The 144,179-nt window shown below is 43.6% G+C and overlaps 1 non-coding gene across 1 annotated transcript; it reads left to right on the top strand.

Annotated features, from left to right (window-relative positions):
* Positions 1-118,884: 118,884 nt before the first annotated feature.
* Trnas-cga lies at positions 118,885-118,959 on the top strand. Its single transcript has one exon. It is a non-coding gene; the product is annotated as a tRNA-Ser (tRNA).
* Positions 118,960-144,179: the final 25,220 nt, after the last annotated feature.

Here is a 144,179-nt window from a genome sequence, read left to right as displayed (position 1 = left end):
TTTAGGTTTTTATGTTGGAAACGTCCGTAGCGTACTGTATGAAAATCAGTGGCTGTGCTGTGTGCAGTCTGTGGCTGGTTTGCATTGTTGGAATATTTACCATTGTAGTGTCGGGCCGTTGGATGTGAACAGTGCGTAGCGTTGCGCAGTAGCAGGTGAGCCGCCAGCAGTGGTGGATGTGGGGAGAGAGATGGCAGAGTTTTGAGAGCGGATGATCTGGACGTGTGTCCATCAGAGACAGTAAATTTGTAATACATTGTTTGTTCTCTATCAAAATCTTTCATTTGCGAAGTATGCCTATCAGTAGTTAGTGCCTTCAATAGTTAGAATCTTTTATTTAGCTGGCAGTATTGGCGCTCGCTGTGTTGCAGTAGTTCGAGTAACGAAGATTTTTGTGAGGTAAGTGATTCATGAAAGGTATAGGTTATTGCTAATCAGGGCCATTCGTTTGTAGGGATTATTGAAAGTCAGATTGCGTAGCGCAAAAAATATTTTGTGTCAGTTTAGTGACTATCAGGGTAAGTAAAGAGAGAAATGTCTGAGTACGTTCAGTTTTGCTCAGCTGTTTGAAAATAACGTAAGGGGTATATCAGCACAGTAATTCATTAATTTTTCTAAGGGGACGTTTCATAATTGTTCTTCTAAAACTTCCTTTTCAACGTACAGAAACCTCTCTGCTGGCTGCCTAATGATTTGTGGAGAAGTAACATACATCACGTTTATTTTTCAATTTGAGCGCTAGAATAGCAGCCTTCCTTAAAAGAAAAAGGGCACCTTGCTAGTTGAGCTTCCTTATTTTGAAGTTTGTTCGTAAGCCCTTTCCGTTCCGCATGACAGTTCCGACAGCTAGTTTCTGATACTCCTACAACGTGCTCAGTAAATGCACGTTTGCAAATCAACTCCTGCTGCATCTAGTGAACTACTATGGCTGTCCTATATGCAGCAGTCGAGAAGCATGGGATAAAACACATTTCAGCGAACGGAAAATTGGAAGGAACACACAGAAAATGTTGTGGGGACGACTAACCGATGACTGCATTTATTGGCAGGACACTTAGAAAATGTAACAGACCTACTAAGGAGACTGCCTACACTGCGCTTGTCTGCCCTCTTTTAAAATACTGCTGCACGGTGTGGGATCCTTACCAGATAGGGCTGACGGAGTACATCGAAAAAGTTCAAAGAATGGCAGCACGCTTTGCATTATCGCGAAATATGGGAGAGAGTGTCACAGAAATGATACAGGATTTAGGCTGGTCATCGTTAAAAGAAAGGCATTTTTCGTTGCGACGGAATCTTCTCACGAAATTCCGATCACCAACCTTCTCCTCCGAATGCGAAAATATTTTGTTGACGCCGACCTACACAGGGAGGAACAATCATCACGAAAAAATAAGGGAAATCAGAGCTCGTACGGAATAATATAAGTGTTCATTCTTTTTGCGCGCTATACGAGATTGGAATAATACAGAATTGTGAAGGTGGTTCGATGAACCGTCTGCTAGGCATCTTAAATGTGATTTGCAGACTAGCCATATAGATGAAGAAAAGCTGCACCCGTACAGGATACGGGCGCCGTTCAAAGGGCCGACATATGAGCGACCGTATGGCGTATGGACATAGAGACGAATACGTTAACTAGAACCTCTTTAACCTTCCGTCTTGAACAGTCCGCTTTTCTCGTAGATAACGATGAACACTGCCTGCTTTCGGCAGTGTTGAGTCCTGGAGTTTCCACTGTTTCATAGCCGTAGGGAAGCCTCAAAGCTGACAGCCGAAATTGCGTCGATAAGCAGCTTCGATCAGTCGCGGGCCAAACATCCGCGTGATCAGTCAACACCGCAGCGTGCGGAGCCACGGCCGAGGGGAACGCACGGTTGGTGTGGACTGTCAGGGAACAGTCGGTCTCCTCGTTTGTCGGACTTTCGCCTTTAACCCTTTCATGGTTAAATTTCATTTCTCGTATATTTGAAAAATAAAAGTCAAATCTCTCTTCCTTTATGATAAATAATACACTACCAAAAAAGTTTTGAGCGGAACGATTTTGAAAATCGGTGAAGTGGGACACGTGTGTTTCACGAACCTAACTAGATCCTTGTTTTCTTGTGAATCTAGATTTTCAGTGTTAAACTGTTAATTTTACAATGATTTCATCAGGATGGCAATTATAGAAAAAGTATAACAAACAAGTACCGAAACACATTTATTCCCCCGACCATGAGAAACATGAAATATCAAGCACAAATTTTCAACATAACCTTCGAGGATGGCTTTGACATACAACGCACCAATATTTTCTACATTCTACGAAGTTTTCTGAAGTATATACGTTCCATTACCTTTAAGTTATGTACATACCATCAGAATTACTGGGGTGTGTACTAACGTTTGAAGATAATGTCTGTATAAGCGAACTATGGGACTTAACTTCTGAGGTCATCAGTCCCCTAGAACTTAGAACTACTTACACCTAACTAACCTAAGGACATCACACACATCCATGCCCGAGACAGGATTCGAACCTGCGACCGCAGCGGTCGCGCGGTTCCAGACTGTAGCGCCCGGCCGTATAAGCGAACACAATTACTTACTTCAGACTTTCTTGGAAAGGAGAGGATTGTGATTTGATGCGGTTTTCGTAAAACAGCCTTCTGTACATCCATCCTGTAGAATTTTTCTCCAAGTTCTGAAAGTATCTCGCTATACGCCAGCACTAGGCAGATAAAAGATATAGATGCCCTAGTGCTCAAAACTGCGTAGTGGGGCATATGCATCCCATCAAGCACAAAAGAGTTAATGATATCTCAGTTCACTGTGTTCTAACGTTATGCAATAGCTCGAACAAAACGAACTAATGACTCTTTATTCACACGAAATAGTGAGTGCCATCGACAAGGGATCTCAAATTGATTCCATATTTCCAGATTTCTACAAGGCTTTTGACATCGTTCCTCACGTGCGCTTTCTAATCAGGTTACATGTCTATGGCGTATTGTTTCACTTGTGCGACTGGATTCGTGATTTACTGTCAGAAATTTCACTGTTCGTGCTAATCGACGGGAAGTCAACGAGTGAAACAGAAGTGATGTATGTCGTTCCCCAAGGAACTGTTGCAAACAACGTCCGGTTCTTAATCTATCTGAGCAGCCCTCTTAGATTGTTATCAGAAGCTGTCGCGTACCGTGTTGTGAGGGAAGCGAACCAAAGACTACGTTTTATTGGCAGAACACTCAGAAGATGCAACATATCTACTAAAGAGGCTGCCTACACTACACTTGTCCATCCTCTTTGGAGTACTGCTGCACGTTGTGGGGTCCTTACCAGATGGGACTGACAGAGCACATAGAAAAACTAGAAAGAAGCTTACCTCGTTTTGTACTATCCCGAAATGAGGAAGAGATTGTCACTGATATGACAGCGAGCTGCTGAGGCAATCATTAAAATAAAGGCATTTTTAATTGTGGAAGATCATTTCATGAAATTTCAACCACCTACTTTCTCCTCCTAACGCGAAAATATTTTGTAGCGTTCTACCTACACAGCGAGGAAATAAGAGAAATAGGGGCTCTTGCGGAAAGATTCAGGTAGTCCTATTTCTCACGTGCTATTCTAGAGTGGAACGATCGTGAAATAGTCGGAAAGTGGTTCTATCAATCCTCCTCCAAGCACTTAAGCTTTGAACGCAGAAAACTCATGTAGATGTAGAAACACATCAGAGCCACTTCTGTTCCCGAACGATTCGATTTGTGAATTTGGTACGAAAAGTTGAGATTGTGGTAAAAACATTTCCCCCTCCTGAAGGGTGGGGAGAATCGAGAAGTTTGTTACATGTTATGTCACATTAATTAAAAGTTTACATCTTCCAACTTAAAAATTTTCGACTGTTGCACTGTTATGTAGTGTCAAACCATAGTTCCGACCACATATGTAACTAATTAGGTTTTATGCTACCTAGTCACATTTCAATTCAAAGTAGTTCGCATCTGTGGTGTCACCGCCAGACACCACACTTGCTAGGTGGTAACCTTTAAATCGGCCGCGGTCCGTTAGTATACGTCGGACCCACGTGTCGCCACTATCAGTGATTGCAGACCGAGCGCCGCCACACTGCAGGTCTAGAGACACTTCCTAGCACTCGCCCCAGTTGTACAACCGACTTTGCTAACGATGGTTCACTGACAAAATACGCTCTCATTTTTTCCGAGACGATAGTTAGCATAGCCTTCAGCTACGTCATTTGCTACGACCTTGCAAGGCGCCAGTACCAGTTACTGTTGATACTGTGAATAATGTATCGTCAAGGGCGATGTTCACCATTTATGGATTAAAGTTAAGTATTCCACCAGCTACGTCCGTTTTTTCTAAGTTCTAATTTCCTTGTCCTGTTCCAGACCTCACGCCAGCCTGCGTGAGCTAAAACGCGTGCCTTTCGGCTTCCTCTTGTAACCCGGTGTTGGCTCTCCTGCCAACCCACAACAGCATCATTACAAACGTTGTACACTGAAGCTTAATTTGGAGGGAGCGGTTCGAGTCCAGATGATAGACGGAAGTTTCATCGGCGGTGTTTGGCATGCAAGGGGAGGATACACAGACAGTATGGGTATTGGCCTGTAATCGTTCTCATCACCCCTTTCTGCCTGCGCAACCTTTGGTGACCGCGGGCGTAATTAGGATACCTACATAAGCTCGCGAGGGCAACGGCCTTGACGCAGTGGTTACACCGGTTCCCGTGAGATCACCGAAGTTAAAAGCTGTCGGGCGTGGTCGGCACTTGGATGGGTGACCATCCAAGCCGCCATGCGCTGTTGCCACTTTTCGGGGTGCACTCAGCCTCGTGATGCTACTCGACCGAATAGTAGCGGCTTCGGTCAAGGACACCATCATAACTACCGGGAGAGCGGTGTGCTGACCCCCACGCCCCTCCCATCAGCATCCTCCACTGAGGATGACACGGCGGTCGAATGATACCGGTAGGCCACTCGTGGCCTGAAAACGGAGTGCTTACAAAAGCTCGCGAGCCGCCTCGTCATGTGACTCGACATCAGCGCTCCTAGCGCATAATGTCAAAACTGTAGTATCCTCGATGTTTATGTTTAAGGGGTACCGCACCAAAATGAAAATGACAACTATTCCGACACAGCAAGGCAACAAATTATACGCCAAAACGCGTTTTTGACAGTACATTCGTTTTATATTCACCGCATTTTCAGACTTTAACTTTTGTTTATGCGTCGTGCATATTGTTGCTTTACTTTCCATGTTTTACAATAGCTGTCTTTAAAACATCCGTTGCAAAATTCTGCAGCGCTGTTAATAAAGAAACAATGTTCATAAGAAACGTAAAATGTTCAAATGTGTGTGATATCTTGTGGGACTTAACTGCTGAGGTCATCAGTCGCTAAGCTTACACACTACTTGACCTAAATTATCCTAAGGACAAACACACACCCCCATGCCCGAGGGAGGACTCGAACATCCGCCGGGACCAGCCGCACAGTCCATGACTGCAGCGCCATAGACCGCTCGGCTAATCTCGAGTGGCAATAAATGTAATAATCTGAAGATTGTGTGCCAGGCATCTTAAAAAGTACTCACAGAAAAATAAAAGCCTATAAAAGCAATCGGTTACATTTAATTCAATATATAAGGGGCGATCAATAAGTAATGCAACACTTTTTTTCTGAAAGCAGGTTGGTTTTATTCAGGATACCAACACACCATATTCTTACCCACTCTTTCGACTACAAAACCTTATTTTTCACCAAAATCTCCGTTCAATGCGACGGCTTTACGCTGCCTTACTGGGAGAGCCTGTATGTTCACATGGTATCATTCAACTGTCCAACACCGGAGACAAAGTCTTGCTGCATTAATAACCTCCCAATCATTCACGTACTGCTTCCCGCGGTGTCTATCAAAAAATTGTTCAAATGACTCTAAGCACTAAGGGACTTAACATCTGAGCTCATCAGTCCCCTAGACTTAGAACTAATTAAACCTAACTAACCTAAAGGCATTGCACACATCCATGGCCGAGGCAAGATTCGAACCTGCGACCGTAGCAGCAGCGCGGTTCTAGACTGAAGCGCCTAGAACCGCTCGGTCACAGAGGCCGGCGTGGAGAGCATCCTTCATTGGGCCACACTGATGGAGGTCGGAAGCAGCGAAGTCCGGGCTGCAGGACGGACGAGGAAGAGTAGTTAAATGAAGTTTTGTGAGCTCCTCTCCGATGATCAGACTTGTGTGAGGCCTTGCATTGTCACTGAGAAGGAGAAATTCGTTTGTATTTTTGTGACGGCGAATACAATGAAGTCGTTTCTTCAAATTATTGAGGGTAGTACAGCTGTGTGCGGCCGGCCGGCATGTGGAAGATCGGACAGGTTTGCGCGATCTTGTTGCGATAGTAACAAACGCCTTGCCCAACGACTCACCGTACTTTTGTTGACTGCCAGTTTCCTTAGACATTTTGCAAGCGCCTATGGGCATCTGTGGTGATCTAGTTTCCCACCAAAAGAAACTCAATCATAGCTCTCTGCTCGAAACCCACCTCCGTTACAGACGCCATGAATAAGCTAGGCACAGCACTGTCACCTATCGGAAATTCATGAAACTATAGGGGCTGAAACGGGAATATTCCTTGATGTCCCACAACAAACTTTGCACTTTTTCACCCGAAACTGGCCGAGAAAAAAAAAGTGTTCAATTAATTATTGAACGCCCGTCGTAAATTACCTGCTACGTCAATGGTTGTAATGTTCTAATACGTACAAAACGGACAGTAATTAATTACTAATTTCAATACGAGAAAGAATAGAGAAACAAAATACGGCAATGAGAAAAGCAATTCCAGTCGACAACCAATTAGGTGTAAAATAAATGGCTCTAAGCACTATAGGACTTAGCATCTGAGGTCATCAGTCCCCTAGACTTGGAACTACTTAAACCTAGCTAACCTAAGGACATCACACACATCCATGCCCGAGGCAGGATTCGAACCTGCGACCGTAGCAAGCGAATTAACTGTAACTTTGCGATTTTTGACGAGAGGCAGTTCATCTAAGTGTTTGAAATTTTATGTGTTAATATTCACAAACATTATTAGTAAGAGTTTTTAAATATTTCTCCAAAAATGCTTCCGATGACTGCTTGCGGAAGTAACCGAAAATGCGTCCCGGACGGCGTACATTGCGAGCGCCTCGCTCTCTCTCCCACGAATTTCCTCCGTGGGCCGCATTTAAATCAATCGCCGGCCGGATTCTGGACTGTGGACCGCTGGTTGCCCACCCTTTGTATAAAGGAAGCAACACGCAACTGTCGTTAGTAAATGAGTATTGAAACATCTGTGGAAACTGGTCAATCGTAGGAAAAATGTTGTACGAGTAACAAAGTGCAGCAGCACTATTGTATGGTGCACTTCATACTAATGGCGGTCAAATCTTATGAATGGCGGTGGTTGCTTTACAAGGCGACGGTCAATTTTTGCCCCTTACTTCGATAACTACGCTATTTCATTGACTTCAATAACGTCGCTGTCGTCGATACTCTGAGAGAAACCCTCCGACGAGTGCCTGCAGGAGCGCCACAGTCATCAAACTCTGTAGGCATCGGGTGCAGATCGCAGGCACGTGTGTCGCTAGACTAAGCAGGAAGCTGTGCCGTTCACGTGTACCATTTCCGTCGTGGGCTCCTGGAAGGCTTCCAGAGTCGCTGCCCGTGTGATTGCGGAAGCGGGAATAGAAGGGAGGGCTGAGGGGCTCTAGGTCACCGTACTGTGCGACAGAAATACCAGTTCGCACGTGCGGGACACCCCTGCTCTCTCAGATTTCATCGCACGTCGAGCGGCCCACAGGCAACTGCACTGTATCCGTCCACCTCCAAAGTTAGCAACAGTTACGGTTTCTGTTGTTCCTGACTGAGGATGCTGTTTTGTCAGAGCTGGTTGCATTTTGAATTTCACCATCGTAATTCAGTCATGGAGTCGTCCAATTATTTCATTTACGTACATATGTGTTAAAAAAGTAATGCGATCTTACGACAATATGGCTAATAAAAGCACCTTGGCGCTCTTCAATTTTCTTTATGCTATAGTCTCAACCATGAGACTGAATTCGTGGTTTACTGTCAGATACGTCACAGTCCGTAGAAAATGATGGTAAGTTACATTGTAAAATCGAAGTGATATCTAGGGTTCTCAAAGGAAATCTCATTGCCCTTATGCTGTTCTTAATCTATTGGGCTTGTGCATAAGTTCGTAGCGTTTTTGTTTTGCCTTTCGGCATTCCTGTTGCTATGGGTTTATTGATAGATTGTCGTTTATTTGTAGTTCACTATTGCTGCTTGAGTTTACATATTGCCATTTTGTCATTTGGAGATAGTGAGAGGATCTGTGGACATTAGAAAATGAAATATGAATTGGAGAAATCGGAACATTTCCGACATATTCTTTTGTTTGAGTTCAGTAGAGGGCTGACAGCAGCGGACGCAGCCAAAAACATTTACGCCGTGTATGGGGATAACGCCATTTGACAGAGCACGACAAGAAAACGGCTTTTTCGTTTTAAGGAGGATCGTTTTGACATTAGTGACTCTTCAAGTTCAGAAAGACCTTCGTGATTCATTAAAGATGGTTTCAACGCATTAATCCACAATAATTCGCGTCAGTGTGCTCTAGAAGTGGCAAAAGTGATGAACTGTGATCATTCCACCATCGTGCGGCATTTGCATGCAGTGGGGAGGTTCGAACATCTGCTGTATGGGTATCACACGCTCTAAAAGCCAAAATCACAAAAATCTGCAAGTGGCCATAAGTGCATCTAGGGTTGCTCGTCATCAATTGGCCCGTGAACAAAATCAGTCATTCTTATTTATGTATCGCTGCTGGTGTCGATAAATGGTGCCTTTATGCTAACATATGGAGCTCACCCAAAGGAGGAACTCCCCGTACAAAGACCTGCTCGCATCCACAAAAGATAATGTTATGCAACTGGTGGAACAGCGACGGTGTGGTGCACTACGAATTGCTTCCCCAATGTTTAATCATCACTGTTGACATTCATTGTCAACAACTGAGGCGTCCTGCACACGCAATCCAGGAACAACGACCAAGAAGACTGCTACTCCACCCCTCCCTCCCGCCCTCACCCTGCTACACTGACAAAAAACATTATAGAGTACCTGATTTGGAAAGTCATTCCGCAGCCATCTTATTCATCTGACCTTGCGCCATCAGATTTTCATCTTTTCCGCTCCCTATCGAGCAACCTTCAAGGAATTTCCTTTCCACATGAAAATGCGCTTCGAACATGACTGGACGAGTTCATCGCCACAAAACCACTTGATTTCTATAGTCGTGGAATCGAAAAGTTGCTCCAGCGTTGGCAGACTCCTGTAAATAGTGAAGGAGAATATATTAATGACGACTAAATTATCTGTTACTTCATCCGTTGTGTTTATTAAACTTATGGAAAAACGCTACGAACTTACGCACCAACCCAATAAAAGGTTTAAGACAAAATCTGGGTTAGCCGTGTGCAGCTCGCGTTCTTGCCGTTCCTAACTTGACGTCGTGTAATAGCAGTAGTGGCTTCTCGATTCCTTCTTGGGTTAATGGTGCCACAGAGTTCCTAATACTGTTTGCCCACGAGTGGCAGCAACAGCGGTTATCGATAGCCAGTACTGTGGTACTATATTTGTTGCCACGGCTAGTATTCCGGGTAGTCGTGTGTATCAGGCAGTTCAGCTTCGGACGTAGCAGCGAGGGAGACCGGGACCGCTAGCGGCGTGCAGGCACTGTCGGGCCGAGGGGCTGTAGCCGACGGCCGAACCCAGGTCGTTTGAAGTTGAGTGAACCGTGTCCAGTACTGAAACCTCCAATTTTTGAGATCTTGCTGTTGTTTGCGTGTAGCTGCTCCCACGGTCGGTGAGACCAACCGCAACAAGTGGAGTCTGTCAGGTTGGCGGAAGGTATTAGCCGCCTTCTACTCCTTGATGTTAGTTTGGATTTAGTATTATTCTTACTAGTGAAGTGCAGCCAGCGGTATTTTCTGCCTTGTGGCCGCTAACGCCCCAGTTACCTGCGCTGGAGGTTAGCGTACTTTCCCGGCAGTGTACCTTTCCTCGTCGTGTAGATGCTGTCCGACACGGCGTGTAGTTCCACAGCCTTTTGTATTGTACTGTGCATATGTTTTTGGGAGGTCTACCTTGGTTCTAGTGTTTCCTTCGGCCTTGGGTGCGTTTCTGAAGATGTGGTGCTGTCCTACTCTTCGCCCTTGCTAAAAATATTCCATCGTTGTACCGGTGATCGGACGTTAGGCGGATTGGTTAGTCGCTCGTTCGGCGCGTAAGCTACCGCTAGTGTGAGTTGCCATCCTGTTAACTCTTGTCTGCCTGTCTCACCACTTACACAGCTGTAGTCACCTTGCTCAGGTCGATTCAGGGAGCACTGTCTGTGGATCACTCCGTCTTATTTGGACAAGTTGCCATAATTGTTTAAAATTTACCCTAATGTTTTAACATGTTATTGCCTTCCCCGCTTGTAATTCCGGCCTTCAGCTGTTAATTGTTTATAACGTTGCTTGTGGCCTTCAGCCGACAAATCATTTTCAATTTTCTCTTAATAAGGCCTTCAGCCGTCACTATAGCCTGTTACAGGTCGTTAAGATTGTTTTAAAAAGGTTTTAGTATTTTAACATGCAACTGCCTTCCTTATTTGTAATTCAGGCCTTCAGCCGTTGAGTATTCTGAAAATTGCTCGTGGCCTTCAGCCCCCAATAATTTTGAATCCTTTCTTAATCAGGCCTTCAGCCCTTCATTGTGTATAACATTGCTTGTGGCCTTCAGCCGACAGCCGGCTGGAGTGGCATGGCGGTTCTAGGCGCTACAGTCGCAGGTTCGAATCCTGCCTCGGGCATGGATGTGTGTGATGTCTTTAGGTTGGTTAGGTTTAAGTAGTTCTAAGTTCTAGGGGACTGATGACCTCAGATGTTAAGTCCCATAGTACTCAGAGCCATTTTTTTTCGTGTCAAGCCGTACACGATAATGGCCATATGCCCGATAGAGCATAAAACATGTTTCATCTGAAAAGGCCACATGTCGCTATTCAGTGGACGTCCAGTTGCGATATTAGTGTGCATAAAGCCTTCGTAACAGAGTCAGCCTGTGTGCCTGCTGTGGAGGCCCCTATGCAGCAACGTTCTGTGAACGGTCGCTGAGTAGACACTGTTGATAACCCCCTGCTTTCATCCCTGATTCATGTGGACGGCCAGTTGTTCAAGCGTCTCTTCACCCGTACACGTCTTCGCAGCCGTCATTCGCACCTGTAACAGTGGAGCAATACAGTTCCCTCGGCCCCGGTTTTGGATAGCGCCATATTTTTATGCACGGTATACTTTAAACAAGACGGCGCGCGAACAGTTAACAAGCTTAGCCGTTTCGGAAGTGATTCCACCCTTGGCGCGAAAGCCAATGATCGTGTGTTTTTCCCTTTATTGAGTTTCGATTCCCCCGGAAGGGGGCGGGCTGGGAGCAGCTTAGTACTCCGATCTTCAGCCTACAGAATTTTTAAAACATAAGAAGAAAATAATAAACAATAAAAGCAGGCGATAAAAACGGTGACTTAAATTGTAAAATGGCGGAAAATTGTAGAAGTTAAAACATAAATCAAAGGGCTGGCGATGCTAATAAAATACACAGGAAGCAGACACGTAAAATAGTAGACAGACAATTAAAAAAAAACAAGGCGACAGTCTGGTTTCTGTTCGCAAGAGATATAAAACTCACACCCAGCGACAGTATGATTTCCGTTCGCAACACTTCGGAAAAGACGCACAACACTTAACACTCACTTGAAACACTGCACTAAGAAGCTGGCACGTACATCACACATCACAGCCTAGGGCAGATGGGGAATGATCGTATCCTTTTTGGCGTCAGATAAATTCCTCCGTTTCTGCATTACAACAAGTACACTGTTTTCTGCGTTCCCCGACGTTCTCCATATACCCTCAATTGCCAGTGCTGCCACCTGCTATCTGCGAGTAGCTACTCAATGTTAATATCGAACACAGGTGGTGGTCACACTAATGCGGCTGGTCTGTTTAATTCGACGCAACAATACGGAACAGATGATTTGTCGACATATTATAATATGCCCACCCCATACTGGTACGCTCTGCAACTACTCCACAGCGCGTATTGCAAGAGATGCTCTATCTACTGATGTGAGTCATTTTTCTGTCTGTTTCGTGGTTTTCACATATTCGTGTTATGTAACACTGGAGGTACCTATGAATATCTCTGTATTTAAACAGGCGCAATAGGTCTCTCGAGGCTACTTCTGTTGAGTATCTGCACAATAAATAACAAGTAATTCTTATGTTTTCAAACTGATAATTTAGGAATTATTTTAGATAGGAGAAAAACAGTTTTTTTTTATGAAAGCCGCTGGTCGTCGTGTTATGCCACTGAGGTTCTCTTTTTAACCTGCTTCATTACAGTAAACATTTGTGTAACTTTACTCGGAACACTATTAGGTGTGTGTATATTGGCAAAGAAAATCTATGTAATACAAAAATGAGACTTTATGGGAATTTACATACTTGAGTCCTTTTACAGTGCGTTAAAAAGTGTCACATATTAGGACAGAGGCTACTATTGCTCAAAACTAGAAGAAAAGTTCTCATAATATAATTATATATTCGGAAACCATTACCCGTTGACGAGGCCCAATCTGTCCTCTCGTTCCTATCTGTCTGCTGTTACGCAGAATTAGACACTACAGGCAGTGCTCCATGTGGCTACCACGCGTCATGTCACGTCCTTCACCTAACATTCGCAGTCAATCACGCAATCTTTCTGGCTCCATTCGCATTGCGTCACATGCACTGGTCACACGCTCCTGTAACGCCTGCACGTCGCCGATGGGTTAAGCATACAGCAATGCCTTCAAATGTCACCTTAGCCAGAAATTCAACGCATTCATGTACGGTAAAAGGAGAGGCCAGGATAGCTTACGTTCTCGAGTAAATCATCGTCCAAGAGACTTTGCGGTGAGGTATTGTCTCACGATCTGTGCTCCGTCATACATAAACCATAGTCGTCTTTCTTTAAGAGCAGTGTTGTCGAATAGCGCTGGTAATTCGTCGCGCAGAAATCTGTGATCCACAGCATCTGTTGATCAGTCTGGTAAAGTATACTGCGCTGTGAGTCTGTCAACGGCAGTTCAAAATGGTTCAAATGGCTCTGAGCACTATGGGACTTAACATCTGGCGTCATCAGTCACCTAGAACTTAGAACTACTTAAACCTAACTAACCTAAGGACATCACACACATCCATGCCCAAGGTAGGATTCGAACCTGCGAACGTAGCGGTCTCGCGGTTCCAGACTGAAGCGCCTAGAAGCGCTCGGCCACAACGACCGGCTCTGTCAACGACACACCCTGCCCACACAGTGACACTGAAGTCATGCTGATGCCTCACTTCCATCATTGCTGGAGGGTTTGCATCTGCCCACACGTGGGTATTGTGGTAAATTACTACGCCACCTCTTGTGAAACATGCCTCATCTGTAAATAAAATTCTGATCGTGAACAACATAAATTACTTGTTTGAAGAAAAAGGCCCATACCTCGACAGGTATCGTTTTCCTCGAAACAATAATTATAGGGAATTTCCGTCTAATTTCGGCCAATACTATTTCCGGTAGGAAAATGTGACACTTAAAAAAAAAAAAAAAACACTGTCCTGGTAAACGGTGGAAAGTGTAACTCACAGAACGCTTTGCAGGCACAATATTTCAGTTCATCTGGACGTATCTGTCATTGATGAACTTATTTCTAAACCTCCTGCTAATAGGATTTTTTTGTTTCACTGAGTACCACTGGGGTCATAAAAGCCCCAGTAATTTACACAGGATGCATTGGTACTATTTTAATAAACCATCATAAAAACATACATTTCAGCTGTTCAACTAATAGTCATTCAATTTCCGTAAATGTTACATTCAAGAAACCAAAACAGATTTAGACTGGAGTCATATTGATCTCAATAGGACTAAATGCAAAAAACCATTTTAATGTGTCATAAATATAAACCTGATCAGAACACCGTTCGATACAATTGACTTGGAGGAAGAAAGTCGAATATTTTGAAAATAATAGTTTCCAGAACAAAGGGAGATTCGGGTGGTACTGGGAAGGGTACAACAGCTGAGCTAAGAATTCCTAACAAAGATAATTGGGGTATAATATTTTCATTGTTACTTTTCTTTCGTATAACAGCTGTTCAACGTTAACAGTCATCATTCTTCACCGAGCGATGTGGTGCAATGGTTAGCACACCGCACTCGCATTCGGGAGGAAGACGGCTCGAACCAGCGTCCGGACATCTTGATTTAGGTTTTCCGTGATTTCCCTAAATCGCTTCAGGCAAATGCCGGAATGGTTCCTTTGGAAGGGCACGGCCGACTTCCTTCCCCTTCCCCGTAAGCCGATGGGACCGATGACCTCACTGGTTGGCCATCCCTCCCAAATCAACCAACCACCATCATTCTGTTTTCATGAATGTTACATTCAAGAAATAAAACAAACAATTTAATCAGGCGTCATATTGATCCGGGTGGTGCTAGGAGAATTAAAATTGGTTTTTGTTCAGCGCAGTCACATGAAATTTCAAACGGAGATCACCGGTTTCGCAGTCACTGTGTCACTTCGCCAGTATAGTTTTAAAAGAAATTGTCGTGTCGAAGACCGCTGCAGTTGCCTCACTGTGTATGAGAGTTGTGTCTTGAGTGTAACTGTAATTGATGTTTGTATAGTGTGGCATCTTCTTTGTGTCGAATGAAGGGAGAAGGTAAAAGCCGGTGCAGCTCTCGAACGGCACCAAGAAGTCTATAGAGCTTAAAGGCCCCACGCCTTCGTTTCATGAGGTACTGTGGAGAGGTTTGGAATTTAATGCGGGTCACTAGCGCGAAGCCTGAGGATCAGGAGGTTTACGCCATCATCTCTCTTCCCTTTGGTGGCCAAATATTGGCGGTGAAAAGATCTGAACCAGCTACCCCCAAGTCGAGTGCTACCGCACAAGCTTGCGTTAGCAATGTCAACTGTGGCGACGAGTACCATTTTACGTATAAGAAGGTATTCTTTTCTATGATTCCGAATGTCTAGAAATTTTCAGTTTCCTGCCAGGTGTCTAATTGCAGTCTTATAGTTCCTTGCAACACAGTATAAAATTCCATATGAACTCTAGGAAGTTACTTTTACTTCTGGTACTGTACTTATGAATCGCACACATCATCTTAAATTTACTCTTATTATCTATGGCCCATTGCCCTTGAAAGGAAAATTCATGTTACCCAGCCATGTGCAGTGTCTACATGTCGATAATCGACTATCCTAAAGGCTGGTCACCGACTATCACAACAGAAAATAGCTATGTACGATATTTGAATCTTTTATCTCAGATTAAAACTGGAATTAAAAATTAAAGGTGATGCCGTCGAATTATGTTATTCCTTTTTTTTTCGAGAGAGGTTTATCTTTTCTTTACCTTTGAGTTTTCCTGACTTTCCAATGCGAAACTCTAATCAACCATCAGCCGTTGTCGATTCCGTAGTTTCTATGTTGCTACGTTATGTGATTAGAACCATACTTTTCAAATCTCTCTCGCATATAATTACAAATCATTTTTATGAGGATTTTAAAACTTTAATTACGACTGAGACGTGTGTCCCATGATAGGTTATCAGAGACCTAGTGCCACATGTTATCCCTATGTATCAGTGTCCCACTGGTAATGGTTTACAGAACTCTTATAATTGCAGATCACTCCAGTAGATTGCGCTGCCTTCACGTTAAACCCCTGCTCCTTACCGTTACATTAAGTTTGAATCTGGAGGTAGGCAACCTAAAGGACAGATTTATAAAGTGGGCTGCTGTGCCGGCTTCCCGGAGAATTCGTGTCAACGGAGTTGTAAAACTACCATAGGGCACTGTAGACTGCCACAAGTAAGTGTAGCCTATGGTAGTTTTCCTTGTAGCTTTGGTTAATTAAGATAGTAGCTGCATTACCCGTATGTTACGTGTGTTGCCTACCTATCAGTTATTACCTCATTTCAGTCGCTTTGTCTGCGTATGAGATCGGTGTTGTGCTAGATTTCCCTAGAAACTGGAAGCAGCGAACCATCTAGAAACTGAATGAGAATGTACAAAGGGCCATGCAAGATACGAAACATTGTTTGTTCTCCAAAGTTATTCTCCTGTCTGTTACTCAAAGATAAACATTATTTATACCAAAATTGAAATTGTAAATATTTAATTCAGGTTTTATTCGAAAATTGTTGGTTTTCATTGTGAGACAGAGGGATGTTGAAGTAAGAACAAAAAAGATATAGATTTACCACATAGCACTACAAAACCCGATTTCCTAAAAAAAAAAGATAAACTTTAAAAAAGGCAGAACAAGGACATATCAAATATTGCTTCAATGCTTTGTCGAGGTTATAAAAACATGTTTCTGTTATTCATAAACAACTTTCACACTTATCAATAACAAGATACCCTTGCCTTTCACCATGATGAGAAACGTTGTACTGATACAACAAACAACAACAATAATAATATAATTGTTTGTGCATGTAACTGAATTTGCATCAAAAGTAACTGCTATGGTTACATAAAAGCGCAGGATTTACGTGATCAGCTAATTTTTATTACTTATAAAATGCAGTTTATATTTTGTAGGAATGTAGAAGACTTAGTGGACTAACACTGAACGATATGCGGTTCTGATTATGTGAAATGTGAAAAAAAAAGAGAAGCTGTCGGCTCCCAACTACTCTCTCACACATTTATTTATGTTTCTTTCTCTATCAGTGCTACTAGAACTACCGGTAATCCTACCATTTATGTATTTTGCTAAGACGACCAAATCATAGTTTTGGTAGAGAGCAACTTGATAAACTGCGCATACTTGTTGATGCTCGGTGCGTCATGAATGGTGCAGTGTAATGTGAGTCAAAAACTTGGTGGAGTTGCTCTATTCAGTGATGTGTCTCTGTTTTCCGTTATATATTGTAGTTCCTATTCTGAAACCGCCAGGGGTACTTATGAACAACCCTGCACATCTCACCCTACTCGGCAGTGAAAAACGGAATTTGGGAAAATACTTTCTTTCTGTTACTTCTGGCTACAACATTAACTAAAATAATGTTACATTAATGTCTTTCACTCTAAAAATTATTGGAAGAGAAAGGATTGAGGCATATCAGCCACCCGCAAGTTGAGATAAACTAGGTAATAGAGCTTCCATTTTTCCAGTCACGGTTCTCCTCATTTTCCACCTGTGACACACATCTATGACATTTTTGTGTTTCACATTTGAATCCTTGCTAAGATGTAGCCATGTTTACCTGAAGAAGTTGCCGCTCTTGCAGTCCTGCACTCATTGTTGCTGGTGAGCCGCGAAATAAAAGTTGATTGCAGTGTACGTACCAACCTGTAACAAGAAGAATATTACCATGTAAATACAATTGATAGCATAGACTGTAGTGTTATACAGGAACACGCTACATGTGTTGCAGGTGTGGTCGGGCCAAAATTGCGGTAAAAGTTGTTCCCTCAAAAGACACGTCGTGTATCTGCGCCCGAATGTTATGGCTAAATGTTGCGTGCGACGAGAACGTACACACGATATTTGAGTCTATTACAGACAACACTATAGGAATGCTTGGAGTACGTGGCGAACTAATCGACTTTGATCGCGAGATGATAATCAATGCAAGATACATGGCTCATAGAACATCGGATAAAACACAAGAATTCACAATGTTTTCATTCACGTTAATCGCTGCACAAGACGACCACAACCGTTAAATGAACGGATATCACGTCGCCTCCGCTTAGAGCTGTGTCGAATCAGATCGCTGTCTATTTGATGCAGTTCTCTGGAACCCATTTCTATTCCAGGACTGCACAGATTCAAACGAACCGCATACACCCTCAGCAGCTGTAATATACTGCATTCAAAATAAAGGAAGAAATGTACTTGAAAAGTAATGAATGGACTTACACTGAGGTGACAAAGGCCATTGGAGCGTTATATGCACAACGCATATGGCGGTAGTACCACGTACCCAAGGTATAGATGGGCAGTGCATTGGCGGAGCTGTCATTTGTACTCAGGTGATAGATGTAAAAGGTTTCCGACGTGAAGATCGCCACACGACGGGAATTAAAAGACTTCGAAAGCGGAATGATAGTTGAAGCTAGGGAATTAAATATTCCGAGATCCAATGTCAAGAGCATGTCGAGAATACCAAATTTCAGGCATCACCTCTCACCACAGATAACGCAATGGCCGACGGTCTTCATTTAACGTGCGAGAGCACCGGTGTTTGCGTGGATTTGTCGGTGCTAACAGACAAGCAACAATGAGTGAAATAACCGCAGAAATCAATGTGGGACGTACGAAGAACGTATCCGTTAGGACAGTGCACCGAAATTTGGCGTTAATGGGCTATGGTAGCAGATGACCGACGCGAGTGCCTTTGATAACACGACATCGCCTGAAGCGCCTCTCCTGGGCTCATGACCACATTGGTTGGATCCTATACTACTGGAAAACAGTAACCTCATCAGATGAGTCCCGTTTTCGGTTGATATGGCGGTACGGTTAAAGTGTGGCGCGGACCAACGAAGCCATGAACTCAAGTTGTCAACAAGGAAATATGCAAGTCAAAATGGTTCAAATGGCTCTGAGCACTATGGGACTTTACATCTATGGTCATCAGTCCCCTAGAACTTAGAACTACTTAAACCTAACTAACCTAAGGACAGCACACAACACCCAGCCATCACGAGGCAGAGAAAATCCCTGACCCCGCCGGGAATCGAACCCGGCAACCCGGGCGTGAGAAGCGAGAACGCTACCGCACGACCACGAGATGCGGGCGAAATGTGCAAGTGTTGTTGGCTCCGTAATGCTGTGGACTGTGTTTACATGGAATAGACGGGTCCTCTGTTCCATCTGAACTGGTAATTGAATGGAAATAGTAAGGTTCGGCTACCTGGAGAGTATTTGCAGCCGCTTACGAACTTCATATTCTCAAACATGTCACTGTGCCACAACTATTCACGCTTGGTTTAAAGAACATTCAAGACAGTACGAGTGAACGATCTGGCCACCAACATTGCCCGACATGAATCCCGTCGAACATTTATGGGACATAATCAGGAGGTGAGTTCGTGCACAGCATCCTGGACCTTCAACAGTTTCCCATTTATGGACCACTGTAGAGACAGCAGAGTTCAATATTTCGGCAGGGAACTTCCAATAAGTTCTTGTGTCCATGCCAAGTCGTGTTGCTACATTATGCAGTGACAACACCTTCAGAAAAATTGGACGATTTATTCAAGAGAAAGGGCTTCACTATTGAGGAAATCAATAACGTGTTCGTCCACCTCTGGCTCTTATGCAAGCAGTTATATGAATTGGCACTGATTGACAGAGTTGTTGGATGTCCCCCTGACGGATATCGTGCCAAATTCTGTCCAATTGGCGCTTTAGATCTTTAAAATCCCGAGCTGGTTGGAGAGCCCTGCCCATATTGCTGCGAATGTTCTCAGTTAGGAAAAGATCCGGCGACCTTGCAAGCCAAGGTAGAGTTTGGCAAGCACGAAGACAATCAGAAGAAACTCTCGCCGTGTGGGAGCGGACATTGTCTTGCTGAAACGTAAGCCAAGGATGGCAAGCCATGAATGGCAAAAAAAAACGGGACATGTGATATATCGTCGACGTGCCTCTGTGCTGTAACGAAGCCGCTGATGACAACCAAGTTGGTCCCGATATGAAATGAAAAAGCGCTCCAGAACATCACTCCTGCTTGCGGGACTGTATGGGTGCCGGCAGTCAGGTTGGTATCCCATCACTGTATTTCTCTATAAAATATGTGGTCAAGTTGATGATGTTTACTTTTAAGTCGTGTATAACTTATATTTCCAGTTGTTTCAGCTTACCCTAAGCTTGAACCTTTCTTTCGTTGAGGACGAATAACTCCAACTGTGCACTAGATTTCACGTAACAGTACACCTCGGCCATGTAGATTGAAAAAATCGTATAACAGGATATGACACAAGTGGAAACTACCAGCAGCATGTAAATTGTGCAGTTCAGTAGTGTATTGCCTAGTGTTTGAAACAAGACTCTGGGACAGTCCTCACTATTACGTTCTGCTGAAACAAGATAGTGTGCAAGTACAATCCAAACAAAGTCTCTGTTTAACAGAAAGTGCGACCAGCATTGTTATAGGCCTTACATGTATACAGAATAACTAACGTTTCTCCGTGTACAGTTCACATGTTGTTTGATTCTCGGGCCGGACGCTGTGGCCGAGCGGTTCTAGGGGCTTCAGTACGGAACCGCGCTGCTGCTACGGTCGCAGGTTCGAATCCTGCCTCGGGTATGGATGTGTGTGATGTCCATAGGTTAGTTAGGTTTAAGTAGTTCTAAGTCTAGGGGACTGATGACCTCAGATGTTAAGTCACATACTGCTTAGAGCCATTTGAACCATTTCTTTTTTTATTCTCGGGCGAGAGCACGATTACGGTGACATGAAATTGACAGGGAGTAAAGTGAGGGAATGGAGGAAAGACGACATGAGGGGATGTAATCACAGTTGTCACATCCATAACCCGATACCAAATGAGGACCTTGCTGATCAAAGCAATTGCCTCAACCGTAACCTGACACACGAAGTTTAACCTGATGTTTAAGATCTAGGTCATTTAGAACCTGCAGTGCTGCCCTACTTTGGGGCTGCCTTAATGTTTTTCATAAATTTGGTTTCCTTAATGTACGTTTGTAAGCATGCTTTTCCACCTCATACTTCAAACAATTTTATCTGTCTAGTGTCTGTCTCTCCACTGAGTTTGAAAAGGTTTCGAGGTTGTCCACAAATGCTAGAAAGTGTATTTATAGGTTGTCCCTTTTGTACCCTAATCTAACTCCCTTATTATTTTGTCTTTCTCCTAACCACACTCTCCACTATCATTTTTTTTTAGAACACAGAAGAACATCTGCCGTTTAACGCTGTATCATGTTTGTTCCTGTTGCGAAAATCGGTATTTCTGATATAAAAAAGACACCACTTCAGTTCATATTGTAGCAATATGTGGTTATGATACTAAACTGTTGCCTGGAGGGTCGTGAGTTCAAAACTCACCATTTTAGTTTCCATATTCGATTCGAGTACATTCTAGAAGTATCCACAAATGTCAAGAATCATTGTACTGGAATGTTCTGTAGATGTATATATACTGTATGTGTTCTGGCCGGAGGCGCTCTTGTATGTGCAAGTGCCGAATAAACCTTCGTTAAGTGAAGTTGGTGATCGTCATTCAGCTAATTACACGTTCTTCTACGTGACAATATTGTTCAATTAAAACACTCGTGTTCTTTCCATCGAGTTGCCCGATTAAATCTTCGAACGAAAAGTAAGTCATCTTCTCTACAACAGATGTCCGTACTATCGCCGGACGCTTCGGCATCGATCGGCAGCATTCGTAAAACACCGTGTGCGCTGTCACGCATAGGTATAGACTCGTCTTCACTCCCGTGTAACGTGCACCAGCAAGGTGGGAATAGCGATTCCGCGGATTCTTGTTGTGCGCTAAAAGTAAATAGACAGTAACAGGCAAAAACGTAAAGCTGGCTGACGACCCTTGAAGACAGTTAAGCCCTTCCATGGAAGCAGCGCGCTCCCAGAGTCGCCCAATGGCTGTCGCTCACGCCTTCTGACTGGGGTGGCCTTTCAAGATACGGCCTGGCGACAGCAGACACGGCTCCGCTGGGACCCGCTACGCAACGCGCGCCCCTTGCCGACTGATTTACGCACTGCGTGCCGCACTCCGCTTCCGGCGGCCTTTGCCGTGGCTCGACTCAGCCCCACTGCAGCACGTGCGTCGCGACAGATACGCTTAAACCCGCCGCTAGCGAGGCGGCAGGCTGCTCGGAACACCTCGATAACGGGGAACAGAGGCACCCCCCTCCCGTCTGCAAACACATACTCATTTGCATCACCAGTGCAGCTTGCCATTATCTATATCCTCGCATTACAGTAAGTTTGTAGAGATAGCACCAAACTACACGTAAATCAAGGATACATGCGATAAAACCTCTTCGAAATGAGTCTGAAGTGGCATTAGAGTGTCTATTGTAAGGCATGAAACAGAATAGGAACAAGTTGGTCATGGGTTTATTCGGCATTAAAATTTTGGTATTCAGGAAAAGAAACAGGTACGTCAATTGTTCCAATGAAGAACCCAAGGTATGTCATCTGCACTGCAACAGATGCCACTGAAATCGCCGAAATATTTCTCCATTATCTCTTTCTTTCTTCCAGGGCGGCTGATAAGTGTACATTCTGGGGCTCCATAAACTTTTAAGTTCAGATAAATATGAGAGTGTGAAATTAATGGCATCTACTGTATAACAGTTATGCTTATCAACATACTTAAAACAACTTCACCTGCTATCAATAATAATAGTAATAATAATAACAATAATAATAATAATAACAATAATAAGTATAACTTGTCTGAAAAAAGAATAGTTTTGTGGAATTTTCTTTATTTTGTACATAATCAGGTACAGTTTATAGCACGAACGAAAGAACGGTTAAGCTTTCATTACTCTCTGTTTCGTATTTTTGAGTAAGTGGGAGTTTTCGAGTTTCTTTATTTTGGCGGACAAATGTACAAGATCCCTAATACATATTTTAGTTGCCGCGCGGGATTAGCCGAGCGGTCTTAGGCGCTGCAGTCATGGACTGTGCAGCTGACCCCGGTTCGAATCCTCCTTCGGGCATGGGTGTGTGTGTTTGTCCTTAGGATAATTTAGGTTAAGTAGCGTGTAAGCTTAGGGACTGATGACCTTAGCAGTTAAGTTCCATAAGATTTCACACACATTTGAACATATTTTAGTTAACCAATTAACTTCTGGGCTGAAAATCAGATATTCTTACTTTGCTCTCACACAACAATTTACGCTTATCACACACTTGTTTGTTATATGTCGCTTGTATTCACACTCATTTGATTTCGTCACTGTTTCAGGCAACGGATTTGGTCTAAGTGGCCCTAATTCTGCTGTGGCTATTTTTTCCTGGTAATTTTCTTTTCTGCAAGTACTTGAAACAGATTCAACAGATTTCAGGTTGACACTACATGGGAAAGCTGACTCATGTACAATAAGCAACCTACTCCCAACACAAGCTACCGTTTTCGGAAATGATTAAATCCAAGCAGTACTATCTACCAACAATGTCACTTGACTAGAATACAAATGAGGCGCTGAGAGCCTTAAAGGTCAAATGCACACTATCTTCGACCCCATATCTAAGCGAATATCAGAGAGATGAATGGGATGGCTTTTCGTGAATGTTCAAAAAAAAAATGGTTCAAATGGCTCTGAGTACTAGGGGACTTAACATCTGTGGTCATCAGTCCCCTAGAACTTAGAACTACTTAAACCTAACCAACCTAAGGACATCACACACATCCATGCCCGAGGAAGGATTCGAACCTGCGACCGTAGCGGCCACGCGGTTCCAGACTGAAGCGCCTAGAACCGCACGGCCACATCAGCCGGCTACGTGAATGTTCATATATATATATATATATATATATATATATATATATGTGTGTGTGTGTGTGTGTGTGTGTGTGTGTGTGTGTGTGTGTGTGTGTGAACGATATATATATATATATATATATATATATATATATATATAGGTGAACGTTACCCACCATAAGATCAACACATGTCAGAAGCGTGAATAAATGGTACAATCTCGCAATCGACGATGATGTGCTTTATGGTACTCAGAGCCTCAAATAGCTTACTGTAGGATAAAATCCAAACCTGAATATGCTGTATCTCATCATAACCCCACAAAATAGGTTTTTCTATCAGTATAATTATAACATTTACTAATGTCCTATCTAATATTACTTTATAATGAGTGAATCGGCATAACTGAGGAACGTACTACCGTCTAGTGGCATTGACGCCAAGTCAATGGGGTTAAAGTCAGCTGCAGTGTGCTACCACCTGGTGGCACTGACGTAAACGTATAGTTGAGTGGTACGGGCTAGCCGTGCACGCCGTGAATCGTGCATGTTGCTTATCAAATCCACGTGCTTTTGGCTTGTAAGACAATTACGTAACGCCCGTTGCGCACGCGCAAAATCTCCTTAAAATGTGCGCAAATGAAGGAGTGCTCGCGACCCTGATGCCAAGCTTCACTAAGTCTAGAGGAGCAATGCAGCATAGTGCGGTGGATTTAGTGCCATGTATTTCAGATTGCCGCATCTGCATTACGTTTAACAGCATTCAAAGAGAAATAGCTAATAAAGGTGTTAAAAGTTACTGTGTTCACGTCCTCTTGTGCTCAGACACAACAAACACTACTGTTCTCTTCGCATTCTTACAGTTTGCGTTTTAGTGTAAATTAATCTTTCAATATTGCGTGATAAAAATCATGCTGAGGTGTTAAGGCGAAATGGCAAATGAAAAATAAGGTATACTAAACAGTGAATCTACGAAACGGAATGGAACTGGCTGGATGTCAATCTTTGGGTTAGATTCAAACTTTTGGAAATTTGTGGTACGGTCTTATGGAACCAAACTGGTAAGGTCATCGGTCCATAAGCCTACACACCACTTAATCTTAAACTAACTTACACGAAGGACAACACACACACCCATGCCCGAGGGAGGACTCGAACCTCCGACGGGGGGAGCCACCCGGACCGTGACAAAGCGCCCAAGACCGCGCGGCTACCCCGCGCGGGGGTTAGGTTCACATGGAATGGGGAATGCTTGCAAATGCTCCCGCCTTGAAACAGAAAGAGCGAAAATACTGCAGAAATTCAACAGTCTAGAAACGCACAGTGATCAGAATGTTTTTATTTGGGAGAGTTAATAACAGTGCCACGTACTAATCAAAGAAGCGACGTCAGATAGAAGTAGCCGCAAAATTATGAGATTCTGCATTTGGCTAAAGTATTCGAGATTCTTTTGTATCTCATAAGCACAATATACCAGTTTTTTCGAAAAAGTGTTTTGCAAAAATAGTATCATGAAAATAAACTGGAGTATGTACTGAAGTGCCTGAAAATAATGGTTGTGCACCGCAAGACAGGAGAGGTAAATAATGTATCTTCATAGGAGATTGAATTCCATTTTTCCCTGAGAATGTTGCGTTTGAGTGGAACTTGTTGTTTTGCTTCATATTATCCAAATTAGACACATTATCATTTCATTTGGTTGATAACACATAAGAGTTTCATATTATTCTATACCTCCAAGAATTACTGTATTGCGTGTTGAAATAAAAAATTGTTTCCTGCCATTTGTGTAAAAATGACTAAAAACAATAATTCACAAATTATTAAGATATTGGAATTTAATATGGTTTTGCAGTTTGTAATTGTGGTCTCACAGTTTGAATTCAGAGCCTCTCCAAAAATGGCATGTAAGACCTGTATATTTTCCTAGGAACCACCCCACCATGTCCATTTAATTTCAACTACTGTAAGGAGTGTGTCAGAACTTAACGCTATTCTTTGCATTGCATAAGCACTCAAATATCCATAGTAACAGTCTGAGGGTGAAACATGCGAGCGCGATTCTAAGCATTATTGTGAGACGAAGTCTGTCTGCGATAGTGGAAGAGTAAGAAGACGTGTCACGCTGCCCTCAAGTCAGTGAAGGCAGATCTTACCACACTCAAGGCCTGATTTCATTTATATAGCCAGGAGAGATTTAGATGGCTTAACTATGCTTGAAGATGGAATTCGAGGTAAAATTCGCAAGCATAGCGCAAAAGCAATTGCAGTGTTAGACCCGTGATTCTTAGTCCGAGTTTTCAATAATCTCATTTTTAGCTTATCAGTGAAAGAAGCCTCCTTATCCTCCAGATAATAATAATTATTCTACACATATACATAATATGCTGTGGTTGCTAAATGTTAATGTAACTTTGAAGTTGAAATAATTTGTTAATCTGGCACTCAGCCATTACTGACACATGCAATTTGTCATTGTCATTATTAATAGTTGTTCATGATGATTCTGAAGTTTTAAATAGACTTAATTAATGAAATCCCTTGTCAAAAGTTATTTAGTAGTTAACAGGACCCAAGAAAATTCGTTTTTATTAAATTCATTCTTAGCAACAATAAACTTTAGCCGCTGCTGCTGCTGCATGCTGCTGTGAATTGCTGTAAACCACATGGAAAAAGGCAGTCACATGAAGAGGTGAGTGCAAAACTTAGGGCCAAAAGAGAGACACTGACACACCACAACATGTTACTCTAGTCCAGTAAATTCCGTTGCACAAGTAAGATTCTGTATCACTTGTAAATTTTTGTTCAAAAACTCAGTCAGATAGCTTATCCATATGTTTTAAGTTTTTCGTGTAAGAATCTGTTGAGGGCTCAAATGACAGTGAAACTGACACACATACAACACGCACACTGTGTTATGCAGGTTAGATTCCGTTTACTGATGGCTCAGGTTGCTTATCGAGTCCAGTTTCACAGACGACCATAGGCAATATTGGCTGCAGCTACGCACATACTGGTTACGCTACACAAGGTATTAAAGAGTGTCTGCTGGAACACAGAGAAGAAAACATCTACCGACGAATCAGATTTGTTCAATGGGCGACATTTGGGAGTCCGTCTGCCCCACTACCAGCAGTTCTGCCTCGAAAATGTCAAGGTGTACACAGTCAAAATATCGGTAGTTGTCTCGGACGCCGTCCTGCTGCAGTCCCTTAAGTTATTTGAACACTAGCAGTTTGGGTTTCCCTCGATAAGTAAAAGTCAATATAGTGTGCTGTATCTTTTCTGTATTTTACAAGTATCAAATCTCCATGTTTGGTGTTTGTACGCTATTCAGCTCAAAACTGCAGGATGCTATACTGGGAGTCACTTCTTTAACAACTAATATAAACAGGGCCATCACTGAAAGATGATTTGAAGAGAGACTTATCCAAAAACCTTACATTTACAATTTAGTATTGCGGTGGCGGCGTTTACACGTCTATTGAAATCTGAGACGAAATGGATTTTTCATCAAAGGAAGACAGAGCAGTGGTGTACGTGCCACCACTCCAGCCCCCGGCGCTATACGTCGACCAACAGAAGAATTTATTAGTTCCAATGGCCCAGTGTCGAGCCAACAATGTGAACGAAGGAAAGAAAAATGTTTTTAAGTTTTAACGTCCCTTGACGATGGTGATCCAAGACAGCACAACCACCACCCACAACTCACCATCACTAGTCGGAGCTGTGTACAAGCAGCTCATACCTACTTCGATGACATTCCTGTTATGCTCAGTCTGAATGAGATCACGTGACCCATGAGCCTAATAAGCAGCCTCATGTTCGTGGTCCGTTTCTCCACTCATTCTAATAATTCAAGAACCATGTGAGGTCTTTCAAGAGGTACAAGACACGTTGTGGGACCTGTAGGCGAACAAAAGGGTCGCATGATAAGTCAGTAACTTCTTGTATCACTGGCCGGTGAAAGGGCGTAGAGTCCTATTTCATCCCATACACAAAAAAAAAAAAACCATTCCCAACACCTGTCTTTACGATGCTCTCTTGCGCAGCGAAATGCTTCGTCTCGACTGGTTTTCAATGTACTCGTTACCTGCTTTGGCGTGTGCCAACGATACAGCGATCAGTCCCTATGCAGTACTCCCCACGCTTCTAGCATCCAACGTCGGTAGTCCTGCACCTCTGCACCCTTTGACGAATGTGAACACAGTTAAACTGTAGAACGTTGACTTAGGTACGTCATAGTGAAAAATGATGTTCTGGATGATGACAGTCTTCACCGATTGTCGTTCTTGTTCTTTTTAATGATATGTTGCATTCACGTGCAAGTGACTGGCTGCACCGTGATCCACCTGTTCGGAACTGTGAACCGCAATAGTCACTGTTGACACTGGTCATCAAATTTTATTCCTGACAACAGTTTACTCTGAATAAGGTGACTAAAGGTATTCGTGGGACACCTTGACTGTGTACCACACGAAATGACCAGTGTCCGCACGACTCAAAGTAATATAATCGCTGGGCTCTTCCACAGCAGAGGTCGCTAACGTATGCCTGTTGGGTGACGCTCGACTAGGAGGTGCACCAGCTGGAATTCTCGTGAAGGAAAATTTTCTCGTTATTGTTTGATCGGAAAGGATAGATGGAGTCGTGGTGTGAAGTTTCTTATTAGCAGTGTTTGAGACAATCTTCTGAATTAGATTCCAATCCTCTCTACAGTGTTTCATGAAGCGAGTACTTGAGATACTGTTGATGGTCATCCGTCCGTCATCCATAACAACACAAAACCAACACTGCATGAGTAGTGCTGGCCCCGGCTTATGCGTTGGTTTGAGCCTTGACTGTTACTCTGCGTTTGGTTTCCCGCGGTTATGGCGTAGTTCTTTCTCTTTCTACTTGTGGCAGCAGCGGTGTGTATCTATATTCGCACCTTCCACTATCTTGAGTCTGGTGCTTATAGTTTCCGGCTAGCCGGTGTGCGGCAGGCAGTCGGTCGATTGGTGTGGATCAGCCAGGAAATCTCCGCGCGGCGCAGTGGGCCGGGCCCCCTGGCGGTCTCTAGGCAGTGTCGCAGTGTATGGGAGCTGTTCCGCTTCCTATGAGATTCGTGGCTCACCGACCCAGGGTATCAAAGTTGAGCCAGTCTGATCACAGTGTGGCGTTGGGTTTCATGGTTGGCTGTTGGTGGTATTCCCGTGAGCAACAGCGACTTTAGAGTTGGCGAAAGTTTGGCCACTATCTGGTGGAGTTTAACTGTACTTTGGTTATTGGAAGTCGAAGCGAACCAGAGGGCCGGCCGGGGTGGCCGAGCGGTTCTAGGCGCTACAGTCTGGAACCACGCGACCGCTACGGTCGCAGGTTCGAATCCTGCCTCGGGCATGGATGTGAATGATGTCCTTAGGTTAGATAGGTTTAAGTAGTTCTAGGTTCTAGGGGACTGATGACGTCAGAAGTGCATAGTGCTCAGAGCCATTTGAACCAGCGGAATTTTGTGCCTTGTGGCCGTTAGCGTTCCAGTTACCTGCCCTGGCCGCTGACATAAAATTCAGGCAGTGTCCTTTCCTCACCGTGTTGTCGCTGTCCAACACGTTGTAAGAGGTCCGAGCAGATGTAATTTCGATGTATTGCTCATGCGCTGCCTGCGATATGCAAGGTCTCTGACTAGAGAGCAGTGTTGACTGCAGTAGGAACTGTGTAGCTGTAGCAGTAAGTTGTTACTAGTCTGGAGTCTGCTCTAGTCTGGTATGGTGTATCGTGTTGGCTGGCCCGGTCGCGGTGCAGCGATGCCGGAGCCTGAGTATTATTGTATAAGGTAAAAGGCAGCCTCGCGCATATGTAGTAAGGTTATCTCAAGTCGCATGTAAATGTTTTAAAACTCTCGTAATAATAATCTTCCTCATAAAAAGTAACTTTTAACAACCATTCACTTCAATTTAAAGAATTTACTAATTTCTCCCATCCATGATCATCCCGATTATTGCAATAGAAAAATCAGTTGCTCCCTTTCATAAATGACAGATAGGTCGGCCAGCATTGCACAGAGCTGTGCCGGAAAAATTTATTGTAAGAGCAGATATATCCGGCGACTTCATTGAGGTAAGAATTTTTCCTTTTTTTATTCAGAATGATCTTTCAGGGTCATGACGCAGCACTGCTGTCGTCCAAAATATACCAGGTTAAATTCACAGTGAATTATTGAAAAGTCATAAGTGAGCGACAATTTAATTGAGAGGTTAGTTACATTGTTTTATTACCAGGTTACTGAATTTATTTTTTTATTGGGACGTTACACTGAATGTGAACGACACAATTATAATTTTTACTGTTGAGAGGTTTAGGAATTTTTCTGTTATTAGGTCACGCTAAATGTGAATGAATTTTGAGCTTAGATTAAATCAGAAAGAATTTTGTGGGTCGATTAAATGTAAACGAATTTTGTGTGGAGGTTAATGTGAAAAGAATTTTGTAGGGAGGTTACAAATGAGAAAGAATTTTGTGGGGAGGTTACACTAAATTAGAATCATCATATTAATATTATTTATTTTTTATTTTTGTGTGGAGGTTACAACGTGTGTGTAGTTTTGACAGCTTATGCCTACTTGGTTATGGGCGGCTACGCCTTTTACGTTTTGGCTTTGGAGTTCCTTGTGTACTGGTCGGGTGGAAAGCAAGTCGTCTTGTTGGTGGGTCCGTTGACTGTCTCTTGGTTGGGTTGCCGGCGGATCGGATAGAGTTGGGCCGGCTACCTGTCTCCCCTAAGCGCACCGACCCCCGGAAACTATTGAGCGCCGTTGGCTGTACTGCCTTTTCTTATTAGTGTTTGATTGTGTATTTTAATGGCTCATAGCCGATGGTTTGAATTTGTATGCTTTTAGTTGGGTTTTAAATAATGGGCCTTCAGCCGTTTTAAAATTGAAAATTCTTTACTCGTCAAGTCTTGCATTGTTTGGGCCTTCAGCCTCATTTAAAATATTTTTCTGGATAAAGCTTTGGGCCTTCTGCCTTTTGAAAATTTATTGTAGTTGTGTTTTTCAATCATGGGCCTTCATCCGTTTTAAAAATTAAAGAGGTTGTGCCCTTAAGCCATAGGATTGTGTGACATATTCAGTCGATAGTTAAGCTCGGAAATTTGCGCTGTAGTGTTTGGGCAACTAAATAAAGTTATATGTGTTCGAGTGTAACTGACATCCGCTCATTTTTGGCCTCTTTCTACAATTCCAACTACCTGTTCTGTCCTGTGGATTTAGCCGGGCGTTTCACTGCACTACACAAACACTTATCACAGTCATCCACACGACACAGGAACACAACTGACACTTCAAAACAGACCGGATGAAGGCAATGGCAAACCACCTACACTATAACCTTGCCCATGACAACGATGCAGGATTCCTGGATCAGTCCCTACCCTCATTTCCTGTGTATGGCACCACTTTGACTTGACTTTGGGCACCGGTGATAGGCCTGCAATCAAATGCACTGATTTCCCACGCCTTGCAGGTCAGTGCGGACAGTACAGTTCTGATGATATCCCGTTCTTCTTCTTCTTCTTCTACTCCTCCTCCTCCTCCTTCTCCTCCTCCTCTCTCTCTCACACGTACACGTACACGCACACGCACACGCAAATTCAGAAATTCTTCTACGGAGTAGGAGGAGTTGTCAGGCAGACATGATTTCAATTACTGTTCTAATTTTATCTGTTACAGCTTCACATCATTAAGCAATGAAACACGTATGTGGCTGAGTATCTCCTTTCTGTGCCACAATAAGGTTAAGTGTTAAGTGGTGGGTGCTGTTAAATGTCCCTTAATGTTTCAGATATTATCCGTCTTATTAAGGATGATAGGTCACAGCTCGTGGTCTTGCGGTAGCGTTCTCGCTTTCCGCGTCCCGGGTTCGATTCCCGGCGAGGTCAGGGATTTTTCCTGCCTCGTGATGACTGAGTGTTGTTGTGTCGTCATCATCATCATCATCATCATCATCATCATTATCATCATCATCATCATCGTCGTCGTTCATCATCATCGTTCATCCCCATCACGGTCGGAGGAAGGCAATGGCAAACCACCTCCACTAGGACCTTGTCTAGTACAGCGGTGCGGAACTCCCGCATCGCTCCCTACGCTCCTCGGAGTATGGGACCTCATCATCATCATCATCATCATCATCATCAAGGATGATAGAAGAATTAAACAACAAAATACTGGCCTCACCCTGTTTGGAAGAAATAATTGAATCTGATAATGAATAATTCCTATTTGTTTATATCTTTCTCATGTCTATTATAATAAACCAGTTCGCCTAGATTTATAGTTTTGTTTGATGTTTTACTTAATATTTGCCTCGGTGGGATTTTTATTTATTCATGAGCGTGTACTTGACGGAGTATATGATTTCACAATATTACTATCAACACAATATCTACTCTTGGTTATATGTGTTCCTCTGCAACAAGTTTCTCTTCCTGGTACGACATAATTCGATTCAGTAAGTTTAACACAGTCTTTCTGTTTCATCTGAGTATTTTCACCAGCTCCTCTAGTCCATTCCATTAGCTGGAGTCCAGTGTATCTAAGCCTGCTACAGAAGCTGTAGAACGAGACACTCCACCATTCACAGAGACGAAGTCATTCTTGCTTATCTCATGCACAGATTATTTAAGTTCCATTTTGTTGGAAGGAGCCCAAGATTCCTACACACCCTTCGATACGAGAAGAAAGTGTGGCATTTCGTGCGTCGTTCAAAGATGTACGGAAAAGCCCCGATTATTATCAGAGTACAGATCACCCAATCTACGGCTTATCAGCGCAAAGTTCTGCGATTTTTCAAAAAGAATAGAAAACTAAGCCAGCATAACTCTTACGCATGTGACTCCTGTTTCATGGCGGGAACAGAGCAAAGACGAGGCGACTGAGGAAGCCGCTATAATGCACAACGAGCCACTGTGATGCATTGCTCTATTACTAAGATATGCACAGTCGAAATTCGCTTTCCTGTACTCACAGCTTGTCTCCTAAAAATGAGAACCGATATCAGAAAAAAGTGAATAAGAAACAGAAAGAAAAAATTAGAATATTTTCCCCTAAAATAAACGAAAACAAGTGGAACGAAATACAGTGTGTCTTAAGCACAATTTTGGAAATGAATTGTAAGTTTCCGGCGAATAACACGCAATTAATATAGTAGGTTTACAAATGTAACATGTAACCTGTCTTATAAAACTTTCGTCACTGCATTGCTTCGATGTTTGCGTGAGTAGAAACTCATTAATTGTTACATAACTTTCCTGGTCATATTTTTATAGCTGATGACGCCTCTAGTACAGTGTTGACCACTTTGCCCCCGCATGACCTTTTCCATCAATGTTGTCGTCTTCTACGCCAGTTCATATTATCTCACTTGACTTCGTGCTATAATCGAATTAAATTGCATTCTGCGCTCATGCATATTCAGAAGTGTCACTAAATTTAACATTGCTTGTCATTTATTATACATAGCATAGTTTTCCATTATCTAGTGCGCTACAGTTTTTAAAATGATGGCATTGGTGGTTACGGAAGAGGTTTATTCAGCAGGTCGTGGAATCGTTGCTTCACTCTTGCACGACGAAACTTTCCATCGAATCTGGATGTAATGATAGTCGGTTAATCTTAATTTCCACACTTCTTTTAATGCTTCCAGGTTAATTTTTATAATAATTCCTTCATCAACGTGAAGCTCGAATTCTTAGGAGTGCTTGCAACGGAAAGGAACAATGCTGTACCAGTACTTATTCAATTACCGATCTTTTGCAATAGGTCTGTCAGCTGTTACTCTTTGAACACGTCTTCTCATTCTTCTCATTCTCATTTATTGCCTGATTTTGATATTATTTCATCGATTATCTAGAACATCAGTTATGATTGCTATAATATTATGCTCAAAACTAAACTGTTCCGCCGGTCGAGGTGGCCGAGCGGTTCTAGGCGCTTCAGTCTGGAACCGTGCGACCGCTACGGTCGCAGGTTCGAATCCTGCCTCGGGCATGGATGTGTGTGATGTCCTTAGGTTAGTTAGGTTTAAGTAGTCCTAAGCTCTAGGGGACTGATGACGTCAGCAGTTAAGTCCCATAGTGCTAAGAGCCATTTGAACCATTTGATTAAAATATTCCGTAAACATCGCAGCACAACACCTCCCTTCATAAACGTAACAAATGACCTGAAGCCTGTCAATGATGCACTAGAGACAACCATCATGTTCTTATTAGAATTCAGCAGCCTAAATTTTTCGCCAAGTGCAGTGCAATGGTCTCCCTCATACTTGACATCTAGTCAGCAATGCGTCATATGCAGCCGGCCGCTGTGGCCAAGCGGTTCTCGGCGCTTCCGTCCGCGCTGCTGCTACGGTCGCAGGTTCGAATCCTGCCTCGGGCATGGATGTGTGTGATGTCCTTAGGTTAGTTAGGTTAAATTATTTAACTAATTAATATTTAAGTTAATTTAATATAAACTTAATGACCTCAGATGTTAAGTCCTATAGCGCTTAGAGCCATTTGAACCATTTGATTTGAAGCGTCATATCCGGCACCGTAAAGTCACAATGGAGGCAGGCACTGTGAGACGTCCAGGATTCGGTATTGGGTCCTCCATTCTTTTCATTGAACGTAGACGATGAGTCAGCAGCTTTGTCCTACTGCAAATACTACACGTACGCTGGCGACCTCCAATGTATCTAATCCCACAAGACGGCTATCGAGAATCTTAACATCGACATGCATGCACTATGAAAACTGGCAAATAATATAGTTAAAGAACAACCCATACAAAACCTAAGCGGTACTCGCCGGTCATTCTAGGCTCATTAACCTCAAATATCACGAATCCCTACCATTTTAACCGTAAATGGGACAAATATTAACTCTTCTCCTTCAGCAAAGAGTCTACGAGTAATAACAGATGAAAATTTAAATTGGACTGAGCACGTAACTGCGGTGTGCAAGAAGCAATTATACCGTGCAAAAAAATAAAAGCTCTTCCTTATAGGCCTGAAAAAGACACTTGCGCAAACACTTATACTTCCAGTTACTGATCACAGCGAAGTTACCCTGCAAGGCCTTGTTCAGGAAAGCTCACTGCGCCTCTAACTGGTTATGAATGCCTGTGTCCGTTACATCTGATGTTCGAATCTTTGATCATATCTGACCATCATATGCACATCTATCTTGGCTGTGTGCAAACAAGTGCACAGATTTCCGTATCCTCCGTCTTCTACACTGTCTTATCAACGAACACTGTAATATCTCTCCTCGACATTAACAATCCTGTCTGAACAACATGGCAGTAACACCCGTTCCCATCAGAGCAAAATCTTTTCTGTCCCACTCCATCGTTCAGCCACTTTCTCGGAGTCTTTCTCAGTAGCAGGAATCCGAGTCTGGAATAACCTCCCGCATTATATTAGAGAACTGAATAACATCTCCAGAAGACAGTTAATAACATACCTACGAAAGCAACAATAATGATTACCATTGTCCCTGTATGCCATCGTCATCCTTGGACATCCTGCTTCCCAGATTTTCCTCGTTTCCCAGTATTCATAATCAATGCGGTCTCCTTAAATTTCAATTTCTAGAACTTGCTATGTCAGAAAACAACGATCTTGTAATACACCTATAAATTCTTTTTATACCTGTCACTATCATTATTTTTATTATTGTCATTATTATTACGAGGCGTGTTTTTTTAAGTAAGTACCGTTTTGAAATTAAAAAAGACGTGCTAAGATATCTCAATAATTTTATTTTTACATGAAAGCCTGTACCTTAATCTACTTTTCTACATAATTTCCGTCAATATTGAGGCACTTGTCATAACGTTGTACCAGTTTTTGAATACCCTCCTCATAGAAGTCTGTCGCCTGACTTGTTAACCACTGCATCACCACTGTTTTGACTTCGTCATCGTCTTGAAGACGCTGACCTCCCTGGAGTTTCTTCAAGTGCAGGAACAGATGGTAGTCACTAGGTGCAAGATCGGGGCTGTACGGAGGATGATCTAGAGTTTCCCATCTAAAAGATGTGATGAGATCTTTGGTCTGATTCGCCACATGCAGGCGGGCATTGTCTTGCAGCATCGATGGCCTTACTCAATTTCCATGGACTGTTGCTTTGATTCTGGTGTGACGTAGGCCACCCATGTTTCATCGCCCGTAACAATTTGGCTTAAGAAAACATCACCGTCATTGTGGTACCGCTCAAGGAAAGTCAATGCTCTGTCTAAACGTTTGGTTTTCTGCACATCCGCAACATTTTCTATACCCAACGTGCGCACAATTCAAGTGCTCGGTAACAATGCCATACAAAACTACAAGAAACATTAGAAAAGTCATCCCGCAAGGAGGAAATCGTAAATCGTCTGTTTTCTCTCACCTTATTGTCCACTTCCTGCACAAAACTTTCATTAACGACCGAAGGACGCCCACTTCGTTGTTCATCATGAACGTTTATGCGGCCATCTTTAAATGCTCTCACCCACTTTCTTACCATTCCATCACTCATAATGTTTTCACCGTAAACTGCACAGATCTCACGATGAATATCGATCGCTTTTAGGCATTTAACACTAAGAAATCTTATAACAGCCTGTACTTCACAGTCGGCGGGACTCACGATTATCGGAGGCATCATAAACACTCAGTACACAAGGTAAACAAGGAATAATCAGACTGTAATGGCGTCAGTGCGTAGATTAAGGTACAGGCTTTCATGTAAAAATAAAATTATTGAGATATCGCAGCACGTCTTTTTTTTAATTTCAAAACGGTACTTACTTAAAAAACACACCTCGTATTATTATTATTATTATCAATATTATTGACAGGAGTTACAGTACTACAAGCTCTGCCAGTATTAACTTTATTAGTTTATAATTAGCATTATTTACTCACATTTGCGCTTCAGACATTCAAATCATTTTAATACTAGTTGTCATATTAAAAATTATTATTTCTTAGGTAACTATGTTGCAAAATGTACCGTATGTATGAAATCCTGGGCCGAGGTAAGAGAGGACCAGATGGCCCTGATAAGATAAGGTTAAAAAAATAAATAAATAAACGTGACCAGCAATGAGCCCGGTTGTAGACAATAAGATCATCTGGGCCCGTTTGTTACACAGCAAAGCGCTCGGCAGTCGCTCCGGAAAGGCCGTGGGGTGCCTGGAAGAGAGCTCTTTGTACGTGGATCAAATGATAACAATTGTTAATCAATGACGTTAAGTATCAGATTAATGTTGTACTAATTATTCAGTAGTGAGAAGAATGGGGTGGCACGAAATTAATGAAAAACGTTCCTTTTGTAGCAAAGCGTAGACAAGTTTTCTGTTTGGGCGTATAATTCCCATGAAAGAAGCTTCCTTCAACGATCAACGATTATAAGGAGCAGCGAGTCCCTTGGAGAGGAGGCGCTAAGTAACTTAGGAACGGTACTTGACAAATATAAGTGGCAATCAGATATTCGACGGTTTAAAGTAGAGTGGTGAATGATACTGAATGTTCAGTTGATAACACAATGACTTCGAAACTGTATCCTCATCAAGATGCTAGAAATACATCAATGGATACGGAAAATGCTACTCCATAAGCACGTTGACCGAAGGGCGCGAAACTGATGCTGCAGTCTTTTCATGCCTGTAAAATACGTTGATTAAAATTCCATCCGGATACGAACTCATTTTCCGTATTTTCACTCCTGACTTCAACCAAGTGACAGCTAACTTGACTTTTTTTAATAGATGGAGAAACCTGTCCGTTGTTGTTGTTGTTGTTGTGGTTTTCAGTCCTGAAACTGGTTTGATGCAGCTCTCCATGCTACTCTATCCTGTGCAAGCTTCTTCATCTCCCGGTACCTACTGCAGCCTACATCTTTCTGAATCTGCTTAGTGTACTTATCTCTTGGCCTCCCCCTACGATTTTTACCCTCCACGCTGCCCTCCAATACTAAACTGATGATCCCTCGATGCCTCGGAACATGTCCTACCAACCGATCCCTTCTTCTCGTCAAGTTGTGCCACAAACTTCTCTTCTCCCCAGTCCCATTCAATACATCTTCATTAGTTATGTGATCTATCCATCTAATCTTCAGCATTCTTCTGTAGCACCACATTTCGAAAGATTCTATTCTCTTCTTGCCCAAAATATTTATCGTCCATGTTTCACTTCCATACATGGCTACACTCCATACAAATACTTTCAGAAACGACTTCCTGACACTTAAATCTATACTCGATGTTAACAAATTTCTCTTCTTCAGAAATGCTTTCCTTGCCATTGCCAGTCTACATTTTATAACCTCTCTGCTTCAACCATCTTCAATTATTTTGCTCCCCAAATAGCAAAACTCCTTTACTACTTTAAGTGTCTCATTTCCTAATCTAATTCCCTCAACATCACCTGACTTAATTCGACTACATTCCATTATCCTCGTTTTGCTTTTGTTGATGTTCATCTTATATCCTCCTTTCAACACACTATCCATTCCGTACAACTGTTCTTCCAAGTCCTTTGCTGTCTCTGACAGAATTACAATGTCATCGGCGAACCTCAAAGTTTTTATTTCTTCTCCATGGATTTTAATACCTACTCCGAATTTTTCTTTTATTATCTCTAATTCATCTGCTCCTGTTACGTACAGGTTAAGTGCGTCGCAACTAGCAAATCCTAGAGCGAACTTGTTTTAGAGGAACTAAGTTTAAGCAAACAGCGGTGCTTCAGGAGCGACTCCAGACGGAACTGGTGCTATCCGGCGCTTCAGGCGGTCCACGGCGCAGGGATCGCGGCTCCACGTGACGGCTGCAGTTGCTGAGGAATGTGGGGTAGCGGGCAGGTCTTGCTCTAACGCTGTTTCCCGCTGAAATAGGAAATAGCACTTAACTGCATCCAAGGCGCAAGTTTACTTCTCTAAACAAACCGACACTGTGAGCTAACATTTAGTCATTTAAATTTTCATACTGCGAACATGCATCATTAAAAATGTAACTATTGAATTTGTTGTTTTTGTTTTGGAGCTCAGCCTAAAAACTGGTTTGACACATCTCTCAACGATAGTTTATTCTGTCCAAGCCTCTTCGTCTTTGCATAACTTCTAATCCATTTGAACATGCTTTGGTCTCCCTCTACAACTTTCACTTCTATTCCCCCCACCCCTCTTTCCACTCTTCCTTCCATTACCAGACCGACGCTCTTTCAATGCTGCGGGATGTATCCTACCAACCAATCGCTTCTGTTAGTTAAGGCTAGCCATAAATCTATTTTGAAATTACAGTTAAATCAATACCATTAGCTGCTGATATACATCAACGGGGACAGTTGAAAATATGTGCCCCGATTGAACCCTGGATCTCCTGCTTAAATGGCATCTGAGCCAACGAGGGCACAGAGGATAGTGCGACTGCAGGGATTTATCGCCGGCACGCTCCCCGTGAGACCCACAGTCTCAACTTATAGTCCACACTCCATTCGTAGTACCCCCGCCATTATACCCATTAGTCGCGGCGGTCAATCCACCGAGTCCCGTAAGAGTTCAGGCAAATCGTGTGCATCTGCACTGGAGGTCGTCAGCCGGTTAGCCTTAAACGATATGAAAATGGCATCTGTTGTTTCGATAAATCTATTTATTCTCCATTTCGATTCAGGACCTTTTCATTAGTATCCCAACTATCTACCAGATTTTCAGAATTCTGTAACACCACATTTCAAATACATATATTCTCATCTTGTCTAAACTGTTTATTGTCCATGGTTACTTCACGTACAAAGCTACGCTCCAAACGAAATAACCCAGAAAATACGTAACGCTTAAATGATCAGACGGTACTGTTATCACTGTTAGGTCCCATTACTTTCACTCAAGGTACTCTGTTTTTAGTATCAATGACACACTGATCATGTTTAGAATCTGTACAAGTACCAAAAAATGGTTCAAATGGCTCTGAGCACTATGGGACTTAACATCTATGGTCATCAGTCCCCTAGAACTTAGAACTGCTTAAACCTAACTAACCTAAGGACATCACACAACACCCAGTCATCACGAGGCAGAGAAAATCCCTGAACCCGCCGGGAATCGAACCCGGGAACCCGGGCGTGGGAAGCGAGAACGCTATCGCACGACCACGAGCTGCGGACTGTACAAGTATCGAGAGCCTTTGGAGAAACGATGGACACAACTATGTTGCTTTAATGTAGGTTGATTCTTACAAAGAAGACAGCAACCAGCCACTGTTAATACTGTTTATTTAAGTAAATAGCGCCGTAACCCGGTTTCGAACTGACAAGTTCATCATCAGACTGCTCTTAACATGATTTGTAAGACTTGCTGTATTCTTCTTTTTGAGAATCAACCTACATTAATTGTACACAGCCACGGTCTCAATATGTCAGTTTTAGACAAAATAGCGTCTGTTGCTTTATTTTCTGGCAAAACCATTTTTTTCCTTTTCTTAACATACTCCTATATGTTATGTATTGAGTAAATAATACGCTTGTGTAGTTTTGTGAGTTGTGCAACGGTAGTTCAAAGATGCATGTGTTCACTTGAGTTTTGCTGTCAACTTAACACGTACTAGAGTAAACACAAAGCAAAGAGTATGTTAGACTCAGAGATACACGTGAAGTGGACTGTTTGAAGTTTAGATTGCTCTGCACTGTTGGTGGGGCCTCCTCCTCATCCCCTCTTCGTAACTCGAAGTGGCCGTCAGGTGGTTCTCCGGCATTCAGTTTCCGGTTTGCTAGGGGAATGAACGGACTCTTGGCTCGTCTCAGCCAGGTTGGTTGGTACAGTATCAGAATGAGGTATGCTGTAACTAAGATTAATAATCCGTTCTTTTTCAAGCCTATTTCGGTTTGGTGATGTTGCCACCCCATTTTTATTAATTTTTCTCATAAATTCGAGATTTTCTAAAGAGACCACTGTGTTCATTTCAAATCAACTGGATGTGCCTGATTAAATGGTGGCTTTAGCACATTTAGTGTACGACAACTTTATATCACGACGTGCTTTAGTCTATTTATTATCTTTAGTTTTTTGGTAAGGTCTTTTAACAGGGAAAACCACATTAGGGGGATGTTTGACACAGATTTCTTGGGATTTTTTTGGGTGGGAAGAATTAATCAGAATTTAATCAAATTTTGACATCATTTCATTCAAGTTTAGAACAGGTTTTGTGAATTTTTTGAACAATTTCAGCCAAAAATAACAGTTATGCTGCGATGGCCGCTGAAGGTTGTGAGTATAGTTCTCCTATTGCGTGCAGTGTAGCCATTTTCTAAGAATATGAACCTCAATTTAGGTGAAAATAATAAACATTCTGCAGGCGTTGGAACAATTTATTTCGATTGACACGATTTTTTCTGTGATTATGCAAAGAGAAATACCCTTAAAATCTTGATTTTATCTCACAAGTTGGTTCACATAGTACGTAATTTCATAAGGAATCATACCATCAATTTTCGTAATGATCGGTTCTATACTTTTTGAGTTAGACTGCACGCAAATGTGAAAAAGTCATTTCGAGATAAACGCGTTTGAAAACTAAATTCTCGAAAACTAGAAATTCAAGGACGATAACAATAATGTAAAATGCTTACCGATCAATCTGCGATTCCAGCACCATATAGTAATCCTTCTTCACCCTCGTAGGCTTCGTTTTGCTCTTGCAGCAGTGCTTTCCGAGCTTTCCGACCTGCCTTCGATTCCAATGAACTACGTCGACTCTGCCGGCTCGCGCGCTGGTTATCCATTTGTTCGGCATAATTGAAGCTTTGCATGCCTACTACAATTCCTGCCTCTTTTATGACCATCAGGAGGGTTGAATTTTCTTCACTGAATAAGCCGTTGCGAAGTACGATTACAATTCAACGACTTTTAGTTCGGAGTGCAAGTTTTTAGGAGCTAATCGCCTAACAGTGGAATTAAAACTTTCATTCGCATTTTGTGTGTGGCCATCTAAACATCTCTCCAGTAATTCATGCCTTGATACATCTTCATATATTGCAAGAATTTCCTTCTGTACTTCGGGGTGCAATGGAGTAGGATGCGGTTCACGTTCCATTCCAAGGGCTGTTCGTTTCTGCCACTCGCACCAGCTGTCTTCTCCCTCTGGGCAATACTCGTGTCGAGGATTTTCATCCGTGGAAATCATATGATACTATGTCGCCATAACTGCTTTCTTCATGTCTTGCACATTATCTATGTGTCTTCGAATCGTTAGTCCATAATAAGTGCTGAGCTTTTTTCACTAATGACTGTGAGTGTGCCTTTTTCACCAAGCTTTTTAGTTTATCGAATGTTTCGGAGTCGAGTCCCAATTCTCTTCTGGACGTGACCTGTACATTCGCTTTTTAAAACTTAATAATCATGCTCATAACATCTAAATGAATGCTAATTTCGCTTTGAAACTTTAACAGCGTATTCTTGGGTAGTTAAGTTAACGATTTAGGCAACAAAAAAATGACTTTTTTGAACCTCCTAATGTGGTTTCCACCCTTAAGATATTCTTTGAGAGATGGGCGACCTCGGCAGCTTGAACTAAAAGCAGGTATTTTAATATAATTGTTTCAGCTGAGCTTTCTGTGCATGTGAACAGTATGAAATATATAATAATTTTTGCGTATGAAGTTAACTGATTTTGTCTGCTACATTCTGTATGGTCTTTGTCTACATTTAAGTACGTGGGCATTACCGAAGAAACAACGAACCATATCCATCCTAAATCAGTTACGGCTAAGTATGGCGTGTGTTGTATGTGCAATGTTGATTACGTTCGAAGAACGATCCCACACGATTAGTAAGTTACAGAAATTTTCCAATGACTTTCATTCGCCCACGTGGCGGTGATGTACAGTCGATGAACCCTCATCGTTCTTGCAGATTTGCATATCAGCTGTTGCGGGTGTTTCGTGGGTAATTTTGATTACGATCCAAGAACGATCTCAAATAGTCGATAGCGAAATTTGCTACTGACTTCAATTCATTCACATGGTGATGATTGTACAGTCAATGAGCCTTGTTCGTTCTTGAAGAGTTTCGTGTTAGGCAATGCGTGCGTTAGTGTGAAGATTTATAAGGATGCTGTTATGCCGTTCTATGTTGTGTATTTTTGGATGCCTGGCTTCATCGTGATATTGTGAGGTTACATGACCACTCTTCGCGCTAAAACTAGCCTGCCGCAGTACTTGCCTTGTCCATATATTCAACAGAAAAACGTAGCCATAATTCTGTGTCTGTAGAGCGTGAGTATGAATGTATCGCAAAATTTTGCCGAGTGAGGTAGCGCAATAGTTAGTACACGTATGTTATTTACGTCACTTGAGCGATATATTCTAGACCTGATGGAGAAGCACTGAAACTGCTGTAAGCAGTTGTACGCTTGTATCAGCTGCGCTGCTGACATATTACATCACACGCTCCTATAATAAGAAGGCGGCGCAGTGGAAAGAGACAGGATTTGTATGCTGGAGGCCTACGATGCAAATCGCAGTCCGACCGTCCAGAATTATGTTCTCCGTGATTCCCCTCAATCACTTATTGCTAAATCCAGAAAATACACGGCTGGTTTCCCTCGTTACCCTTCCCCCATCTGAGCTTGTCCTCTGTCTCTAATGACATCGCCACCGACAAAACGTTAAATCTGATCTACCTTCCTAGCTAAATGCACTCTACCTTCAGTCGATTATCAATTCCATGCTGCTAGATGTTATATATACACCCATCCACGCGAGTTATGTTCTCCGCCCTGTTTTGAAAATATAGCTAAAGGCCGGTTAAATTAATGTAAACAGGCATAGCGATATTTGGTAGTATCAGTAGTGTGGATAATGCAGTGAAATGCTTACTCGGTTTGAACGCAGTTTTGTTTTTCTTAGACTATACAAATGTTTTATATGCCCTATTGACTTTAGTTAATACAATAAACGAAAAAAAAACATACAAAATTTACCAGGTAATGGAAAAAAGCTGTATTCAATGTGGCGATAAAAACTGATTCAAATTTATTTATGTATCTAATCTGATCATATTAGGACTATGAGGTCCTCTCTTACATCCGACCAGGGTTTCACACATACAGTACCTTTTTTAAATCATAGTCACCTAAGAAATAACAGTTTTAAAATGCCAAACATTATTACACATATTTGAGTGTCTACAGTGATAATGTCAGTAACTAATACAGCCTATGAACTAATTAAGTTAATACTGGTTGTGCTTCTGCTACTCCTGGTACTGCCACTAATAATGACGATAATAATAATGTCAATAACAACGATAATGATCATGGCAGGTACAAAAAGAATTTACAGGTGTACAAGATAGATGTTATCTGATACAGTGAGTTGTGGGGAGAGGAAACTTAAGGAGACTACACCAGCTAAGAATATGGCAATTACGGAAGATCAGGTTGGAAAGGAGGATGTAGAGGGGTAACGTGTGCGCACAGGGACAATGGCAATCATTACTGTTGCACTTGGAGGAATTCAAGATACACACTGTGCTGTTTTACAATATATCTGTTCACTACCCGTTTCGATTATGAACCCTCTCCACAGTGCTAGCACAAAAATGGAAACAAAGCGAAAACTGAATACCAACCCAAATTACATTTTCATGACAATTATTAGTCGGAAAATTTATGTGTTCTTCCGAAAAATATCTATTGTGACAACTTCACATACCGTACATGCTATTTAACCATAAAAGTATTCACCATTTCTGACTTGAAAACGCTAAAATGATAGTTAGCGCCGTAATACCGGCTTAAGCAAGAAGAAAGCATTGAAAACAAGAAAACCTCTAACAGCTGTAACTGCACGGTACCGTTCCTCACGTACAACACATAGTAGGTTAACACACAAGTGTTGATCAAAGAAGCTGCAAGCCAAAGTCAAAGTCAAAACTCAAGGTCAAAGAACAAGCTTCAAAATATGTACACTACAGAACAATCACAGACAGATGCAGTCAAATTACAATAAAACAGTTCTCATGAAAATGTAATTTGTGGTGATACAGTGTACACAGTTTCCATTTCTGTGCTAACACTGAAGATGGCCCATGATCGAAACCAGTAGTGAATGAATATATTGTAGGAGAGCACAGTGTGTATCATACATTTCTCCAAGTACATCGATGCTGTTGACAGACGCTTGAAAAAAACTTTTCTTTGTTGTTGCTTTAGTAGATGGTTGAAGGTTGCGGTACTTACGCAGAAATAAGAGACTTGCACAGGATAGATTAACACTGAGAGGTGTGTTAAACAAGTCTTCGGACTGATAACTACAAGAAGAACAAGCATAAGCATTCCCAATCCTTGGTGTTGATGAACCTAATCACATATTTTGTATCTGATTACTCCTGCTACGCTGAAATGAAAATACTGATCCACAACATTAAAAATGCCACTCAATGTGTAGAAAATTTGCTGTGAATAATTAAAGGAAAGTTTATGCAAAAGGCTGCGCTCATCTTTTTGTTACATTTATTATTCCATTCACTTTAGATAGACGATGTGTTTGTTTTCCACGCTTTACAAATGTCTAGCTTCGGCCATTGCCCATCATTAAATTTGAAGAAATATTGTAGTTGCAGCCTCACATTAAGTATAAGCAGTAAATAGAAGAACAGCCGGTGCATAGTGTAATTTTATCGCAGACGTCCTGATACTACGTATCTAGTTACAATTTCATCAAACGTAAAGTGGAGATGGCTGCAGACGAGTACTCAATAACATTTCTTAATGTACTACCTTAAATCTGCCCTGTTGCTGCTTTGGCTAGATAAGTTCACTGGTCGGAGGTCGGCGACGACATTCCACCTCAAATAGGAAATTGCCTATCAGATCTCTGCGCTCTTCAAAAAAATGGTTCAATGGCTTTGAGCACTATAGGACTTAGCTTCTGAGGTCATCAGTCCCCTAGAACATAGAACTGCTTAAACCTAACTAACCTAACGACATCACACACATCCATGCCCGAGACAGGATTCGAACCTGCGACCGTAGCGGTCGCGCGGTTCCAGGCTGTAGCGTCTAGAACCGCTCGACCACATCGGTCAGCTCTCTGCGTTCTTCAAACCAAAATACCGCTGGAGTACAACTCAAAACACCATCAAAATATCATCGTGCACATTTCTCTCTCGCAGTTGTAATTTGTACACGTCTTTTTTTTTTTTAATGTCGTGTCAAAATAGCATTGTCCATGCATCCCACCCCTGCCCTGGCGCACGGGACTAAAAGTCCCACCGCCACACCTTCACCTGCCCATGTTAGGCAAAACTTTTCTGCCAGACTCATGTAGCACTATCACCGTCAGAGGGTGGTACGGGACTACAAGTCCCACCGCCACACCTCCAAAGCGAATTGCAGTGACGGAGTCACTGCCCTGTGGAAATTTACTGCCTCACCAACACAGCTAGACCGCAATAGACCGGTGACGCTGTATTGTAACATATCACCCCGGACTACAAGTCCATTAGAAAAACAAAAAAAAATAGCATTGTCATTAACTACAGTAAATCATATGTGAATGCAGTTGAAATAACTTCTAATTCCCAATTACTGCATCGGGATGTCGTGCAGTTAGTGGAGTTCAGTGAGTTCTGAATCATAAAGTTAGACTTCTTTGTATGTATACAATAAGTCAGGTGGGAGAATTAGATTGCTAAAGATATCGACAGCGGAAGTGAAGAAAACGTAACTTGAAAGTTTGAATAAGATGTTAAGCATATAGCTAATTTTTCTTGTGTGTACATTTTATGCACTAACATGTTACAAATGTAAGTGCTAGGACGTATCTTCTGAAAGTTTTCGTTTCTCATACCCCCATAGGTAGAGTGGGCTTCTCGAGCTCTGAGGAAGTGTGGGGTCAGATTGTTTTCAGTGAAATGCCAGACTAGATAGTAATGAGGCGCAGGGAGAAGTTGAGAGTCTATGGGAGAAGATTTCTTGGTCCAGCATTTGCGTTACAACCTTTCGAAAATATTGCCAAGCTTGGTGATGGGACAATTTCTAATTCAATTCTGTGATAGTAAGTCCAAAACAAAAACTGAAACACTGCTGCATGTTTTAAGTGTATTTGTTGTGTACCAAGTGTGACGCCGCTGAATGACGAGTGGCGAAAACATTACGATCACTTTCCACGGCGTGACCGAATGCCGCGTCATGGCGCTGCGAGCACGAACAGAGCAAAGAGAAAGCTGCATATACCACAGCCTATCGTTTGGATTGAAGCTGAAGCCTTACCGCTTGCACTCGCTGGCTCAACATGGCATGCGGCAAGGATGTCGTCTCCGGCTGCAGAGTTGCGTGTGCGGGAAGCTGTACGATACGATCTCCAGTATTGTGGCGAGTGCAGAATCAAGAATCTGAACTCAACACTCACAGTCATTGTCATTTGTTGGCTTCTATAGAGTACGTACACGGCAGCGACCCAGATGCCAATCGAGACTAGTAGACAGCGATGGTTATCGGCGGGCAGTGGTCTTACTGGCAAGTCGGGTGGTCGTTGGTTATAAAGGTCTGCCTGGTAAATACAACGTTATTATAAATGACTGAAGCGATTTCAGAAATCCACTGTTAACTACACTACTGGCCATTAAAATTGCTACACCACGAAGATGTCGTGCTAGAGACGGGAGATTTAACCGACAGGAAGAAGATGCTGTGATATGCAAATGATTAGCTTTTCAGAGCATTCACACAAGGTTAGCACCGGTGGCGACACCTACAACGTGCTGACATGAGGAAAGTTTGCAAACGATTTGTCATACACAAACAGCAGTTGACCGGCGTTGCCTGGTGAAACGTTGTTGTGATGCCTCGTGTAAGGAGGAGAAAAGCGTGCCACCACGTTTCCGACTTTGAAAAAAGGTCGGATTATAGCCTTTCGCGATTGCGCTTTATCGCATCGCGACATTGCTGCTCGCGTTGGTCGAGATCCAACGACTGTTAACAGAATATGGAACCAGTGGGTTCAGGAGGGTAATACGGAACGCCGTGCTGGATCCCAACGGCCTCTTATCGCTAGAAGTCGAGATGACAGGCATCCTATCCACATGGGTGTAACGGATCGTGCAGCCACGTCTCGATCCCTGAGTCAACAGATGGGGACGTTTGGAATACAACAACCATTTGCACGAACAGTTCGACGACGTTTGCAGCAGCATGGACTATCAGCTCGGAGACCATGGCTGCCGTTACCCTTGACGCTGCATCACAGACAGGAGCGCCTACGATGGTGTACTCAAGGACGAACCTGGGTGCATGAATGGCAAAACGTCATTTTTTCGGATGAATCCAAGTTCTGTTTACAGCATCATGGTGGTCGCATCCGTGTTTGGCGACATCGCGGTGAACGCACATTGGAAGCGTGTATTCGTCATCGCCATACTGGCGCATCACCCGGTGTGATGGTATGGGGTGCCATTGGTTACACGTCTCGGTCACCCCTTGTTCGCATTGACTACACTTTGAACAGTGGACGTTACATTTCAGATGTGTTACGACCCGTGGCTCTACCCTTCATTCGATCCCTGAGAAACCCTACTTTTCAGTAGGATAATGCACGACCGCATGCCCATATCATTTGCTCGAATTGTCCAGAATGTCCTTCAAAGCAATCGCGAACCACTGTGGCCCGGTGACATGGCGCATTATCATTCATACAAATTCCATCGTTGTTTGGGAAGTGAAGTCCATGAATGTTTATAAATGATCTCTAAGTAGCTGAACATAACCATTTTCAGTCCATGATCGCTCCAACTGGATCAGAGGACACAGCCCGCACCATTACAGAGCCATCCCGTTTTGCACAGTGGCTTGTTCACAACTTGGGCCTATGGCTTCGTGGGGTTTGCGCCACACTCGAACTCTACCATAAGATCTTACCAACTGAAACCGGGACTCATCTGACCAAAGCACGCTTTTTCGGTGGTGTAGGGTTCAACCGATACGGTCACGAGCCCAAGAGAGGCGTTGCAGGCGATATCGTGCTTTTAGCAAAGGTACACGTGTCGGTGGGCTGCTGTCATAGCCTATTAACGCCAAATATCGCCGCAGTGTCCTAACGGATACGTTCGTCGTACGTCCCTCATTGATTTCTGTGGTTACTTCACGCGATGTTGCTTGTCTACGCTAACGCTTTCAGTCGTTAAGTGAAGGCCGTTGTCCACTGCGTTGTCCGTGGTGAAAGGTGATGCCTGGAATTTGGTAATCTCGACATTCTCTTACCACAGTGGATCTCGGATTATCGAATTCCCTAAAGATTTCCGACATGGAACGTCCCCACCGTCTAGCTCCAACTACTATTCCGCGATCAAAGTATGTAATTCCCGTCGTGCGGCCAAAATCATGTCGGAAACCTCTCCACGTGGATTACCTGAGTACAAATGACAGCTCCGCCAATGCACTGCCCTTTCATGCCTTGTGTACGCGATACTACGTATACCACTATATATGTGTATATCGCTATCTCATGAGTTTCGTCACCTCAGTGAATTGTGACGAAACTCAACAGTTCTATAGAAAACTCAAAGTTTTCTTTCGTAGCAGCCGCACTTCAGATTTGTGCCACGAGAGCGCAGAAGCGAGCAGTAAGGCAGGATAGCGACAGGGGCGACTAAGCGTATATTGTGCTTGAACCACATCCACATCAGTGTGCTGTAACAGTGTAATGACACAGCCAAGCGTAGTTCAATAAAGATTCACCAACTGACAACTCCATCCGGCGATGATAGGCACAGTTTAAAAGTTTCGGTAAGCCTCTGCAAGGGGAAATCAACGGATCGACCTGAACGGTTGACCGCGTACAGGCGAGTTTCGCACGTAGCCTACAGAAATAAACGAACAGAACAAGCAGAGCTGAACATACCGCAACCGACAGTTTGGAAGATCTTCAGGAAACGAATGCGGCTGAAACCTTACCGCTTGCAATTGCTGCAAGCTCTGACTCACAATGAGAAAATCATCTTCAGTGAAGAAGCGCCACTTTCAGTGAACGGCATGTTGGACTGGCAAAATGTGCAACTCTGACGGATAGAGAATCTCCACGTTATTGGGTTGCACATTAGAAATTCACCAGAAGTTAAGGTGTTCTGTACAATCTCAAGACTTAAAGGTTACGGTCCCTCTTTCTTTTGCGAATATACTGTTACAGGACACGTGTGTCTGGACATGCAGGAAAATTAGCCACAACTGGAGACCGACAGTGTGGATTTCATCTACCAACAGCATATTGATCCACCCCACTTCCATCGTGATGCTCGTGGATTCTTAAACAGCAAACTGAGAAACCGATGGACTGGTCGTAATGGATTTGATGATCAGAAATTCATATCATGGCCTCCATGCTTGCCCAACCTAACCTCTTTCGAATTTCTTGTGTGGGGTTATGTGGAAGATTCGGTGTCGACGCCTCCCCCACCAACGTAAATAACAGAACTGCGAGCTCGCATCAACAGTGCTTTTGAAAAGATTGATAGGGACATGGTGTGTCGAACGTGGTAGGAAATTATCGACTTGATATCCGCAGAATCAGTAGGGGCAGATATAGAGCACTCGTAATATGTCAAATAACTTGAAATTTTCTTTGTGTGTACAAGGCCCTATGACAGTATATCAAATAATAAAGCTGCAGCAAATATGTAAAGTCGCTTCAATCATTTATAATAACCTTGCATAAAACCACAGCAGAGAGAAACAGGGAATCATTCTAGCGGCGATAAGAACCGAAAATGTAAAAATCCACTAACATAAGTGAGTCCGACAAAGAGCAGACTGTTAATGAGATGGCGCGTCGGAACGAGCACATTGGAAATGGTGTAACCTGTAACATAACCTCTCTGTTATGTTATTGTTGTTTTGTGTTATTGTAGTAGTAGAGATATGAAATTATTGTAGCGGTTTGTTTAGTCAGCCGTACTTGGGAATTTTTGACATTAAATGGAGAATGAAACTTGGGTAATAAATACTTCGCGTGAAGTGCGATTTGCGGCATAAACAAAAATTAATTGCGGAGATGCAATCCACTGAATATTAACAGAAAAAGCTTTAGAACAATGCACACGACTGACTAGCCGGCCGGAGTGGCCGAGCGGTTCTAGGCGCTTCAGTCTGGAACCGCGCGACCGCTACGGTCGCAGGTTCGAATCCTGCCTCGGGCATGGATGTGTATGATGTCCTTAGGTTAGTTAGGTTTAAGTAGTTCTAAGTTCTAGGGGACTGATGACCTCAGTTGTTAAGTCCCGTAGTGCTCAGAGCCATTTGAACCATTTGAACGACTGACTAGACACATTCAGAGGGTACGTACATTCGCGTGCGAGTGGTTGCGATCTCATGAAAAAGATCTATCTTAATTTTTTTTTCGTAAAGTAATTACGTCGTAACACACTCGGAGATTGCGAACGTACAATCAGGGTAGAGGAACGCACGTTCTATCATTCTCTGTGGCCTGGGTAAAAGAATTGTAATTATTTAAATTTAAGAATATTTCTTTTTTTTATCGGACTCCTGTTTTTATACGAAAAGGAAGATTGCAGGTTCTGAATGTCTCGGCATAAACACATCTGAATTAATCTTATCGGCCACCAAAGGAAAGCAGTGAGCGCAATCACGTGCCTCTATTGTTGAGCAGCGCCGTCGTAAAGATCGTCGCCTCCGTCTAAAATTCGCCTTCTCGAATTAACAGAATAATTTGTACTCCATTGGTATCGGATTTAGGCTTCATCTTGACAGAAATTATAAAACACATTTTTCATCATTTAACACCTTCATTTAACACACACATAGGCATGAAATTATACAATACGTCTTTACGCCAGCACATCAGAACAAAAAGGTAGTTAATGCTAGAAGTAATAAAAGAATCTCGAAATTAGTCCTTTGTCTGTCAAGGATAAAACAGTTTTTCAGAGTATTCCTCTGGTATGACAGTCGAACAAATTTTCTTCTTGTATCTTTGTGATTAAATTACAACATTTTTTAGTTCCTTTTCAAACGAGATGACTGTTCGAATGCTACTGTTGAAAACAGTTATGGAAATTGGTTGAAAGTGAAACCCACAAGTGGTAATATACATCCAAGCCTCATCACGGAAAGTCGAGACCGGAGGCTTCCCTGCTCTGTACAGCACGATAGACAGTGATCTGTGGCAGTTCTGACGGCAAGTAGACTACAATGCCGGTACAGGCACAAGTGTTTTGGAGCACGAAATCCGTCACATGTTGTTGAACGTGGGGCAGCAGACGACTCCTACGTGTTCCCCCCCTACGTTGACGCAAAAACATCACCACTTACGACTGGACTGGACATGGGACGATAGAGATTAGACCGTATATCAGACACAGCGCGTGGCCTGATCGGATGAACCACGCATGTTGCTATACCAGGTCGATGGTCGGGTCCAGATACGCCGTCACACAGGCAAACGGCTGCTTGGGACATGCCCCGCGCTACTGAAGCACGCCAGTGGGGGCAGTATTATGTTGTGGGAGTGCAGAAGACATTCATCATTCCAAGGGACCAGTGGTAATAATCAAAGGCACCAGGCAGCTATCGACTATGTGAAAATTATTGCGATCCACGTGCATCCATTCATACCTGATGTCTTCTCCAACAGAGATGACATCTTCCATTAGGATAACTGTCTGTGTTGAAACCTAATAACTTAAATTTGACCAAAAATTTATTCAAATTTTTCAGTCTATAAAAAAGATACGTGAAAGTATCGACTTTTTCAAATTATTTTGAATGTATCGATGTTCCCTAACGATGTTAAATTCTTTGTCAATCTGTTAAAAGTAAGTGACGTAATAGACATCGTCTAAAGAAGTCACAGACATAACAATGCACGTTTCTTTGTAATTACAACAACTGTAATATTCATAGTCTAGTTGAAAATGTGTAATACGTTTGGAAAAGTAAGTAAGGAAGTCGGGAATCCACTCCGGGTTTTCAAACCATGGTTATGTGGATAACCTAGACGCTAAGCGGAGCAGAAAGGACGAACGGAACGAAAAAGACAGCAGTCGCAGGCAGTGTAGCCTGGTGTACGTACTTAGCTGTGTCATGTCTCGCGATGTCAAAACTTTGTGGGTGTTAAAACAGCTTATGCGAGCGAAAGATTGTATTGTAGCAGCATTAGTGTCGTAATGCTGTCTCCAGAAATTGCAAGAATATCCAACATTAATCTAAGATGAAATTTGGGAGTCAACGCAACTTCAGCGGAAATGGCAACTGGAAACAACGCGGCAGTAACAAATTAATTCCATCTTACTGGAGACGTGAAGGACTTAAGCAATTATAACTGTGCAGTCTTTAACTACAGCACTTAAACAGCCACGAGGGAGACGTGAAGGGGTTACGCAATTATAATTATGCAATATTCAACGATAGCATCTCAACAGCCACGATAAACAAGGCAATACTTTCTATTAAATTTATGTAACATTCATTACACATTTCATTACTGCAGTTATTTAAAAAGTCACAAAGTAAGTCCTAATTTCCTTGTCACTCTGCTTAACTAATTTTGAGTAAATGCAAACGATCGAAAGATCGTATAAAACGGTTTCAGTATTACGACAATGCAACACTGTCGCGAGTATATTTGGTTGGGAAATACAGGTTTAGATTTATTTGAGTGAATGTAAGATTATCTGGTCGCATTGCTAATTCACTTAATGCTTCAAATTTTGAGATTACTGTCACTTAATCGGCAGTTACTCATTGTTCATTAATACATAATTGCAAGATTTAAAGATGGTAGCCACTAAGCTACATCAGAATCTCACAGCTTAGAATCTCACAGCTTGCTTCCATCTTGATACCAAGTAGAACATTGAAAATTACTTGTAAGAACGAAAATTCTTTTTAGTAGCAGTTAAATAACTTCTGAAACAATAACATTAAATTGTTCCTTCGGATTTGGCGACAACAAATTTTCGTGGAATTAGTAAGCAAAGATTATACCAGTCTAAAATCAAAAAAATTGCTCTGAGCACTATGGGACTCAACTTCTTAGGTCATCAGTCCCCTAGAACTTAAAACTACTTAAACCTAACTAACCTAAGGACATCACACACAACCATACCCGAGGCAGGATTCGAACCTACGACCGTAGCGGTCGCGCGGTACCAAACTGTAGCGCCAAGAACCGCTCGGCCACCTCGGCCGGCAGTCTACATCATTTCGCTCCTGTGATGAGGGTATAAAGCTACACTACTGGCCATTAAAATTGCTACACCACGAAGATGAAGTGCTACAGACGCGAAATTTAACCGACAGAAAGAAGATGCTGTGATACGCAAATGGTTAGCTTTTCAGAGCATTCACCCAAGGTTGGCACCGGTGGCGACACCTACAACGTGCTGACATGAGGAAAGTTTGCAAACGATTTGCCATACACAAACAGCAGTTGACCGGCGTTTCCTGGTGAAACGTTGTTGTGATGCCTCGTGTAAGGAGGAGAAAAGCGTACCATTACGTTTCCGACTTTGATAAAGGTCGGGTTGTAGCCTATCGCGATTGCGCTTTATCGCATCGCGACATTGCTGCACCCGTTGGTCGAGATCCAATGACTGTTAGCGGAATATGGAATGGGTGTGTTCAGGAGGGTAAAACGGAACGCCGTGCTGGATCCCAACGACCTCGTATCACTAGCAGTCGAGATGACAGGCATCTTATCCGCATGGCTGTAACGGGTCGTGCAGCCACGTCTCGATCCCTGAGTCAACAGATGGAGACGTTTGCGAGACAACAACCATCTGCACGAACGGTTCGACGACGTTTGCAGCAGCATGGACTATCAGCTCGGAGACCGTGGCTGCCGTTACCCTTGCGCTGCATCACAGACAGGAGCGCCTGCGATGGTGTACTCAACGACGAACCTGGGTGCACGAATGGCAAAACGTCCTTTTTTCGGATGAATCAAGGTTATATTTACAGCATCATGATGGTCGCATCCGTGTTTGGCGACATTGCGGTGAACGCACATTGGAAGTGCATATTCGTCATCGCCATACTCGCGTATCACCCGGCGTGATGGTATGGGATGCCATTGGTTACACGTCTCGGTCACCTCTTGTTCGCATTGACGGCACTTTGAACAGTGGACGTTACATTTCAGATGTGTTACGACCCGTGGCTCTACCCTTCATTCGGTCCCTGCGAAACCCTATATTTCAGCAGGATAATGCACGACCGCATGTTGCAGGTCCTGTACGGGCCTTTCTGGATACAGAAAATGTTCTAGTGCTGCCCTGGCCAGCACATTCTCCAGGTCTCTCACCAATAGAAAACGTCTGGCCAATGGTGGCCGAGCAACTGGCTCGTCACAATACGCCAGTCACTACTCTTGATGAACTGTGGTATCGTGTTGAAGGTGCATGGGCAGCTGTACGAGTGCACGCTATCCAAGCCCTGTTTGACTCAATGCCCAGGCGTATCAAGGCCGTTATTACGGCCAGAGGTGGTTGTTCTGGGTACAGATTTCTCAGGATCTATGTACCCAAATTACGTGAAAATGTAATCACATGTCAGTTCTAGTATAATATATGTGTGCAATGAATAACCGTTCATCATGTGCATTTCTTCTTGGTGTAGCAATTTTAATGGCCAGTAATGTACAAGGAAGGCGCTGAAGTGTCTATTCAGCGTAATCATCCTTAATTATGAGCCGAAATTATTGCAAATCGAGGCCCATTATCTTCACCGCGCTTTGGAGACAGATACTAGGAAAAATTAGCTGCCGAAAAATGGACAATATTCCGTTAGGTTACATGTGGCCAAAAAATGGTTCAAATGGCACCGAGCACTATGGGACTTAACTTCTGAGGTCATTAGTCCCCTAGAACTTAGAACTTCTTAAACCTAACTAAGCTAAGGACATCACTCACATCCATGCCCGAGGCAGGATTCGAACCTGCGACCGTAGCGGTCGCGCGGTTCCATACTGTAGCGCCTAGAACCGCTCGGCCTCCTCGGCCGGCCATTACACGTGGTCAAATCACTAATTAAATATTCTTAGAATCAGCAAAAATAGTAACAATTACATACACCGAGGTGACAAAAGTCACGGCCCACCTAATATCGTGTTGCATCTCCTTTTGCCCAGCGTAGTGTAGCAGCTCAACATTGCATGGCCTCAACAAGTCGCTGGAAGTCAGTCCCCTGCAGAAATATTGAGCCATGCTGCCTCTAAGCAGAGATGCAATATTGCGTGAAATAACTGCAGAAATCAATGTGGGACGCACGACGAATGTGTCCGTTAGGACAGTGCGTTGAAATTTGGCGTTAATAGGCTACGGCAGCAGTCCACCGACGCTATAGCTTTTGCTAACATGATGACATCGCCTGCAGCGCCTCTCCTGCGCTCGTTACAATGCCGGTTGGACCTAGACGACTGGAAAACGATTAGATGAGCCCCGATTTCGGTTGGTAAGAGCTGGTGGTAGGATTTGTGTTACGGCGTAAATTCAAGCGCCGGCACGCCAGTCGGGAACGATAGAGCAGAGAGTGCTGTGACAAGATGTCAGCCAATTGAAAGCTGACCGACCCCTCTCCAGGACAACAACGCGACAGCAGCGGCCCCTCGGTGAAGAGGACGTAAGCGCCACTCCCGATTAGTCGCGGACCAGTTCAAGAGTAGCTTCAAGACTAGTGACTTGCATAGCAGCAACTTAGATTTTTTTATACTGAGAATATTGCTTATTTTGCATGCGCCCTTTGCTTGCTACACATCTGTGTAACAAAGTTAAGTATATTCGACGAATAGGCAGGATTTAACAACTTGAGTGTGGCGTAGAGCCCACAAAGCTATGTACCTAAGTTGTCAACAAGGCACTGTGCAAGTTGGTGGTGGCTCCATAGTGCACTGGTTCCTGTGAGCCGATCATTGACTGGAAGTGGTTATGTTCGGCTACTTGGGGGGGGCTATTTGTAGCCATTCATAGACTTCATGTTCCTAATCAACGATGAAATTTCTATGGATAACAATGCGTTTTGTCACCGGGCCACAGTTGTTCTCGATTGGTGTCAAGGACGTTCTGGACAATTCGAGCGAATGGTTTAGCCATCCAGATGACCCGACTTGAATCCTATCGAACAATTATGGGACATAATCGAGAGATCATGTCGTGCACAAAATACTGCACTGGCGACACTTTCGCAGTTATGGTGGCTATAGAGGCAACATGGCAGAATATTTCTGCAAGGGGCTTCCAGCGACTTGTTGAGGCCATGCCACATGAAGTTGGCAGGGCAAAAGGAGGCCCGACACGATACTAGGAGGTATCCCATGACTTTTGTCATGTGTATAGTACAGTGTATACTACAACCCTAATTTATGGTGGCTTCCAGGGTGTAAAATGGAACTCGTCGTATTTTAGGTCTTCTGCTGTAGAGAAAGAAAATACTAGGGGAGCCGGCCAGGGTGGCCGAGCGGTTCTAGGCGCTACAGTCTGGAACCGCGCGACCGCTCCGTTCGCAGGTTCGAATCATACTTCGGGCATGGATGTGTGTGATGTCCTTAGGTTAGTTAGGTTTAAGTAGTTCTAAGTTCTAGGGGACTGATGACCTCAGAAGTTAAGTCCCATAGTGCTCAGAGCTATTTGAACCACCCATCCGCTGCATATGAGTGAAGATACGTCATCTCGGCCCCATGTTTCTTATATTAATTCTTGTCTCAGCGTCGTCTACATCAACTTCCCAGCGTCATCTACGCCCCCTTTGGGAACCACCTCCCATATATATAAACTGTTTCGAAGACTGCCGTGAATGTATTTTAATATTTAATCTCTGTTCAGAGAAAGTGTGACAGATTCGTTGACATACAAATACGTTCGACATGTTACAGTGTATGTGACGACAGTACAAGAAAACGCGACACGATGATGAAGTGTGTTCTCTAAATGGTGGTTAATTATTAAAATAAATTTGCAGTTGTCTTCGAAAAAGTTAAAGAAATTAATGATGTTTCCAGTGCTAACGCAGGTGTTTGCGGTGGACAGGTGGTTTTTCTTCAGAACAGAAGAGATTTATGCTGTGCACAACCCGCAAACAGAGCATGTGCATATTCCTGCCTGGCTGGGGTCAGTTTGTCCCCATGTTCTACAAGAGATAATCATCAAAACGACTTGCAATCTCTAAGAATTTCCTGCACTTTATGGCCAGTACAAGTAGACCAACAACCTCGAATGGAAAAGTTGTATAATCTCATCTGGACCTTCTTTGGCGTTCGATATATATATGAGGCAGGGAACTTTAAGTTAGTAAGATGTACAGATTCTGGTGAAACTGCGCTCTCTGTAGTTGCGATGTCTGTCTACTTCACTGCTTTTCCTGACAGGTACCACCCCAGCGTAGCGGACCGGATCATCGCCTCCCATCTCTGTCACGAGACGTCGCTGCAAACGTCGATTAAATATGGGACAGATAACTACACAACTATTACACACTCATCGTTACCGTAATTACAAACCTTTCTCGTGAATCAGTCTTTATTTGCGAAAGCCGTATCAAAATCCTACAGTAGTTACTGAGACTCCCCTTCACATATAGACAGAATAATGCAACGTGGAACTGTAAATTAGTAATATGTACTTAGTTTAAAACTTTTCTTCCCAGAAAATTTTCATGCGATTGCAAGTCTGCATTTTATATCCTCTGTACTTCCGCATGGTCAGTTATTTTGTTTCTCCGGTTCCACAACATTTCTTAATCGAATTCTCTCGGCATCACCTGATTTAATTCAATTACCCTTGTTATACATTAAAACTTTATGATAAAAAAGATGACAGAAATATCAACATTACCAGATAGGAGAATATTCCAGAATGTATTCTGTAGTCCGCAGCTTGTGGTCGTGCGGTAGCGTTCTCGCTTCCCACGCCCGGGTTCCCGGGTTCGATTCCCGGCGGGTCAGGGATTTTCTCTGCCTCGTGATGACTGGGTGTTGTGTGATGTCCTTAGGTTAGTTTAAGTAGTTCTAAGTTCTAGGGGACTGACGACCATAGCTGTTAAGTCCCATAGTGGTCAGAGCCATTTGAACCTTTGTTTTTGTGTTCTGTATGCATCAACGAAAATTCCGATTAATTCGGAAAATTATATGAAATATGTTTACTAAATACTTAGCGGAAAATGTATAGATTTACTGTACTCATTCACCTTCAACAAAAAATAAAATGGTGATGTCAATAAACTTTAAAACAGAAAACTTATTTGGGTGATGAATAAAAGAGTCGCAAATTAAAATGTGATAGAAAATCCTGCACCGAACGCCAAAGAAGGTCCAGATGAGATTATTCAACTTTCCCATTCGAGGTTGTTGATCATCTTGCACTGTCCATAAAGCGCAGGAAAAGCTTAGAGATTGCAAATCTCTCCTGTTTTGAATATATGTATATTTTGCCTGTACTTGAAGGCAAGCCACAGGAGCTACTGCAGGGATTTTTATACGGTTTTCACAAATAGATAGACTGATTCAAGCGGAAGGTTTTTGTATATAATTTATAAATATTTCAGGCAATTTGGCTGAACTGTATTAAGTCCGCTTCCACAGGAACTAATGTAGGAATTTTGACACGGGTTTCACTGATAGGTACACTGATTCAAGATAGATAATTGTTTATTTATATAATTTATTATCGCTACACCAGACAAGTTTTCCGGCAATAGATAATAAGTGCGACCCGTATGAAGCCGGGGCAGGTCACTAGTCTAATATATGTTCAAGTGTTAGGAAGTTTTTTCTAAAAGTATTTGTAGTTTAGCCTTACACAGAAGTAAAACGTACTGACAAGAAGAGAATAGAATCTTTTGAAATGTAGTGCCACAGAAGAATGCTAAGGTTAGGAGAGCAGATATAAACACTTATGAGGAGATACTGAACCTGAGAGAAAAGAAATTAGTGGCACAAATGGACTAAATAAGGGAATGTGTTCATAGGAAACGTCCTAAGGCATCAAGGAATAGTTAATTTGATACCTAAGGAAAGTAGAGTGTAGGGGGGGGGGGCAATATAAACATAAGTTAGACAAAGTTTCGACTACCTTAAGAAGGATCAAATAGATACAGGTTTTTATTATTATGCAGAGATGAAAAGGTTTGCACAGAACAGACTAGCTGGGAGAGCTCCATCAAAGTGTCTTCAGACGGAAGGCTACAACAATAACATTCATTAATTATCTAGATTCTTTCCTTGTCGTACTGTTACTTATAGCAACTAAATCCAAGACCCGTTTTCTTTCCAGCACTCCTCTAACGCCGTTTGCTGATGCTACTGTTATTATCCTAACGTGTGAACACAGTTCTCCTCTTCCACTTCATTAACCTTAAATAAGACATACTGAGTATTTTTCTCGTTTCTCTCTTCAAATTTTCTTTCAGTAACCTATCACAATTACGGTATAATCATAAAAACTGCAATGTAGACAACACATTTAGAGGCTTTTCTCATGTACCTGTAAATAGGTTCACAATTTACTCAGTTGTATACCATTTTCATTATTGTATTACATAGAAATTTCTGACAGTGGAATTGTGCGAAATTCAGAAGTAGTTTAATCAGTTCCTCCTGTTGTTAAATGTACATACAAAATCATCTCTGTGTCACAGTAATAAAAATGTACATACATATATCAATCTGCCGTTTGCTATTCTGTTGAGTAAGCTCTTTGATTTTTAATTCTTTGGAAAATAAATGTAACTTTCTTACTACATAACAATAACACTGTGTGAATGTAATTCTAAACATTCGTCTTTTATACTATATAGAGAACAAGTGACCGTGAGATCAGCAACCCAGACAACATAATAGGAAAAGAAGCGCACCTGGGCTACGTTCTGGTGGGTTCAGAGGCGAATATACATTTCAACAGATGTATATGGGGCTAGACATTGACTTTTTGTCAGTATCCATTATGTGTAATATCGGAAATCTTATTGAACGAATATGTTATGAAGCTGCTACAGACTAGAATCAGCGTGATACCTCTGTTTCATTGCACTTTTGTGACCTCTATTTTTATTTACATGGGACATCGAATCTCAAAAATCTACATCTACATCGATACTCTGCAAATCACATTTAAGTGCCTGGCAGAGGGTTCATCGAACCACCTTCACAATTCTCTATTCTCCATTCTCGCATAGTGCGCGGAAAGAATGAACACCTATATCTTTCAGTTCGAGCTCTGATTTCCCTTATTTTATCGTGGTGATCGTTCCTCCCTATGTAGGTCGGTCTCAACAAAATATTTTCGCATTCGGAGGAGATAGTTGGTGATTGGAATTTCGTGAAAATATTCCGTCGCAACGAAAAACGCCTTTCTTTTAACGATTTCCAGTCCCAATCCTGTATCATTTCTGTGACACTCTCTCCCATATTTCGCGATAATACAAAACATGCTGCCTTTCTCTGAACTTTTTCGATGTACTCCGTCAGTCCTATCTGGTAAGGATCCCACACCGCAATCATGATGACATTATAGCAACTATCATCAGTTAATAAGACTAGGAGAGTTTTCTGCTAGATAGAACAGATAAACAGTTATTAGCATCTTACTTAGACAGTGAACTGGCATGACTTAGTTCCAGTAACATGGAAGTAGAGGAACTATGGGTGAAGGTGAAATAGATTGTTAATAGTGCTCTGGAGAGTTACATGCCTAGTAAGCGGATTAAAGCTGGAAAAGACCCACTATGGTTTAATAACGAAATTCGGAGGATGCTGAGGAAGCAGAGGCTGTTGTTCTCTCGGTTCAAAAGGGAACGTACAAATGACGACAAGCGAAGGTTAGTTGAGATTCGTGCGTCTATGAAAAGAGATATGCGCGAAGGCTACAAGTACCACTGCCACACCTCAGCAAAAGATCTGTCAGAGAACCAGAGAAAATTCTGGTCTTACGTAAAATAGCTAAGTGGCTCTAAGGCTTCCATTCAGTTTGCGGCAATTGAAGACAGCAAAACGAAAGCCGAATTTTTAAATGTCGCGTTCAAGAAATCGTTCACACGGGAGAATAGTACTAACATACCGTCATTTGACCATCTGACAGACTCCTGTACGGACGACACAGTAATAAGCATCCCTGGCGGAGGGAAATAACTGTAAGATTTGAAAGCAAATAAATCACCAGGTCCCGACGGAATTACAGTTCGATTTTACAAAAAGTTCTCTAAGGCACTGGCCTCTTACCTAGTTTGCATATATTGTTAATCCCTCGCCCAGAACAAAGTCCCAAGCGACTGGAAGCACTAAGCAGATTCAGAAGGATGTAGGTTGCAGTAGGTATTGGGAGATTAAGAAGCTTGCACAGGATAGAGTAGCATGGAGAGCTGCATCAAACCAGTCTCAGGACTGAAGACCACAACAACAACCTTCACCGAGGAGTCAAGCAGTATACTGCTCCCTCCTATGTATATCTCGCGAAGAGACCATAAGGATAAAATCAGAGAGATTAGAGCCCACACAGAGGCATACCGACGATCCTTCTTTCCACGAATAATACGAGACTGGAACAGAAGGGAGAACCGATAGAGGTACTCACGGTACCCTCCGCCACACACCGTCAGGTGGCTTGCGGAGTATGGATTTAGTTGTAGAGGTAGATGTAATGTGGACATGGAGCGATTTACCTGAGGTCCAAAAGGGAATGATCATTGACTTTCAGCCCGACGATAGAAGTATTTCCGAAACGACTAGGTTAGTAAATTGTTTGCTTGCCACCGTGGTTAAAGAATACCACACAGGACAAAATGGCGCTATCCAAAACTGGCACCGAGGCAAATGTGGCGCACCACTGGTCATAGATGACGGGGGTGAATGATAGCTGTGGAGTTGTGTACGGGCGAACAGATGTGCAACTGTTGAGCAACTGACTGCCCAGATGAAACTAGAGGGGCTACCAACAATGTCTCCACAACTACCGTCCAGCGAACGTTTCTGCATACGGGCCTCCGCAGCGACCACCTGGTTCATGCGCCTATGCTACTCATTGGCGACGAAGGCTGGAATCTGCATTCCGGTACCTCAACTGCACGTCCACTGAGCCATAATAGGGGCCTTTACTGATGAATCACGATTTATGCTCGATCAAACAGAAGGCAAGAGCAGCAATCGTCGGAAGGGTTCAGGCAGGTGGGATCATTATCGTTTGGGAAATGTTTTCATGGAATTGCCTCGGTGAGCCTCTCATTCAGGAATGGCACAATGGGTCAACATGAGTATGCATCTGTCCTTAGGGACTGTGCGCAACCCTACATGCAGTTTGTTTCTCCTTGGCATGATGGCATCTACCAGCAAAACGACGCAATGTGTCACAAAGCACACAGTGTATGTGCGTGGTTTAAAGAGAACCGAGATGAATGTACATTAGTATCCCAGCAACTAAATTCCCCGTATTTAAACGTAGTCGAGAATCTGTGGAACCACTTCGGTTGGGCTGTTCGCACCAAGGATCCTCAGCCGAGAAATGTAACACAGCTGGCCATGGCACTGGTATCGACATGACTCCACATCTCTTTGGGTACCCTCCAGAACATCATTTCCTCTCTTCCTGAAGATGTTACAGTTGACCGTGCTGCTAACGGTGGCTATTCAAGCTTTTGACAAGTGCTCACAGTACTGTGACTGGACAGTCTATTATACAATGAAGAGCCAGGGAAACTGGTACACTTGCCTAATATCGTGTAGGGCCCCCTCGAGCACGCAGAAGTGCCGTAACACGACGTGGCATGGACTCGACTAATGTCTGAAGTAGTGCTGGACGGAACTGATATCGTGAATCCTGCAGAGCTGCCCATCAATCCGTATCAGTACGTGGGGTTGGAGATCTCTTCTGAACAGCAGGTTTCAAGGCACCCCAGATACGCTCAGTAATGTTCATGTCTGGAAAGTATGGTGGCCAGCGGAAGTGTAAACTCAGAAGAGTGTTCCTGGAGCCACTCGGTAGCTATTCTGGATGTGTGGTGTGTCGCAATGTCCTGCTCGAATTGCCCAACTCCGTCGGCGTGCACAATGAACATGAATGGCTGCAGGTGATCAGGCAGGATACTTACGTGTCACCTGTCAGGGGTCCCATATCACTCCAACTGCACTCGCCCCACACAATTACAGAGCCTTCACCAGCTTGGACAGTCGCCTGCTGACATGCAGGGTCCATGGATTCATCAAGTTGTCTCCATACACGTACACGTCCACGAGTTTGGTATAATTTGAATCGAGACTCGTCCGAACAGGCAACATGTTTCCAGTTATCAACAGTCCAACATTAGTGTTGACGGGCCCAGGCGAGGCTCAAAACTTTGTGTCGTGTAGTCATCAAGAGTACACGAGTGGGTCTTCGTTTCCGTAAGCCCATTTCGATGATGTTTCGTTGAATGGTTCGCACGGTAACACTTGTTGGTGGTCCAGCATTGAAATCTGCAGCAATTTTTGCGGAAGGGTTGCACTTCTGTCACGTTGAACTACTCTCTTCAGTCATCGTTGGCCCCGTTGTTGCAGGATCTTTTTCCGGCCGCTGCGATGTCGAAGATTTGATGTTTTCGGGATTCCTGGTATTCACGGTACACTCGTGAAATGGTCTCACTGGAAAATCCTTACTTCATCGCTGTGTCGGAGATGCTGTGTCCCATCGTTCGTGCGCCGACTATAACAACACCTTCAAACTCACTGAAATCCTGATAAGCTGCCATTGTAGCAGCAGTAAATGATCTAACAACTCAGCCAGATACTTTTTGTCTTACATAGGCGTTGCCGCCCGCAGCGCCGTATTCTGCCTTTTACATATCTCTGTATTTGAATATGCATCCCTATACAGTTTCTTTGGCGCTTCAGTGTAGATAAAGCAAAGCCCGAGAAGTCTTATTAAAGAGGAGGTGAATATCATTCTGTTAACATGCAATATGGTCTGAAGATAATATGTATGAAAACACACAGCACCAAGAAGATTTATTTAACCGAAATTTAACAAATAATTCATAACTGTTACTATTTCTATGGTACCAAAAAGATCAAGCTTTCACTTTGTGTCACTCATCAATGTCCATTGACTGTCCGTCCCCGGTAGCTGAATGGTCCTAATGGCCGGGTCAGATTCCCGGCTGGCGGAGATTTTCTCCGCTCAGAGACTGGGTGTTGTGTTGTCCTAATTATCATCATTTCGTCCCAATCAACGCGCAAGTGGCCGAAGTGGCGTCGAATCGAAAGACTTGCAGCCGGCGAACAGTCTACCCCACGGGAGGCCCTAGTCACATGACATTTATTTATTGACTGAGCTATTTACTTCAAACTGAACTTTTAATTAAAATTAGTATATCATTCAATCCAAGCCATATACGCGATTAGCCAGGCTGTATGTGTTGCAATATGTGATTATAATCCATACACAATAATTAGTTTAAGATTTAAATTTTTAATTCCCATTTTTTATTAATTGTTTATTAACTTGCATAGTTTTCCTCCTAATTAAAAAAAAGGAGAGTTGCAGAAATTCTAATAGTGACAGTGGAAAGAGCAGGAAAATTCCTGCAAGAAAATGATGCCACATTGTCGGGCTTCGCAAGCACTTGAATAGGTGATTATCCGGGACTGCCGAGCGCTGTTGGCACGCGAAGTGCACTAACCCCTTCCGAGGCAAGTCGAGGAGTTACATAATTGGTAAGTAAAGGCAACGGTCACGAAAACTGACAACGGCCAGGAGAGCGGTATGCCCCTCCATACCCGCTTCCAGTGACACCTATGGTCTGAGGACGACAGGGTGGCATCATTGGGTCTTCAACGATTGGTCGGATAAAGTTTTAACATCAATTTTTTGCCAAACCACTGCACGTAGAATAAACTATAATACAGGGTGATTATAATTAAAGTTAAACTTTCAAACCTCTGTAGAAATAACACCACTGGTCAGAATGACGTCAGATTGCAACGGAATATTATCGGAGAAGTGGGAAAACGTGTGGCAGAAGAAAAATAAATAGTTACAAAATGTAGCAATAGATGGCGCTGTGAGCATCATATTTTAATAGTGGTCGGCTACAAATGATAAATGAATCATTCAACAATGCCTAAGGTGTACGGTTGACGTTAAGCAAACTGTACTACTCAGTGTGCATCGGTTTACAGGTGTGTTACGTAAGCCCATCCACCACGGCAAGGTCATATCACATCGTATGGGAAAATTCTGTTTTTAATTGAAACTTTCTGACAGATTAAAACCGTGTGCCGTACCGAGATTCGAACTCGGGATCTTTGCCTTTCGCGGGCAAGTGCTCTACCAACTTTTTTTTTCTTCTTATTTTATTTTGTTCGTTGTGTTTGGTCGGGGCGGACGTCACAAGACATCCGTTCAAGTTGATCGTTGATTCCTTTACTCAGTTTTTTTTATTACAGAGGGCCAACGCTCCTCTGACCGAACACGCTGAGCTACCGTGCCGGCTTATCCAACTGAGCTACCCAAGCACGACTCACGACCCGTCCTCACAGCTTCAGTTCTGCCGCAATATCCTTTCTTTCAGGAGTGCTAGTTCTGCAAGGTTCGCAGGAGAGCTTCTGTAAAGTTTGGAAGGTAGGAGACGAGGTACTGGCAGAACTGAAGCTGTGAGGACGGGTCGTGAGTCGTGCTTGGGTAGCTCAGTTGGTAGAGCACTTACCCGCGAAAGGCAAAGGTCCCGAGATCGAGTCTCGGTCCGGCACACAGTTTTAATCTGCCAGGTAGTTTCATATGAGCGCACACTCCGCTGCAGAGTGGAAATCTCATTTCGGTTTTTAATTGTCCAGACGCCAAAAACCGCATAAAAACATCAATCAAAATCAAATTGAATTGTTAATTTCCGTGTGACTGGTACGAAACATATTCAATATGCTGTCCATTGTTTTGTGCAACAAGTTGAAATCGAGAAACAGCATGTTCCACAACTGATCGAAGTGTTTCCGCTGTCACGTCCAGAAAGCGTTGCGCAATGCGTGCCTTCAATGCAGCTAAATTTGCAATCGGAACATTGAACACAAAATCTTTCACGTAGCTTCACAGCCAGAAGTCACACGGATTAAGATCAGGTGATTTGGACGGCCAGGCTGTAGGGAAATGGCGGCTGATAATTCTAGCATTTCCGAAATGGCGCTTCAGCATCTGCTTAACTGGATTTGAAATGTACGGAGGTGCGCCACCTTGCATAAAAATGATCCCATTCACACATCCGCGCTGTTGGACAGCTGGAATGACGTGGTGGCGCAAAAGATACTCATAGCGCTCACCAGTGGCTGTGTAGGTGACAGGACCGGAGGCACCTGTCTCTTCGAAAAAACATGATGCCGTAAACCTGTACCATACAGTGACTTTTTCAGGACGAAGTGGTGCTGATTGATTTGCGTGTGGATTTTCCGTTGCCCATATTCGACAATTCTGTGTACTGACATATCCTGTCAGCTGGGAGTGGGGTTCGTCTGTTCAGTGTGCACAGTCACCATTCTTGTAATACAGCATTACAAGCAGAGCGCGATCCTGCACTGAGACAGTCTTGGCGAACGTCGCAGACGCGAAGGGAGGTCGAGCCGTGTACCCGGCGTGTCTATACCAACTTCAGTGGGTCGTGCGCACGACATGTGTTTTCATTTACATATTATGACACATACAACTCCATCTACTGATCAGTTTTCACACTATTTTTTTCTTCTGCCACGCGTTTTCCTCTTTCTCCGATAATATTCCGTTGCAATTTGATGTCATTCTGACCAGTGGTGTAAATTCTACAGCGTTTTGCAAGTTTTACTTTAATTATAATCACCCTTTACATTAGTTTTGTTTAGACTCTTACCGCACATTAATGGTGGATAAAATTTTTAGTAATATTTCGATGTAAAAAGGTGTATAGGAGGCTACTGATACCATGTAGTCCTTAATTGACGTAGATGCATGGTTTCTCCACGTCGGGGAGATTCGAGGGCTCAAAAGCGCAATGAACATTTTGCTCATTCACACTGTTCGGGATGGAGTTAGAGATGCTAGTCGTATGCTTCTCTGAGCGGTGATACTGCTGCACGCGTTTCGATAATAGATAATTTCGCATCACTGGTCGTAACACTTTGAACTATTTCGCATTAGTGCAATGTGGGCTTAGAATTATTCTTCAGTGGTCAGAACTCTGATTTATTTATGCCGATTTTTCAGCAGAATTGTATTATTCGCCTGAAGACGATTTTGACTGAGTTATTTGCACTAACGCTGATTTTTAACTCAATTCGCCAGTGGGAACTTGGATTATTTCATAACTGATTGACACTTAGGATTAATGCATCTTGAGTCAAATAGACTCCTATTTATTTGAGTTGGTGCGGAAATTTCTGTGACTAATCTTTAGCTGTGAACATCACTTGTATTTTGCAGTTATTCTTATTTTGCTTTATATAGTTTGCCGACCACTGTATTGGGGGCTCGAGCTAATTTCAACTCACTTATCTCTGCAAGTAAATCTCCACCAGTAGCCTGCAGATCATGAATATTGTCAGATTCAGCTACAAGATGATTTTCAATAATGATTTTCAATAATTTCAGTCTTCGTTCTGAAGACTTGCTTGCAGTTAGAGGTTCAACAAGCTGTCAACTACAGATGTACACCCATATCCTTCTGTACTGCTTTCTATCTTTATGCACTATCTTTCGACAATCGCGGAACGACTTCCGTGACTATAAATGTTTTATCCAGGTAGACATTCGTTTGAATTACGTTCCAGAGCCCTTGGCTAGTTTTTCCAAGGAATTAGCTTTTTATTATTGTTAAACCATTTCTTTTGAATTTGCTTGTAATAAACTACGTTAATTGAGGTCCTTGTTTAATTTTGTGGTAAAAGTAACTCCTTTATTGTCGTTTTGGTGGGCAATGATTTGTTTATGTCAGATATACAGTATCAGATTCATAAATTCAGTTAAAGATTCATTTGAAGCCCCCCTCTCATCCATGCGACAACTTGTAGCTGTACCTACAACCAAACAGTTTTTTATTATTATATCAGAAACAAGTTTATGATTTTATTTTTATTTAAAAATGCGGCTAGTAATAAGAGAGAACAAATCATTCCCGTAGAGGACAACAAGAAATCACTTATGGATGCGGCATGGAGTGGCTTGTGGTCAGCACGCTGCTCTCCCAGCCGTTTCGAAGATTCCACACACCGTGAGCCGATATTATTCGGTCAAGTAGCTCCTCAATTAGCGTCACGAGGCTGTGTGCACCCTGTACAGATCGCCCTACCAAGGAAAAATCCGTGGTAGTACCGGGAGTCGAGCACGGGTCCTCCGCAAGGCAGCTATCTACACTGACCACTCAGCTACGGAAACAGACAATTTCGTTATAGGAGTAAGGTAATTTCATATTAGCTGTAATATGATAAGTAGTGTACAGCTGGGCAACAATATCTGCCAGAAATGATGCCCCAAGCGACTAAAAGCCAACGTGTCACTTTGTCCTTCCGACAGGTATGGGTGCAATGAGTTAACAAAGAAGTATTACGAAGTTACTTATATCACTAAAATACTTCCCTTTACCTTATTCCATGCTCGGAGGTAAAAATTTATACAGAGACGCTGGTCAACACTTCTCTGATATTTTAGATACTTTGTCTTCTCGCTTGGGACATTTCGGTCCGAAATACGAAAAAAGTATTTTAAGGTGGGTAATTTCGTCATATAATGAAACAAAAAATATTCATATGAACGTGAAGCTAATTATGTAGATAATCAAATGTTCATAGTACACAATGTACATAAGGTACAAAGAAACAGAGCAACAGCGCAAAACAGAGGACCGCACGTAAACATCACCTAAGAAGATAAGAATATACTCTCAAACCTAAAGCTGTAGCTTTTGTAATATAAATAACAAAAGTAAGTGCGATATGAAACGAATTATCAACATTCTTGGCTAAGAAAATGATATATCATATGTAGTTTCTGCTCTTACCTCGACTGGTTATCTGAAACTTCCAGAAGTAGTGCACACACTGCTTGAATCACTGAATCTTACTGAGGGTCGTATCTGAGGTGAATAGAGGGTGCATGCCGTCCTCCCACATTTTTTTCCGAGGGGTGCACCGTCCCCGTACTATTTTACGTGGAGAATACTTTCTTATTACAGTAATTCTCTTTCAGCGTCTCTCTAAATTGATTTATCGTCAATTCTAGGTTATAACCCATAGAAAATATAAGCTGTGAAGTCAGCTGAGCGTGATAAACGGCCCAGGCAAACAACACAACAAAAAAGAACGATGAACATCAGGAGCGTGGGGTCGGGCATCCGAGCAAAGCCCAGAAGAAAGTATGGCGCAGCGAGGCGGGTGTAGGCGGCAAACCGCGCCGCTCTGCACAACAGCGAAAAGTTCCGTGCAGCATCGTAACATCAAATTAGAAGTGCGCTCTGTTTGAACGGCATTTCTCGTTTTTCATTATTATTGATACAAACACGCTCGCACTCACTGGAGCATTGCTGGTAGACCTGCTGGTAAAATATCGATATATCGCTATTTTTCCCATAAAAGTTCAATATGTGCCGCCAATGTACTGTTCATCTATGTATAGATATATCATTATCTAAACGGCAACATCGAGTGCCAACGGTTTTGTTTTATAAAATATATTTTTCGCAATTTTTGGTGCATATTTGAAATTGTACTTAGCACAGCATAATTTTACTATCACTGCGTGAGGGAGGCTTACTACATTTTGAGCTTTCACCACGTCCAGTCTTTCTCTTTCGCTGTGTGAAGCAAGTATAGGTGCCACAAAGTAGTAAAGTAGTAGTCCGATTTGCACTGGGCAAGGGGGTGGGGGAGGGGTGGCAGTGCGGAGTCACAAGATTTCCGATGTGAAGAAATAGCACTCCAGCTGCGTTAAAAAGCAATTTTAAAGCGACTTGTGTGCTATTTCCTCACATTGGCATTCTTCAGAAACAGTTGCTCAAAACGATATACAAAAAACTAAATGACAAGATTGGACTTTGCGGTGGGCGGTGACGTATGTGGGGAAATGCTGATGTAATCGACGCTCGCCGCTACTAACAGGAACTGCAACGTTTAACTTCACCACGCAGTTTTGACACTACAGCTTATAGTTCGCTGGCGTTTCCAGAGATGAAAAAACAGGGAAGTCGACATGAAGTGTACCAGACAAATTCGATGAGTGACGAAACCGAACGACGGACCCATCTGACACCTTTTATTGTGTCACTTACATGCAGTTAGCAAAGTGATTATCGCCAAGCGCGAACATGAATCGTTTTCAAAAATGGTTCAAATGGATCTAAGCACTATGGGACTTAACGTCTGAGGCCATCAGTCCCCTAGACATACATTACTGGCCATTAAAATTACTACACCACGAAGATGACGTGCTACATGCGCGAAATTTAACCGACAGGAAGAGGATGCTGTGATATGCAAATGATTAGCTTTTCAGAGCATTCACACAAGGTTGGCGCCGGTGGCGACACCTACAACGAGCTGACATGAGGAAAGTTTCCAACCGATTTCTCATATACAAACAGCACGTAACCGCTGTTGCCTGGTGAAACGTTGCTGTGTTGCCTCGTGTAAGGAGGAGAAATGCGTACCATCACGTTTCCGACTTTGATAAAGGTCGGATTGTAACCTATCGCGATTGCGGTTTATCGTATGGCTACATTGCTCCTCGCGTTGGTCGAGATCCAATGACTGTTAGCAGAATATGGAATCGGTGGGTTCAGGAGGGTAATACGGAACGCCGTGCTGGATCCCAACGGCCTCGTATCACTAGCAGTCGAGATGATGGGCATCTTATCCGCATGGCTGTAACGGATCGTGCAGCCACGTCTCGATTCCTGAGTCAACAGATGGTGACGTTTCCAAGACAACAACCATCTGCACGAACAGTTCGACGACGTTTGCAGCGGCACGGACTATCAACTCAGAGACCATGGCTGCGGTTACCCTTGACGCTGCATCACAGATAGGAGCGCCTGCGATGGTGTACTCAACGACGAACCTGGGTGCTCGAATAGCACAAAAGTCATTTTTTCGGATGAATCCAGGTTCTGTTTACAGCATCATGATGGTCGCATCCGTGTTTGGCGACATCGCGGTGAAAGCACATTGGAAGCGTGTATTCGTCATCGCCATACTGGCATATAACCCAGCGTGATGGTGTTGGGTGCCATTGGTTACAAATCTTGGTCACCTCTTGTTCGCATTGACGACACTTTGAACAGTGGACGTTATATTTCAGGTGTGTTACGACCCGTGGCTCTACCCTTCATTCAATCCCTGCGAAACCCTTCATTTCAGCAGGATAATGCACGATCGCATGTTGCAGGTCCTGTACGGGCCTTTCTGGATACAGAAAATGTTCGACTGCTGCCCTGGACAGCACATTCTCCAGATCTATCACCAATTGAAAAAGTCTGGTCAATGGTGGCCGAGCAACTGGCTCGTCACAATACGCCAGTCACTACTGTTGATGAACTGTGGTATCGTGTTGAAGCTGCATGGGCAGCTGTACCTGTACACGCTATCCAGGCTCTGTTTGACTCAATGCCCAGGCGTATCAAGGCCGTTATTACGGCCAGAGGTGGTTGTTGTGGGTACTGATTTCTCAAGATCCATGCACCCCAATTTCGTGAAAATGTAATCACATGTCAGTTCAAAAAATGTGTGTGAAATCTTATGGGACTTAACTGCTAAGGTTATCAGTCCCTAAGCTTACACACTACTTAACCTAAATTATCCTAAGGACAAACACACACACCCATGCCCGAGGGAGGACTCTAATCTCCGCCGGGACCAGCCGCACATGTCAGTTCTAGCATAATATATTTGTCCAATGAATACCCTTTTATCATCTGCATTTCTTTTTGGTGTACCAATTTTAATGGCCAGTAGTGTAGCACTCCTGCTGCGTTAAAAAACATTTTTAAAGCGACTGATGTGCTATTTCTTCACATTGGCATTCTTCAGAAATAGTTGCTGAAAACGATGAACAAAAAACTAAATGACGAGATTGGTCTTTGCGGTGGGTGGTGACGTGTGTGGGGAAATGATGATGTAATCGACGCTCGCCGCTACTAACAGGAAGTGCAACGCTGAATTTCACCACGCAGTTTTGATACTACAGCTTATAGTTCGCTGGCGTTTCCAGGGAAGTCGACATGAAGTGTTCCAGACAAATCCGATGTGTGACGAAACCGAAACTCCTTTTATCGTGTTACTTACATGCGCTTAAAAAAGTGATTATCGCCAAGAGCGAACATGCATCGTTTTCCTTTCAGTTCTTGCTCTAAAGGGAAATAAGCCTACTGCTAGCTTCTTGGTGTACAGAATATCAAATAATAATGAATACTTACGCACAGAGCACTACAACCAGGGGTATACTTACAAAGTGCAGCAGATATTTTTTATAAGCCAGTACTTTGGTCGTTTTGCAGTCGACGTATTGATATGTCGATACTTTTCTTTCGATATGTTGACGGCCGATAGAGATGTGCTTTTTTAGATATCGATATATCGAGTTCCCGATATTTTTAAAAATATCAGCAGTCCTAGGTGCTGGCCACCTACAAAGAATCTGCTCCATTCTTGGCAGTTTTGGGCTGCTCTGCGCCGGCCTGAGCGGCGTTGCACATCCGATGTCGACTCGCCTTTACATGGTCACATCACGTGGCACGATAACGTCTGGAAACACATAATCCCCTTCTTCGGCACGTTGAGGTTGTGTCCTTTAATCTTCGAGCGGTCGCGGCATTTACACCGTCTCTTTAACATATAGCTACTTACGCGCTTAATTCTCAGGTAATCCCTGTTTATCTATCGGCTTACCATATGGTGCCTGACTTTGACACTAATTTGACTCTATAGCCCAATGTGATAATGTATGGATATTCGAAAACGAAAACCAATTCGTGTTGGTGTAAAAGCCGACGCACGAGCGCTAATGTTGCATCAAATTGAGCGAGCTTCTGAGAGTTAAAAATACAACAAAACCTGACTCCTACCTGGAACCTAATCAGTAAGATAAGATATAAGTAAAATAAAAACATTTCCCGCTTCCTTATACTGATGTTGCAGTCTTCAATGTCGGCCGGGGTGGCCGAGCGATTCTAGGCGCTACTGTCTGTAATCGCGGGACCACTACAGTCGCAGATTCGAATCCTGCCTCGGGCATGGATGTGTGTGACGTCCTTAGGTTAGTTAGGTTTAAGTAGTTCTAAGTTCTAGGGGATTGATGACCTCAGAAGTTAAGTCCCATAGTGCTCAGAGCCATTTGAACCATCATTTTGCAGTCTTCAATGATCCAACCACAATACCGAATGTCAGCTCCTGACGTGACCCTCTGCCACGACATTATTACAGTAGACCTATTTATTATTTCGAGTCGTTATCGTGCTTTTCATTTGTGTGTTTACAGTCCGATTGTTAACAGCATTACCCGTTAGCCATTGCACGGCCGGCACCGGTACTGTTGTTCTTTTTTCTTTTCAGTGAAGTTATAGGCGTGACAGTGAAAGCTCTGTTGACTCCTATTCTATGTACTACTTTGCCATTTTACATCCTGACATATTGCATTTTTCAGTGAAAAGTGTATAAACTGCGTTAGAGATTGAAAGGGGCAATTTTTCAGTATGAAACGCACTGTAGTAGATTATTTCGGTAAATCTAGTTCCAGGTTTTCAACAACAGAAGATGGTCCCTGTGGTTCGAAAAAACGTGTAGCTGATAATATCTCATCTACTTCATATACGAATAGTAGCACCGGAACAGGTATTGTTGAAGATAAGAGCAAACTGTATGAAGTAATTCCTCTTACTTCTATTCCCAAAACATATCTAATCATCCTGTTTTTGGAATGACAATAGATGGAGAGAATTTAGGAGGAAATATGAGTGGGTTGTGTGTAACGAAGGAAAGTTGGGTTGCTCAGTGTGTAAAGAGTGGAGTGAGTAAATCACAGGAAGGGTACCATTCTAAAGAAAGGACCAGTATTTCGGTGGGTCCAGTTTGTGAAAGCAAACAAGCTCAGTCGACGTCCTTGAGGAAAAAAGTTTCATAAACATAGGAATTTCGAAGCCCATTTAAACGCGTGCAGCCAACAAAAAGAAAGACAAGATAATGTTGTGGCAAACCTAGTCGAACAGCAGGAAAACATTTTTTAAAGTACAAGGAAAATATTTTCGCACAGCATATATTGAAGCAAAAAATAACAAACCGTATTTAGACTTTCAAAAGGTTGTGGATTTGCGAATTCAAAATGGTCTCCACGCGGGCGAAACGCTGCTTACAAGGGAACCTCCCCATCGCACCCCCTTAAATTTAGTTATAAGTTGGCTCAGTGGATAGGCCTTGAAAAACTGAACACAGATCAATTGAGAAAACAGGAAGAAGTTGTGTGGAACTGTGAAAAAATAAGCAAAATATACAAACTGAGTAGTCCATGGGCCACATAAGCAACATAATGGGGAATGTGAGGTTAGGAGCGCCGTTGTCCCGTGGTAGGGTGAGCAGCTGCAGAACGAGAAGTACTTGGTTCAAGTCTTCCCTCGACTGAAAATTTTACTTTCTTTATTTTTGCATAGTTATTATCTGTCCGTTCGTTCATTGACATCTCTGTTCACTGTAATAAGTTTAGTGTCTGTGTTTTGCGACCGCATCGCAAAACCGTGCGATTAGTAGACGAAAGGACGTGGCTCTCCAATGGGAACAGAAAACATTTGATCGCAAGGTCATAGGTCAACCGATTCCTCCACAGGAAAATACATCTGATATATTCTATACGACACTGGTGACGGCATGTGCGTCACATGACAATATGTTGTCGACCCACCTAACTTGTACACTTGACGAATGGGTAAAAAGATTCTTCTACCTTGCCCGATTTAGGTTTTCTTGTGGATGTGATAATCACTCCCAAAAAAGTGATGAAAACATAAGAGTTTGTCACATAAACTGAAAATAAAAAATTAAACTTTTCACTCGATGGAAGATTTGAACTTTCGTTCCGCAGCTGCTCACGTTACCACGAGACCACGGAGCTCCTGCGTTCCTATTGTCCTTAATGTTGCCTATCTTTCCTTGAACTACTCAGTTTGTATATTTTGCTTATTTTTTCACAGTTCCACACAACTTCTTCCTGTTTTCTCAATTGATCTGTGTTCAGTTTTTCAAGGCCTATCCACTGTGCCAACTTATAACTAAATCTGAGGGGGGTGCGATGGGGAGGTTCCCTTGTTAGTAAACTCAGTTGTGTCAACATCATAGACTGCGCTGTGGACACCACGAGGATGAAGCTCTGTTTATCCACAATATGGAAGAGTTCCAAAGTCTCTTTACTCATTGATAAGTCTACCATTCTTGCTTCGCAGTCAGTTTTAATAGTGTGATGGTTGTGTAAATATCTTCTTCTTTGATATTACTGAACTTAAAAGAACTGATTGAGAAACAACAGAAGCAGAACTTCTAAAATGTCTCTCAAAGCATAGTTTTTCTTCAAGCTATTTGTATGACAATTTTATTGGAGCATGCAGAGATGGTGTTAGTGTAATGCTAGGTAGGAATTCAGGTGTTTTAGAACGACATAAGAACAAGTACAAAAAACTATTTAATTGGCATCGTTTGTGTCAACGAATTGAATGAAGGGTAGCTGATGCAATCGAAGAGGTTTCTGGTGTGAATAATTTTATCATTTTTAACAAGTTGTATCGTTGTATCATTAGTCTCCAAAGAATCACCATGAACTTCCAGCTGTTCCACAAGAGTTAGGTGTAGAACTTAAGAATATTTGTGAAGTATTCTCAGTGCGTTGGGTGGCCTCAAGCTTTAGAGCAGTGCAAGCAGTATGGAAGTCATACCAGGCTCTGAATGCTCATTTCAATAGATGTCCGAATGACATCTACATCTACATACATACTCCGCAATGTACCATACAGTGCGTGGCGGACGGTACCTCGCACCGCAACTAGCATCATCTCTCCCTGTTCCACTCCCAAATAGAACGAGGGAAAAATGACTGCCCATATGCCTCTGTACGAGCCCTAATCTCTCTTATCTTTGTGGTCTTTCCGCGAAATATAAGTTGGCGGCAGTAAAATTGTGCTGCAGTCAGCCTCAAATGCTGGTTCTCTAAATTTCCTCAGTAGCGATTCACGAAAAGAACGCCTCCTTTCCTCCAGAGACTCCTACTCGAGTTCCTGAAGCATTTCCACAACATTCGCATGATGATCAAACCTACCATTAACAAATCTAGCAGCCCGCCTCTGAATTGCTTCTATGTCCTCCCTCAATCCGACCTGACAGGGATCCCAAAAGCTCGAGCAGTACTCAAGAATAGCTCGTATTAGTGTTCTATAAGCGGTCCCCTTTACAGATGAACCACATCTTCCCAAAATTCTACCAATGAACCGAAGACGACTATCCGCCCTCCCCACAACTGCCATTACATGCTTGTCCCACTTCATATCGCTCTGCAATATTACGCCCAAATATTTAATCGACGTGAATGCGTCAAGCGCTACACTACTAATGGAGTATTCAAACATTACGGGATTCTTTTTCCTATTCATCCGCATTAATTTACATTTGTCTGTATTTAGAATTAGCTGCCATTCTTTACACCAATCACAAATCCTGTCCAAGTGATCTTGTATCCTCCTACAGTCACTCAACGACGACACCCTCCCGTACACCAAAGCATCATCAGCAAACAACCGCACATTGCTATCCACCCTATCCAAAAGATCATTTATGTAGATAGGAAACAACAGCGGACCTACCACACCTCCCTGGGCACTCCAGATGATACCTTCACCTCCGATGAACACTCACCATCGAGGACAACGTACTGGGTTCTATGACTAGAGAACAAATTGTAAGGGAAGAGTTCAAGGAACTGCATAAAACACTATCAAGCCCTGAGTTCGTGAGCAACATTGCACTGTTTTCTGGTGTTCTTGAAGAGATTAGTATACTCTCACAGTACCTCCTATAGGACATTATTACTATTCCCTCATCATATAGGGCAACTACGAGATCAATAAGAGCCATTGAATAACTGAAGGAAATGCCAGGTGCTTGCATGAAGGAAGCAGAGAAAGCTATTTCTGAAAGATGTTTTAAAGATGTTTCACTGGTTCCCAGAAGAGCATCACGTAGAATAACTACCCAAATTAATAGGAAACAGTTCTGTCATAGACTTAGCGAAAATCTGAGGCAAAGGGTAATCTCCCATGACAATCAAGAATTCAAATCCTTCATGAAAGAGATCAATGTTTCGGACAGCAAAAATTGACCCTATGGCATTGTGAGCTCATGGCTAGAAGGATAGGAAAAATCTAAGAAAAATGTGTGACCGTTTTCTTCTATCTTACCCAAACGTAAGAGGAAGTTTCAGAGATTATATAGACAACAGTAGAAAGAACGCTCCTGAAAACGTGAAACCATTTTTTGTTTGTGCTGATACACTCCCTGTGAGTACATAGGGCTGTAGGAGAGGCTTCAGTACAATGAACTTAGTTATGTCAATACTGCGTAATTTGCTTTCTGTTTGCCTTCTCTCATCCTTAACGTGTATTTCAATTGTGGGGCCTCTACTATGTCTGTGGAACCCCAAGGCTTACATCAAGGTATGGATCAGACCCCCACAGATGTGCAGAGGACAACCAATGCAAAAAGGCTAATCTACACGTGCAGCAGTCTGACCGGTACTCCAACATATGGGATCTTCTTTAGGTCAGTCCACCCACTATTTTTGTTAGGAATACAGCGCTGAACTATAGGGAAATAACGTCGCAAGTACGAAACTCTTTCCTCTCTCGACTGAGCGCTTGCAACTAGGTTAACAATATTTTGTGCTGCCAACGATGTTCCAAGAAACTACAAGCCGAAGTTACGTGTTGCCCTTGCAGCTGGTGTAGACGACATAATTTACCAAAAAGTAATCATGAAATCCCTTTATCTTGAAAATACCTCAATTACCTTACAAAGACCAGAATCTGAAAATTACATCCTCGCCGTTACTGTTGTAGTGAAGGTAGGTTAGAGGGCATTTTTCCACACAAGTGGCATATTTGGCGCCTCCTCCCCCTTTTCTGTCGTACACTTTCATCCGTATCAGTTTTCGTACTAACTGTGTTGCGTCCTGTACAGAAAACACAGTTGTGGCGCCCCTCGCAGCTTTGCTCCCTAAGAGGCGGCTTGTGGAGTTTGGGCCTTAAACTGGCTCTGGTTGTAGTAGAAGTAGTTCCGCTGCAGTGAGACACAATTGTATTCTACGTAGGTTCTGAAGATTTCTAAACTATTTGTAAAGTTCACCAAGTGTGTTTCCACGCTCGTGGTTAGAAATTCGCCAACTATCTTCTTTTATTTCGGTCTTTGAATAGGTTAGCGGTACTTTTCACGTCACGTCTCGTAACTCTGATTGTAAATGTATCTCTTTTATGAAACTCAAAATTCTCTCACTGTACTGGGAAACCACAGTAAAGTATTAACATGAAAAATTTCCTAGTCCATTAATAAATTTCTATGGCCATCTTACCAAAGTGTTGCAAACGCCCGTCACCAAGAATCATAGCGACGAGAAGTGCACAGACGGGAAATTTTGAAACTTTGATATGAATCACCAGTAGCTAAAATATGGTAGCATATCACCAATCTGGTTGTAAAGTGGTATACAGTTTTTCGTTTAGGTCTTGCCACTTCTGGGACGAATTGCTTTTACAACGTGTTCAAAATCGGAGAGAGACCCACTCACTCACTCGGAGCTGCTTGCTTCCATCTTGTTACAAATATTTAAACAGATCCAGATGCCCCACCTTTGATTTTGAGATTTAGTCTCTTAGACATCTGCAAATCACTTTGCAGGCTTCGGGAATTACTTTCGATAATAGTTGTGGAAATATAACACCACTGAGTTTCAGATGCTTATACAAGGGTCACTCCAAAAGAAATACACACCATTTTTTTAATCCATCTTTTATTCTACATGTTTGAAAGTTTTACAGTGTGTAGATACATCCTTTAGGAACAATATTTTCATTTCTCCACATAATTTCCATCTCTCTCAACTGCCTTACGCCATCTTGGAACCAGCGCCTGTATACCCGCACCGTAAAATTCTGGACCAGCCTGTTGGAGCCACCGTTTGGAAGCGTGCACAAGGGAGTCATTATCTTCAAACCTTGCTCCACGAAGAGAGTCTTTCAGTTTCCCGAAGAGATGATAGTCACATGGAGCCAGATCAGGACTGTAAGGCGGATGTTTCAGTGATGTCCATCCGAGTTTTCTGATCGCTTCCGTGCATTTTTGACTGACATGTGGCCTTGTATTGTGCAACAGCAAAACATCCTGCTTTTGCCGATGTGGTCGAGCATGACTCTGTCGAGCTTGAAGTTTCTTCAGTGTCGACATATATGCATCAGAATTTATGGTGGTTCCACTTGGCATGATGTCCACAAGCAAGAGTCCTTCGGAATCGAAAAACACCGTAGCCATAACTTTTCCAGCAGAAGGTGTGGTTTTGAATTTTTTTTCTTGGGTGAATTTACGTGATGCCACTCCATTGATTGCCCCTTCGTCTCTGGTGAAAAATGATGGAGCCATGTTTCATCACCTGTCATAATTCTTCCAAGAAATTCATCTCCACCATTCTCGTACTGTTCCAAAAGTTCGCTGCATACCGTTTTTCTTGTTTCTTTGTGAGCCACTGTCAACATCCTGGGAAGCCACCAGGCACAAACCTTTTTTAACACCAACACTTTGAGTATTCTGCAAACACTTCCTTCCCCTGTCCCAACGTAGCGTGACAATTCGTTCACTGTGATGCGTCCAATTCGTTAACTCTCTGCACATTGTCTGGAGTGTGTGCAGTACGAGGCCTGCTGCTGCGAGGACAATCCTCAATATTGCCGTGCCCGCTCTCATCACGTAACCTGCTTGCCCACCGACTAACTGTACTGCGGTCGACAGCAGCATCTCCATACACCTTTTTCAACCTCTTGTGGATGTTTCCCACTGTCTCGTTTTCACAGCACAGGAATTCTATGACAGCACGTTACTTCTGACGAACGTCAAGTGTAGCAGCCATCTTGAAGACATGCTGTGACAGCGCCACTCACGGGAACAGGTTGAACTAAGTTCAACAAGCAGGAAGGATGTATCTACACAATGTAAAACTTTCACACGTGCAGAATGAAAACAGTATTTTTACGAAAATAGTGTGCATTTCTTTTGGAGTGACCCTCGTAATTTTTACCAGTGGCTAGAAGTCGTAATGTGGCTAAAAGCCGTTCCACACATCTGCAGGCTCTCGCATGACAGGATTCTGTTTTGTTAAGTATGGTTTCATTACATTCAGCAGCTCCGAGATGCATACTTTCTTCATTCTAAGATAATTGTCGAAGTCGTCTGATCCCTGCTCCTTCAGTAAGAGAGATTGGTTGAATTTCTTCCTTTGCATCAGCCACTTCTTTGCACACAGCTTGCTGCCGGCTTTTCTTGACGTAACTTCCAAAACAGCCGAAACAATTCCCTGTTTTTTCTTCTGCGTAGCACAGGCGGCATCTCTTCAAACTCAATGAACTTTCTAGAAGCAATTCGCAAGGAGCGATACGAATCGCTGAATAAAGTTGGTTGGGACGAGTGTAGGCTACACGTAAAGTGATCGTTTGGTTGTTGGTCGGTCGGTCGGTCGGAGCGTGTGTAGTGCGCTTAAGTCAGAGGGTCCCAGTGCAGTTGTTCGACAGCGCACAAGACGTGACGACATGGCACTGAACGGCCGGCAAGCGAATAAGGAGTCCTTCTCCGCCTGTAGCCACGGCCAAGCCGCTGCTGTTGCAGGACGAGTGCTTCAGCGGACTGTCACCATTCTTAACAGCGCCGAGCGTCGGCAGGTGCCAAGCGCCCCGGACGCCGGCGATGGCGTCGCGGCGCTACGCGGTTGTTGCAAAACGCGCCGCCGCAGCCAGGCTGTCACCGCCGCTGGCTAATCTCGGAGCGTCGCGGCGAGTCGCCCAGCTAGCTGCCAGCCGGCCGGCCCCGCGGGACGCGCAGCAAGTGGGTCACCCGTAGCGTGAGGTAGGCCCGCCTCTCTCTCCCTGGCGCAGTCTACTGACACGTCTTTCCCCACATCTGCCTGCCGCGCAGCTTTCGGAAGACAAAAATCGAACTACTAAAATTGTATGTCACTTTTGTTTTCACATTTTAGCCCTGAATTTTTGCTAACGCAATCAAATATCGGTTTGTAAAAAAAAAAAAATTACATATCCTCAGTGTACACTACTGGCCATTAAAATTGCTACACCACGAAGGTGACGTGCTACAGACGCGAAATTTAAACGACAGGAAGAAGATGCTGTGATATGCAAATGATTAGCTTTTCAGAGCATTCACACAAGGTTGGCGCCAGTGGCGACACCTACAACGTGCTGACATGAGGAATGTTTCCAACCGATTTCTCATACACAAACAGCAGTTGATCGACATTGCCTGGTAAAACGTTGTTGTGATGCCTCGTGTAAGGAGGAGAAATGCGTACCATCACGTTTCCGACTTTGATAAAGGTCGGATTGTAGCCTATCACGAATGCGGTTTATCGTATCGCGACACTACTGTTCGCGTTGGCCGAGATCCAATGACTGTTAGCAGAATATGGAATCGGTGGCTTCAGGAGGGTAATACGGAACGCCGTGCTGGATCCCAACGGCCTCGTATCACTAGCAGTCGAGATGACAGGCATCTTATCCGCATGGCTGTAACGGATCGTGCAGCCGCGTCTCGATCCCTGAGTCGACAGATAGGGACGTTTGCAAGACAACCACCATCTGCACGAACAGTTCCACGACGTTTGCAGCAGCACGGACTATCAGCTCGGAGACCGTGGCTGCGGTTACCCTCGACGCTGCATCACAGACAAGAGCGCCTGCGATGCTGTACTCAACGACGAACCTGGGTGTCATTTTTTCAGATGAATCCAGATTCTGTTTACAGCATCATGATGGTCGCATCCGTGTTTGGCGACATCGCGGTGAACGCACATTCGAAGCATGTACTCGTCATTGCCATACTGGCGTATCACCCGGCGTGATGGTATGGGGTGCCATTGGTTACACATCTCGGTCACCTCTTGTTCGCATTGACGGCACTTTGAAGAGTGGACGTTACATTTCAGATGTGTTACGACCCGTGGCTCCACCCTTCATTCGATCCCTGGGAAACCCTACATTTCAGTAGGATAATGCACGACCGCATGTTGCAGGTCCTGTACGGGCCTTTCTGGATACAGGAAATGTTCGACTGCTGCCCTGGCCAGCACATTCTCCAGATCTCTGACCAATTAAAAACGTCTGGTCAATGGTGGCCGAGCAACTGACTCGTCACAATACGCCAGTCACTACTCTTGATGAACTGTGGTATCGTGTTGAAGCTGCATGGGCAGCTGTACCCCTACACGCCATCCAAGCTCTGTTTGACTCAATGCCCAGGCGTATCAAGGCCGTTATTAGGGCCAGAGGTGGTTGTTCTGGATACTGATTTCTCAGGATCTACGCACTCAAATGTCGTGAAAATGTAATCACATGTCAGTTCTAGTATAATATATTTGTCCAATGAATACCCGTTTATCATCTGCATTTCTTCTTGGTGTAGCAATTTTAATGGCCAGTAGTGTAGATTGTGAGATGTACAGTGTACCCCAAACAAACACTGACAATGTTTAGTATCTCGTGTAGAAATGCACACTGATCGGTTTGCAAGAAGGAACCCACATCCGGAAATGCACGACTTGGGCGCTGTTGAGCGTCGAGGTCTGAGATGGGTGTGCATTTGCATTATATAAAAAAAAAAAACAGGAGTAGCACATCGTGTTGTCTACATTACAAACGGTCTTCAAACTGCGTATCTACTACGTCGATGCAGAGTCTACGTGTGCGGTCCTGAATCTTATGCATATGAGCCAATCCGTGTGGCTGTCTTTAAAGCATTTCAATCGCTCCGTGGACTCGAGCAATAAAGTCCTCTGCTGACGTTACAGGTGAGCCATACTCTGTGCTCTTGATACTACCCCACAGAAAATACTCGAGAAGTGTCAGATCTGGCTACCATGGTCGCCATGGAACTGGTCCACCTCCACCAATCTATCGATTGGGATGTGCGACATTTAGCTGATTCCGCACATCGACATCCACTTGTGCTGGAGTACCATCGTGTTGCAGCTACATGTCCATCTGAACATGTAATGGCACTTCATCTAACAGGGTATGAAAAACGTCTCTAATACATGTGAGGTAGATCGATTTTGTTAATCTGTTTGGCAATAGACAAGGCCCAATGATATGGTCACCATTTATCCCAGCCCATATGTTAATATCGATCCTGTGTTGATGGTTCCGAATCACCACTACACACCGATTTTCGTCCGCCCAAACATGCATGTTGCTCAAAATGTATATACCGTCTCTAGTAAACGTGCGTTCATTCGTGAGTAGCAGTAAGCTCGGGAATAGTGGCTGCAGTATGCATTGTTGTAAATACCACCGAGCAAACTGCGCCCGTCGAGAGTAGTCCTCCTCCCGGTAATGCCTAGACTTCCTGTAGATCGTATGGATGGAGCCGGTGTTCATGGACTTCACGCCACACGTCACTTTTACAAATTTGCAGCTCCTGTGCCACCTGCTGACAGCTGGTGGCTGGGTCGCCTTAGTCAACACGTCCTCCTGCAACTGTACTGTTCGAGCCAAGCGTGGACGACCCGCTTCACGTTCTGGCACCTACCAGAGGACAAAGAGTAGACTAGGCATAGTATTCACAAGTACCGAGCACTAAGTGCTACTACTTTACAATACAATGGACACACTTCAGGCAGAAAATACCTACGTGCAACTTTCCAGCTTCTCTGAGGCGTCTTTCGATGGCTGCAAAGGTGGAATGATGTGGGGAAGGTCTGTTTGGAAAACGTTCCATATACACTCTTGCAGCAGCTCTCGCATTCAACCCACTTTGCCGCATGCAAACACCATGTCGGTCATTTCCGCAGCTGTGTACCGGTATATGTCGCACTGCTGTCAACAACGTTACTGCACTGACAGACTACAGAAGGTCCACAGTAGTATGACGCCTGGCCGCACTGGTAGTAAATATAGCGTACAGCGCACGCGCGGGAGGGCCGCTCTGCGATTTTCGGAAGAGGGCGTTCGCTTTTGGCGCCATCTATCTGCAAATCATTGCGCATGCGTGACTTCCGCGCCTGCGCTTTCTTCGCGCCCGTCTTCTATATACAGGGGCCTCGACGTGCTGCTACCGTCAGTCGTTCCTAGTTGCCAGCAAGGTTCACCCACCTGAAAATGTCGGACAGTTGCTCCGAGGAAATATTGTGGAATTCGCACGTCATCATCCGGCTGCAAAACCGTGGAGATTGTTTACAACATACCCCTTGGCAAAAATTGAAGAATCATACTACAAATTGTCGGCGTTTTTTTTGTTTTTTTTTTGGCGGGGGGAGGGGGAGAAACCCTGTATATCTATCTTATGTGTCCCACTTTTGTCAATTTATCGCATATGTGGAACTTCAATCAGTTTTATAAGTTTTATACTGTTGTGTAACTTTAAAGAGTAAATTACACTTTAGTTCTGACATTAACAGTTGGCGTAGTTTATTAGGTGTGGGTATTGTGTGTGTGTGTGTGTGTGTGTGTGTGTGTGTGTGTGTAAGAGAGACAGAGAGAGTCGCTGTGTTGACTCATGTCTGCGAGATCGTTACGCTTCTTAGCTGGCCACACTGATCTGGCGTGTTTGCTGCGTATTATGTACTGGTATTATAGTCTGGAACCGCGCGACCGCTACGTCGCCGATTCGAATCCTGCCTCGGGCATGGATGTGTCTGATGTCCTTAGGTTAGTTAGGTTTAAGCAGTTCTAAGTTCTAGGGGACTGATGACCTCAGATGTTGAGTCCCATAGTGCTCAGAGCCATTTGAACTGGTATTACATGATATACAGGGTGAGTCACCTAACGTTACTGCTGGATATATTTCGTAAACCACATCAAATACTGACGAACCGATTCCACAGACCGAACGTGAGGAGAGGGGCTAGTGTAATTGTTTAATACAAACCATACAAAAATGCACGGAAGTATGTTTTTTAACACAAACCTACGTTTTTTTAAATGGAACCACGTTAGTTTTGTTAGCACATCTGAACATATAAACAAATACGTAATCAGTGCCGTTTGTTGCATTGTACAATGTTAATTACATCCGGAGATATTGTAACCTAAAGTTGAGGCTTGAAACCTCCGACGTTCAGTAGCGTGTTGTAGCAAACACGGGCCACGGTCGGCGAGCAGCTGCAACATACATCGCGTTTCTACAGAATGATCTGCCAACGTTGCTCGAATATGTCCCACTGGAAACGCGTCGACGTATGTGGTATCAGCATGATGGTGCACCTGCACATTCCGCAATTAACACTAGGCTGACCCTTGACAGGATGTTCGACGGGCGTTTCATAGGACGTGGAGGACACGTAAATTGGCCAGCCCGTTCTCCTGATCTTACACCTCTGGACTTCTTTCTGTGGGGTACGTTAAAGGAGAATGTGTACCGTGATGTGCCTACAACCCCAGAGGATATGAAACAATGTATTGTGGCAGCCTGCGGCGACATTACACCAGATGTACTGCGGCGTGTACGACATTCATTACGCCAGAGATTCCAATTGTGTGCAGCAAATGATGGCCACCACATTGAACATCTATTGGCCTGACATGTCGGGACACACTCTATTCCAGTCTGTAATTGAAAACGGAAACCACGAGTGTACGTGTACCTCACCCCTCATGGTAACGTACATGTGCGTCAGTGAAAAAGACCAATAAAAAGGTGTTAGCATGTGGACGTAATGTGCTGTTCCAGTCTCTTCTGTATCTAAGGTCCATCACCGTTCCCTTTGGATCCCTACGTAATTCGGTGCTCTCCGATACACACGATCCAACAGCGGAGGAGTGGTATTCAAGCGTCAATTTTAGGTTACAATATCTCCGGATGTAATTAACATTTTACAATGCAACAAACGGCACTGATTACGTATTTGTTTATATGTTCAGATGTGCTAACAAAACTAACGGGGTTCCATTTAAAAAAACGTAGGTTTGTGTTAAAAAACATACTTCCGTGCATTTTTTTATGGCTTGTATTAACTAATTACACTAGCCCCTCTCCTCACGTTCGGTCAGTGGAATCGATTCGTCAGTATTTGATGTGGTTTACGAAATATATCCAGCGGTAATGTTAGGTGACTCACCCTATATATAAGCCCTATTCACCATGTCCCATACGTGTCCAATAGGTAATGTCCAATAGGTGACAGATCTGGTGACTTGCCGCCCAGGGCAGTTATACATTAGGAGGAGCACGGTGCCCCGTAGCAGCTGTATGTGGACGCGCATTTTCTTGCTGAAAGAGCACATCACCTTCGAATAAATATCAGTAGTATGGGGCTAACAGCCTGTGCGATGTAGGGGGCACTGGTTACTTTGCCCTACAGAAACACCAAGTGTGACTGCGAGTTGTAACGCATGGCCCCCATACACCACGAGGACTAAAGAGGGACCTGTCTGTCGTGGACGAATACACTCTGGAATATGCCGCTCTACGCTTTCCACGTGTATGTCCATCTCTCGCATACAGACAGAACCTGCTCTCATCACTTACGACGACAAAGAGCATTTTCACTCGCCAGTCGACTCTTTCACATCAGTATAGTCGTGCTCGGCGGTGTTGCGGCCTTACTGGTAGCTTGACCAGAAGCACACGTGATCTTAGTCCATTTGCAAGGAGATGCTTCCCTGGCGTCCTTAGTGACACATGAGGTGCATCATGTGCCCAGAGCCAGCCGGGGTGGCCGAGAGGTTCTAGGCGCTACAGTCTGGAACCGCGCGACTGCTACGGTCGCAGGTTCGAATCCTGCCTCGGGCATGGATGTGTGTGATGTCCTTAGGTTAGTTAGGTTCAAGTAGTTCTAAGTTCTAGGGGACTGATGACCTCAGAAGTTAAGTCCCATAGTGCTCAGAGCCATTTGAACCATGTGCCCAAATTTCTTTCCTCGATGGTGTTCGATCGGCCACTGCTGCGCTCGCAGTGCGTCGATCTTAATGTAAGTTTGTGCTACGTGGACTGAGGGAATGTTCCATAGACCACAGCTGATAGCAGGGACACACCATCGCTACATTGTGCTCAACATGTGCAGGAATCCATCGACAACGTCCATCCAAGTTTCTGCTAGCCTACAATGCGACCCCTTTCAAATACACTATGTCATCAAAAGTATCAGGACACCCCCAAAAAAATACGTTTTTCGTATTAGGTGCATTGTGCTGCCACCTACTGTCAGGTACTCCATATCACCGACCTCAGTAGTCGTTACACATCATGAGAGAGCAGAATGGGGCGCTCCGCGGAACTCACGGACTTCGAATGTGGTCAGGTGATTGGGTGTCACTTGTGTCACACGTCTGTACGCGAGATTTCCACATTCCTGTACATCCCTAGATCCACTGTTTCCGATATGATGAAGTGGAAACGTGAAGGGACACGTACACCACAAAAGCGTACAGGCTGACCTCGTCTGTTGACTGACAGAGATCGCCGATAGTTGAAGAGGGTTGCCATGTGTAACAGGCGGACATCTATCCAGACCATTACATAGGAATTCCAAACTACATAAGGATCCACTATGATAGTTAGGTAGGAGGTGAGAAAACTTGGATTTTATGGTCGAGCGGCTGGTCATAAGCCACACGTCACGCCGGTAAATGCCAAACGACGCATCGCTTGGTGTAAGGAGCGTAAATATTGGACGATTGAAAAGTGGAAAAACGTTGTGTGAAGTGACGAATCACGGTACACAATGTGGCGATCGGATGGCAGGTTGTGGTTATGGCGAATGCACGGTGAACGTCATCTGCCAGCGTGTGTAGTGCCAACAGTAAAATTCGGAGGCGGTGGTGTTATGGTGTGTTCGTGTTTTTCATGGAGGGGCCTTGCACTCCTTGTTGTTATGCGTGGCACTACGACAGCACAGGCCTAGATTGATGTATTAAGCACCCTCTTGCTTCCCACGGTTGAAGAGCAATTCGGGGATGGCGATTCGATCTTCCAACACGATCGATCACCTGTACAAAATTCACGGCCAGTGGCGGAGTGGTTACACGGCAATAACATCCCTGTAATTTACTGGCCTGCACAGAGTCCTGACCTGAATCCTATAGAGCACCTTTGGGATGTTTTGGAACGCCGACTTCGTGTCAGGCCTCACCGACCGACATCGATACCTCTCTTCAGTGCGGCACTCCGTGAAGAGTGGGCTGCCATTGCCCAAGAAACCTTCCAGGTACTTGTCCAACTGTGACTTCCTCTCTTTACTGCTCCTGTCGCAAATGGCTCACGGAAAAAGATGCTGCCGGTGAGCCCCCGTGTGAGGTAAATACTCTCTGAATTCATTTTCGTGGAGTTCTCACGAGACGCATACTGCATGCTCGAAAGTATCCGGACGCCCCTACGTAATGCATAATTGACCACGAGAGGCGGGAATGCCATTACAAAAGAAGGCGGGGAATATTGTGTTGTCAGCAGAGAAGCAGTAACAGCAAAATGTGTGTGTCAGGAGAGCTCGACGGAATAATCATTGGGTCATCATCATCATTTAAGACTGATTATGCCTTTCAGCGTTCAGTCTGGAGCATAGTCCCACTTATAAAATTCCTCCATGATCCCCTATTCAGTGCTAACATTGGTTCCTCTTCTGATGTTAAGCCTATTACTTCAAAATCATTCTTAACCGAATCCAGGTACCTTCTCTTTGGTCTGCCCCAACACCTCCTACCCTCTACTGCCCATGAGTCTCTTGGGTAACCTTTCTTCTCCCATGCGTTTAACATGACCCCACCATCTAAGCCTGTTCGTCCTGACTGCTACATCTATAGAGTTCATTCCCAGTTTTTCTTTGATTTCCTCATTGTGGACACCCTCCTGTCATTGTTCCCATCTACTAGTACCTGCAATCATCCTAGCTACTTTCATATCCGTAACCTCAACCTTGTTGATAAGGTAACCTTAATCCACCCAGCTTTCGCTTCCATACAACAAAGTTGGTCGAATGATTGAACGGTGCACAGATAACTTAGTCTTGGTACTGACTTCCTTGTTGCAGAAGAGGGTAGATCGTATCTGAGCGCTCACTGCATTAGCTTTGCTACACCTCGCATCCAGTTCTTTCACTATGTTGCCATCCTATGAGAATATGCATCCTAAGTAGTTGAAACCGTCCACCTGTTCTAACTTTGTTCCTCCTATTTGGCACTCAATCCGTTTATATTTCTTTCCCACTGACATTACTTTCGTTTTGGAGATGCTAATCTTCATACCATAGTCCTTACATTTCTGTTCTAGCTCTGAAATATTACTTTGCAAACTTTCAATCGAATCTGCCATCACAACTAAGACATCTGCATATGCGAGACTGCTTATTTTGTGTTCACATATCTTAATCTCACCCAGCCAGTCTATTGTTTTCAACATATGATCCATAAATAATAAGAACAGTAGTGAAGGCAGGTTACAGCCTTGCCTTACCCCTGAAACTACTCTGAACCATGAACTCAATTTACCATCAGCTCTAACTGCTGCCCGACTATCCATGTAAAGACATTTAATTGCTTGCAAAAGTTTGCCTCCTATTCCATAATCTCGTAGAACAGACAATAACTTCCTCCTAGGAACCCGGTCATATGCCTTTTCTAGATCTATAAAGCATAGATACAATTCCCTGCTCCACTCATAACACTTCTCCATTATTTGCCGTAAGCTAAAGATCTGGTCCTGACAACCTCTAAGAGGCCTAAACCCACACTGATTTTCATCCAATTGGTCCTCAACTAATACTCGCACTTTCCTTTCAACGATACCTGAGAAGATTTTACCCACAACGCTGATTAAAGAGATACCTCTGTACGTGTTACAATCTTTTCTGTTTCCATGTTTAAAGATTGGTGTGATTACTGCTTTCGTCCAGTCTGATGGAACCTCTCCCGACTCCCAGGCCATTTCAGTTATCCTGTGTAGCCATTTAAGACCTGACATTCCACTGTATTCGATGAGTTCCGACTTAATTTCATCCACCCCAGCTGCTTTATTGCACTGCAATCTATTGACCATTTTCTCCACTTCCTCAAATGTGATCCTATTTCCATCATCATTCCTATCCCATTGTACCTCGAAATCTGAAACATTACTGATCGTATTTTCACCTACATTGAGCAACTCTTCAAAATATTCCCTCCATCTGCCCAAGGAATCCACAGGATTCACCAGCAGTTTTCCTGACCTGTCCAAAATACTTGTCATTTCCTTCTTACCTCCCATTCTAAGACTGCTAATTACACGCCATAATGGTTTTCCAGCAGCTTGACCCAAAGTCTCCAACCTGTTTCCAAAGTCTTCTCAAGATTTCTTCTTGGATGCTGCAATTATCTATTTGGCTTTGTTTCTTTCTTCAACATAACTTTCTCTGTCTACCTGAGTTCTAGTATGTAGCCATTTTTGATACGCCTTCTTTTTCCTTTTACAGGCTGCCTTGACTGTGTCATTCCACCAAGCTGTTTGCTTCATCCTACCTTTACACACTACTGTTCCAAGACATTCTTTAGCCACTTCTAGTACTGTGTCCCTGTACCTTGTCCATTCCTTTTCCAATGATTGTAATTGACTACATTCAACTAACTGGTACCTTCTGAGATCGTTGTTATGTACTTGTGCCTGATTTCCTTATCCTGAAGTTTCTCCACTCTTTTCCTCCTACGTATGGACCTGAACTCCTGCACTTTCGGCCTCACAATCCCAATTTCACTGCAGTTTAAATAATGATCAGTGTCATCAAAGAATCCCCTGAATACACGTGTGTCCCTCACAGCCTTCCTGAATTCCTGATCTGTTATTATATAGTCAATGACAGATCTGGTTCCCCTGCCTTTCAGGGTATACCGGTGAATGTTTAAAAAATGAGTTTGTGATTACTAAGCTCGTACTGGCACAGAAATCCAAGAGTTGTTTCCCATTCCTGTTGGCCTCCATATCCTCTCCAAATTTACCCATAACCTTTTCATACCCTTCTGTTCGATTTCCAATCCTGGCATTAAAATCACCCATGAGCAGAACACTGTCCTTGTCCTTCACTCCAACAACTACATCACTGAGTGCCTCATAAAAACTATCCATCTTATCTTGATCTGTCCATTCACAATGCGAATATACTGACACAATCCTAATTTTCTTGCTAGACACTGTCAAATCAATCCACATCAGTCGTTCTTATACATACCTTATTGCAACTACGATGGGTTCCATTTCTTTCCTGATGTAAAGCCCTACACCCCATTGTGCTATTCCTGCTTTGGCTCCTGACAGGTAGACCTTGTATTCTCCCACTTCCTCTTCTTTCTCACCCCTTACCCGAATGTCACTAACAGCTAAAACGTCCAGCCCCATCTTACTTGCAGCCTCTGCCAGCTCTGCCTTCTTCCCAGAGTAGCCCCCATTGATATTAATAGCTCCCCATCTCATTACCATTTGTTTGCCAAGTCGTATCTTAGGAGTCCCTGGTTTGTCAGAGGTGGGACTCCGTCACCTCAAAAGGTCCGAGGCATTTAGCTCTGATTGTTGCCAGCATCATATTTAAAGTACCAGGGAAGCAGGTTGCTAGCATTACTTGCCCCGAGTCCCATTGAGTTTTACCCCTAACGGTTGAGGGACTAACCGGTGGATTTGGTAGTCTTTGCCGTATGATCACAAAGGTGTCCACGACTCAGAATATGTCCGAGATACCCAGCCTTATTCCAAAGTAACTGGTATCCCGAATGTCGGGACCACATACTTGGGCACTCATACGTTGCCCGTGGTTCATGAACTAGGACATGACTACAGGAACCCACACCATGAACAACTGATTATGATTAACAAATCCATCAGGGATATTTCAACCCTTCTAAAGGTGCTCTACTGTTGGTGAGGTGGTACTGGAGTAGATACGCGAAGGAACAACAACTGTTAAATCAGGCAGACCCCATGACCTGACAGACAGTACCGAGAATGGTTGTAAAAATTTCGCATTAAATCACCTGAACGGATCACTCGAGAGTTCCAAAGTGCTACCAAACAGTCCAGCTACCACAATGACCGTGCATATGGAATTAAAAAGAATGAGGTACAACGGTCTAATACACTACTGGCTATTAAAATTGCTACACCAAGAAGAAATGCAGATGATAAACGGGTATTCATTGGACAAATATATTATACTAGAACTGACATGTAATTACATTTTCACGCAATTTGGGTGCGTGGATCCTGAGAAATCAGTACACAGAACAACCACCTCTGGCAGTAATAACGGCCTTGATACGCCTGGGCATTGAGTCAAACAGAGCTTGGATGGCTTGTACAGGTACAGCTGCCCATGCACCTCCAACACGATACCACAGTTCATCAAGAGTAGTGACTGGCGTATTGTGACGAGCCAGCTGCTCGGCCACCATTGACCAGACGTTTTCAATTGGTGAGAGATCTGGAGAATGTGCCGGCCAGGACAGCAGTGGAACATTTTCTGTATCCACAAAGGCCCGTACTGGACCTGCAACATGCGGTCGTGCATTATCCTGCTGAAATGTAGGGTTCCACAGGGATCGGATGAAGGGTAGAGCCACGGGTCGTAACACATCTGAAATGTAACGTCCACTCTTCAAAGTGCCGTCAATGCGAACAAGAGGTGACCGAGATGTGTAACCAATGGCACTCCATACCATCACGCAGGATGATACGCCAGTATGGCGATGACGAATACACGCTTCCAATGTGCGTTCATCACGATGTCGCCAAACACGGATGCGACCATCATCATGCTGTAAACAGAACCTGGATTCATCGTAAAAAAATGACATTTGCCATTCGTGCACCCAGGATCGTCGTTGAGTACACCATCGCAGGCGCTCTTGTCTGTGATGCAGCGTCAAGGGTAACCGCAGCCATGGTCTCCGAGCTGATAGTCCATGCTACTGCAAACGTCGTCGAACTGTTCGTGCAGATGGTTGTTGTTTTGCAAACGTTTCTATCTGTTGACTTAGGGATCGAGATGTGGCTGCACGATCCGTTACAGCCATGCGGATAAGATACCTGTCATCTCGACTGCTAGTGATACGAGGCCGTTGGGATCCAGCACAGTGTTCCGTATTACCATCCTGAACCCACCGATTCCATATTCTTCTAACAGTCATTGGATCTCGACCAACGCGAGCAGCAATGTCGCGATACGATAAACCGCAATCGCGATAGGCTACAATCCAACCTATATCAAAGTCGGAAACGTGATGGTACGAATTTCTCCTCCTTACACGAGGCAACGCCGGTCAACTGCTGTTTGTGTATGAGAAATCGGTTGGAAACTTTCCTCATGTCAGCACGTTGTAGGTGTCGCCACCGGCGCCAACCTTGTGTGAATGCTGTGAAAAGCTAATCATTTGCATATCACAGCATCTTCTTCCTGTGGATTAAATTTCGCGTCTGTAGCACGTCGTCTTCGTGGTGTAGCAATTTTAATGGCCAGTAGTGTAGTTCCTCATAAGCGACGAAATTCTGTAGTGAACGCTAAGAGACGATTGTGGTGGTGTACACAGCTCAACCACTGGACGGTGGACGACTGTAGACAGGTGATTTGCAGTGATGACATTACCTGCCATAGTTTGTGTTTGCCAGCAACAAATTACAGAGGAGGTGGTGTTACGCTTTGGGGCTGTTTTTCGTGGTTAGTGTGTAATCCCCTATCGTGCTTAAGAAAACGCTAAATGCAGAAGGGCATGAACAGATTTTACAATGTTTTGTTCTGCGTACAGAAGTAGAACAGTTCAGAGACGATGACAATGCACGCTGTCATAAAACAGCATCTGTGAGGCAATGATTTGGAGACAATATCATTCTTGAAATGGACTGGTCTATCGAGAGTCCCCACCTGAACACAGTGAGTCACCTCTGGGGCGATTTGGAAAGTCGACGTCGCGCCAGACCCCTGCGTCCAACAGCACTACCTTATCTGTTGCCGTCCGCTATGGGCGAGAGGTTCTAGGCGCTTCAGTTCGGAATCGCGCGACCGCTACGGTCGCAGATTCGAACCCTGCCTCGGGCATGGATGTGTGTGATGTCCTTAGGTTAGTTAGGTTTAAGTAGTTCTAAGTGTAGGGGACTGATGACCTCAGATGTTAAGTCCCATAGTGCTTAGAGCCATTGAACCATTTTGAACCTTCTCTGTTTCGGCTCTTGAGGAAGAAGGGGTTGCCAGTCCTCCACAGACATTCTCACTTGGGACACTCGCCATATCAGTGTGCACTAAGATGTATCTGGATACTTTCAGTCAGATAGTGTCCGTACGAGGAAGCACATTGCTAGTTGACCCTTCTCCTTCTAGGAACGACCACGCTCGGAGTTCTAACACATAACCTCTCCGTGATGTGCAACACCTCTCTTGTAGCGTTTGCGTCTAGAGTGAATGGGGATCTCAGTGGCGCTTTCGCGCTTACTAATCGAACACATGTCGAAACGCGCTACCAGTCTTTGTATCTCCTTTATTTTCATTATCAGATCTACTTCTCAAGGGTCTCAGATTGAGGATCACGAAAGAAGAACAGCAGTCAAAGAAGCCGGGAACGTGCGTCACACCCATCTAAAAAATGTTCAGATGTGTTTGAAATCTTATGAGACTTAACTGCTAAGGTCATCAGTCCCTAAGCTTACACAATACTTAACCTAAATTATCCTAAGAACAAACACACACCCATGCCCGAGGGAGGTCTCGAACCTCCGCCGGGACCAGCCGCACAGTCCATGACTGCAGTGCCCACGACCACTCGGCTAATCCCGCGCGGCTCACACCCATGTGATCATTTGCTTTTACACTGCTATCACCGTAAGAACAACTTTGCGTTATTATTCAAGCAAACACACGAAAGCATGGTTATACGCCTGCAGATGTCTCTTCATCAAGTAAGTGAGAAACATGCAACGTAACTCAACACGAACTCAGGAGTTTTTGGTTAAATGTGTAAGTAGTCATTCTGAACAGCTGCCGCGAAATGAGAGTTTAAAACGGTCGCATGTACGTTTTATGTATTTTTTCACAGTTACTCAGCTACCTTTACATGAGTGTCGACGTCTCCACCTTCAGCAGAGTAGGTGGTTACCATCCTGTAACGGACAAAGGCTGTTAACTTGGACGTCTCTACATATAAGTCGGTAAGCCGAATGTCAAACAAAGCGTCTATGTAGAAAGAACGTACCAGCGACGATAGATGCTTCCTGATTTGCTTGTGTAGATAGGCCAATCGTGAAAGTGCCGAATTGTACGCAATAGCAAAATTACACCCCTAAAATAAGACATTTCATTTTACATTTCACAAATTTAAATTTTCAGAGATATCTGCAATATCTAACAATGCCAAACAAATTTTCTACTGTAATATTGTATACCTGTATATTCAACAACTTGAAAATCAGGAAATCCGACAATCTAATTATATATACATATATCAATTATTCATCAGTATTGCCGTTAACATCCATAGATTTTCTGCAGACGCGCTTCAAGCACTGAAGGCACGGCACTTTGGAAACAGATCCTCAGATGCACAGTCGTGACTTGTGCCTTCAGCGTAGAAGCCTAAATATAGATGCACGAGACGGCGGCGTGGCGGAATAACGACCCTCACAGAGGCTAGAAGTGCTGGCCAGCCGCCATCGAGACGCACTAGAGCGAAGGCAGTTTACCGTGAATGAAATAAGCAAGCGGTCAGTCGGGGAAAAAAGGTGCAGGAGAAATAAAAATTCCGTTACTACAAAGACGGATTCAGATGTAATGCTTATACAGCGCTTGACAAAAAAATGAAGTACCCAGAAGCGGAGGTGGATACGAAATGAAACGTCAAGAGTTGAGAGGGAGTGTAATGTTATTTCAGCAGTGAAGGTTACCAATAACTTGGCAGTATGAGCCCACTTATCAGTCTGACAATTCGCCCCCTCTGTTGTGGATGCAGACAAGTGATTCGGTTGGGAATGGTGTCAGCAAGGCGTTGTATCCTCTTCTGAGGCAAGTTGGCACACAACTGTTGTGTTCTGCCTGGGACAGATCTGGGAATCTTACAGGCCCTATGGTACCTCAACATTATGCAGATACTTCATAGGCAGACGTCCCATGTGTGGATAAGCATTGTTCTGTTAGAAAACGGAACCAAGATACTGTCGCATAAGAAGTAAAACCAACGTCTCCTTGAGGTACCGAACTGCCGTCAGAACTCCCTCAATCATTACTAGCCGTGACCTCAAGTCTTACCCAATAGTTCCCCATCCCAAGACCAGGATTAACTCCTTCTTCTTCTTCTTCTTCTCGAAAACATAGGAAGAATGGGACTCCCGCCCAGGTGGTCGCCTTACTCGCCAACGATGGTCCTGCAGAAGCACGACACATCGCGGAATGCAGAGTGATGCCATTGATCAACAGTCCACGCGTACCGGCGGTGGCGTCACTTCAATCGCAGTCGTTTGTCTGCTGGTGTTTAACAGTTGCCTAAGTATCTGACACCTGCTGCTAGTCTCTGACCAATGGTGTAGGTAGACATCAGCTGTTGCGCTACTTGTTTCCCGAGCAGATGTGGAGCGGGTGCACAATGAGGGGAGGATCCTCCCATGTGGAGGTCAGACGTGCTCTACCAGAACCATGACCACGAGTAAGCCTGCTCTCAAGTTCCCATGTGATCCACCATCAGGCCACTGTCGGATCCAAACGCCCAACGTATCTGGATACATCATAATTCGACCCCCTGTCCAAATGAAGTCTCCCCCCCCCCCCCCTCTTCCCACCAAGGAAGCCCTTTTCAAACTCTGTCACGTGCTGATAACGCTCTCTCACACGTGTACACAGCATCTCTGTGTTCCTTACAATGATCACTCAACATCTGACGCTGTTCGCACCCATTGTATGTCGTACCAGGCCTGATTAACACTTTTAAAAGTGAATAACACTAATGCTCTCTGGTAGTAAATCAACCTGTCACAGAGGATTGCAACTGTAATCATATACATAGCTGCCGATGGTGTGTACATGCACGAAATTTCATTGCATCCGGCCATGTGTGCTAGAAGGAGCACTTTTTTTGTGTCAGGCAGAATAAAATTTTTCGCGAGAACATTATCTTCATTACTTCTCATGTAATGAAAGGAATTAGGTTTGGCGATAAATACATTACTGGTGTGTAAAATTTTAGGGCGAAAGTAGCTTTTGCATGGTGTTCCATTTTCAACTGACATAGCTCGATGAAACTTGGACCAAACAGAGAGAGGAAGCAACAGTGCAGTACTGAAGGTAACTGAACGAAAAACGCATTGAGACGAACAGACGTGACAGTTATTAGAAGACAATAATTATACTGAAGTCACCGTGATTTATGATGCTTCCCTGGACATTACAAAAGGCGGGACACGATCCTAACTAGGGTGTGCGATCACAACGGACGGAAAAATACGCTTTGCAACTTGCTTTCATTCTGGCTACAATGTTCGTGAAGAGTTCTTCTACATCTACATCTACATCCACACTCCGCAAGCCACCTGACGGTGTGTGGCGGAGGGTACCTTGCGTACCTCTATCGGTTCTCCCTTCTATTCCAGTTTCGTATTGTTCGTGGAAAGAAAGATTGTTGGTATGCCTCTGTGTGGGCTCTAATCTCTCTGATTTTATCCTCATGGTCTCTTCGCAAGATATATGTAGGAGGAGGCAATATACTGCTTGACTCCTCGGTGAAGGTATGTTCTCGAAACTTCAACAAAAGCTTGTACCGAGCTACTGAGCGTCTCTCCTGCAGAGTCTTCCACTGGAGTTTATCTATCATCTCCGTAACGCTTTCGCGATTACTAAATGATCCTGCAACGAAGCGCGCTGCTCTCCGTTGGATCTTCTCCATCTCTTCTATCAACGCTATCTGGAACGGATCCCACACTGCTGAGCAGTATTCAAGTAGTGGGCGAACAAGTGTACTGTAACCTACTTCCTTTGTTTTCGGACTGCATTTCCTTAGGATTCTTCCAATGAATCTCAGTCTGGCATCTGCTTTACCGATGATAATTTTATATGGTCATTCCGTTTTATATCACTCCCAATGCCTACTCCCAGATAATTTATGGAATTAACTGCTTCCAGTTGTTGACCTGCTATATTGTAGCTAAATGATAAAGGACCTTTCTTTCTATGTATTCGCAGCACATTACACTTGTCCACATTGCGATTCAGTTGCCATTCCCAGCACCATGCTTCAATTCGTTGCAGATCCTCCTGCATTTCAGTATAATTTTCCGTTGTTACAACCTCTCGGTATACTACAGCATCATCTGCAAAAAGCCTCAGGAACTTCCGATGTTATCCACAAGGTCATTTATGTATATTGTGAATTGCAACGGTCCTACGACACTCCTCTGCGGCACACCTGAAATCACTCTTACTTCGGAAGACTTCTCTCCATTGAGAATGACATGCTGCGTTCTGTTATCTAGGAACTCTTCAATCCAATCATACAATTGGCCTGATAGTCCATATGCTCTTACTTTGTTCATTAAACGACTGTGGGGAACTGGATCAAACGTCTTGCGGAAGACAAGAAACACGGAATCTACCTGGGAACCCGTGTCTATGGCCATCTGAGTCTCGTGGACGAATAGCGCGAGCTGGGTTTCACACGATCGTTCTTGTGGTAGACCGTACCATTCCTCTATCAGCGCAGTTAACAACTGCTGCGTGGTGTTTGGTACACGTGGACGTGTTTCAATACGTCACACTAACGCATCCCACACGTTTCCGATGGGATTTAAGTCCGGGGGAACGGGCAGACTCGTCCATTCGCCGAATATACTTCCGTTCCATGCTTGCGTAGTTCGATGCGGTAGTCAATTGTCATCCATAAAAATTAGATCAGAGCGGAATTCACCCCAGAAAAGACCCACATGGGGAAGTAGAGTGCCTCAATAACGTAGAGCGTTGAGTATGCCGTGTTTTGTTCGGCAATGTTTCTTCGTGCATTACTCGTTCCACTTTCCGTTTCAACCTTCTGCCGTTGGAGGGTACGTCCATTATTATCGATCATGGTCGTTTTCGTGCACCAAATAATACAGTGTGGGGTGGCATAGTGTGGCCTGGGCGTACTGACCTCCAAAGCTTTGAATTCGGTACACTCATTGGTCAACTTTAATGTGACACTGTACCCCTTCACCCTGTACGTCTTTTCAGGGATGCATTCGGCCGTGACTTTCATTTTATGGTTCCGCCCCTCAGCCGGTAAAAACGGAACCCTTATAGGACCACTTTTTTGTCAATCTGTCTGTTAATACCCCTATTTTCATGCACAGATAGAGTTATGAAGTTTAATGCATATCTAATACCAAGATCTACGGCCTCCTAGTGGCTTAAAAGATTTAAGCAATGCAGTAAAAAGATACTAGCAAACTCACTCATCCGAATCTATAGATAAACTATCTATATACGTAATGAAGTTTGTTCGGAACCCTCACAGTGCGAGTTTTGTGGGTAACAATGCTCGATCGCATGGAACAGCCTATGTGCAGAAACGCTTGGAATGAGAAGATATTCGGCGAATGGACAAGCTTGCCCAATCCCCTCGACTTCAATCCCATCGGTCACGAATGGGATGCGTTGAGGAGATGTACTGCACCACGTACAGATTCACCAGTCACCGTCCAGTAGTTATCAACAGTGGTGGTGGAGGATTGGGACGCCCCGCCACAAGGATTCCTCACGAACCTTGTGGCCAGCATGAGAGCGCGTACGGAGCAAGTAATACTGTCCGCGCTGATTACGTTTGTAATATCCAGGGGACCATCATGAATCCCGGTGGCTTCAGTGAAATTATTACGTTTGAATAAAAGTGTGCTTCCTCTACGTCTGGTTGCGTATTTGTTTCAGTAACCTTTCTGTATTATACTGTAGTAGTTCTTTCTATGTACGGTTCAAGTCTCGTCGAGCTGTTTACTTGTCAGAGAGACAAGTGAAAGCTAGTTTCGTCCATCGATTTTGCACATCAACGTAAAAAATTAAGATACTGTCTGTGCAACAACTGAAGAGTATCACTTGCACACGCGATTTGCTGTTTTATCTTACTGAAAGTACTGAAATGAAACGAAATGTCGTGTGGCTAGGGCCTCCCATTGGATAGACCGGTCGCCTGGTGCAAGTATTATTTTTTTTCTTTTTAAGTTGTCGCTATTTCGGGGACTTGCGTGTCGATGGGGATGATATGATGGTGAAGATAACACAACACCCAGTCCCTAAGAGGAGAAAATCTCCGACCCAGCCGGGAATCGAACCCGGGACCCTTTGCACAGCATTCTGTCGCGCTCAGCACTCAGCTACCGAGGCGGACACAGGAAGCACTGAAACGGACTACTGTTTTTTTTCCATTTCTGTAGTAATCTCATTGTTACCCGCTTACATCACTATGATTTTCCTACATGCATGGTACAGAGTTATTTTCGTCTTTTACATCGGCAAAATAAATATATTATTGTATTGGTCCCTCATCCACCGACAATATATCGGGAATATCTAATCTGTTGATGATTTTCTATGCTTTTGGTTTTTACTCTATTTTTCATGTGTTAGCGTGGTGCGTAATATTAGAACGTCATTCCACAATTTTGAGCGAAGCAGTGTTTTAATTATCTTAACAATGATTTTAATGTAGTTGACTCACTTGCAATATGTTTGTGGGCGGAACGTAACACACGTAATGTGCGCTGACTGGAACCTCCGTCTGGGAGACTAAAATTATAAAATTTTTCAATTACGTCCAATTTAGTGAATAAGGAAAATAAATAACAGTTTAATAGCGTGATTAAATATTAATAGTAATATTTTTATGGTGTTTAAATCATAATTTGCGTTACAATATGCGAAAATTACATATCTTTTCTTTATGAAATAATTTATAAACTTGATTATTCTTTTTGCCAAATTCAAAAAACTAAATATTAGTGTTTACAATTAAATAGTTTGTGAAGCTGACGCGTTTTCTCAGATATATTGATATTATTGTATGGAAGAAAAGAAAAAATTACAAACATAGTGCACATATTTTACATATTTTCATGGAACACTGTAAGCAACCGGATTTATTACATTTCACGCCCTCTTATGAGGTCATTCTATTCAGCGTTTAGGGATAGTTAAGAAAGTTTTTTCTCTTTTCTAGCTTGTCGCTTCTTTTTTTGTTGGATCGCTGTCTCGCTTCTCTTCACCCAAAATATTTGTAACAGTTTTCCTAAGTTCATCCGGTAAGTTTGGAATCTTGAGCCCTCTCTGTATATGCCTTCTGATTAAGTTCATTCCTATGCTCTTCATGAACTCAGATCTTGACGTTGGACCTTTATGTAAATACATAACATACACATTTGCGCAGCTCTGTGATAGAAAAAAATATTGCCATTGGCCACCTCCTCATTCGCCCGTTAGCTGAGTAGTTGCTGCGTTTCATGTCCAGAGAGTCAGATTTCGTGGCATTATAGAAATTAATACTTTCTAGTTTCTTATTTTTTTCCTCTGTTTACGCAGAGTGGTGCATTGAAGAGAGCATTGTCACTGCCTTAGATTTTTTGGAACAAAAGAGTATAGTGTAAGATTTTTACTGAAACCATAAATACTGAAACCCACTTCTTTCTTTGGGTCAGGAAGAAACTCTTGGGGAACTTCTCTTTTGTTGGATTTTAGAGTTCCAATATAAGTCAACTTACTTTTCAGCAGCTGCTTACACAATTCAATGGAGGCAAAACAATTTCCTGCTGTGATATTCCTGTTTGTTCCATATACGACTATATAATCAGTTCCACAAGAAAGTGTACGCCGTTATCTGTATGAAATAAAAGACACTATTATAAATATATGTTTAGATGAAAATAAATGTTATTACTAATTGCACAATTACCTAATAGTTAATCTAATCGGCACCTTTATCAGTTATAGCTCGGCACCTTTTTGGCATGCTTTTCACAAGATTTTCTGCATATTCTCTCGGTAACGATCTCCATATCGTCCTGATTTTATATGACAGCTGCTTCAAAGTATATATTGGCTTTCCTTTAAGCTTCATCTTAATATACGACGAACATTTTCGATCAGATTTGCAGCTGGAGACATTGCAGGCCAATCTGTCGTGGACACCCCACTGTCTTGTTTGCACACTATACAAGACAGCTGCGATGTCCCGGATCATTATTCTCTTGAGGCACCCAGTTTTCCTCGTCCGAACTAAATAGCTTCTTAACGGACCATAGGAGGCATTTTTGATAAATATTGCACATTTTTTGAGCTTTTAAATTGGCTTTAAATAAGTACAAACAGCCAAAACAGCAACCGACAAACAAAACATTCAAGTCTCACACTGTTTGTCCATCCACTGTGGAAAAGCGTATTGAGTACAGATTAGAGACCAATACCAGAGATATTGCTCCGGACATTAAATTTAACCTTATGGCGTACACATTCTTGTGGCACTGTCTGTGCTTTTGGAACTTTTTCTCTTTTTCTGATAGTGTTGCTCCATCGCTATATTTCCTTACATAAATGGAAGCACTATATAAATATGACGAGTGTCCATGTGTGAGACACGTGACCTTTATGCCATATTTAGCAGGTTTCCTGGATATATACATTATGAATCAGCATCTGCTTCTAAATGGGATTAGACTATCAACAACACATGCGTGAGCTCCGATGGAGCATATGCCGAGCGAGGTGGCGCAGTTGTTGGCACACTGGACTGGCATTAAGGAGGACGACGGTTCGAACTCCTGTCTGGCCATCCTGATTTAGATTTTGCGTTATTTCCCTAAATCGCTCCAGACAAATGCCAGAATGGTTCCTTTGAAATGGTACGGCCTACTTCCATTCCCATCCTCCCATAATTCGACGGGACCGATGGCATCGCTGTTTGCCGGCCGGTGTGGCCAAGCGGTTAAAGGCGCTTCAGTCTGGAACCGCAAGACCGCTACGGTCGCAGATTCGAATCCTGCCTCGGGCATGGATGTGTGTGATGGTTCAAAATGGCTCTGAGCACTATGGGACTCAACTGCTGAGGTCATTAGTCCCCTAGAACTTAGAACTAGTTAAACCTAACTAACCTAAGGACATCACAAATATCCATGCCCGAGGCAGGATTCGAACCTGCGACCGTAGCGGTCTTGCGGTTCCAGACTGCAGCACCTTTAACCGCACGGCTACTTCAGTCGGCGATGTGTGTGATGTCCTTACGTTAGTTAGGTTTAAGTAGTTCTAAGTTCTAGGGGACTGATGACCTCAGATGTTAAGTCCCATAGTGCTCAGAGCCATTTGAACCATTTTGAACCATTGCTGTTTGGCCCCCTCCCCAAATCAACCAACCAACGAATCCAATGGAGCATACCTGACAACTCCTCAATTTCAATTTTGTTTTTATCGTTATAACTGGAGGAGGAAGGATTTATTTTTTAAATTTCATTATGACTTGCTGTTTTGAGCTGGTATGTACTCCAATCTCATCCAAAAGCTCAGTGCTGAAAAACAAAAGTCCTATTTCTTCTGAGTCTCGATCGTTACCTAACTGATTAGCAGGGTCTAACCAAGACAAAATCTAATTTTTATTATATTTTCGTGTGGTCTTTTAGTGCCACAAATGGGCGCTCTGAAACTCCGAGTGAAACAGTTCATCTTGCCATTGTAAGCTACATCAGTTTCGGTGTCATCTTTTCACCTATTCTGAACAAAGTTAACACTATCTTGTTGATTCTCGGACGAGTAGAGAACATCATTCACATCTTTCTCAGAATCACTGTCATGGTCTGAATCTGATAGGTGATCTTCTTCAAGAACATAAGAATCGTCTGAATGATAATCATCATGGTTCTCCTCGAACTGCTCTAAAGCCATCTGCACCGTTCTTTCGCTTCTTTGTGACATAAGAGGTACTCTCCCTTTAGGAGCCATCAATAAATATAGGTATGTTAGGAAAGTAAGGAGTGTAGCACAAAAAAAGAAAACACATTCGCGTTGAAAGTAATATCTATCGATCAGACGGAGGAAAATTCTTACCTTCGAAGTAATATGCGCCCGTGAGACGATGTGGCAGATCTATGTGCGCAAGTAAAACAACACTGAAACAATGACGTCCGCACAATAATAAGTTCAACTCAAGACTGAAGCATAATCAAAAAATCGGAGTAAATTAACAATCACGTGTGCCAACAATGCGTCGAGAAGTTTTATATCCGCCTATGAGACGGATGTTACCAGCCAAGCGTTGACGCTATTACAGTGCAGTGTGCAAGAGTAGATCATTTATTAGTAATCACGGGGCATGTTTCAGTACAATTATTTTAAAACTGTTAGATAAAATCTTTTCTGAACGAAATCGACCGAGTTCATCACGACTCGTTACCATGCGTGATATTCAACTGCATATTTCATAGTATCTACTCTCTAGGTGATCTATGTAGCTGTTAGTACGCATAGATGAGAAAATCTAAATGAGTTAAATGACTTGGAGAATTTCCATTTGGGGTGATGAATAGGAGCTTGTTCTAAATGTGGAAAGACGTAAGTTAGTTAATGCGGATGAGTAGGAAAAACAATCCTATAATATGTAGATGCATTATTAATGGTGTACCGCTTGTCACAGTAACGCCGATTAAAAATCTAGGCGTAACGTTGCAAAGCGATATATGACGGCACTTATATCGGTTGTAGAGAAGTCGAATGGTCGACTTCCGTTTATTGAGAGACTCCTAGAAAACTGTAGCTCATCTATAAGGGATATCGCGTGCAGTACACGTGTGCGACACATTCTTGAGTCTAATCGAATGCTTGGGATCCCCAGCAGGTCGGATATAAGGAAGGCGACGAAGAACTTAAGAGGCTTGCTGTTAGATTTGTGAACCGGTAGATTCGATCAACACGCGAGCAGGCTATTACAGAAATGCTTCATGATCTCTAATGCGAATCTCTAGAGGGAAGAAAAAGTTCTTTTCGCGAAACTCTATTAAGAAAGTTCGGAGAAGTGGCAGTTGTGATAGCCTGCGGAACGAGTGTACTGCCACCAACTAACATTTCGCCTTAAGGACGCGAAGCCAAGATGAAAGAAATCACGGCTCGTACAGAAGCATATAGACTGGGGATGTCCAACTTTTTACCTTATGTGGGCCATCATTGGAGGAAGACAAATATTTCTGAGCCGCACTAAAAATAACCGCTGAGCGAAACAAAAAGATTAGGGACGGTCGGAGGTGTGCTGTTAACACATTAAGTTATTTAGTATTTATTTATGATTCTTTAGTCTAAAACGGCAAGGCGGAATTAATTTGACATCTATATGTCAGATTCCATTAACAATTTTATATATAAGTAATTACAAATCATAGAATTAATGTTCCATTCGACTTTAAATTTGTGAAACTAATGTATCAATATCAGGTTCGAAGGAAGTGGTTGCAATTCTCACGGTGTTCTCAAGGAGTTCATGTGAGATTTTGGTGCCGGCCGTAGTGGCCGTACGGTTCTAGGCGCTACAGTCTGGAGCCGAGCGACCGCTATGGTCGCAGGTTCGAATCCTGCCTCGGGCATGGATGTGTGTGATGTCCTTACGTTAGTTAGGTTTAATTAGTTCTAAGTTCAAGGCGACTGATGACCTCAGAAGTTAAGTCGCATAGTGCTCAGAGCCATTTTGAGATTTTGGTTCAATCTGTGTTTTTTATTCTTGAAATTAACTCTTCACAAACGTACATGCTTCCAAACAGAGATAACTATGCAATGCTTGACTGTGCAGCAAAGGGTATTTGTCTCTGGGCGGGTTCGATTTAAAATTTCAACAAAGATACATACTAAAAATTTTCCCTTATTTGTATGTCAGACTCCAACTCCGTTCTTTTCACCCGAAAATCTTGTGGCAACGTATATATATATATATTTTGTAAATCGGGTCGGCTAAATACAAAATTATGATTAATTTTTCGAAAATCCTAAAGTCGATTTTCTGATTCTTGCATTAAATCGAAAAGTACGGCTGCCTATTTGATCCCGTCTTTAGGATTATGTTTGTTCAACCTTTTGGAATGAAAAAAATTCTTTCCGTTGGTTGTGCTTACCATAATTTTAAAAAAATGGTTCAAATGGCTCTAAGCACTATAGGACTTAACATCTGAGGTCATCAGTCCCCTAGACTTAGAACTACTTAAACCTAACTAACCTAAGGACATCACCCACAGCCATGCCCTAGGCAGGATTCGAACCTGCGACCGCAGCAGCAGAGCGGTTCCGGACTGAAGCGCCTAGAACCGCTCGGCGACAGCGGCCGGCCCATTATTTCAGTTTCATTTATAACGCGTTTATTGTTTGAAACATCGTACTGGTAAGTAGCTTTCTACCTTGAAGATGGCTGTTTGTCACCTAAACGAGAACTCATATATACCAAAAATCCTAAATCGGCCACCCACTTGGCAGCATCAAGTCCTGGCAAAGATTTTGCTTTTGATATCATTAACAATTTGATTTCATTAATTATACCATAAAATCTCTAGCATCTCACCTCGGCTGAGCCACCTCACTTCTGTAAAATATATCATACCACCATACTCTGCACCCAAACGTCTGAGGAATTCCTGAAATTGGTGATTCAGCCCCATGGAGGACTAGCCCGCGAGATGTCTAATGAAGAAACTGAATTGAATCAAGGCTCTTCTCTTTGTACCGATCATTTGTTATGGTAGAAACTACACAGGAAAGTAAAAATACGTCGTGGAAGCTCGTTATAGAGACGTTCATGTGCAAATGTGGTTCTGGTTTTTAACATTGGATATGATATCAAATTAAACATGTTATGCAAGAACTACAGTACTTTTAGATAGCAAACATTGGCAGTTATTGCAATCCATATGAAGATTTCTAAATTCTGCCTACTTGCAGTGATCGGAACTATGTTGAAAATGTTTCTTTGTCAGAATTCTACAAAAATTACACAGAATTTCTTGATATTTCCGTAAATTAATGTCGTAGGCCCTACGTCTCTAAATCCCTAGTATCTTAGTTACAACTGGAGTAGCCGTAAGATAACAGACCAGCGTGTCTCACGGATTGGCCGGTTATAAGAACGAGACTCTGATTTTTTAAGTATAGCGAGAGCAGCAATGTTAAGAAAAAGATGAACCAATGGGAGAATAGCATCGTGTGGCGTGAGTTTCAATTTGGAGATATTTAGTTCATCATAACTCTATACAAACGGAAATCTATGGACTTCTTTCCTAATCGTGTGGTAGATGCTCACTTCTTGGCTCGCAATGATATTTGTGGGCCGCATGGGGCCCGTGAGTTGGACACCACTGATACGGACGGTCGTTTGTTCCCCGGTTCATTTGCTAGTGGAACAGGAAAGGTAATGACCAGTAGTGGTACAAGGTACCCTCAACTACACAACATGTGGTGGCTTGCAGAGTATGTAGATAGATGCAAATAAAGGCAAAATTAGGGAAATTCGTCACTTAGCTTGCTGCTGCTCAGGTCTAAGCCCCAACGACACACCTTATAGTGATTAAAGCGATCGGCGTAAGAAGTTCTGTTACACGTACATCTAGAGATTTAGACAGTGGTGTAACACCTTTAATTTATTATCACAGAAAGCTGACAGATGCACGGTTCATAACAAAATATATAAGTGTAGCAGTATTTTTCTTCAACTACCGTAGTTGAAATATTTGTCCATATTTGTTGTAGTGGACAAAAGTTTCACACAGCATTCTTAACAAACCATATTAAGAGCCACTTCTACACACCTGGGATCCCAGATACGTTGTTCTAATTCTGGACTGCATATCGTAAGCGATATGACAGTCCAGACTGATTTTACAACAAGCTCTTTAGATACATCTTTGATTTGTCGTCTATAGTTTTCTTCTTCTATATGGAAAGTTGTTCTCTATAACTTTTCTCACCAGGTTGGAGCAACAGTCTAGGTCACAGTACACAGGTTGTCTACACTCCAGTCATCAACATGAATCACATCCCATCTATCTCAGACCACATAACTTTGCCTGCAGATGACCGAGACTTTACACACATGAGCGCGCACACACACACACACACACACACACACACACACACACACACACACACACACACACAAAAGGTATAACACAGCGATACCCACAAGCTTTTACAGCTTGCGGCTAGTGTCTTGGATCTGAATGCTGACGGTGCGCGAACAGAATTCACCTATAAGCTTAACAGCATTCAAGGGATTAGAAGAACCCTCCCGGATAGGCGAGAGCTCTAAAGCGCGTACATCCGGGACACAGGGAGGAGAGCCAGCCCGATTTCGTACTGCCTCGCGGATTAACGTCAACGGCTGGTGGGACATGTAGATTTTAGGCGGTTTTCCACATCCTTCTAGGAGAATACTGGGCAGCAACCCACGTCCCGCCTCAGATGCAAACTATACACACACTTATGAAACGTTCCCACATTTGAACATGTGACCTACATTAGACACAGACAGATTGGATACACAGATTGCCGGCCGGTGTGGCCGAGTGGTTCTAGGCGCTTCAGTCCGGAACCGCGCTGCTGCTACGGTAGCAGTTTGGAATCCTGCCTTGGGCATGAATGTGTGTGATGTCCTTAGGTTAGTTAGGTTTAAGTAGTTCTAAGTCTAGGGGACTGATGGCCTCAGATGTTAAGTCCCATAGTGCTTAGAACCATTTGATTTAACTGAATTGATATTACTGCAAAGACTCAGATGCCGGAGAGGAAAGAACAATGCTGCAATCGGGATAACCGCGCGGTCTGGGCGCCATGTCACGGAGTGCGCGGCCCCTCCCGCCGGAATTTAGAGTCCTCCCTCGGGCACGGGTGTGAGTTGTTCTTAGCATAAATTAGTTTAAGTAGTGTGTAAGTCTAGGGACCTCAGCAGTTTGGTTCCTTAGGAATTCACACACATTTGAACATTTTTTGCAATTTGTATATTCGCGAGTGCTGCAGCACATATAATACATCATCAAGCAGCTAAGTACCACGAATATTTATCACACTTTCAAAAAGAACACCGGAAAATTAAGATATATACCAAATATACGGAAAGCTTTGCCAGCACGGTAAAAATAAGGACCACGCCATAAACACAACATATCCTTCCGCACGACTACAGATAATGGAAGCAGGCCTTGTCATTTAACACCTATAGGCCTACTCTTTTGTAATTTCCTTACTTCAGTGATATTTTCATTTTGTAAATACTGTCTACAGGAAATTAGATAGCAAGCACAAAATTTTCCTTTGCGTATGTCATATTGTAATTTTCTGTGATTGAAGATGTATTTGATTTACATGCGACAGGATCAGGAACTACATTTTTTCTTAATAACAACTAACTTTATCATTTTTAAAACTTAACTGACGATACAAACTTGGAAGGGCAGTGAAGCGGGCAATATAATAAGAGTAAGGATAAGGAGGAGAAGAAGGTCTAACGAGTAGATGATACTGTAACTCTAGCCTACAAAAGAGAGAAATGATAATTATTATCGTTAAAAAACTTGAAATATACTCAATGTACCGATAAGAAAAGAAATTTTTGCTGCCTAATGTGAATATCTGTGTATTTTGTTGAAAAAGTATAAATTTACTGACAAACAGGCGCGACACGAACGATGCTTCATAGATTGGTTGAAGTATAGGCAGCGAGAGAGCACAATAACACAGTTCGCAGAGCTTCAAGGAGACAACTAGGTCGGTCATCGTAATATCGTGATGAAGAATGGAAACAGCAACAAGTCCGAACACCTGAAAGGACACCATTAGTAAATCAAGCCTATAAAACCTGAGAGACCAGGTGAAATTATTTCTTATGTCTCAAACGTGGAGAGAGCGGCCGGCGGTTCGTCGTATCCCGCGTCTTACGTGAGCCTGTAGCGGAAACGTTTATACGGCAGCCGGCCAGGTATCTCCCTGTAGCATCAGCTGCGTCACGTGCTGCTCGCCAGCAGTCCGGCGTACGCCTCTGAAACAGACGTGCCTAAGGAAGCGGCTGCGGCGCGCTCTCCTGTTCTTATACCTATTACCATAATGTACACTACTGGCCATTAAAATTGCTACACCAAGCCTGCATCTCGTGGTCGTGCGGTAGCGTTCTCGCTTCCCACGCCCGGGTTCCCGGGTTCGATTCCCGGCGGGGTCAGGGATTTTCTCTGCCTCGTGATGGCTGGGTGTTGTGTGCTGTCCTTAGGTTAGTTAGGTTTAAGTAGTTCTAAGTTCTAGGGGACTGATGACCGTAGCAGTTAAGTCCCATAGTGCTCAGAGCCATTTTTGCTACACCAAGAAGAAATTCAGATGATAAACGGGTATTCAATGGACAAATATACAGAGTGATTCAAAAAGAATACCACAACTTTAGGAATTTAAAACTCTGCAACGACAAAAGGCAGAGCTAAGCACTATCTGTCGTCGAATTAAGGGAGCTATAAAGTTTCATTTAGTTGTACATTTGTTCGCCATTTCAGCCAATAAAGTTTTTGGTCCCTTTTTCTTCGAAAGTGCTACTGTAACTGGACTACAGTATCTGGAGATGTTAGAGAATTGGCTGTTCCCTCAGCTCGAACAAGAAGCACAACAATTCATATTTCAGCAGGATGGAGCGCCACCACATTGGCACTTATCTGTCCGTAACTACCTGAACGTCAACTACCCGAGGCGATGGATCGGCCGCCAGGCAGCCCGTGACAGAGCACTTCATCACTGGCCTCCAAGAAGCCCTGATCTTACCCCCTGCGATTTTTTCTTATGGGGGTATGTTAAGGATATGGTGTTTCGGCCACCTCTCCCAGCCACCATTGATGATTTGAAACAAGAAATAACAGCAGCTATCCAAACTGTTACGCCTGATATGCTACAGAGAGTGTGGAACGAGTTGGAGTATCGGGTTGATATTGCTCGTGTGTCTGGAGGGGGCCATATTGAACATCTCTGAACTTGTTTTTGAGTGAAAAAAAACCTTTTTAAATACTATTTGTAATTATGTATAACAGAAGGTTATATTATGTTTCTTTCATTAAATACACATTTTTAAAGTTGTGGTATTCTTTTTGAATCACCCTGTATAATACTACAACTGACATGTGATTACATTTTCACGCAATTTGGGTACATAGATCCTGAGAAATCAGTACCCAGAATAACCACCTCTGGCCCTAATAACGGCCTCGATGCGCCTGGGCATTGAGTCAAACAGAGCTTGGATGGCGTGACAGTTACTGCTGCCCATGCAGCTTCAACACGATACAACACTTCATCAACAGTAGTGACTGGCGTATTGTGACGAGCCAGTTGCTCGGCCACCATTGACCAGACGTTTTCAATTGGTGAGGGATGTGGAGAATGTGCTGGCCAGGGAAGCAGTCGAACCCAGGTTCGTCGTTGAGTACACCATCGCAGGCGCTCGTGTCTGTGATGCAGCGTCAAGGGTAACCGCAGCCATGGTCTCCGAGCTGATAGTCCATGCTACTGCAAACGTCGTCGAACTGTTCGTGCAGATGGTTGTTGTCTTGCAAACGTCCCTATCTGTTGACTCAGGGATCGAGATGTGGCTGCACGATCCGTTACATCCATGTGGATAAGATGCCTGTCTTCTCGACTGCTAGTGATGCGAGGCCATTGGGATGCAGCACGGCGTTCGGTATTACCCTCCTGAACCCATCGATTCCATATTCTGCTAACAGTAATTGGATCTCGACCAACGCGAGCAGCAATGTCGCGATACGATGAACCGCAATCGCGATAGGCTACAATCCGACCTTTATCAAAGTCGGAAACGTGATGGTACGCATGTCTCCTCCTTACACGAGGCATCACAACAATGTTTCACCAGGCAACGCCGGTCAACTGCTGTTTGTGTATGAGAAATCGGTTGTAAACTTTCCTCATGTCAGCACGTTGTAGGTGTCGCCACCGGCGCCAACCTTCTGTGAATGCTCTGAAAAGCTAATCATTTGCTTAGCAGAGCATCTTCTTTCTGTAGGTTAAATTTCGCGTCTGTAGCACGTCATCTTCGTGGTGTTGCAATTTCAATGGCCAGTAGTATATTTTCAAAACTGAGCGCATCTCTACAATGGATTTCATTACCGATTTTCCGACTGAGACCTTTCCTTTTTTTGTGTGAGCACACGTACATTTTATTTGGTTAACAAGGGAATTTTTGCTTCTGTGAGTGGGAAAAGTGGACTGCAGATTCGAGAAAGACAAGGGGAAATTGGCCTGGTTTTCATAAATTAAGGGAACCAGACCAACCGCCATACCACCGTCTGCCAATGGCGACATCGGTTGCGGTACGGAGGGGCGCGTGCTGAGCACGTTGCTCTTGCTGTCGTCGTGGGGTTTCTTGACCTTGGAACCGCTACTACTCGATCAAGTAGCTCCTCAATATGCCTCATGAGGCAGTGTGCACCCGTTCCTGTCCTTTCACCAAGAAAAAAATCTCTTGTAATACCGGGAATAGCACGCGGGTCCCACGCGTGGTAGTCAACTGCGCTGATTGCTCAGTCGTGGAGGCGGACTCAAAGAATCAAACATTCATTAATTTGTGGGGCTGTAACCGGGAAAATTTTAGAAAAGCTTTGAGATTATGTGTAAAGTTTTTTGGAAGCCGTTAGGCGCTCTCAGTCTTTAATGCTCTCATGCTCATAAATTAAAGATAACTGCAGACTGTGGTACCACACAGCGTGGCACTTCACAAACTGGCGCTAATAGCATAGGCACATAGGGAACACACACGACACAGATGTGTAAGTGCACGGTATTGGTGAAAAGGTAAGAAAACCGTCCCGAAACACATGTGCTAGAAAACGGCACTGTTTCCTGCGCATGTACCCCGACATCAATATGGGATATGATCACCATGCACACGTACACAGGCCGCACCATGGGTTGGCATACTCTGGATCAGGTGATCGAGCTGCTGCTCGGGTATAGCCACCCATTCTTGCACCAGTGCCTGTCGGAGCTCCTGAAGTGTCGTAGGGGTTTGAAGACGTGCAGCGATACGTCGACCGAGAGCATTCCAGACGTGCGCGATGGGGTTTAGGTCTGGAGAACAGGCAGGCCACTCCATTCGCCTGGTATCTTCTGGTTCAAGGTACTCCTCCACGATGGCAGCTCTGTGGGGCCGTGCGTTATCACCCATCAGGAGGAAGGTGGGACCCACTGCACCCCTGAAAAGGCGGACATACTGGTGCAAAATGACGTCCCAATACACCTGGCCTGTTACAGTTCCTCTGTCAAAGACATGCAGGGGTGTACGTGAACCAATCATAATTTCACCCCACACCATCAAACCACGACCTCCATACAGGTCCCTTTCAAGGACATTAAGGGGTTGGTATCTGGTTCCTGGTTCACTGTAGATGAAAACCCGGCGAGAATCACTGTTCAGACTATACCTGTACTCGTCCGTGAACATAACCTGGGACCACTGTTCCAATGACCATGTACTGTGTTCTTGACACCAGGCTTTACGCACTCTCCTGTGACCACGGGTCAGTGGAATGCACCTTGCAGTTCTCCTGGCGAATAAACCATGTCTGTTCAGTCGTCTGTAGACTGTGTGTCTGGAGACAACTGTTCCAGTGGCTACGGTAAGGTCCCGAGCAAGGCTAGCTGCAGTACTCCGTGGCAGTCTGCGAGCACTGATCGTGAGATATCGGTCTTCTTGTGGTGTTGTACACTGAGGACGTCCCGTACTGTAGCGCCTGGACACATTTCCTGTCTGCTAGAATCGTTGCGATAATCTTGAGATCACACTTTGTGGCACACAGAGAGCCCGTGCTACGACCTGCTGTGTTTGACTAGCCTCCAGTCGCCCTAGTATTCTACCACTCATAACGTCAACAATATGTGTCCTCTGAGCCATTTTCAACACACAGTCACCATTAGCACGTCTGAAAACGTCTGCACACTTACTCGCTGCACCGTGCTCTGACATGTACCAACCCATCTCTGCGTATGTAGACTGCTGCCAGCGTCACCGTGCGACGACTGCAGGTCAAATTCATCGCATGGTCATACCCTGAGGTGATTTAAACCCTTAAACCGCTCACCAGTGCGTGGTTTCACCATATATCAGCATTACCCTTAATTTATGAGCATGAGTGTAGTTCGGATAATTTAGACGCCGCGATTATGCTGCTTCAAGACACATACACATCTTGTAACTTACTTGACCTATTGTGTTACCTCTTAATAAGTGGATTAAGACAAAATTTTAAATTTTCAATTGAAAAACTGAAAAGCAAATATTTGTTGCCCCCTGGAAGCCGTTATATAGGCTGCCTGCAACTGGCATCGTGTGTCGTGTGTGTTCAACCGTTTAGTAAAGTTGATCCCAACAAGAGCTTTAAGTAGGGAAAAGGTGAAGCAATAAAATTCAGTAGAGCTGCACAAAACCAGCGGTGTTGAGTTTCTCTTGGGTCATCTGTATACAGAAGATAACTGGAGGGTCCAGAAGACAGAAAACACAGAGACAACTCCAATGGCCAAGTAGGTAGAATGATGACGGATGAAACGTGGAGGACCATTCGCAAACTGGACGCTGGTCATATTCATGGAAGGGTGATTTAATGTCGGCATCCTGTTGCTCGTACACACTGACCATTGTTTAAAACTACATAGCACTGAGATTGTGACCGCAAGGACTATGACTTGGTGATGACAAGTACTTGCTGTTTTCACCCGGATGCCTCTGATATTGCACTTGAAATTATCGCTGAAGATAGGCTCACGGTGACCGTAAAATATTCTTCCATCACGCATGTGCACTGAGCACTCTTTTCTGTGTTCCCGAGACTTGGACATGACACAGTAAACTTGCGCATAAGCTCAACACCTTTCATCCGCGGTTCTTATGAAACATTCTAGGCTTAACATGGAGGGACCATATGACGAACGAGACTGTCCCGAATGCTATGAAGCTAGCAGGTATCACCACCACACTCGGAATGTCGTCTGCACTGGCTAGGATACTTACATCGTTTGGACCACTCCCATCTTCCCCGACGCACACTCCCATCTTCCCCGACGCACACTCCCATCTTCCCCGACGCACACTCCCATCTTCCCCGACGCACACTCCCATCTTCCCCGACGCACACTCCCATCTTCCCCGACGCACACTCCCATCTTCCCCGACGCACACTCCCATCTTCCCCGACGCACACTCCCATCTTCCCCGACGCACACTCCCATCTTCCCCGACGCACACTCCCATCTTCCCCGACGCACACTCCCATCTTCCCCGACGCACACTCCCATCTTCCCCGACGCACACTCCCATCTTCCCCGACGCACACTCCCATCTTCCCCGACGCACACTGCTTAGTGAGACATTACTTGTTAAGGGACCGCCTGAAAGACCTGCATTGCGTTTTAAAGATTACGCCAAGCGCAGCATAAACACTTTTTCACTGCGATACATGGGAGAAGCTCGTCAAAGACCGCTGCAGATGGAAGAAGCTCATCAAGGACGGCAGCAACTTCCACGACTGCACGCTGCTCAGCAGCTTAGTTGCGAAACAAGGGTGTAGACAAGTGTCTCCGACGAACCCCTCTTTTGGGATCGTATACACTTACATTTCCTGTAGGCCTCAAGCGGGTTCTCGCACTGGGCCCCTGAGTCACCAACAAATGTGCCTGTGTGACGATACTCTAATCTTCCATTAGGAGGTATAGACCATTGATGAAGGCAAAGATGATGAGACTTTCCTTTTCACACACATTGCAATCTTTGTTTTAAAAACCCCGTTTAGTCTACGAAAAACACTCTCCATACCATCCTTATTCTTTATTTCTTTCCATATATACCCCGTCACTGACTGCGACTATCCTAGGCACAAAAATACATCAATTGATTCCAAGATCTCATTGTTAATTTGCACTACTTTCTTTTCGAAATGCCGATTACACGTTATTTTAGTCTTATTAATAATTTTCAGACGTATTTTCGTACTGGTTTCATTAAGATCTTCCACTTGTCATTGAACTCAACTTATACCGCCCGCTACTGATGGTAGCGGCCCTGTTCATTGACTTGGTGGGAGACGTGCTGTGGGTAGTCTGTGCGGTTGTGGTGACCACTGTCTCTGGATGGCTTAGTGATCAGCTCAGCTGCCTCGTAAGCTGGAGACCCTGTTTCAAATCCCGGTCCAGCACAAATTTGCATCTTGCCCAACAATGTACACTGGTAGCTAATGTCTCTTTCCTTCTTGTCTTGAATCACAGTTGCTGCACCATCAAAATCGTATCTGTATTTTCAGACACGTCCAGAAGAACAGACACCACATATATAATTTAGGGACATTTATCATTTGCTTTACTCGTCAGCGTTTCGAGGGAGACTGATAGGATCCTTAACCCTTTCACTACCATTGGGACATATGTGTCCCACGATATATCAGAGAGCCAATGGTAATCTGCTGCACGTTATTGACATGATTCAATGCCCATCTGGTAAAGAGATGCCTGCTGGTAGTTTGCAGACTTCTTATAGTTACAGACAGTTGGATTATTAAACCTTTGCTCCGTATTGCGGCATCGAAATAGTTCGCGCCTGCCGATAGGCAATCCAATGAACAAATTTGCAAAGCGGGTTGCAGTCGCTCCTTCCCGGAGGATTCCTATAAATGAACTGAACGCACGATTGGCATTTCCCGCCCCACAAACGGTTCCCCAACTGTGCACCTGTAATGTGAGTTACAGACAAGAGAGCTGCTCTATCCACTGATGTGTGTCTGTTTTCCGTATGTCTTGTACTTTTTGTGCATTCATGTTCTAAAATCCTGGAGGCACTTACGGATAACGCTGTATGTTATTTATTTGTATTTCCTGCTGCCAGTCACTTTTGTTTTATGTTTAACATAATGCAACTCGTTTTGAGTGTGCTCTTCAGGCATTTATGCAATCAGAAAATTGTTACTTTAAACACTGTCTTAAACTAGATTAACATAGAACTTTTTGTTTAGTGTTTGCTGCTTGAGGGACTGTTGGAGCATTTGCAGGGAAGAGGAGGGGGCGGTGGTTGGCCAGAAATTGATGGCCAGTGATGTCTTCTGCTTGCGTAGCGCTGTGTCTCGTTGTTTATTACGACTGGCACAACAGCATGGGTTGCATGCAGATAGTTTTGCACCCCTTATTATGCTGCGAAAATCGTGTGATGCACTTTTCTATATGATAGTTGTTCACTTACGATTTCTGCTACCCAAAGCCTCGTTTTCCATCTTTTGTGAATTGGCGGAGCTGTTATGTACCATTACACTTTCTGTTATTTATTTTGTCGGATTTTACAATGATTCACGATATTGACAGTCTAGTGGTGTATTTTTTTCTTTTACGTATTAAATCTGTTGCATTAGAACTGGCATAAGACTGCTGAAGAGTTTAGAGTTCTGGAAGTCGATTGTCTTATTAATAATATTACCTCCATTTTTTGTGTTATGAACAAAAATTTCCATTTCTTCCATGATATTCATTATTTTGCTTTTCCCAAATTTGTACAAAATTTGAAGGTTGTCTTAGATTTTCAAAGGGTGGTCTCTGTGTTTAATGTTTGCTACTGCTGTTTGTTACATTTATCCAATCTGTAGAAGTCTAGATTTTATTTAAATCGAGTTCTGAATGTTCTTCCTGTTTGGCCTATATAATATTTTTGCATTGGCAGCAGGTAATTTTTCAAATGCCAAATGAGTTAAAATCTCCACAATGAGATTTTCACTCTGCAGTGGAGTGTGCGTTGATATGAAACTTCCTGGCAGATTAAAACTGTGTTCCGAACCGAGACTCGAACTCGGGACCTTTGACTTTCGCCGGCAAGTGCTCTATCAACTGAGCTACCCAAGCATGACTCACGCGCCGTCCTCACAGCTTTACTTCTGCCAGTATCTCGTCTCCTACCTTCCAAACTTTACAGAAGCTGTCCTGCCATATATCCTTTCTTTCAGGAGCGCTAGTTCTGCAAAGGTTTGCAGGAGAGCTTCTGTAAAGTTTGGAAGGTAGGAGACGAGATACTGGCAGAAGTAAAGCTGTGAGGACGTGGCGTGAGTTGTGCTTGGGTAGCTCAGTTGGTAGAGCATTTGCCCGCGAAAGGCAAAGGTCCCGAGTTCGAGTCTCGGTCCGGCACACAGTTTTAATCTGCCAGGAAGTTTCGAATTAAAATCTGTTTCTGGCGGTTTTATATTGTGAATAAGCTCCATACGTAGGTGGCTGTCAGTGCTGAAGCTGATTTTTACGTCTGTGTTTAAGAACCTTGCTAATTTGTGAAACATTGTATCAATATGTATCATTTTTACGTGTCTAACTGTTGGGATGCTGTCAGTTGTGAGTGCAGTTTGATGTTGTTTGATCAATTCATTTTTGGATCTGTTCTGACATTGTGTTAGTGAGTGAAGGATCACATCCATTGATTACTGCAGTACATTTTATGCTTTCTGTTTCTTGTTGGAGTTCGGTATGTTGAAGTGGAAATTTGTGGGCTCTGAATAGCATTGACCTACATCTATATTAACGCTGTATGTCCCGCCGTTACCCACATTGATAAACTAAACACCGAAAAATATGGTTTTCATATTATTATTTATGACCACGACATTAAAATAACCATACCTCTCCGAAAATAATTGGTAATGAATGTGTGAAAAAGCTGTGTGCCAAGTGTGATATTCTGGTATGGATGTGTGTCCTTCTGTTAATGACACACTGAGTATCATAGAGAAAAATAGTCATGTGACACACGCCAGTCCGAGAAACCCTGTACTGGTCAAACTTACCACCCTAATCCGACGAAAACGGTTACAACAAGAAGAAAAAGTATCAGCTGCGGAACATTGTATGCGTAACACAGGATGAACTATAACAACACCATGACATCCGATATTGCTCGCTATTTCTCAAGTAGCGTCATTTAAAACGCTATCGTCATCCTCACAAGTGGTAATTTGATCATTAGATATATACCGACTGACCAAAACGTTACAAGACCGATTTTGTTCCTGGTGAAGTAAGCGATGTCAGTGCAGTAATTGCGATGACAGCTGGAATTAACAACAGTAAACAACATATGTACATTCGAGCTGTCAGTTGTGAGCAGGAACTATTAATACCGGACGTGAGCTCGTAGTGTGTCAACATTGTTGTGTCACATATGACAATGCAGAAAGATTTTTTGATTCCCCCGCGTAGGAATATATTAAATTCTTCTCGGCCGTTCAGCTGGATAGCATCGTCCAGAAGGCGCGGTATTTCGGCAAGCTGGGTTCTCGTCGTCTTCAGGCGTTCCTGATGACTGCCAAACAAAAACAACGGCGTATGGACGCCTGCCGCGACTTCATTGAAATACAAGACGCACACACTTCTTTCTGGAAATAAACATCACGGCTGAAGACAATTGGTGTTATCAATACGAACGTAGCACAAAACGATGAAGCGCAAATATTCATGTAGAAGTCAACGCTTTGACGACATAACCGACATTCAAATCAGTCAAATCAGTGTGGTACACGAGCAACATCCCAAAGAAGAACATTTTGGGGAAATTCACATAGTTTTGTGAACGTTCTGTGCGCTGTACTCATGGGTGAGGGGGAGGCAATGCAGAACATTTGAAGCATTAAAACCACCATCTCCACTTTTCTCTAGTTTTTATTAATCCAGTATGGAAACGTTTTGGGCTGACGAGGTATAACGTATGCGAGACGTTTAAAAAATCACGTCGACTAAAGAGGACGACTTTGCTCTTTCGGCTTCGTCAACTCACCTGACAGCCTATTTTCACCGCCTTCTAACAGAGCGTGATGTTATCAGGTTGCCGGGACAGAAGACCCTGGCTTGGCGCACGCACGCTCGTCTTTCGCCACAGTCAGCGCTCTGCTGTGCTTCCACAACAACAAGCAACATCACCGTTACAGGATGAACACCAAGTACTGTATCCAAAAATAGCGAACTTTCTGAGATGGCATTCGACTGAACGCCTGTATCCTCAACATTTTTCACATCGGCTGAAAATGAAGTACACCGAGCATTTCAACCACTCATCAGTTTCGGAACAGAGTGCCTTCAGATCTACCACAGATGTCAGGTTATGAGACATACAAATACGATAAATATGTGTGAAATATACAAACATATTCAGTATTGTTTCTGGTTGGCAAAAACCTAAAGGTAATGTCTTCAAGTGAATGCGCAGTTTATGCGGGAACCAACAAGCCTGGCCGGCACACATAAAAACTAAACTCGATATCAAAGACTATTAATAGAATGAGTGGCCAATAATTATAGAGGTTCGGCCATTGTGGCCGAGCGGTTCTAGGCGCTTCAGTCCGGAACCGCGTAGCTGCTACGGTCGCATGTTCGAATCCTGCATCGGGCATGGATGTGTGCGCTGACCTTAGGTTAGTTAGGTTTAAGTAGTTCTAAGTCTAGGGGACTGATGATCTCAGATGTTAAGTCACACAGTACTTAGCGCAATTTGAACCATTTGAAAAATAGAGGATCTGGATAAACAAGTCTACTCCACCCTTACCGAGAAAATTACGCTCTAGAAGTGGATTCTAAAATAGTGGGATTTTTATCTAATTTACGGTATATAACTATTTACATTAAAATCGAACTACAGTAATATAGATAAAATCTTTTAGCGACAGTAGCTTCATTGGCACCTAGGGGACGGAATGATAAATTCTGATGCTACACTACTGGCCATTAAAATTGCTACACCACGAAGATGACGTGCTACAGACGCGAAATTTAACCGACAGGAAGAAGATGCTGTGATATGCAAATGGTTAGCTTTTCAGAGCATTCACACGAGGTTGGCGCCGGTGGCGACACCTACAACGTGCTGACATGAGGAAAGTTTACAACCGATTTCTCATACACAAACAGCAATTGACCGGCGTTGCCTGGTAAAACGTTGTTGTGATGCCTCGTGTAAGGAGGAGAAATACGTACCATCACGTTTCCCACTTTGATAAAGGGCGGATTGTAGCCTATCGCGATTGCGGTTTATCGTATCGCAACATTGCTGTTCGCGTTGGTCGAGATAAAACTACTATTTGCAGAATATGGAATCGGTGGGTTCAAGAGGGTAATACGAAACGCCGTGCTGGATCCCAACGGCCTCGTATCATTAGCAGTCGAGACGACAGGCATCTTATCCGCATGGCTGTAACGGATCGTGAAGCCACGTCTAGATCCCAGAGTCAACAGATGGGGACGTTTTCAAGATAACAACCATCTGCACGAACAATTCGACGACGTTTGCAGCAGCACGGACTATCAGCTCGGAGACCATGGCTGCGGTTACCCTCGACGCTGCATCACAGATAGGAGCGCCTGCGATGGTGTACTCAACGACGAACCTGGGTGCACGAATGGAAAAACGTCATTTTTCGGATGAACCCAGGTTCTGTTTACGGCATCATGATGGTTGCATCCGTGTTTGGCGACATCGCGGTGAACGCACATTGGAAGCGTGTATTTGTCGTCACCATACTGGCGTTTCACCCGGCGTGATGGTATGTGATGCCACTGGTTACACGTCTCGGTCTCCTCTTGATCGCATTGACGGCTCTTTGAACAGTGGACGTTACATTTCAGATGTGTTATGACCCGTGGCTCTACCCTTCATTCGATCCCTGCGAAACCCTACATTTCAGCAAAATAATGCACGACCGCATGTTGCAGGTCCTGTACGGGCCTTTCTGAATACAGAAAATGTTCGACTGCTGCCCTGGTAATCACATTCTCCAGATCTCTCACCAATTGAAAACGTCTGGTTAGCCGAGCAACTGGCTCGTCACATTACGCCAGTCACTACTCTTGATGAACTGTGGTATCGTGTTGACACTGCATGGGCAGCTGTACCTGTACACGCCATCCAAGCTCTGTTTGAGTCAATGTCCAGGCGTATCAAGGCCGTTATTAGGGCCAGAGGTGGTTGTTCTGGGTACTGATTTCTCAGGATCTATGCACTCAAATTGCGTGAAAATGTAATCACATGTCAGTTCTAGTATAATATATTTGTCCAATGAATACCCGTTTATCATCTGCATTTCTTCTTGGTGTAGCAATTTTAATGGCCAGTGGTGTATATTCCTTGGCCGTAATGAATGACATATGAAATCATTTCTGCTCAAAAGTAAGCCTGTGAATGACGAAACTGTGATATAAAAACGAGTCGTAAGCGTTTATCGTCCGAAAATAAAGCTGTGTTTAGTCAGAAGTATGCAATAAAAGAGAGATTCCGGCGAACGTAAAGGATAAAATATGGAAACAGATGTAATGCGAGACCGAAATGTATTCAGAAGGCAGCAAAAAACAACGGTTAGGCAACAGAAACCTAAAGAAAGAGAAAGAAAAAAGAAGAAACAAAATTATACTATAGGGATGACACTGATCGAAGAAGCTTTAAATAAGCCAGATCACTGTTTCCATAGAACGCAGAGAACGGGAAGCACGGAAGGTAACTCCCCAAGATTTTACACCCTTCGAGGAAATCAATAAGATACTGAAAGAAAATAATTCCAGATTTAGGTCAGAAGAGTGTACCTCTGCCACTCAGTACGTGAAAAACCAACAACAACAATACCAGTGTTTTCCTTTACGAAGTCCGTCACGAGGTCCTTAATTCTTTTCTTAGAATGTACATACCGCTGAATATCTCTGACTTATCCGCAAGGACACCCAGATCCACAAGACTTCCGTTTCCTGTGTAGTCAGAACACAATCGCTTGTAGGCCTCATTTCCTTGAAAACTTACGTCACACATTTTAAACAACAGACAATTAGCATTAGTCATTACTGCAGCTAGCCTGTACGAGTGGCAGTCAATGTTTTAATTATCACCTTGAAAAATAGTTACAAAAAACTATTTAATTTGTTCGATGATACATGTGTACCATGATTTCAGTCTTGTACCGACAAACAAACAAAATTAACAGTGTGATTTTTTTTCGGTGTGATAAAATCAGAAGAATGGTGATCTAAAACAATTAAAACATTATGACTAGCCTTCGTAATGACGTAACTGTTTAACAGACCTGTCTGTTACTGAATATGTTACATGCTTGTTAATGTTAGAGGCACAGCCAGCAGCTGTGGCCGAGCGGTTCTAGGCGCTTCAGTCCGGAACCGCGCTGCTGCTACGGTCGCAGGTTCGAATCCTGCCTCGGGCATGGATGTGTGTGATGTCCTTAGGTTAGTTAGGTTTAAGTAGTTCTAGGTCTAGGGAACTGATGACCTCAGATGTTAAGTCCCATAGTGCTTAGAGCCATTTGAACCATTTTTTGAAGGCACAGAGAGAGACTGTACTATTGCACTGGAACAGTGTTGCAAGTCAGCTCATATATGTTAGTTGGCTGAATGGACATACAGAAGTTTATCTCATATTACATGACGGCCCTTTATGTGGAGTCCGTTGCACTTTTTCGCATCAAAAAACTGTTTTGCTGCTGATATGGAGGTAAATACAATGGTAAGCCCAAAAATTATGATTATGAGCGTATTTGCGTTTTGGTCCACCTTTGTATCCTAATGCAGGAGAGATTCTACATGGCATGGATTAGACTTGTCCGTGGTATGTTCCCGGGGTATGTGTCATCAGGTGCTACGCGCAAGCTTCGCATTTCTCGTAAGTTACGGACCGTTGGTGTGTCGATACAGACTGGAGGAGCCCCATAGTGTCGCCGACGTGTTCCAACGTGTTCATCTACAGGCGAATTTCTTGCCTAAGACATCATCGTTAATTCACTAACGTGCTCCTCAAACAAGCGTAGTACGATTCTGCCTAGTGACATTGACAGTACTCCTACTGAAGGATACCATCGTCGTCGGGGAACATACGAAACAAGGTTTGCAGGTTGTTCACAACAATGCTCTAAAAGTTAACAGTTGTCATGGTGGCTTCGAATACCATCACAGGTCCCACCGAAGGCCAGGTGAATAAGCCCCATATATAACTCTGCGCCACAGTGGCACCTTGCTTTTCTCAAGCAGCCGTCGACCTACATGAAGGTGTATCTATACACCATCATCGACCTTGTGTAGCAATAAACGTCACTAATCCGACCAGGCGAAACGTTTCCAATGATCCACAGTCCAAACGCGATGGTCACGTGCCCACTGCAATCATAATAGATGATATGCTGGGTGAATATGTGCGTCGTCTGCTGCGGATAGCCACGCGCAACAATGTGCGCAGAACGGTGTTTGCACTTACTCTGTAGTGAAATCTACCAGAGTTGGCCGCCTATCCTGCTTTACGGAGCTGGCAAACCTTCGACCTCCACGTGCTGTGATGAGGCGCGGATGTCCAACACCTTGTCGCCTCCTTGTGCATTGCCGTCCTTCAGTTAGTTTCTGCAGATGCTCAAGACAGTAGAATGCGTACAGTCGACCAGCTTTGCTGATTCTGAGATGCTCGTTCCCAGACATTATGGCCGCTCCCCACCTTTTCTTTGTCAACACGTCTTATGCCAGTGGCTTAGCCGTTTTCCGGCCCGTAATATTGCTAGAATTATTATGCATTCGTCCGTGCTTCACTTAATCGAGGTCTGTTCGAAAACTCCGGAACTTTGTCCACAAAATTTTTCTACGTTCACTTTTCACTTGTTGTGCATGGTCTCCTTCGAAATACTCTTCTTGACAATTGAAACACCACTTCCAACGCCGTTTTCGCTTCCGGATGCAGTCATGGTCGCCTCTTGCTGGGTCGCGCGAAGCACTGTCTGCGAATATTCTTTCATCTCGTGTACCATTGCAAATCGTCCCTTCACCGGGGTTTTCAACTTTTAAATTAAAAACTTCCACAGGGTCCAGGTCCGGAGAGCACGGAGGATGAGGCAGCGCAGTGATTTCGTTGTTAGTGCAGTAGTCACCCACCAGCAGGGATGAATGTGCGGGTGCGTTATCGTGATGTAATACCCATGAATTGTCTCACAACATTTCAGGACGTTTCCTTCTCACATTTTGTCGCAGACACTGCAACACGTCCCAATAGTACCATCGATTAACACTTTGTCGCTGTAGCACGATATCTTGCTGAACTATCCTTCAAAGTCAAAGAGAAATATCAGCATGGCTTTGACATTTGACCTGACCTGACGAGCTTTTTCTTTGGTCTTGGACAAACTTTCCCGACCAATTGTGAATATTGAACCTTGGTCTCCTCATCATAATCGTAGACTTATGTCTCATCACCAATTACGGTTCTCTTAAGGAACATCTCGTTCTCATTTTGCCCTATACAAAAATCTTCACAGTTTGCAAGGTGAAGGTCTTTCTCGTCTTGGCTCATGAGCCGTGCGACGAATTTGGTGAGTTCCCAGATGCTGTGTCAGGATTTCATGACATGATCGGACTGAAATGTTACATTCTTCTGCAATCTCTCGGACAGTCAGTCTTCGATTGGCATGTACAATTTCGTTGACGTTCCTGACATGAGCGTCGTCGGTAGACATCGAAGGGCGTCCTAAACGAGAGTCATCATTAACTTCCATCCGGCCATTTTTAAGCCGTGTGAATCACTCATAACACCGAGTACGGCTTAAGCACTCATCACCGTAGGCCTCCTACATCATTTGTTGTGTCTCTCTGGAAAGGTTTTCTTAAGTTCCGCCCAAAATTTAATGCAGCCTCATTGCTCCTCTATCTCGAAAATTGCGGACTGTGCGACACAACGACACAAGGTTCCACTCAATACAGCACTCAGCGATAACTAATATACATACAACAATGAAACGTGCGGCAGTTACACATTAAACACAGGTGTGTGCAGGGATGCCAACCGCATTTCGCTCCAACTCACCATTGGCGCGAAATTACGAATGTTCCGGAATGTTTTGAACAGACCTCGTACAGGGAGGCTCACGTAAAATCTGCACCGCAAATATGGCGGAAATAAAACTAACAAATTACTCCACTCGAACGGTTCACGAAGGTCCAACGGTACCGACCGGCCGCCGTCTCATCCTCACACAGGCGTCACTAGATGCGGATATGGACGGGCCACCGCTCTCCCAGTCGTACGTCTGTTTACGAGACCAGAGATGCTACTTCTCAATCAAGTAGCTCGTCAGTTTTCCTCACAACGGCTGAGTAAATATTGCGAAAATGAGAGGTGCTACTGATGTGCGGTTTTCACAGAATGGATTGATTGTCAGGGGCTTGTATTACTAGCCAATCAACAGATTGTAATAATATTTAGAAAGTGTACTTTTTCTGCAAACATGCACTTTCTAAATGGAACAATGCCTATTGACATTAAGAAACTTACAGTAGGCTAAATTAGAATGTCAGCGGCGTTTGCTGCAGGATTCTAGTACGAGTTGTTTACAAGATATCGTATTTTGAAAAGTTTCCAAGCTGACACTTGATTTGTGCCATTAAAACTGCGTAATTGCTAGGTATGATACTTCTATATTTTCCTACAGTGCCCTTGCGTGCATTGCTACGTGCTAGTTAGTTACGACAGTCAAGCAGTAGGTCGTGAGTGGACGATGTAATTCACCAGAGCTGAAAGAGCCGACATGCGCATGGTGTATGGAGAGCGTACGAAGAATACAGTTCGGTCTTGTACGGTGTATGCTGCAAAATATCCTAATAGAAGTCAACCACCTCAGCAATTATTTATCAACCTCCTCAACCAGTTTCATGAAAGTGGTAGTGTAACGAACTAACAGAAGGAAACAAGTGACGACAAGTGAGAGGGAAATTAATGTTCTTGCTGCTGTTGCAGTTGATCCGCACGTCAGCTCCCATGCAATCGCACGAGGAAGTGGCAGGAGTCAGGATAGTGTCCTACGCATTCTCCATCGATATAGATTCTATCTCTATCACTTCTCTCTCCATCAAGGGCTGGCTGGAAACGATTTTGAGAAACGTGTTAACTTCCGTACGTGGGCATTAAGAGATGATATTCCAGATGCATCATGCATCTTGTTTAGTGATGGAGCCACATTTACCAATCATGGCGAAGTAAACTACCGAAACATGTACTATTGGTCTGTTGGCAATCCCCGTTGGCTTCGTCAGGTGTAACGTTAGTGTTCGTACAGTGTAAACTTGCGGTAAGGGATGATGAACAACTAGCTCATAGGCCTACTTTTGATAGACAGAACACTGAACGATCACAGACCATCTTCCACGGGTGCTAGAAAACGTTCCTCTGCGAACTGGAAAGAACCTGCGTTATCAACATGATGGCTGTCCGGCCTATAGCGCACGACTTACTACAACATGTCTTCACGAATTGTTTCCAGATCGTTGGATATGATGCAGAGGACCTGTACCTTGGCCGGCCCGTTCTCGGCGTTTGACGCCTGCAGACTTTTCTGTGGGGGAAAGCTGAAAGACGCTGTCTACAAGGACATACCAACTACACTCGATGATATGCAATGACGTACTACTGCAGCCTGCTCGAACACCTCCGCTAAAATGCTAGCATGCTTGCAGCAGTCGTTCCATACCAGACAGGAAGCGTGTACCGCCGCTGCCGGTGGTCATTCTGAACACAACCTGTGATGGTCAGTTATCTCGTTACTGGTCAGAATCCATATAACTAGTATATGCACTTGTGTTGTTCTTTAGTGTGTGCTATCACAGGTATTGTACAAGTTTCGGTGAGGGAACTTCTCAAAATACGACATCTCCAGAACGCCACGTACTAGAATCTTGCAACGAACTCCGTTGACATTCTAATTTACCCTACTTTTAGTCTCTTAACGCCAGTAGGCATCGTTCCATTTAAAAAAGTGTACATTTGCACACAAAAAACACTTTATAAGTATAATTACAATCTGTTCATTGGATAACAATACGAGTCCCTAACTACCAATCCATTCTGTGAAAACCGCGCATAAATAGCATCTCCCGTTTCAGCAGTATTTGCGGTGCAGGTTTTAGGTGTTCACCATGTATACTTTCCTAACCGCGTCCCGTGCCCGCAGTTCCACAGGTAGTATTCGGAATCGCGGTGGGGAGCGGCCATAATGTTTTGGCTCATCAGAGCGCTTTAGTGAACATTATAAACAAACACTATACACATCCCACAAATCAGGGATTGAACTGCAGTGTCTTTAAAACTTTTCTCTCTGTTGACCTGTTTTGGTCTAGAAAGAGGCTCTAGTATCGTTAAACTGTCACTGCAGTTAAAAACTATTAACTATATTTAAATTCAGGGTGGTAAGATAACCTGTCAATTTTGTTATGATCCTAGCTATTGCAGTATTCTAGAGCATATTCTAAGCCCTAACACTGTGATATTCCTGCAGGAAATAAGCTTCTATCTAAGAATGAACGCAGATTCAAGTAAAACCCCTCGTGGTGAAAAACAGTTTGATTCATTCGTACACGGCATCTTGCAAATGACAGATTTAGGTTAACAGTCCTTCTGCCTAGATTCTTGAAAGCATTCGACGGCGTAAGTCAATAGCAGTCGCCGATGTGGTAACGGAGATCACTGATAATATTTGATCAACTGAACGAATATTTGACTAGTAGAGCACAGTACGTTATACTTAATGCGAATGTCCCATAGAAACGGATGTACACCGTGTGTGCCCTAAGAAAGCGTAACACGACCTGTAATGCCCTCAGTAGACATAAACGGTTGGTCTGATGGTTAGCTGACGATGCAGTTGTGTACAAGAAAGTACTGTCGCCGATGATCGTACGGAGATCAAGCTTGGACAAAATTCCCACTTGGTGTAATCAATGACAGCTCTGTGCTGTTTAAGACTTTCTCGGCGTAGTAACTGCTTCATTGGTTCATGTACGCCGCGTCGAATAATGTTGTTGAAGCTGCACAATATGTCAACGAGACAGCTGCTCGTCACCTTCAGGTGCTTACTGGCCTGTTACTCCAATTGCTCGCCAGTGTATACGCTGACGTGCTAGAAAAGTTCAGGCGCCAAGGGTTGAGGCTATAACGTCATCGTAGACGAATCATAGAGCACGGCGTCATCTAGTGCACCCTGCCGTACAAACTGTCCACGGGCTTCCCATTCGCGATGCGGGAAAATCGCGGCCGCAAATAGCGGGCCAGCGCGCGTGAGGGCTGAGTGTTGGTGGCGGATCCTTTAAGGTTGGCAGGCTGTTCAAAAAAAACATCAAATAAAATGTGTCTTCCGCCCTCCAACGCAGGTGCAGACTATGCTGGGTTCTCTTAAAGACGACGTATGTCTAAGGAGACCAGGGATGTATTAAGTCCCGTGTCAACGTGGGAAATTATACATTGGTCTGACGTGTCTCACTGTTAAGGATAGATGTACTGAACATAGACTTCACACCAAGCTGGGTCAGCCAGAAAAGTCTGCTGTGGCTGAACGCTGTCTTGATACTAGACACAGCATGAACCACGGAGAGACAAAGATTCTTTCTTCTGCTTCCACACACTGGGACTCCATCATTAAAGAAGCAGTCGAAACTCGTGTAAGTAACGACCTGATCAATAGAGACACAGGATTTCAACTTCAAATAAGTAAACTCAAATAAGAAAAAATACATAAAAAAGTTATTAAGGAATAGTTTTGAATAAAATATGTCTAAATCAAATTGTTAGTTTAACATTTAGTATTACTCGTATACTAAAGACAGTATGGTCACAATTGTCACGAACCCCACCCTCACAAATGTGCTGTCTAATCCAGTCGTCTTATAAGCTTTCACCGATCGTATATTGTTTCCTTCTCATCACTGTTATGTTCTCAGAAAAAATTATTTCCTGCAGCATATCTCCTTGTTTTCCCGTAAAACATTTAAGTCTATCACCTACTGTACTTCTCGAAACCGAATATTTCTTACTGGCTTTCAGGGTTGTCATTTCTCTACGGCTTCTTTCTTATTTTCATCCCATTTTCGTTAAAGCTTCTCCATACGTGCCTGTTAAAGAAGACAAAACAGTAGAGAAGTAAGTTTTTATGGCATCTGTTGTGGCCAGTATCACCTGAATTTGCTTTACGCATACATCCCAAACGTAGAGCTTTGGTAATTTAACATTCCAAATGTTATTACGTGGTCGTTGTCACAGCCTTCAATATAGAGATAATATCAGTTCAATTTAAAGATACAATAAAAATTAATGTAACATGCAATCAGAACACAACTTTCCAAAGTTAAGTTTGTGCACGGAAAAACTGCTAGAAAGAGATGACTTGTTGCCGCTCTTAAACACAGAGCTGTATTGATTCAAAATGGTGTGAGTGGTCATGTTGTTCCATCTTTCACACTGCAGTGCCGCTTTAGGTGCTCCCGCGAGCGCTGAAGCTTAGAGACAGCCGTTGCCCGATACAGTCCGCTGTCTGATATAATCCGCTGTCCGATGATTCCCAACCTTCTCGCGTATCTCATATAGGGATCATGAGATAACGTAAGAGATTACGGCGAGTACACAGCCATAGAGACATTTTTTCCAAGTTCAGAATGCGAATGGGATAGGAAAGAAAACTGATAATATTGGTACGACGCACCCTCCACTTTACAACTGGCTTGCGTAGTATACAAGTAGAAGTAGATGCGATATCCTGTACGGTTTCAGTATAATCTCGTCCGTATCTTGCTTTCAAAAAATTAGCTCTTCTTTACGTACAGATCATACACAGGAGTGCTAAAGAAACTGGTATAGGCATGCATATTCAGAGAGATATGTAAACAGGCAGAATACTGCGCTCCAGTCGGCAACGCCGATGTAAGACAACAAGTGTCTGGAGCAGTTGTTAGATCGGTTACTGCTGCTACAATGGCAGGTTATCAAGATATAAGTGAGTTGGCACGTTGTGTTACAGTCGGCGCACGAGCGATGGGACACAGCATCTCCGAGGTAGCTATGAGGTAGGGATTTTCCGGTACGACCATTTCACGAGTGTACCGTGAATATCAGGAAATCGGTAAAACATCAAGTCTTCGATATCGCTGCGGTCGGAAAAAGATCCTGCAAGAACGGGACCAAGAACGACTCGTTCAACGAATCGTTCAACGTGACAGAAGTGCAAACCTTCCACAAATTTCTGCAGATTTGAAAGCTGGGTGCGCGAGCCATTCAACGAAACATCATCGACATGGACTTTCGGAGCCGAAGTCCCGGTCGAGCACCCTTGAAGACTACACGACACAAAGCTGTACGTCTCGCCTGTGCCCGTCAGCATCGACATCGGGCTGTTAACGACTGGAAACATGTTGCCTGGTCGGAGGAGTCCCGTTTGAAATTATATCGAGCGGTTGGACGTATGCAGGTGTTGAGACAACCTCATGAATCCATGGACACTGCATGTCAGCAGGGAACTGTTCAAGCTGGTGGAGGCTCTGTAATGGTGTGGGCGGTGTACAGTTGGAGTAATATGAGACCCCGGATACGTCTAGATATGACTTCGACAGGTGACACGTAGGTAATCATCCTGTCTGATCACGTGCATCCATTCATGTCATCTGTGCATTCCGACGGACTTTGGCAATTTCATCAGGACAGTGTGACACCCCACACTTCCAGAATTGCGGTAGAGTGGCTCCAAGAACATTTTTCTGAGTCTCAACACTTCCGCTGGCTACCAAACTGCCCAGACACGAGTATCATTGAGGATATCTGGGATGCTTTGCGACATGCTGTTCAGAAGAGATCTCCACCCCCATCTATTCTTACAGATTTAAGGACAGCCCTGCTGTATTCATGGTGTCAGTTCTCTCCAGCACTACTTCAGACATTAGTCGAGACCATGCCACGTCGTGTTGCGGCACTTCAGCGTGCTCGCGGGGGGCCTACACGATATTAGACATATGTACCAGTTTCTTTGGCTCTTCACGACGTTGACTTTGAACCGATGACGACATGTGCCACCGGGGGGATAGTAGTAGATGTACTGGAAATGGTTTCAAAGTCTTGCACTAACAGCTACCAGATCGCTGTCTGTGTCTATCCTTTAATATGGAATGCCCACAGCAAAAATTCTCAGTGTCCCTTCTGGCTGTGAGGTTTCCCTATTAGATGGTAAGTAAGCAGGCAACCATGCCACGGAGACACATTCGTGCTTCCTACAGCCAACTGAATGGGTTAGAAAGGAGTGAAATTGTGATCTTCCGAGTGGCAGAATGGTGCTGCGTCAGGTGTGCAACGCTGCTGCTGTCACTGGTTACGTGAATATTCTCACACCCAGAGACGAGGTTCTGAACGTCCACGCAGCAAAGACGCCCGCCAGGATCGTCATATTGTAAGGGCGGCAGTGGACAATCGTACAGCTACCACAGTACAAATGAAAGGGCTTGTTAATCCGGACGTGTCAACACTATCTTTGGGGAACCGGTTATTAGCAGCGGAAGTGGAGTTTTAAGTTCGTGTTCGACAGAGCGATTCCAAATTAGTCTAGTGTGATATTAGTTTTACCGATGTTTACTAACAGGGAGAGCAGAAACACCAGTACTTCAGCAGTGACAGCACCACCCTATCCAGTGCCGACTGTTAACCGCTATGCAGAAGCGCGCTGCAAAGTCAGTGCTCGTGTACTGGTCGTTCATGTTTTACTGTCCCTATTAACACGAATCGGTAAAACGAATATCTCTCTAGACTAATCTCGTAGCGCTCTGTCGAATGAACACTTAAATTCCGATTTATAAATAATCTCATTTGGTACAGGAAACAAACCGACACTTTCCGTCGACACTGGGCGTCATATGAAAGTCGTGATGAGCCGGACTCGTGCACCAGTTGGATTAATCAAAGGAGTGTGCACCCTGGGTTCCTCGCCGCCTAACAGAAGACCATAAAGGGCAACGAAAGACCATCTCTGTTCAACTGCCTGCGCGTTACCAGGGTGATCGTGACAAGTTTGTTTTGGAACACCATGACAAGGATTCATCACTTCGAATCGGAAACAAAACGGCAATCCACGAAGCGGCTCCACACCACCTCTCCTCCGCTGATAATTTTCAAAGCCACGCCCTCATCCGGTAAAGTTATGGTGACGGCCTTTTGGGACGAAGAGATCCTCCCTTATAGTACAATGATCAACTCTGAAGCAAACTGAAGAAACGACCTTAGCGTTTTCGTATCCCCAAAAATGCAAACGAACTTCTCCGTCTCTATGCAACGCAAGGTCTCACACATGTCTGTGCACCTGAGAGGTGCTCACAAAACTTCGTTCAACCGTTTTTCCGCATCCACCCTAGATCTCGGTTCTCTCACCTTCTGACTTCCATCTGTTTGGTCCAATGAAGGATACACTCCGCGGAAAGCAGTACACGGATGATGGGCAGATTACTGGTGCAGGCGTTGGTTCCGACGTCGACCAGTAGAGTGGTACCATGCGGACACACAAGTCCTCCAAGTAAGGTGGCGTAAGTCTGTCGCATTGAACGGAGGTTTTTCTAGCCAAAAGAGTGGAGAATAATATGGTGTATCGGAATCCTGAACAAAACCAACCTGTTTTCACTGTCGAATGCCCCTCGCAGATTTGCAGGATTACTAGAAGATACAAAAGGGAATACTTCTGCTATACGACACAAATGTCGCAGGTCCAACGTTTTCCCTGTAGGGCTCCATGAAGTGTTTCCCTTAGGGTGATCCTCAATGTCGTTGTAACTGCTTCGAATGTAATTTGTTGACATTGGAACCTGATTTGGACCACATTTACAGAATCGGTGCTAGCAGTGCCCAAGGCCATGGATAAATAATTATATTATTTACAGATTTCCAGCAAGCTGAGATGTTGAATGATCAGCAACTGTGGTGCTATTTCAATATGACTAGTTCGGGGTTTTACTCATAACCTATTCTCAAATTATAGCGGCCCGACAACCAGGAGTGATAGTCTGGCTCTCCATTTCATGCTGGGCTTAAATTTCAGGAAGATAATAGCCCCCTGCACATGGCAGTAATTTCTCTCGCTTGTCTTCGTGCTTACCAAACCCTTCCTTGGTCAGCAAGGTCGCCGGAACTCTCCCCAAATGAGAATATTTGGCGTATTATGGCCAGGGCCCACATACCAGCTCGGATTATGACAATATAATGCGCCTGTTGGGCAGAGTGTGGTACCATATCCCTTAGCAGGACTCCAACAACTCTGTCGATCAATGCCAAGGCGAATAACTGCTTGCTTGCAGAAAGTCCAGAGGTGACCGAACATGCTACTGAGTTGTTCAACTTGTGGATCTCTTTGTCTTGAATGCATCATCCAATTTTTCTGAAATTGTAATAATTTGGGCAACGGCCTCACCGCAGTGGATACACCAGCTCCCGTCAGATCACCGAAGTTAAGCGCTGTCGGGCGTAGCCGGCACTTGGATGGGTGACCATCCGAGCCGCCATGCGCTGTTGCCATTTTTCGGGGTGCACTCAGTCTCGTGATGCCAATTGAGGAGCTACTCGACCGAATAGTAGCGGCTCCGGTCAAAGAAAACCATCATAACGACTGGGAGAGTGGTGTGCCGACCAAATGCCTCTCCTCTTCGCATCCTGAGTTGAGGATGACACGGCGGTCGGATGGTCCCGATGGTCCACTTGTGGCCTGAAGACAGAGTGCTTTGTAAACATTTGTTTGTTTGTACATATACATCGCACCTACCGACATGTTTCACGTTCGGGTAATTCCTTCACGGTGGATCGTTATTTTTCTCATGGAATGCACTTTCATTCTAGCTGGGGAATGATCAAGTACGTTTGACCCAATCTTCTTTCCGTCGATATCATTTGAAAGGACTTCAAATGGATATTCCAACAATATTTTGCAAAAACATTTTTCACTTTCAGTTTTCTTAGTGACAGTACCAACTGAGTGCCCAATATGACCTATAGGTGATATTGGGAACATTTATACAACGGATCATATGCTTGATTATCCTTCAGATTTTAACTCTTAACCTCGGGGTACAATTGCGTGAATTAACTTTTGCTATGTCTTAGCTGCAACAAAAGCATTCTTCCAATGAAAACATGAGGTACACATTTGTGAATGTTCAACGTTTTGATTATGCAAAAGTGCTGCCAACTGTTGGGCATCAATATGAAAATACCACCAAGTTAATTTAGCAGTGATCAGCCGTTCGTGACCACCAGAATACATGCCTGTGATTGGCTCGCTAAATTCCACTGTATAATTGAATGATTATTTTACTACGGTATTTATTACAAGAGAGAATATTTCGTAATGAGTTATTTTAGTCCATAAAATGAAGCCAAGTGTACAAAGTATATTTTAAAAGCGGATACACATTTTTGTATAAATCTTCCTTCTGAAATCCTTTAAAAAGTCGCTTAAGAGCATTACCACTCAAAGAGACATTTCCCTTCCTCCAGAAAAAATTCAGGTCTGAAAGGGTTAAAACATTATACAGCACTTCTCATCAACTGAATACATTATTCATTTTTTCAATAACTGTTTCTTACTAGAAGCCGAACGACAGGAAGAAACGGCAGGTATCGTTCACATAGCCGAATGACAGGTACTGGAACGATTTGAGCAAAATTCCTGCTTCCACAATGCCAAAAGACAGTCTAGTAGAGGCCACAAAAGTGTATCTAAACTTCTCCGTTTGCATATCAATGGGCAGCGAATGCCAACGAAAGGCGTATGTAAATGGAGTTATTTAGGTACCAACAATCACGACGGCTGAGAGGGCAAGGGCGCAAAGGCAACACCTGGGCCAACGAACGGTAATTACCACCACACGGGGCCAGGGTTTCCTCGCAGCAGGGTTAATGAAGTGCGAGAGGACGCTAATGTATTCCTTTAAATGCGACTCACAGTATTTCTTGTCATTCCATATTAAGCTTTAGTTACTGTAATATTGAGGTGGAGAAGTAGAAATTATTTCAGTTACACTGTCAAGATCAATCGTACCGTGCTTCGTCTAATATTTTGCCCTGCTTCAGAAATATATGGTCCTCAGTAAGGTCAAGTAATATCATTCGTTTGTGTGTTTCTATCGCGCCTGATACCAATAAATGCTTTAGACTGATGTACTTAAGAATCTCATCATAGAAAAATCCCTGATACACAGATCGAGTTGCACATACCCAAGTGTATTAAGTTCACTCAACACGGAACAAAAAGTATCAGGATGATCACATTAATATTGTTCGAAAAATGGAAGCATTATTAGGCAATATGCTCTCCCATACCAGTTTTCGTAACTGCTTGAGGTACAGCATCTTCTCAACATCGTGTTTTAACTGTTCAAAGTTTTATGTTGTAAAGTAATTTCCAGATTATTCTGACTGGAGCAGAAAATAGTTTCTTTACTTGCAGTGGATAGTGTGTCAAGCCCAAAAGTGGGAAAACGAGGTAAGCTCACAAATATTTTCCAGCACTCCACTTCTCGTCTAAAAAATGGCTCTGAGCACTATGGGACTCAACTGCTGAGGTCATTAGTCCCCTAGAACTTAGAACTAGTGAAACCTAACTAACCTAAGGACATTACAAACATCCATGCCCGAGGCAGGATTCGAACCTGCGACCGTAGCGGTCTTGCGGTTCCAGACTGCAGCGCCACTTCTCGTCTGGCAACGTTGTGTCAGGTCCTATTGGCATCACACTATGAGCGGTATTAGTGTATAGTAGGTCGTATTCGTGTATGTTGACCTGATGGAGTGAACTGTGTATCAAGTCCGACCATCCTGACATGACACATTCTTCCCTGTGCTCAATAAAGTTGGTAGCATGTATAGTGGTCGAGTCTGTTGACCTGTGCTAGGGCCGTGCCGCCGTAAGTCAAGTCTTGAGTTTTGTGAAGAACAAATGCCACGAAGTACAATGTATATCGTAACTTGAGATCCCGAACGCGACTGATCAGTGGTGTAGATCAAGAGGAAGAGCTCAGTCGCTATCACGCTAAAAATGCATAACCAGGTAAGTCACCTTCACTTTTTTCTTAGTTTGGCACCTATTGTATTTTAAATACGTAACTACCTACATACATACCTACCTTGATATACCTATCGTAGCAGACGTTAGCTAAAAAATAGGATCATCATTGGCTGGCCACCGTGCATTAATTTTCAAGAGCCAAGACATTCATTACCAGTTTTCAAAACAATCGATGCAAATAACAGTCTGTGCAATAATATTTTCCACAAATTAGCAAATAATTCTTACTTCCTCGTAAGTAAAGGGTATCGTGTCCTTTTTGTTCAGATCCTACAGCATCCAAGAACGTACCAACCGATACACGTTGAATCTAATGGTGGCAGCCCGATAATTTCAAAGACGACGGAAGCTATGGTTGTGTAGGTTGTGAATGCAGTAGAACTGGTCTGTGCCCGTCTGACTTCAGAATGCTCTAGGGGATTTCGTGAAGATGAGGGATTGGGGTTGTACGTGTGTTTTCAGTGTTTTGTATTTTGTGTTTTATGTGTGTTATTCGTCGCTAAAGTGGAGCGTAAGGGTTAATTTTGGGATTTTGTGAGAAGCTTCTGTTGGCTCATGTCCCAAATTTTTAATAAGATTGTGGTGCGAAGTTTGTGTTGTTTCGTAAAATTTTGTAGATTTGTCCTGAATAAGCGTCTAAATGACAATTTCAAAGAAAGAGAGGCGACTATGTAATCCTATATCAGCGAATGTAATGAAGAGGTGAGTGATGATTTGCCATCGAACCATCTTACAAAAAGAGGACTCTCAGGAAGAGAGGGCTGAAGGGGGATACACGTCAGACAAGGGATTCTCGTAAAATGCTTTGAAACTTGAGGCTGGAATACGAAATGAAGGGAGGTAAAAACAAAACGTACCCCAAGAGAGAATGTAAATCTTTGCAATCGTGCAAGAACAAGTGTTAAGTAAAATTAACAGATGGAAGAAGTGAAATATTGCTTAGGGAATACTGACGAATGTAGAATTTCAACCTGCGATTATTGTACTGGCCGAGCCTCATAGGATTCAGAAAGAACAAGGTCCATGACATGAGACAAAATGGCTCTGAGCACTATGCGACTTAACGTCTGAGGTCATCAGTCGCCCAGAACTTAGAACTACTTAAACCTAACTAACCTACGGACATCACACACATCCATGCCCGAGGCAGGATTCGAACCTGCGACCGTAGCGGTCGCTCGGTTCCAGACTGTAGCGTCTAGAACCGCACGGCCACTTCGGCCGGCCCCATGACAGGAGTACGCAGCTGCAAGGTAGTTACTGTGTACTGTTTCTTGGTGACACAAAGGTGCTGTGCAAATCGTGTTTCGTGGGTATATTACGTGAAGCCGGGAGATTTGGGGAAACAGTTATTAAAAAAAGGAAAAAGAGGCAATTCTGTTTGAAGTAATTCAAGCATACATGCTAGGTACGACTCAAGTGAAGCCTTTCGAGCCGGTGTCAGATAATTTCTCAGGAAAATTCCAACATACGAGGATCAGTACTCAAGAATAGACTACTAAACCCTTTTTTGGCCCCACATCTTACGATTACGTCCCTACATGAAAAGTATGCTAAAGAAATTAGGGCCAATGGTACTGCGTCCTACAGGGTTTTTTGAGAGGAGTTTTGGAGATGAGACTCAGCACATAAAAAACGAAAGTGGACGCATGTACGACCTGTGACAAAATGAAAATACATTTTAAACTTGCTCCATAAAATTCAAATCCCGCGTTAATGAAAGCTATGAAAGAATATCATGAGGCAGTTGATGCAGGTTACAAAAGTAAGGTTGCTGATAAACTGCAATGAACAATAACGAAACACATAACATTATTTCTTATTAGCAGCAATGTCTCCCAATTCTATTATTCAAAAATTCAATATCATTTTACAAACGAACTTTATGGACGTACAATCTAACAATGTACGAGTGTGGAGAGGGACTCAGACATTGTTATCTGTGGTGTGAGGCTGAAGCTGCAAAGGAGCTAATGAAGTGGGTACGGTCTTGCCTGTACAGATTCATTCAGTATATCAAACCAGAAGTGGAAACATTGATAACGTACGTATTCCAACAGTTGTCCAGGCCATAATAAGAACAGCCATATTGCCGTGATGTGCATGTTTGCCGTTCGTATGTCCCCAACTTTAGGAATAGCTGATAATAAATTATCTCATTCCTCTACACACCCATATGGAGTGTGGTTCATGGCACAGTTTCAAACAGCGAAAGAAGAAAACTTGCAACGGACCTATTGAACTCCCACACAACTAGACACAACTGATTACACAAATTGCAGGGAAAAAAGTTTCAATGTCGTCGAAATACACAGAAAATATTTTCTTGATAACGCTTCACTCTTGAAAACCCAATTACAAAATCGCACCAAAGACAACGACGCTATTGACTCCAGTGGAGGCAAGTCAGGTGATTTAATTCAAATGAGACCAGCCAGGGACTATTCTTTACAAAACATCACTGGAAAAAGAAGAACCATTTAAAACTGTGAGCTTCAGGAGTGAGGAAAACAGCAAACACTGAAAGCTCTTCTGAAGTATTCCCCTAGGAAAAAGAAAGATTTCGTAGACCTATTATTTTTACCAAAATTTAGCAACACCGACCAACGCTGGGAATAAAATGGCTCTGAGCACTATGGGACTTAACATCTGAGGTCATCAGTCCCCTAGAACTCAGAACTACTTAAACCTAACTAACCTAAGGACATCACACACATCTGTGCCCGAGGCAGGATTCGAACCTGCGACCGTAGCGGTCGCGCTGATCCAGACTGAAGTACCTAGAACCGCTCGGCCACATCGGCCGGCCGCTGGGAATATTTACCCTCGTATATACGATAAAGATGAAGAGCCATGAAGTTCTGTACATAACTATCTCTTTTGTTAACTGTTTCTTCCGGCGTTTGTGTAGACTAAATGATTATGTTCCTGAATATAGATGCTTCATCTAGTAATTTATTAGCCGTTCATAAGAGCCCGCAGAACAACGTTTCCGTAAGTTAACATCGGAGGTTGAAACAAGAATGAAGAATTTCATGAGTGTTCAATGAGTCAAGTACGTAGTCTTTAAGGCACGGTAACTTTAATGTTGAACATCAGTGACTAAACTTCATTTTACCTGGAAAACCAATTTATACTCTCGAGGTAACGTGGCAGTAAAATAACCAAAGACACGATTTTTTTAAGCATTACAGGATTTTGCAGTAGTTGTCAAACTTTGATTTGCGAGTTGGCGGAATTCTAATTTTTGGACTTGACACATTATCCACTGCAGGTACAGATTTACACTTACTACGTTACTCGTAAATGTTTCGTTTCTTATTATTTTATAGATAGTGTATCAATGTACAATCATACCCAAAAATATGAGTAATAAATGTCGGAACGTACAACTGTTTTCTTTCAGGGCATGTGCGCCTTGACAAACCACACTCGTTAATTACTTACTCTACCGGCTATTAATACTGCAACACGATGAAGACGGCATACAACAAACGTCAGCGTGGTATGAAATGTATCACTTGCTTGCATATGCGAATGATAAGCATTTCAGCGCAACCTCACGAAGTAGGTGACAGTAGCGGTATCCGTATCCTGTACAAGGAAATATTACTGAATTGATTTCTCAATGGTAAACTGCATCTGAATGTTCATTCTTTGTGACAATCGTTTCATGCGTCTTGCAGGAATGGGACTGCATTTGATCGTTGCTCCGCATTGCTGCTTACCCAATGACGATACTGGAGATCTACTGGTGTGCAAAATTTAAGGACGAAAGTAACTTTCACAGGACATGTCATTAATAAGCAACATAGCTCTATGAAGCTTAAACCATACATAGAATTGCTACAGTATAGGCAGAAGGTAACTGAGGCGAACAGGAATAACACTTTCATTCGAAGACAACAATTACACTAAAGGCACCGCGTTTCATGATGGTCCCCTGGACATTACAAATGACAGGACATGGTTCTTAATATGGTGTGTGATCACAAAGGACGTGAGTGCATGCTGTGCAACGTGCTTCCCTGCTGATCAAAAGGTTCGTAAGGAGTTCTTGTGGTAGGGCGTTCCAGGCCTCCACTAGTGTGTTTGACAACTGGCGGATGGTCATTGGTGCCCCTGGGCGTGCTACAACACGTCTGCTCAAAGCATCCTATACGTGCTCGATGGAATTTAAATCAGAGGAACGGGCAGGCGATTCTATTTCCCGAATACCCCCTTGTTCCAACAGCTACTCCACCTGCGCTTTTCGACGCGGTCACGCATTGTCACCCACAAAAATTAAGTCAGGGCTGAATGCAGCCCTGAAAAGACGCACATGGGGAAGGGGTTACAGTGTCACGACAGTGTTGACCAAAGAGTGCACTGTGTTCAAAGATTTGGACATCAGTACGCTCGTGCAACATTATGACTCCTGGACTACTAAAACGATCGTGTTCTACAACGTTTCTGGATGCATTATGTTTTCCCATTTCTTGCCATTTGAGGGTATCTCCTGCATTGTCGAATATGACTGTTTTGGTGAGACCGTGTGGGAGACATAATGTTGCATGGCGTATTAAGCTGACTGTTTGCACATGTATAATAAGAAAGGAATCTTCGTCATTTATCTAAAAGAACATAACACTTCATGGAATAATTGTTATCGAATATACATCATTTACGCATTGTGAAATACCACACCTGGCGAACGTAAGATGTAAATTAACTATGAGTGTTTCAAAAAGTAATGCAACACTTTTTTTTATAAAGCAAGTTGGCTTTATTGAGGATTCCAAATCACCATATTATTGTCCACTCTTTTGGCTACAAAACCCTATTTTTCAACACAATCTCCGTTCAATGTGACGGTGTTACGCCAGCTTACTGGCAGGGCCTTTATGCCTGCATGGCACCCCTCTACTGATCGACGTCGGAGCCAACGCCTTATTGCAACTGTAACCTCCCCATCATCCACGTATTGCTTCCCGCGGAGTGCATCCTTCATTGGGCCAAACAGATGGCAGTCGGAAGGTGAGAGATCCGGGCTGTAGGGTGGAAGAGGAAAAACAGTCCAATGACGTTTTGTGAGTTCCTCTCGGATGAGCTGATTTGTGAGAGACCTTGCGTTGCCATAGAAGAGAAGAGGTTAGTTTGATTTTTTGTGGCGGCAAGCAAGCTGAAGTCGTTTCTTCAGTTTCCTGATGCTAGCACAATACCCTGCAGAGTTAATCGTTGCACCATGAGGGAGGACATCAAACAGAACGACTCTTTCCAATTCCCAGAAGACTGTCGCCGTGACAACGGTTGAAGGTGCGGCCTTGAACTTTTTCTTCGGAGGAGAGGTACTCAGGGGCCCTGCATGGATTGTTTTGTTTCCAGTTCGAAGTGATGAAACTAACTTTCATCACTTGTGACGTTCAACAAAAAAGGGTGACGATCAACCTCGTAACGCGCAAGAAATCTCGCACAGATCGCTCTTTGCGGTCTTCTGTTAGGTAGCGAGAAACTCAGCGGGCATACACCTTTTAATACCCCAACAGAGACGTCCAGTTGAGCAGCGAGGTGTCTGATTGCGATCGGTCGATCAACTCGATTGAGAGTGTCCGCACGTTCTAACATTGCAGAAGTCACAGCTGTGAGTGGACCGCCGGCACACGGAAGATCGGACACGTTTGTGCGACCTTGTTGCGACGATCACAAAAAACACACCGCACTTTTGTTCACTACCAGCTCACCGTAGACATGCTGCAAGTACCTATGGATATTTGCTATGCTCTGGTTTCCCACCAAAAGAAAGTCAACGACAGCTCTCTGCTTTGAACGCCACTCCGTTACAGACGCTACGTATAGCACCACCACCTATCGGAACTTCATCACACCACAGGGACAGAAGCGGGAATATTCCACAATGTCCCTCAACAAATTCTGAATTTTTTCAACCGAAATTTGCCGAGAAAAAAAGTGTTGTATTAATTGTCGAACATCACTCATATGTACGCAAATGACAGGAATGCCTTAGCAATTACTACATGAAGTGTAGGTTCTTTTATATAAATGACGAGGATTCCTGCGTTATTGTGCATTTGAAATACTGAAGCTCGGATGACACGAGGTCAGTGTCCCCTTAAAAAGGAACGATACATCGTCGCACTTCATAGTAAGCTCTCTCTTGGAAATGGCATAAAAGGCCGAAATTACGATAGTGGTGAATAAATCTTGTAACAGTCCATCTAGAAACTTTCGTTTCTGAAATAGTAAACTACTGTTGTGCAGTAGGAAGGGGTGAGCGGTCCTTTTGAGCTGTGGGGAAGGATATGTAGGTACAGTGCAGGCATGTTTGTTATGGCGACAACGGGCGCCAGAATCCGTACACCAAGGTATTGGAGCGGTCCTTCTGCAGTTCCATTAGAACTGAAGGAGGAAAGGACGGATAATGCACCGGGGACTGTAGTTTGACAATGTTATCTCACTCTTCACATCCTCCTCGATCGCAGAACACAGAAACACGCAGCGC

This window comes from Schistocerca piceifrons, chromosome 4 (assembly GCF_021461385.2).
Source record: "Schistocerca piceifrons isolate TAMUIC-IGC-003096 chromosome 4, iqSchPice1.1, whole genome shotgun sequence".
Classification (NCBI taxonomy): Eukaryota; Metazoa; Arthropoda; class Insecta; order Orthoptera; family Acrididae; genus Schistocerca; species Schistocerca piceifrons.
The sequence above is the reverse complement of the archived record's forward strand: the minus strand, read 5'-3'. Positions and strand labels throughout refer to the sequence as shown.